The following is a 144,179-nucleotide window of genomic DNA, read 5'->3' as shown; positions in this document are numbered from 1 at the left end:
GTGTATAATAAGATATGTTATTATCCTTTACTAAACTGTCACTTGTCATTTCCATTTTAGGAATAGTGAACTTTTTATTTCTGGCTTAACATATCTTTGGCATAATGTGATTATCTTGATCTTATTTTGTCAGTTAATCTTCACCATTGATCTTACACATCCTTCAAGCTGCTTTTTGTAGACTTGTCAATCCAGCTGGTTGGATTGTTTGATGATTGTATATCTTAGATATTGAACTGGTCTGTAATTTTGTACTTTGAGAATTTAACTCGAGATCTCCAGTTAGGCATATAGAGATCTTGACATCTTGATAAGTATAATGACTTATCGAGATCTCTAATGCTCTAGTGAATTTAACTTATAGAGGTCTCTGAGTTCTTGAATGAGACCGTGGCTTGTCGAGATCTCTCAGCATCATGTCTTCACTTTGACTTGTCGACAACCTATAGTTCTCTAGTGAATTTTGATTTATCGATATCTCTGAGTTCTCTAGTGGACTTTGACTTATGATAACTCAGAGTTCTCTAATGAATGTAGACTTGTCGATAACTCGGAGTTCTCTAGTGAAGAATTGACTTGTCGATATCTCCAACCTTCATATCTTCTTGACTTGTCGATATCTCTCTGAGTTCTCTAGTAGCTTTCCTGACTTCCCGATAAGTCATTTGGAGTTCTCGAATGACTTCTCTATAACACTAAATCTGTGACTTGTAGAGATCTCGACTTAGAGTATTTTTATCAAAACAATTTCTATTCAACTTCAAGCTTCTTCAAAATTCTTATGAGGCATGATCTTCTTGATCTTCTTTCAGATAGAATCCTTAGACTTGATACTGTTTCAGGAAAAAGGCTCCAGTCTGCTCCTTTGCATTTTTACAAACTTTAAAATGTTACAAATACAAGTACAAACTAAGATAACAATACAACTTACTTAGGGTTGTCAATATGACTTAGTCTTGTTGAGGTACATGTATGTCTTGCACAACAATCTCCCCCAATTTGTGAGAAGATTGCTTAACATAAATTCATGCCTGTTAACAAGACTAACCCAAAGATAAAATGGAAAGAAAGGTACTTACATGAAAATTGGCAAAATTACATCTTTTATACAAATAGAAGATTTACAAGTTACAAGTATATACAAGGGTCAAGTAAACACAGTTTTTGCTTCAATTTCTTCTCTAACAATATCCCTTAGTTGAACAAGAATTTCTAACTCTTCTACAATAGGGGTTCCACTTAAAGCTTCTACTAGCTTAGACCTTGCATCCCTTGGATAACCCCTATTCAGTAAATCAATTCTAAACTTTGAGAATTGGCCATCTTTGATGTTGAGAAATTTTCCATCTTTGGATATTCTGCTTCTTCCTTTAGCTATCAACTCTTCAGACCTTCTTATGAACAATTCAAGTTCTTCATCATACCTTCTCTTCCTTTCCTCATACTCAGCTTTATTTCTTTTTCTTCTTTCTTCTCTCTCAATCAACCATTTAGCCAGAATTGATCTCCTTGCTCTAGTAGCAGAATCCTTATCCTTTAGCAGACTTATCACTCTTTTAATTTATGTGGGAGAAAGTGAATCCAGTAGAGAGCAGCCAAGAAAAGTGAAGGTTCCATCTTTATAATATATTCTAACTTCCCTTAGAGATACAACCCAGACTTTGACTATTTCCTCAGCAAGTTGTTAAAAATAATCTTCATCTGAGATGCCCCAGTTTAATGGTAGAAAGTCAGATTGCTTGAAACAGTTCCTGATGGCCCTTTTAGTGAATTCTTCTTTTTCTGTAGGCTTGACTTTCTTAGTCTTTCTCCCAACAGATTTGTGATTTAGTTTCAGTGAAGACTTGGTTATTTGAGGTGATTGGAATTTTTAGGAATGAGTTGGCTGTTTGTTTGTAGAGAAATTTAGGTTTTGAGTTTTGAGATGGTATAATGTTTGAGATTGTCATTTTTGAAGGTTGAGATAAGGGTTGAGCTAGGTTTGTTTGGATTTTTAGGGCTTTTTATGGTTCTGAGCCATCATAAATCTTCTTGCTCCTCCTCTCACCCCTTCTCTTCTCTTCTTTCTCTTTCTTGTCATCTTCCTTCTTCTTCTCTCCACACTTGCTGCCAGATGGCTTACTGGATTGACTTGGATTTGAGGCAGAAGGAGTTTGATCATCTTTCTTCTGCTCATCATCATCCAAATCATTCTTTTTTATTTGTGTTTTGGGCAAGTTGGCTTCTGCATTATCCAAGTATCTCCTCATTAACTTTATCATTTCCATATCATCATTGTTCTTGTATTTCTTGGCTTCTAAACCAGTTTCTAGGATCATGATAAGCTTCTTGTTGCCCATGACACATTGCTTTGGGATTTGAAAGTATTTAAAGTTCTTTGTATTTGGACAGATGTATGCTATACCCTTGCTTGGTTGTAGATATACTTCAGGAAAAGCAGCCACTTGAGCATTTCTTACTTAGTTAGAAGCAAGGTATCTTCATGAGTTATAACTTTGACCTTGTTGATGAAGATATCCAACTCAGATGCCCTCCTTGAGACAAGGTAATTGAGGGACACCTGCATACATCTGTCTATCCCTGAGTCATTTACATTTATCATAATATTCTTCTACAGGAAGTTGTCCTGGTTGACCATGATCACTCTTATGAAGTTAATTGTCTTGTCCAGGACCTTTTTGTATGTGAAGTGATTGTTGTTGAGAGAAGCATTTAGGGCTTTAAGTAGTTCATCAAATTCTCTGCTCAGACTAGGTCCTTCAGCAGCCCTAATAAGTCTTTCCATGTCAAGATCAACTTCTTTAGTTAATTTCTTTTATGAACCCTGGACTTGTTGTTGAGATGACCTTGATTGTGCCAACCTAGTCTCTATCTCCCCCTTAGTCTTGTTGGTAGGCATGATGAGGGGAGTAGGGATTTCAGGCCTTACTTGTTATGGAAGAGAAGGGAGTGGTATGTTGAGTTTGCCCATGATGGCTCCCAAAACTATAGAATTCTGCATTTGAAGATGCTTATGGGAGTCCACCAGGGTCTGGATGTCTATTTGTTGGCTCTTGACAAGAGATGTCAAGGCTTGAACCTGTGCAGTGAGAGAAGAGTTGGAGTCTTGTACTGCTGAGACTTGACCTTGCAGTGATTGAATTTGGAGGTTTGTGGAGATGGAGCCTAGCTGAAAAGAGCTTGTAGATGTACCAAAAGTTTCATCTACAGCCTGTTTGATTCCTTCCATTAGCAAAGCTGATGGCTCATATCTGCTCTGGTGAAGTTGATCCAGCTTGACCTTATTGTCATTTGAGTGAGTGATTGGTTGTTGGATCAGTTCATTGAGATTGATGAAAGATTGTTTGAGATTTTTGACTTCTTTCTCAATAAAAGCAAGATCCATCCTTGCCATTTACTCAGTAAAATTCTTGAATGTGGTAGAGATCTGCTCTTGAGATGGTATAATCTTGTCCATCTTCTCATTCACTAGTTTTCTGATTCTGTCTTCATGACCAGTAAGCTTGATTTAAAGAGCCTTACCAAACAGATGAAATGCTTTGAGCTGAGCCTTGTATACATCTGTAATGGCATCATAGACAGCTTGTGGACTCAAGTCTTTTGCATTACTGCCCAGAATAGTAATGTATTCTTCTCAGAATCTGGAGAAAACTTGATCCATTTCTAAGGCAAAATCATCAAACATCCATGCATCCACATTCCCATCTTGCTCAGCATCATTGACAATCTTCTCCTTTTGATCCTCAACCTCTTCATTGTAAGTAAGCATGATAGCTTGATAGTCTTGGTTGCTCATATTGGAAGTCAAAAGATGCTGTGAGATGTTGGCTAGTCCAGAAATCTGCTCCACTAGTAGATCATCTACAGAAGTTGGTTGAGAGCCAGATTCTTGCAGCCACTGAGATAGAATGTGTGGTTGTTGAGGTGGGGAAGTTGAAGGTTGTGAGGGTGATGGTTCAGAAATACCTGTGAATGAGGTAACAGTTTTACTCACAGATTGCTCTGTGGTTATGGCTAGTTGTTGTTCCTCACTAGGTGTGGGAACCTCCAATTGAATTGGAGGGATTTGACTGGGTTACTTCCATGTACACCGGTCTCAAACCCTTGTGTGTCTTGTAACACACTGGCACTTGACGCTATACTTGCCTCCCCTATGACAGGATCATGGGAAATTATACTCCTAGCTTCAACTACCAAGGCAATTTCTGCTAGGGTTTTGAGGGGAGTTGCTTCTACATGAGGGGCCTCCAATTGAATTGGAGAGGATTTAGATAGCTCCCCCTCAGGAGTACTACCCTCAAACCTTTCAGTCTGTGAAGACTGTTGTGCTCATGAAGGTGCATTAAAAGTATCCATGGGGTCTTCAGTAAAAACTGATGAATCCCCTATGTTTTTGATGCTGTCATCAAGGTCTACCCCAACATGTAGCCTCTCACCATCTAAATTGAGTATCTGGGTGGTGAGCAAAGCTTCTTGAGCTAAGTCACTTGATTTTTCTTGCACTTGAGAGTTAGATTCAAATGCAGATGGAAGAGAAGAAATTTTAGAGATAAGAGATTGTTGCTCAAGTGTGAGTGTTGGAAACTCCCCCTGAATAAATGAGGGAGCTTTAAATGATATGTCCTCACAGTGTGTGCCTTCCTTGTTTCTTTTACCATACACTTGAATTGCTTCAGGTGCAGGCTGTGCAGACTCACTATTAGGTGCTTTTATAACTGCATCATGTTGGGAGGATACAGAGGTGACTTGAGTGGTCAGCTCAGTTTTCTTACTCCTTTTGGATCTCTTAATCAAATGTGGCTCTTTTTCAGCTATATCCTCACCACTCTCAGTTACACCAGTTAAGGTTGCTCCATTTCTCTTCTTTTTACTCACCTCATCCTTTTGAGAAGATGAGGTGGTTGGTTACCTAGCTTCTAAAGGTTTTGAAAGAATGGTTGCAGCTTGGGAAGATCCCTGTTAGTGTTCCTGTGCTTGTACTTCCACAGGTTCAGGGATCATAGCTTTGCTAGATTGATTACCACTACTTCTCATGTCTGGCATAAAATAAGGTTAAGTCTTAAATCTTTCAATCATGAAAGGTGTTAACTTAAGACTTACTGGAACCTTATTCTTAGTAAGAAGTGATCCAAATAGAATTTTGGATACTTGCTTACAATTGCCAAATAGTGTCCTATTTATACCCTCTAGCATATGTATGTCATTTACTTTATAATTTAAAGTTGACATAATAAATCTAGGCAGAAAGATATCCTTACCTCTTGACTCCAATGGCATTGTCAACCTGGTGCTCAGCTCCTCCAATATGTAGTGTCCTACATTTCTGTTTGTTGTGAGCCATGGAGTAGACCAGCTTCTGAATAACACTGGATATGTTGTCAAATCCTGACTTTCTGAAAGTAAATGCCCTTATCACTGAATCAAACAAGAAAGACCATTCTCTCCTCAAGTTCTTCTTGTTCATGCTTGCCAGGTTAATCCTATCAGAATAATTGATGAAGTCCATGAACTCATGCAGCTCATCCTGAGTTGGAGCCTCCACTAGATTGTCAATAGGAATGCCCAAAGCCTTGTTGACATTATCCTCAAGAATCTCCACATGCTGTCCCTTGATTGTGCAGTTTATCACTATAGTTGCAGCTTGATTCTCATGCACAATTGTCCTGGTTATTGCTGTGTTCCAAAAATCACCTAACACATCTAAATACAACACATGATTAGCAGTTAGAGCACCTACAAAGTAGGTCTCAGAAAGGAACTTAACAAAGCACTGAAAAACTTCAGGTGCTTGATTTGCATCTAGAAATGCAAGAAAATTGGTTTCCTTAGAAATAAAAGGTACAAGATTGTTGGCTGCCATTCATATGAATATGAAGTTTAGTGGGTAAAAGAGATTTATGAGAAAGAATAAAAAATGAGAGAGAAATCGATTTTGGATTGAAAGCTAGGTCACTTGAGATCTCGAAAGTTGTAAGTATATATGTATCGAGAAGTATGGGTATTTATAGTAAAAGTAAATGACTTGTCGAGAACTCAAAAATAGACGTTTAAAGTTTGTCTATCGAGAAGTCATTTTAAGAAATGAAAAACATACAGACAAGTCATTTTAAATTACTTTTATAGAGAACTAAAAATTGACTTATCGAGATGTCAAATAATTACCCAGTTTGTCCAAAAATGGACTTAATTAATTCTAAATTTTATTTGAATAAATTCAAAAAAAAATTAGAATAAATTTTTCAAAAGTATTTTACCAAAATAATTTATAAAATTAAATTATTTCAGTTCTGAGTTATTGATAAGATAAAAATTGTACTTGTCAAGAACTCTGTGAATTAACACTACTAGAGAACTCTACAAGGACTTATCGATAAGTCATATTTAAGCCTATTGAGAAGTCACTCGAGAAGTTAGTAAATTGACTTGTCGAGAACTCACTCGAGAAGTTCTAAAATGACTTATCAAGAAGTCAATTAGACTTATCGAGAACTCAGTTCTCTATATACTTTTGATTACTGAAATTCTGCCTTGTGTTAATTTTATATATTAAGGATGTAAATTAACAATTTAGTAGTTTACTTAGAATTTGAAAAATTCCAAGTTGAATTTTATTTTGAAGAATAAATATGCAGAGATTTCTAAAATATATATACTTCATATTTCAGTTAATTTCCAATAAAATCAAATTGATTTAGATTTACTGGAAATTAATCTGCTACAACATACTAGCTGAGTTTTTGCCTTAGGATGGAGAATTTAGCATTCCAATTTCACCTATAAGTCTAGTGAAAGTAGCTTCATCCAAAGTTTTGGTGAAAATGTCAGCTAGTTGTTTTTCTGTTAGAACAAAAATGAGCTCAATGGTACCATTTGCAGCATGTTCTCTAATAAACTGGTACCTTACATCAATGTGCTTTGTTCTAGAATGGTTAACCGGATTAGCCACTATAGATATAGCAATAGTATTGTCACACATAATGGGAATTTTGTGTAACACTAGGCCATAGTCCATTAGCTAATTTCTAATCCAAAGCACTTGAGCACAACAACTTCCAGTAACTATGTATTCAGCTTCAGCTGTGGAAGTTGACACAGATTGTTATTTCTTGCTATGCCAGGATACAAGTCTTTGTCCAAGAAACTGACAGCTCCCACTAGTGCTCTTTCTGTCCACCCTGCATCCAGCAAAATCTGCATCTGTGTAACCAACAACTTCAAAACAAGTTCCCTTAGGATACCAAAATCCCAAGTTAGGAGTTCCCTTTAAGTATCTGAAAATCCTTTTAACAGCCATCAAATGTGATTCTTTTGGATTGGATTGAAATCTTACACACAGACATGTTGCAAACATTATGTCTGGTCTACCTGTAGTCAAGTAAAACAGTGATTTAATCATCCCTCTATATCCTAAAATATCTATACTTTTGCCTTTTCAGTCTTCATCAAACTTTTTTTGTAGTAGACATTGGTGTAGAAGCAGGTGAACAATCTGAAGGGTTTCGAGCACATAAATGCCATGGAAAGAGTAATTAAAAATGTAAAAAATCAGAAATTTTCGAAACCCACCACATGATCCATGCGAAAAACATATATTTAATTCATAGATCAGATTGTTTACCTTACTAAGCATCCTGCTCTCGCGATCTACGCTCTATCGGTATCCACACGAATGCTTGAACTCAAGGATTGGATGTGTACTAGCACAAACCTGTTTCTTCTTGCTCTCTCCTGCTGATGAACTGCTTAATAAAATCCTGACTTAATTCTCTGAAGGACCCAATAGAGTTCGGGGGCAAACGACTATACCATCTTTGAGCCGTACCCGACAGGGTTTGAGGAAAGGCCCGACACTTAATAGCGTCATTCACGGGTTGCAATAACAGAGCATTAGAGAAAGTCCTGACATGATTAGTGGGATCTCTCGTGCCATCATAAGCTTTGATAGTGGGCATCTTGAACTTTCTTGAGATATGGGCATTCATTATCTCTTCAGTTAATGGTGGAGTAGGATCATCAGGATCTCCAAGGGGAAGAAGATTGCTTGGATAAGCTTTTGGGACTACAACTCTTCTTTGTGACGGACCATCCAGGTCTATGACTGGAGGAGGATTTCTCCCCCTAGATGGTAATGGGAGTCTGGGAGCCTGGTGCGCCTCCAAGTCGCGCTTCAGCCTTTGAATCTCAGCCTCGTGGGCCTTAATTCTCTCCTGCACTTCTTGGGGATTCACCCCTCAGGTGCTCCTAGGACGTTGGTTACCATCAGCCATCAGCTCTTTGCCAGCACGTCTCATTCTTGGGGCCACTTCATCATCTGAAGATTCAGAGTCTCTCTCAGTGTAAGGACCTGAAAATTCCTGATCCTCTGGGATAGGAGCCAAACCTTGTATGTAGGGGGTGTTCGCCCTCGTCTTTCACTCCGTCCAGCATGTCCACTTCCTCCAACCTCGGGGTAAAGGGGCATCCCATAAGGGGGTTAGTGGTCACAACTGTTGAATACTCATACCCAACGGGTCAAGAATTCACAGGTATATGTAGTTATTAAAGTTGGGGATTCATACCTTGAGGAGCCGGGGGAATCGTCCCTTGAGGTTGAGGTTTAGTTGCCTCTACCAGGGCTCCACCTTGGGTGGCGACATAGGTTAAATGCGGAGGTACCTCCACGGTTGATGAAATCGTTTGGGTTGTCCCCACTGGTGTTTCTCCTTTTTGGGTGCTGCTTCCCCTCCGTGTTCTCTCCATGGTTGTTGTTGTGCGTTCCCACAAACGGCGCCAAATGTTATGGATCAAAAACTAAGGTATAATAATTGCTGTATTTATTACTAGGAAACGTGAGCTTCGAGACTCGATTTGACTGCTCTTATGTCTCGTGACTCAATCTGCCTTAACAAGATACCTACGTACCTTACTGATTTCCATGGATCAAGTCAAAAAATGTAGTTCTAATTTATGGGGTGAGGCCCCTTATATAGATGTTGGGAGTCCTTGAGTTGGACTAGATCTAGGAGACTTGGTGGGCAAGTCTCAGAATTAGAATGGACTTTGGAGTCCTAAGAGGTAGGAAGTTGATTCCTTATCCCACGAGGTTCCTTGGAGGCCAATCTACAAGGATTTATTTCCCCTCTAGGACTCATCTTATTAGCTGACTTATCCCTTATTAATTAATTACGAAATTAATTAATATTCAGGGTTTTGGGCCCTCTCAAATGGGCCTGGTTGTTGGCCTAATTCTGATATAATTAATGCCATATTAATTACATAATCGGGCCTTATTTTATTCCCTATCATTTGCTCCCCAACTTCTGGGAAACCGTGTAAAGGTTTCGTAGAAGTTAAGTTCATTTGTTCCCTAACAGGGTATCGTTTTTGCGTAAAGTGTGGAACGACCTACACATTTACAACGATTTGCCTTTATTCCTATTATTTAGGAGTTACTTTTATTTCCAGGAATTTTCCCTAAATTTCTGGGATTTTTCCTTAATTTCCGGGAATTTACCCTTATTTCTGGGTTTTTTCCTAATTTTCTAGAATTTTCCCTTAATTCTGGGATTTTTTCCTTAATTTTATGGAATTTTCCCTTAATCCTGGGATTTTTCCTGATTTTTCTGGAATTTTCCCTTAATTCTGGGATTTTTTCTTAATTTTCTGGAATTTTCCCTTAATTTCCAAAAATATTCATATTTTTCAGAAAATTTTCTAAGGAATTTCCTCAATTTTTTGGAGTTTATAAGGTATTTTTATTTTCCAGAAAATATTTACAATTTTCCAGAAAACAAAAATCTTTTTCAGAAAACATTTTTTCTTCTTTTTTTATATATTTAAAATACCTCCCTTTTTCGACCAGGAATCCTATTCGACCAGGATCCTGGTCGAATTAGGCTCCATATTGCCCAGGTCGACAGCCACTTCAAGCAGGAGTTTTCGAGCAGGAATCTTGGTCGATTTTCGGCTAGGATTTTATCCATTTTTTTCGACCAGGATCTTCCCCTTTTCGGTTAGGATGTTTGTGTTTTGACCGAATTAGCCCATTTATTTTCTCCTGGTCGAAGTTGTTTTCGAGGAGGAGTGTTCGACTAGGAATTCAGTCAGGATTTAGTGTTTGATTCTGACTTCTTGACCAAATTATGATCTTTGTTGCCCAGGTCGTGGTTAATTTCGACCAAAATCATTCGATCAGGAACACAGCATAAATTCTGATCGAATTGGGTCAGGAATTTTGTATTATTATTTATTTTTTAAAATAAACAATATCTTGGGCCCCTGATTTTTCTGGGCTTATCTTTATTGGGCTCTTTCTTGGTTTTCCTGGGCCTTATCAATTGGGCCTCTTTTTTGGGCCTTTGTTTTTCTGGGCCTCTTTTTTTCTTTTTATTATTTTAAGCCCACATACATGATTTGGGCCCTAAACCTGGGCTGGATTTTTTCTTTCAACTTGAATTTGGGGCCATGACTTGGGCTTGATTTATTGAATCCTTTACTGGACTTTTTATAAATTGGGCTTTTTATACCCCTAGGCCCAATAAGATTTGGGCTGGGCCTCCATTTAAAACCCAAATTCTAGAATTTTCTGGAATTTTTGAAGTTTCTTCTGGATTCTTCCAGATTTTGCCAAGTAGTTAATCTTATTTTTTCTAGAATTTACTTAAATTCTTCCAAAATTCTCTAGAATATTCCAGAATTCTCTATTTTTGGGCCCAAATGGGCTTTTTAGGCCCAAATTTCCTTCCTTGTGGCTATATAAGAGTGCGGGGGGGGGGGGGGGGGGGGTGTGACTTCCTCACACTTCTCAATTTACCTCTTATTTTAAAACTCTCTTCCACTCTCTCCCACTCTCAACAGTCCTCTCTTTAAAGTTTTCCGGCCACCTCCTTGGCCTTTCCCGGCCTCTTCAAGCTTCCAAGCTTTCTTTTTCCTTCATTAATGGCAGACAAGGGTGCTGAGAGAGCGGCCAATATTGCCTCAGCTTCGAAACGAGGTAACGACATTGAAATCCACTCTTCTTACATGTCTTTATTAGATATGATTAACACTAGAGGGGATGAGTACCCCTCTAATGCACATCTTGACTCGTTTGATTATTGCAACACATGGCATAATATAGATTATGATAAGTTAAATGCACGTTATAATGTTCGCCGCCTTAGACTAGTTCCAGTTGACGGTGGCGATCGCACTTGCCACTGGAAACCCGACACTCTTTTTGTTTACAAAGATGCCCTTAATGCTGGGCTTAGGTTTCCTTTTCATCCTTTTATTCTCCACCTTTTAGCAGACTTGTAGATTAACCCCTGTCAGCTTCCTCCAAACGCCTGGAGGAACATTTTATGTTTCATGGTTTGTTGTCTTAGGGGTGGTTTTCCTTTATCAGTAGCAGTTTTTAGGAAAATCTTCCAGTGTTATAACAGTTCTTCGAGTATTTGTGGTTGGGTCTACATTAAACAAAGGCCCAAGTGTAAGCACATCTTTAATAGTGCCTCCATTACCGACAATAACCAACATTGGAGGAGTAGTTTTGTCGGGTTAAGGTAGGAGAATGGGGAATGGGGCACCCTCTTCAGATCTTCCTTCAGGAAGGTTAGCGATGATAGCCTCAAATCTATTCACCTAACCCCAGAGGAAACTATCATTTACGATGAGCTCATTCGGGATGATGGTGCCACTACTAGCTGGACTCTTTTAGAGGAGTTTTCTCTTATTCACGTGGGGCTCTCCTCAGTTTCTCAACAGGGTATTTTTCTTCCCTTCTCATTTTTATTTTCTTCCATGCATTATTGACACCACTTATTTTTATTTTTCTCTTGTTTTTTCAGCTGCTAAGGAAATTAATGAGGATAATGTGCCTCTTGTCGAGGAGACCGCGAGGATGAAGAAGGCTCGCCTTGCGGGGCTGGATACTCGGGGAAAGGCTACAGAGCCTAGCTTCTTAAGGAAGCATAAGAAGCCCATGGTGGAGGTTTCTGCCGAGGGAGCTGAAGCCCACAGTGCCCCTATTTCTGCTGCTGCTCCTGTCTCTGCTGCTACTGGAGCTTTCTAGCCTCTTTGGGGATTCTGCCGAGGAGATACCGTGGTTGGATCCACAAAGCAGGCCTGGGATTGGTCTTACCATGGCGTAACCCCTAAGGACTTCACCGATGTGATGTGGTAGCTACTCCTGACTTGGAGAGGATAAAGCTCATGGGAGCTCAGTCCTTGGCCTCGGTACGACTATTTCTTATAATTTCACTCTCTTTTTACTTGTAGCATTCACTTGCCTTATATTTTTGTTTATCGTTTTGGTTCAATCTAACGCCTACTTCCAAGGTGCTATGAGGCAAGCTGAATCTTGGAAGAGGGCTTCAGACAAAGCTGATAATGCCCTCAAAAAGCACCAGAAGAAGTTCGCTGCTTTGGAAAGAAAGTTGAAGCGTAAGGAGGAGGAGCTCGGAGAGTCCAACGCTGAGCTGGTTGTGCTAAGGGCTGAGAAAGACAAGGCGATTGACAACTACTTAGACTCGGAGGAGTTTACCCAGTCTATGAGGGTGAGGGATGACTCAGTGTTCCCTGGGTTTTTTAGGACTGGATGGGACACGGCCCTTGGGACCGTGAACGAGGCTTTCCCTGATATTAACCCAGCGGACTATGTCTGTCCTGACGACGAGGCTTTACTACAGAGGTTCCGCACCCGAGTGGTTGTCTCGGATCGTATCCCTCAGGACCCGCTTCTTCCTCCTCCCGAGTCATCTTCCAGGCCTGCTGCAGATAATAACTCTTCCTCCTCTGGGACTACTGAGACTTCCAGCGAGAGCGGCGGAGATGATGATATGGATGTTGAGGGCACCTCTGCTCCTTAGAGCTTTTCTAGCCCTGCGTGGCTTATTTATTTTATCTTGTCTTTGAGACTTTGCTTATCAGACTTTGTATTATTTATTTGAACCAACTTTATTTACCGAACTTTATGCTTCCATCTCATGCATTTAGTTTATTCGGCATGTCACAGAGATTCAAACATATTTCGAAAACTTTCTAAATTTCATAAATTGTTGGGATTCATCCATTACACAAGTCTTAATAAACCTCAAAATAAAACTGAAACATATAAATCCTAAGCAAGCAAAGCTTCGAGGTGCTTTTCAACCTACTTATCATCTTGACAAGTGAGAATTATGCTCAACCACTTTACACATAGTAAATCTTCAGGTTTTGTGCATGCCAAGTTCTCGGGACTTCAAAACCATCCATAGTCTCAAGCTTGTAGGTTCCTCTACCTTGAACACTTTTGACCTTGTATGGTCCTTCCTAATTTGGGGCAAGTTTCCCTTTCTTCCCTACACCAGAAGCTTCCACCTTCCTCAGGACTAAGTCACCTTGCTTGAAGAACCTTTCCTTAACCCTTAGGTTATAGTAGAAAGAAGCCTTTTTCTGATATTCCACTATCTTTGCATGTGCCTCATCTCGTACTTCATCAATTAGATCCAGGGCTAACATTTTCCCTTCCTCATTTTCCTCAACATTGAAAGCTTGAATCCTGGGAGAGGAATGTGATATCTCTATAGGAACAACCGCTTCTGCCCCATATGCTAACATGAAGGGAGTTGCTCCAGTCATGACTCTACAGGTAGTCCTATAGGCCCATAGTATAGGGAGTATTTCATCCATCCAGTTATTCCTCGACTTCTCGATCCTCTTCTTTAGTCCATCCAGGATTATTCGATTCTCCACTTCCGCTTGCCCATTGGCTTACAGGTGAGCCACAGAGGTGAATCGTAATTCAATTTCATTCTCCTCACAATACTTCTTGAATTCCTCATTGTTGAACTGTGTTCCATTGTCAGTGACTAGGATATGGGGAATTCCATAACGGCACATGATATTTTCCCACAAGAATTGTGCAACCTGCTTAGTTATGATTTTGGACAAAGGCTTGGCTTCAATCCACTAAGTAAAATAATCAATGGCTACAATCAGGAACTTCCTTTGTGCCGTGGCCATGGGGAAAGGTCCAAGTATATCTATTCCCCACATGGAAAAGGGGATGGGAGAGTTGTTGGAGGTCAACATCTCGGGGGGTTGTCGAATGACAGGTGCATATTTCTGACAGCGATCATATTTCTTCACATACTCTTTGGCATCGTCCATCATCTCTGGCCAATAGAAGCCTAAACGAGTCATCTTATGAGCCAATGCTCTTCCTCCCAAGTGTTGCCCACAGATACCTTCATGTACTTCTTCAAGAGCCAAGCGTGCCTCATCGGGTCTGAGATATCTTAAGTAAGAAACTGCATAAGATCTATTATACAAAATCCCATCTATCAAGGAGTATCTCAGCACTCGAACAGCTAACTTCCGTGATTTAGTCACGTCATTTGGTAGCCATCCAGTTTGAATATGGGCCTTAATGGGATCTATCCATGACATCCCCAGCCCTATAGGAGCTACAAGCTTAACATCAATACTTAGTGTCTTCAAAACACGGAAGTATACGCTTCCTGAACTTTCCTCTATCTCAGACGAAGCAAACTTCGACAATGCATCTGCCTTAGCATTTTCCTCCCTTGGGATGTACTCAACATGGCATTCATCGAATTGGGTCATCACAACTCTTACTAGGCGGACATACTTAGCCATCGTATCATCCCTTGCCTCAAACTCTCCCTTCATCTGGGATATGACCAGCTTCGAGTCTCCACAGACCTTTAAGTTCTTGACTCTAAGTGTCCCTGCTAGGCCAAGGCCAACTATCAGAGCTTCATATTCTGCCTCATTGTTCGTGGTTGGGAAGTCTAACTTCATAGCATATCCAATCAAGAACCCATCAGGGCTTTGTAAAACTAACCCTGCTCCACTTGAATTTGTTTTTGATGCTTCATCAAAATAGAGAACCCAATATTCCTTCTTCTTATCATCATTTTCTTTGTCCCCTTATCAACTTCCTTGTCTTGAGGTATGGTATCTTCCTGCCCCCCGACTTCTGGGTTAGGTATGGTACATTCCACCACGAAGTCAGCCAATGCCTGGGCTTTTATTGCCGTTCGCGGCTTATACTTGATGTCAAATTCTCCCAACTCTATTGTCCACTTGATCAGCCTCCCACTAGCCTTGGGACTATGAATAATATTTCTCAAGGGCTGATTTGTTAGTACTTCAATCCTATGAGCCTGAAACTAGGGACACAATTTTCTTGAAGCCATTACCAAGGCTAAAGCAAACTTCTCAATAGTTGAATAATTCAACTCAGCTCCATGCAGAATTTTGCTAACATAGTATACGAGTTTTTGGATTTTAAGTTCCTCCTTAACCAATACAACGCTCAAGGCATTCTATGAAATGGCCAAGTATAAGTATAAAACTTCATTCAGAGCTGGCTTGGCCAACAACGGGGCCTGGGCCATATATTTCTTTAATTCCTCGAATGCCTTCTGGCTTTCCTCACTCCATACAAAATCCTTAATCTTCTTTAAGGACTTGAAGAATGACAAGCACTTATCCCCAGACTTTGAGATGAATCGTCCTAATGCAGCAACTCTTCCAGTAAGCTTTTGAACATCTTTGATAGTTTTTGGTGGCTCCATGTCCAGGATTGCCTTTATTTTATCGGGATTGGCCTCGATTCCTCTCTTGGACACCATCAATCCCAAAAACTCTCCAGATCCTACTCCAAAAGCACACTTTGTAGGATTTAACATCATTTTGTGGTATCTCAGGACCTCGAAAGCTTCCCTCAAATGGGTTATATGGTTAGTCTTTACTAGACTCTTGACTAACATGTCACCAACACCAACTTCCATGGTCTTGCCAATAAGATCCTTAAAAATTTTATTTACCAACCTTTGATAGGTGGCTCCTGCATTCTTGAGACCAAATGCCATAATAAGATAACAGTAACCACCAAAATTAGTGATGAATGATACCTTTGGGATGTCGTTCTTGTGCATCTTGATTTGATTGTATCCACTAAATCCATCCATGAAGCTCATCATCTCGTGTCTAGCAGTGGCATCTATCAAAGTATCTATCCTTGGCCACGGGAAATAATCCTTTTGGCATGCATCATTTAGGTCAGTGAAATCCACACACATCCTCCATTTTCCATTGGCCTTTTTTACCATCACAGGATTTGCTAACCATTCTGGAAATTATATCTACTTGATGAAACCAGCCTCTAAGAGCTTCTCCACTTCCTGTTTTATAGCTTCTTGTCTCTCTGGAGCAAAACTTCTTTTCTTTTACTTCACTGTCTTCCGATTAGGATCCGCATTTAGCTTGTGAGTAATCAGTTCCGGGTCTATGCCTGGCATATCAGCTGCTGACCATGCAAACACAATACTATTTTCTTGTAAAAATTTTACCAACTTCCCTCTAAGGGGCTCCTCTAGTGTGGCTCCAACAAAAGTCACCTTCTCAGGATCCTCGGGGGCTAAAGGAACCGAAACCAAGTCTTCAGCTGGCTTCCCTCTTTTCTCATCATTCTCTCAGATATCCAGATCTTCAATAGGAAGAACCTTCCCCCCAACTCCATCTTCCCTCAGTGAGGCCACATAACAACTTCTAGCCATTTTTGATCTCCTCTTTCTTCTCCAATCCCATTTCGGGTGGGAAACTTCATTACTGAATGGTAGGAAGAAGGGACTGCCTTGAAGGCATGTATCCCCGTTCTTCCCATGATAACGTTATAAGTTGAACTAGCCTTCACCACCACAAAGTCCGACATCTGTGTTGCTTGCCTTGATTCTAGACCTATGGTTATTGGTAACTTGATTATCCCTTCTACGGGGAACTCTACTCCCGCAAATTCATATATTGGCATGTCGGTTGGGGTCAATTGGGAATCATTATAACCCATCCTTAAAAAGGTGTCATGGAGCAAGATATCAACTGAAGCACCATTATCTACAAGGACCCTTTTCACAGGGCTGTTCCCTATTATTGGTGTTATGACTAGCGGGTCGTCATGAGGAATTTTCACACCCTCTAAGTCAGAATCATTAAATGCCATTATTACTCCTGTCCTGTCCCTCTTCAGGGCTTCCCCAACAATATGCATAACCTCTCTGGTATACGCTTTCCTGGAGTTCCTGGATAACCCGGCAGCAGTTGGTCCTCCAAAAATTATGTTTATCACAGGCCCTCGGGGTCGTGATCCTCCAATGATTGCATTTATAACTGGTCCCCTAGGCTGGGGACTCCATCCCTGATCGTCTTGGTCCCTCCTACGAGCTTCAAAGTTCTTTCTCCCATTGTTACTCCTGTCTCTTCCTTCCCTAGTGTACTTGTTCAATCTTTCTTTTCGAATGAGGAATTCTATTTCATCTTTCAGTTGCCTACATTCATCGGTGTCATGACCAACATCTTTATGAAATCTCCAATATTTGCTCTTATCTAGCTTGGCAGGATCAGCCTTCAAGGGTTTAGGCCAACGAATATCTTGATCTTTCTCGATTTCCATCAATATCTGGCTTCTAGGAGCATTCAGCTTAGCGTATTCAGTGAACTTTTGCCCAGGTCCTTCCTTCTTTGGGGTTGAATCAGGGTTTTTCTCAGTTCTGGGATACTTGTCCTTAGCAATATATTCCAGATCAATTTTTCGCTTCTTGCCTCCAGTGGGCTCGTTACTTACTACTGTCTTCCTCATGCTCTCCTCCACTTTGATGTACATCCCGACCCTATCTTGGAGCTGCAACATGCTTTCAGGGGGGGCGCTTGGCCAAGGACATCTTGAAGAACTCATCCCTAGTTCCCTGTTACAGTGCTATCATGGCTACCTTATCATCAAGGTCCGGGACTTTTAAAGCTTCCTTGATGAAACGATTCAGGTAGTCTCTCAAGGATTCCTTCGCTCCTTGCACAATGCTCATGAGGGATGCTGAACTTTTCTCATGCACTCTCCCACTGATGAACTGCTTAATAAAAGCCTGACTTAATTCTCTGAAGGACCCAATAGAGTTCGGGGGCAAACGACTATACTATCTTTGAGCCATACTCGACAGGGTTTGAGGAAAGGCCCGACACTTAATAGCGTCATTCACGGGCTGCAACAACAGTGCATTAGAGAATGTCCTGACATGATTAGAGAGATCTCCCGTGCCATCATAAGCTTTTATAGTGGGCATCTTGAACTTCTTTGAGATATGGGCATTCATTATCTCTTCAGTGAATGATGGAGTAGGATCATCAGGATCTCCAAGGGGAAGAAGATTGCTTGGATCAGCTCTTGGAACTACAACCCTTCTTTGTGACGGACCATCCAGGTCTATGACTGGAGGAGGATTTCTCCCCCTAGGTGGTAATGGGAGTCTGGGAGCCTGGTGCACCTCCAAGTCGCCCTTCAGCCTTTGAATCTCAGCCTCGTGGGCCTTAATTCTCTCCTTCAGTTCTTGGGGATTCACCCCTCGGGTGCTCCAAGGACGTTGGTTACCATCAGCCATCGGCTCTTTGCCAGCACATCTCCTTCTTGGGGCCACTTCATCATCTGTAAATTTGGAGTCTCTCTCAGTGTAAGGACCAGAAAATTCCTGATCCTCTGGGATAGGAGCCAAACTGTAATAACCCCAATTTTTGGGAAATTTTTGAAACCCTTATGAATAGTGTTTTTGCTGAATGAGAAAACTTTTCATGCCACACTATGTAGGGGTTCTGATATGGATATTCTGAGATTTTATTAGTACTTTATATGGGATATAAGTGTATGTAAAGATCGTCAGAATCCAAATCCGAACACTTTGATTTTTCCCGGAAATACACTAGATACGGAAAGATTTGAGAAAAAGGTAACAGGATAAAAAGGATTTAAATTAAAGGATTATAGGAGAGGATCATAAAAGGAATATAATATATTGAGAAAGGTTAAGGGAACCTAAGTAATAAGATCCCGGGTATGATCCTTCAAACGATAAACGAAAACGAAAGTTAAGCGAACCGTATAACAGATCAGCGGTCATTAGGCAAACAATTAGGAAGTTAATCAAAGGGATTAGAGAGGATGATGTCACCCAACCAATGAGAAGAGGACAAGGAGGGCAGGATGACATCATGAGGATGACACAAGCATGACATGGGAAGGAAGGAGATGTGGTGGCTTTTTAACCACACAAAATCAAGGGCAACTAGGTAATTTACTAAAACAAACACAAAAATCAAACCAACCAAGCCAAGCAAATCATTTTTCATCAAAATCAAAAAGAAACCAAGGCATTGTTCTTCATGCTCTCGGCCAAAACAGAACCAGAACACTAAAACTGCTGTATCTCCTTCATTTCTCACTCAAATATTGTGTTCTATAGCTCATTGGAAAGGTATTGAGATGGCCTACAACTCTTGTTCACAAGTCTCGTCCAAATAATCATGGTAAGACCCTCATTTTTACAGTTCTTTAAATCAGACTTTTAGAAACTTCAAAGCCAAACTTTGTGTTCTTGATTTCTTTGGAAAGATCAAGCTTGTAGGAGGCTCCCTAAGGCTTCCTAGAAACTTAACACCTCCCAAGGAAGGTATAAACTTCAAACCCTAGCCTTTACTTTATTTGTTAGTAAGTTTAATGGTTGGTGTTGTGAAATGAGAAGCATGGATTGTGATTATTAGTAGTTTGGTTTGATTTGGAAGTGTTTTTGGTAATTGAAGCTTGATTATAGTTCATAGGTCGTGATTGTGGTTGTTTGAGTTGAAAACCTTGGAGATTATGGACTGATTTGGTATGGTTTAGGTGAAGTTTTGTTGTATTGATGGTTATGAGTTGGTTGGTGGTTAATTGGAGTAGTTTAAACATTGGTAATCGCGTAAACATAGCCGTCGTAACGTCCGATTTTCTTTGGACTGTTTTTGTGCATAACATTAGGACCCGAGAACCCCCTGCTAGATTATGACCACTGCCATGTTTAGATAGCTCATGTTACGAGCTTCGTTTTGATATGTAGTTCGTTCGATTCCGATGCACGGTTTAGGAGAAACGACCATTTCAAGTAACGGCGTTTCGCGAACGAAACTTTTCCCCTCGCCTTACTTTGAAACATAGGTTAAAGACCAAAAAGGGTTAATTAATGCATGAAACATTTATGGTAAGTGTGTTAGGCAGTTGGTAAGACACTCGTGAAGGAATCGCCTTAAAACTCGTAAAGGTTAAATTATTAAAAATGGTGGAGCCGAGGGTACTCGAGTGACTTAAGAGAATCAGTAAGCGCAAAACGAGCGTTAGAGTCTGAGTTGGTTAGAGTATAGATTTACAAGTGACTTTGGTTTAATTCAAACTTACTTGTTGTTTATAGGTTACCAGACTCGTCCCGAGCCATTCGTAACCCCCAGTCACTCAGGCAAGTTTTCTACCCGATATACTGTTGTTGTGATGTAAATATATATATATGCATTATCTTGTGATAGTGCATGATTGTTATTAGCAAATTTTGCGATATATTGGAGCATGCTGATATGGTATATATGCATGTCTGTTTCGTAATCTGGTTATCTATCTGTTGATTTCAATGCTTATAGTTGCATAATACCTATGCTAGAAATAAGCAAGTAGTTGCGTATACCCTTAGTATAGGGGATAAAAGGTGAACATATTTCTAAACCGGGAGTCGATGTTCCCGAGTATATTATATATATATATATTTATATATATATGGATATAGTTTTTAAAACTATGGATCGAATAAGGTTTATTCGATACCTTTATTTTACTTAATTGAATATTAATTTGAGTATTCATTCGAGGGCTTATGACTCAGTTTATTTTATTATTTGAATATTATTTGAATATTCATTCGAGGGCTTATGACTCAGTTTATATTATTATTGAATATTACTTGGATATTCATTTGAGGATGTATGACTCCTTTATTTTATGAATATTATTTATAGTATTCATTCGAGGTATTATGACTCCGCTTATTACTTTATAATATTCTTTATTGTATTAAAGAATAAGGTGTCGATAATCAAACTTACTTTTGATTATTCAAATAAAGATATTACTTTCGTATAAGTATATCTTTGATTATTTGCTATTCATTTCAAGTATAAGTTTTAATACTTCTACTTCAATTATTTTATAAAGATTATTCTTTATGGGAATATTATTTAAATAATAATATTCAGACATTTTCTAAATATTCTGGGGACTGATTTACTTCATTAAATCAGCTTCACTCCAAACATTCTTAAAAATGTTTTGCGAGTCTTCAAAATGATTTTTTTAAAAGTTAGAGCGGAACCCAAAACTCATTTTTTTTAAGATCCTCCTTTCGAAGGGGATTTAAATACTCGCTCAAAACCTGAGGGATCCGGCTCTGTGGTGTGTTTTATATTCGCAACAAGGTTGCTGTTTTGATAAATGAATTGATTACTTACCCAACACTCGGGAAGTAAAATTCTTGGAACAAGTTAATCCATTAACAGGCATCGCCTGGGAAATATCGGTGAGTTCTCCTTTCCAAATAGATACGACTTCTTGGTGGAGCCGTATCAACAAGTTTCTACTTGGGGAAAGTGGGGACAAGCTTTACGTTTCAGAGTCATGGATTTCATCTGAACTAGGAGTGGCGTAAGTGGCCGAGTAGCGCCGGCCCAGCCTTATTATATTGGCCCAAATGGCCTGGAAGTTCCGCTAAGGCGGTCCATTCCTTAGGAGTTCAGTGTTCGGTTGACAAGTAAATCCGACAGGTTCTCCTCTACATGTAGAAAATGGTGGGGTTGTACTACTACGACTGATCATCGTAAGTGGTCTTCCTGGCGCGGCAAACACCCGTAATGAGTTCATCATCCAATTAGATAATTTCTGCAACACTACCCAGAGCACTTCGATAGAAAGGCTACGGTTGGGCGATTGTTGAGTGTTGGCAGGGTCAAGTTTTCAAAATGATGTTTACATCAAATGAAGTATCTCGTAACTTCATTTTATTTTGATAATATTTTAAAGATATAATCTATTCAAATATTGCCTTATAGTCTCATCTATGTGATGAACTTTTGAAGCTAATTATAACTTGAACGGTGGTAGTTCAAGTAGTATTTGGGAAAGATATAAGTATATTGGGGTATCTTGTAACTTCATCTTTTAAACTTATATCTAATTAATAATTGTCTTATGAATGACAAAGATTTTCAGAAAAACGTTGAGACAAGGTTAGATATATGAGATCACCTTGCAACGATATTTTTTTTATACAGTTATACACTGGGACTTTGTGTATATTGTGCATGGAAGAGGACTTCCAATATTTTGAAAAATATATATGTATATATATATATACTGAATATTTTGCGACTTCATCGCATTAAGATATCAACTTGGTTCATTTCTTTTGACCAAGACTTTCATGAGTACTATGAGAAGGCTCATATATTGTTAATCATTATACATATTATTTTGGTGGGCTTGCTGCTCACCCTTGCTTTCTTCTTTCATCACACAACATCAGATAGACAAGATGAACCGGACCAAGCTCCCGATTCGCAAGAGGTTAGGAGACGTTCCGCAGTTTTCTAGAAGCACTGATGCCGCCATAGCTGAGGTAGGAACTACCAATAGGCTAGGCTTTCAACTTTTGATGTATTAGATTATTTATATTTATGAATTGTAATAATGGCAAAGAAATGTAAATTTATTCAGAAACCTGTTTAAGGTGTATTGGCATATAATTGTGGAATAAAACGACTTGTGATTATTTTTGGATATTCATCTCTGAGACTATAACTTGTGGTGTGTGTGTTTATTGTGGGGTCACAGTACAGAGTAGTTGATTATTTATTAAGATTGGGTGTTGTTAAGGGAAATGGAACTCGTGACAACCCGGATCCCCGACCCCGGATTTGGGGGTGTTACAGAAATGGTATCAGAGCTAAGCGTTATAAATCTCAGAGATGATGGGACGTTAAGATAATAAGTTCACTAAGATAATAAGAACTCTTGCCAAGTTCATAGTCGGACTACCTAACGTAGTACTGACAGTTAAAACCCTTATGGGAACCCTTATAAATGTAGCGATAGAAGCGTAGTTCGTTATCGTATAGAGTAGCGGGACTCCGAACCCTGAGGTTGAGGAGCAACAGCGCGATGATGTTTTATTACTAATTGGAGATCGGATTGTGGATCCGATAGAGTGTCCTAATGCAGGACCAGATAATGTTGATATTGAGGATGTAGCGGTTGAGGATGTTGTCCTAGATGGGATTGTTGCTGAGGAGGATCTCGTGGAGGATCCTGACAAGAATGAATAAAGGACCACTGATGAATTGATGACCATGGTTAGGGCAACTCCCAGAGGTAGGATTGGCCGGTCACTACCGGAGGTTCGTTCAAGTTTGTAAAGATAGTAGCCCCTTTAACGCGGCTTACTCGTAAGACTGAGAAGTTCGAATGGACAGAGAAATGCGAGAACAACTTTTAAGAACCGAAGCAAAGGTTGGTGACGTTCCCTATGTTGGCGTTGCCGGATGGAAAATGAGATTTTGTGAAGTGTAGTGACGCTTCGCATAAGGAATTAGGGTGCTTCTCATACAGCACAGCAAGGTAATCGCGTACGCGTCAAGACAATTAAGGTAATATGAAATTCGATATCCCCGCCCATGAGCTTAGGCTCGTGGCAATAGTTTTACCCTAAAGATTGGAGGCACTACTTGTATGGAGAGAAGTGCGAGAATTACCTAAGCCATAAGTGCTGTAGTACATTTTCACGTAGAAAGAGCTCAATATATGCCAGAGGAGGCAGTTAGAGCTAATCAAGAATAATGATTGAGAGATTCTTTATCATTCGGGGAAAGCCAATATGGTGGCTGATGCCCTTAGTAAAAAGGAGAGACTCAAGATGATAATGTCTTTGGGAGAGTTTATAAGAGATTTTGGAAATAGTAGTGAAGGTAACCGGAGCCGGTACCGAAAAGCTGTTTGAGATTGCAATAGAGACCGAATTATTGGAAAAGAGCATACGGTGCCAGAAAAAGGTGATGAATGAAGGCAGAGAGCCAACAAATAAATATGAGATTAATACCGAGAAAGATGATAAGGGAATAATGAGGTATTCCTATAGAATTTGGGTTCCGAAAGTTCAAGAGCGTAAGGATGAGAACTTAGATGAGAGCCATAGTTTGAGGAATAAGATTTAGAGCAAACCCTGAACGTGATAGTCAGGGAGGTCGCCATCAAGATAGAAGGAACCCATGACATAATGGAGTGAAAAATGAGGATTTTAAATTAAAAGATGACCCCAATTATGGGGAGTAGGATGAAACATTTCATACTAAGGAAACAGAAAGTCGAGTAAGGAAAGGAGACCCGAGACGGTACTCCTATACGGCAATTCATGGACCTGTCTAGACAGAACTTAGACTATTATCCCCAACCACCACCTTGAGGAAACAATGCGATAGGAAATTCTTTCAGGACCTGTAAGTCTCTAAGCTCTCAGAGTTCCAAGGAACAGGTTGACCCAGTCGAGGCAAGAGCCTGGCTAAAGGAAATAGAGGAATCATTTGAGATTCTGAATGATTGACGAATCACAAAAGACTATTTTTGTCACTTACCCTCCTAAGAGAGAGGCCACCTGCTGGTGAAAGACCAAGAAAGGCACGGAGCCAGAGGTTAGAATAAACTGATTTAAGTTCAGTCAATTGTTTTCGGGAAAGTAATTCCCAAAGATAAGGAGATAGTGTAAAAGCTTTAGAGCCAGAACAAAGGCAGACGAGTATGATGAATTATGAATCTAAGTTGTAAAATTTGTCAAGATTCGTTCTGAGGACACGAATCCAGAATGACGGGAAGTTTGAAATCAATGCTTATATTGTGATTGGTTTGTGAAATAATGATAAGAGAAAGGAAAATAAAAAGGAACTGAAGTGGAAAGGGATATAAAGGCAATAGAGTTTGAGAAATGATAAGGGAGTTGGGTATGAGGAAACCCTAAAGACTCGTAGCAATAGAAATAGGAAAGTATGTAATCATTGGTATGAGGGTGATTCACCATGAGTTAAAGTTGAGGGTTGAAGGCATACGAGTTATGTACATTTTATCCCCTTTAAGTTGGGAGGATTCGAGGAAACATTGAGATAGTTCGAAGGATAAACAATGAGACGCGGATAGACTGAGGAGACAAGGAAGTAAGAAATTAGGAAAATTGGATGAAGGAAGTGACCTTCAAGAATGTGAAGTGTAAGACCGGTGGCTTGATACCCAAAAAGGGAGACGCCAGGTATGAAAGATATCCCAACATTGAGATGACTGTTGAGATAAATAAAAGAGGTAAATGAGTAGTTAGAACTAAAAGGTTCACGTTGAACACGACAAACATCTTCTAAAACATCCCTATTATCATTACTGAATCAGGCAAGAAAAGCGGATAACCGTTCTTATCTTTTGGAGGCCATATTGATTGACCTTATTTTGAATACAGATGTTATTGTGAAATTAGGCATATACTATCGAGGTGGGAATGATTGAATAAGATACCCTTATCAGGGATATATGACTTGATTTATCCATGGAAGGATGCATGTACCTTTTAAAGGTGGAATTAAGGATAGAACATCGGTAACTTAAAATGAATCCTCGGGGAATGCATAAAGGTTGGAATTTCACCCTTAATAGGGATAGTATGAGTTTTGACAGTATGAATTGGAAAGGATTAAGGTAATAATAACCTTTAAGGATCAGTGGAGAAATTCTTCAGAAGTATATAGACAATGGTTCTAGTATTAGTAAGTGGTATTTTGATATGCCCTGTATATAGGGAATACAGGAGGAACGATTAAAGGATAACCTTAGAGGTTTTACAAGGAGAAAGGAAATATTCGAAATTCTCAAGAATAAAAATGTTGATAAAGGAAATATGACATAATTATAATGTTGCCAAGTGGGGCACGTGTTAAACCACGAGAAAGTATAGATCGAACCAGTAATGGTCGAAATTGTTAAGGGCAATTAGGACTTAAGATAAAAGATGTTCTAATTATGATTGAGAGTCAGTCATGACAGTGATTAACCTCTAAAGACTGAGGCAATAACTTATGGAAAGAAAAATGGTGATTTTTTTTTACTCATCAGATTTTAAGGAAAGCATTTTCACATAAGCTGTGATTGAAATAAGGTAGAAAATTTATTTGGAGGTGGTTAAAATGACATTGACTGTAAGGAAATTTTACTATCAGGAAAGGCTAAAGAGGTGGCCGACACTTTAAAGGTAAGAGGATAATTATAGGTGCTTGTGCCAAAAGAATACAGTGATGATGGTTAAAACTGTGAAGGTTGTATTATGGTTTGGAAGATTGACATTCCTCCTGATGACTGTGCAATACCCAACCGTAATAGTAGTTGGTAAAGGTTTAATTCGTGTAATCGCCATGAACGGGCTATCTATCTTAGAAGGTCCTATCTTGAGATAAGCCAGGACCATGTTTCAAAAAGGACTAGATGAACCCTTGAGTTAAGTCTTCTATTTAGGGCGTATGATTAAGAATGGTATTAACCTGCTATCGTTGCTTTGATTAAAACTCTTCTGCACTTTTATCTGCTTCATGTCATGTATGTATGTCAGGATCAGGAGTGTTCTTCATGAATCATTAATGGTGATTATGTTACCTCCTTAGCAGGATTTGATATGACATGTATGGACTCCGTATGGTTAGATATTAAGATTTTATGGAAAGGTGAATGACGACAGTAGGTCAGTGGTGGACTATAGTAATGCAGTAATGATTCCGCGAGTAATGAGTTGATTACAACCGTGAGAGTTGTATTGGAATGGGTGTTGAGATTGAGTACCACTAATCGGGTCATGGTAGTGTATAAGTTATCGTTGATAGAACATTGATAGACTAATTAAGTAGAGTATCTACCTATTGAATATTTATTCTTTCTTATCAATAGAGAGTCATATTATTATACGAGGAAGGTTACGGTGCAAGCATAGAATTCTAGTAACGATGATGTCTAGAATGAGATCCCAGATTCGATTTTCGATATCGAGGGAGTTTCAAAGGTGATTGTGTATAAGCTCGAGGAAGAGCATGGGTCCATAGAATGATGGACGGAATAGAAATATTTAGGCATGGGAAATACGATGCTATAATACTTGATGCTGATATAAATACATATATGTTTTGTTCTCCTATGACAAACCTCTATAGTTCAGAGGTAGGTTCCAAGCCAGATATTTTGTGGCAGTATATTTTTTTTTATATATACAATTCTCTTCAGTTCGTTCTTTTCTCTTCTTTTCATTTCATGTAAGTTGAGAAGAACAACCCTTCCAGAAGGGGAGGTATTGCCGAATGACTGTCTATCTGTGTGATAGAAGCCTAGTAGGATACCAACTATTGTTTAATTGCTTGTCAAGTACTAAAGGCTGGCCACCTTCTGTACTAACTATGCGAGATAATAAGTGTTCATGATCATAGTGATCTCTCAATAAATTCTTTTACTTCTATATGAAGGATTAAGCTTTCGAAAATAGAAACAGCTGAAAAAGGAGTAGTAAAGTTATGGTGGTATTCAGAATGGGAACACATTCGTAATACTAAGGTTGACGTGGTTATTAAAAGGTTATAGAACGCTAACGAGCAAAAGTATAACCAGTATAATATTAGGAACGGAAGGTAGTAGCAATTACGAACTCGAAAAGAATGGGTATTGAGAAGCAAAAGCTCTAATGCTAAACGCTATAATGAGAGTCTGTGCAATAGACTTGAAAAAATTTGGAATGATCACTTAACGCGGATTTAGTTATATCACGACAATAGATCATATGTCATTATCGAGGTGTCACCTTATGAGATCCTTGAGGGAAGATAATGTCGATCTCCCTTATGTTAGGATGAAGTTGTAGAGCGCAAGATGCTCGGACCCGCAGTAGTCCAAAGGACCAGGGATATAATAGGTCTAATCAGAGGACGGCTGGTAGTAACCTAAGATGGACATAAGAGGTATGCTGATTTGACTCAAAAAGGACAAAGAGTATGAAATAGGGGGCCTAGTAATGTTATAGGTATCCCCTTGGAAACCCTTGAAAAAGGATTGATGAGGTTCGGAAAGAAAGGAAAGCTAAGTCTACAATTTGTTGGACCCTTGGATATATTAAGACGTTTGGGAAGTTAGCATATGAGCTAGCCCTACCCCCGAACCTGTAGCAAGTTCATAACGTATTCCACGTATCAATGTTAAGGAAGTGTAATTCGGATGCCAGACAAATAGGGGCATATGAGCGCATAGACATGCAACCAGACGTAACCTATATGGAGCAACCAGGAAGGGTATAGAGTAAAAAGGAATGAGTGCTTAGGAGAAGGGTTATCAAACTAGTAAGAGTTTGATGGTAGAACCACAATGTGGGAAAATTTACTTGAGAGTTAGAAAGTGCAATGCTAAGAGAGTATCCCTATTCATTTTCTATCTGATTCCGGGACGGAATCCTTTTAAGGAGGGGAGACTGTAATAACCCCAATTTTTGGGAAATTTTTGAAACCCTTATGAATAGTGTTTTTGCTGAATGAGAAAACTTTTCATGCCACACTATGTAGGGGTTCTGATATGGATATTCTGAGATTTTATTAGTACTTTATATGGGATATAAGTGTATGTAAAGATCGTCAGAATCCAAATCCGAACACTTTGATTTTTCCCGGAAATACACTAGATACGGAAAGATTTGAGAAAAAGGTAACAAGATAAAAAGGATTTAAATTAAAGGATTATAGGAGAGGATCATAAAAGGAATATAATATATTGAGAAAGGTTAAGGGAACCTAAGTAATAAGATCCCGGGTATGATCCTTCAAACGATAAACGAAAACGAAAGTTAAGCGAACCGTATAACAGATCAACGGTCATTAGGCAAACAATTAGGAAGTTAATCAAAGGGATTAGAGAGGATGATGTCACCCAACCAATGAGAAGAGGACAAGGAGGGGAGGATGACATCATGAGGATGACACAAGCATGACATGGGAAGAAAGGAGATGTGGTGGCTTTTTAACCACACAAAATCAAGGGCAACTAGGTAATTTACTAAAACAAACACAAAAATCAAACCAACCAAGCCAAGCAAATCATTTTTCATCAAAATCAAAAAGAAACCAAGGCATTGTTCTTCATGCTCTCGGCCAAAACAGAACCAGAACACTAAAACTGCTGTATCTCCTTCATTTCTCACTCAAATATTGTGTTCTATAGCTCATTGGAAAGGTATTGAGATGGCCTACAACTCTTGTTCACAAGTCTCGTCCAAATAATCATGGTAAGACCCTCATTTTTACAGTTCTTTAAATCGGACTTTTAGAAACTTCAAAGCCTAACTTTGTGTTCTTGATTTCTTTGGAAAGATCAAGCTTGTAGGAGGCTCCCTAAGGCTTCCTAGAAACTTAACACCTCCTAAGGAAGGTATAAACTTCAAACCCTAGCCTTTACTTTATTTGTTAGTAAGTTTAATGGTTGGTGTTGTGAAATGAGAAGCATGGATTGTGATTATTAGTAGTTTGGTTTGATTTGGAAGTGTTTTTGGTAATTGAAGCTTGATTATAGTTCATAGGTCGTGATTGTGGTTGTTTGAGTTGAAAACCTTGGAGATTATGGACTGATGTTGTATGGTTTAGGTGAAGTTTTTTTGTATTGATGGTTATGAGTTGGTTGGTGGTTAATTGGAGTAGTTTAAACATTGGTAATCGCGTAAACATAGCCGTCGTAACGTCCGATTTTCTTTGGACTGTTTTTGTGCATAATATTAGGACCCGAGAACCCCCTGCTAGATTATGACCACTGCCATGTTTAGATAGCTCATGTTACGAGCTTCGTTTTGATATGTAGTTCGTTCGATTCCGATGCACGGTTTAGGAGAAACGACCGTTTCAAGTAACGGCATTTCGCGAACGAAACTTTTCCCCTCGCCTTACTTTGAAACATAGGTTAAAGACCAAAAAGGGTTAATTAATGCATGAAACATTTATGGTAAGTGTGTTAGGCAGTTGGTAAGACACTCGTGAAGGAATCGCCTTAAAACTCATAAAGGTTAAATTATTAAAAATGGTGGAGCCGAGGGTACTCGAGTGACTTAAGAGAATCAGTAAGCACAAAACGAGCGTTAGAGTCTGAGTTGGTTAGAGTATAGATTTACAAGTGACTTTGGTTTAATTCCAACTTACTTGTTGTTTATAGGTTACCAGACTCGTCCCGAGCCATTCGTAACCCCCAGTCGCTCAGGCAAGTTTTCTACCCGATATACTATTGTTGTGATGTAAATATATATATATGCATTATCTTGTGATAGTGCATGATTGTTATTAGCAAATTTTGCGATATATTGGAGCATGCTGATATGGTATATATGCATGTCTGTTTCGTAATCTGGTTATCTATCTGTTGATTTCAATGCTTATAGTTGCATAATACCTATGCTAGAAATAAGCAAGTAGTTGCGTATACCCTTAGTATAGGGGATAAAAGGTGAACATATTTCTAAACCGGGAGTCGATGTTCCCGAGTATATTATATATATATATATATTTATATATATATGGATATAGTTTTTAAAACTATGGATCGAATAAGGTTTATTCGATACCTTTATTTTACTTAATTGAATATTAATTTGAGTATTCATTCGAGGGCTTATGACTCAGTTTATTTTATTATTTGAATATTATTTGAATATTCATTCGAGGGCTTATGACTCAGTTTATATTATTATTGAATATTACTTGGATATTCATTTGAGGATGTATGACTCCTTTATTTTATGAATATTATTTATAGTATTCATTCGAGGTATTATGACTCCGCTTATTACTTAATAATATTCTTTATTGTATTAAAGAATAAGGTGTCAATAATCAAACTTACTTTTGATTATTCAAATAAAGATATTACTTTCGTATAAGTATATCTTTGATTATTTGCTATTCATTTCAAGTATAAGTTTTAATACTTCTACTTCAATTATTTTATAAAGATTATTCTTTATGGGAATATTATTTAAATAATAATATTCAGACATTTTCTAAATATTCTGGGGACTGATTTACTTCATTAAATCAGCTTCACTGCAAACATTCTTAAAAATGTTTTGCGAGTCTTCAAAATGATTTTTTTAAAAGTTAGAGCGGATCCCAAAACTCATTTTTTTTAAGATCCTCCTTTCGAAGGGGATTTAAATACTCGCTCAAAACCTGAGGGATCCGGCTCTGTGGTGTGTTTTATATTCGCAACAAGGTTGCTGCTTTGATAAATGAATTGATTACTTACCCAACACTCGGGAAGTAAAATTCTTGGAACAAGTTAATCCATTAACAGGCATCGCCTGGGAAATACCGGTGAGTTCTCCTTTCCAAATAGATACGACTTCTTGGTGGAGCCGTATCAACAAGTTTCTACTTGGGGAAAGTGGGGACAAGCTTTACGTTTCAGAGTCATGGATTTCATCTGAACTAGGAGTGGCGTAAGTGGCCGAGTAGCGCCGGCCCAGCCTTATTATATTGGCCCAAATGGCCTGGAAGTTCCGCTAAGGCGGTCCATTCCTTAGGAGTTCAGTGTTCGGTTGACAAGTAAATCCGACAGGTTCTCCTCTACATGTAGAAAATGGTGGGGTTGTACTACTACGACTGATCATCGTAAGTGGTCTTCCTGGCGCGGCAAACTCCCGTAATGAGTTCATCATCCAATTAGATAATTTCTGCAACACTACCCAGAGCACTTCGATAGAAAGGCTACGGTTGGGCGATTGTTGAGTGTTGGCAGGGTCAAGTTTTCAAAATGATGTTTACATCAAATGAAGTATCTCGTAACTTCATTTTATTTTGATAATATTTTAAAGATATAATCTATTCAAATATTGCCTTATAGTCTCATCTATGTGATGAACTTTTGAAGCTAATTATAACTTGAACGGTGGTAGTTCAAGTAGTATTTGGGAAAGATATAAGTATATTGGGGTATCTTGTAACTTCATCTTTTAAACTTATATCTAATTAATAATTGTCTTATGAATGACAAAGATTTTCAGAAAAACGTTGAGACAAGGTTAGATATATGAGATCACCTTGCAACGATATTTTTTTTATACAGTTATACACTGGGACTTTGTGTATATTGTGCATGGAAGAGGACTTCCAATATTTTGAAAAGTATATATGTATATATATATACTGAATATTTTGCGACTTCATCGCATTAAGATATCAACTTGGTTCATTTCTTTTGACCAAGACTTTCATGAGTACTATGAGAAGGCTCATATATTGTTAATCATTATACATATTATTTTGGTGGGCTTGCTGCTCACCCTTGCTTTCTTCTTTCATCACACAACATCAGATAGACAAGATGAACCGGACCAAGCTCCCGATTCGCAAGAGGTTAGGAGACGTTCCGCAGTTTTCTAGAAGCACTGATGCCGCCATAGCTGAGGTAGGAACTACCAATAGGCTAGGCTTTCAACTTTTGATGTATCAGATTATGTATATTTATGAATTGTAATAATGGCAAAGAAATGTAAATTTATTCAGAAACCTGTTTAAGGTGTATTGGCATATAATTGTGGAATAAAATGACTTGTGATTATTTTTGGATATTCATCTCTGAGACTATAACTTGTGGTGTGTGTGTTTATTGTGGGGTCACAGTACAGAGTAGTTGATTATTTATTAAGATTGGGTGTTGTTAAGGGAAATGGAACTCGTGACAACCCGGATCCCCGACCCCGGATTTGGGGGTGTTATACAAACCTTATATATATGGGGTATTCGCCCTCATCCTTCACTCCGTCCAACATGTCTACTTCCTCCAACCTCGGGGTAAAGGGGCATCCCATAAGGGGGGTTAGTGGTCACAATAGTTGAATACTCATACCCAACGGGTTAAGAATTCACAGGTGTATGTAATTGTTGAATTTAGGGATTCGTACCTTGAGGAGCCGGGGGAATCATCCCTTGAGGTTGAGGTTCAGTTGCTTCTACCTGGGCTCCTCCTTGGGTGGCGACATAGGTTGAATGTGGAGGTACCTCCACGGTTGATGAAATCGTTTGGGTTGTCCCCGCTGGTGTTTCTCCTTCTTGGGCACTACTTCCCCTCCGTGTTCTCGCCATGGTTGTTGTTGTGCGTTCCCACAGACGGTGCCAAATGTTATGGATCAAAAATTAAGGTATAATAATTGCTGTATTTATTACTAGGGAACATGAGCTTCGAGGCTCGATTTGACTGCTCTTGTGTCTCGTGACTCAATCTTCCTTAACAAGATGCCTACGTACCTTGCTGATTGCCACGGATCAAGTCAAAAAATGTAATTCTGATTTGTGGGGTGAGGCCCCTTATATAGATGTTGAGAGTCCTTGAGTTGGACTAGATCTAGGAGACTTGGTGGGCAAGTCTCAGAATTAGAATGGACTTTGGAGTCCTAAGAGGTAGGAAGTTGATTCCTTATCCCACGAGGTTCCTTGAAGGCTAATCTACATGGATTTATTTCCCCTCTAGGACTCATCTTATCAGCTGACTTATCCCTTATTAATTAATTACGAAATTAATCAATATTCAGGGTTTTGGGCCCTCTCAAATGTGCCTGGTTGTTGGCCTAATTCTGATATAATTAATGCCATATTAATTACATACTCATGCCTTATTTTATTCCCTATCAGTATCACTATACCTATGATTAATGAGATGTGATCATCAGTCAACAAATACACTAGACTTAATGCATTATTTTTGTCCCTTAATAATAATACTCGACTAGGGACCTTTAGGAATATTGATACTATTCTCATAATCTCATTTCTAAGTCACGTACTTAGAGATATAGAATTGCATATCATATTCCAAGGACATTTATTAGTCTAACATTTATATCACAGTAAATTAAGAATTAATATATTAAAAAAGGAATAATCGATAGAACATAAATATTAGTAATCCAAATGTCTTTAACTAAGACATCATAGTGTTGTCTCTAGGGCACACACACTAACAATCTCCCACTTGCACTAGATCTAATCAGCCATGTATCTAATACTCATGGAACTAGTATAACCATCGTGCTTCTACTGCGATAAAGCCTTAGTCAGTGGGTCTACAACATTATCATTACTATGCACTTTACATTTATATCTCCTTGATCATTAATCTCATTAATAAGGTGATATCGCCTAAGGACATGCCTAAACAGTCTCTTTGGCTATTTCCAAAAGTATCAATATATTCGGCTTCCATTATAGAATTATCAATGTTCTTACTGTGAACCATTTTAGCTAACATAACTTATATTTAGACAAAACACAAACCAGACATAGACATATAATCATCCTTGTCTATCCAGAAATTAAGTTAAGAAACTAGTATTAGTGTAACCCTTTACAACCAGTTCCCTATCTTCTCCATATACCAAAAATAAATCTTTAGTCTTCATTAAGTACTTAAGAATATTCTTGAAAATAATCCAGTGACCCTCACCTGGATTAGACTGGTATCTGCTCGTCAGCTCAAAGCATACGAAACATCAGGATAAATACATATCTTTGTACACATTATAGATCCAATTGCTAAAGCATATGGAGCTTTCTCAAACGACCCTTATCATCTAATAATTTAGAGGACAGTTATCTTTTGAGATCACTATCCCATGAGACATCGAAACATATCATTTCTTTATCTCCTACATCCTAAAATGATGCAATATTTTATCAATGTATGTACTCCAACTAGGTCGATTAATCTTTTCAATCTATCTCTATAGATCTTGATCCCCAATATATAGGTAGCATCGCCTAAGTCTTTCACCGAGAAACTATTTCTCAACCAAGTCTTAACAGCCTGTAGAGAAGATATGCCATTCCTTATTTGTTATATGTCATCTACATATAATACTAGGAATGTCACATGACTCCCACTAACCTTCTTGCAAACACATGGTTCATCTTCGTTTTGAATAAAGTTCCTATTTGTATTATAATTAAGCCTAACTTAATTATTTAACAAATAAATTTCATAATTAATATTAGTAAATTCGAATATCAAAATTTATCTAATTAATTAAGTCATACTTAATTAATATTATAAATAATTCGAATTACTTTTATATAATTTAAGTCCAATTTAAATCAAATAATCCTCCAAGCATTCTTAGTGTGTGATCCTATATGTTATTATTATGTTGGCAACGAATTTTAAATCTAATTTAAAATCGTAAACAATGAGCGGTGATCGATTAAACCTTTTCTGAATAATGTATAATGTAATAATCCCGTTAACCAAATATTATAGATTAAACTAGAGGCAAGTAATGTGTCATCCTCATCATAGTTTAATCCAAGTTTCCTTGATCAGTGAGTAGACTATCATATCAAATAAACATTTTAGCGTGGCCACGCATTTCATAGTCTAGCTCACACAAGAGGCCAATACTATCACTCCTAAAATAGGAGGGTTAAATCCCATCTAGATCATTTATATTGCTTATACGATTCATAATATACCCAATATCCACCTTTATCATTACCCGGTCAAGGATAACTTTTAATGGAATCAATGTATATTAATTCTTGTATAGAAATAAAATGACTTCAGGTCCAAGGACCATTACATCATTATCACTGTGAGAATTACTTATGACACAACAGACATGTGGAATCTCACATCGGGTCTGTCCAGCACCATGTACATGTACATCTGCCCGTGCCTTTGACTTTAGTATCACTATACCTATGATCAATGAGATGTGATCATCAGTCAACAAACACACTAGTCTTAATGCATTATTGTTGTCCCTTAATAATAATACTCGACTAGGGACCTTTAGAAATATTGATACTATTCTCATAATCTCATTTCTAAGTCACGTAATTAGAGATATAGAATTGCATATCATATTCCAAGGACATTTATTAATCTAACATTTATATCGCAGTAAATTAAGAATTAATAAATTATAAAGGAAATAATCGATAGAACATAAATATTAATAATCGAAATGTCTTTAAGTAAGACATCATAGTGTTGCCTCTAGGGCACAAACAATAACACAATCAACCATACCAAACATCTTTAATAAATCCTTGACATATTGGTTTTGCTGATGAAGATTCCATCATTTCTTTGACTAACTTGAAGTCCAAGAAAATAACTTAATTCTCCCATCATGCTTATTTCATATTCACTTTGCATAAGCTTAGTGAATCTTTGGAACAACTTCTCATTTGTAGATCCAAAAATAATGTCATCTACATATATTTGGACTAGAATCATGTCATTACCATGGTTTTTGTAGAAGAGAGTTTTATCTATTGTACCTCTAGTAAAACTATGTTTAAGCGAAAATTCTGAAAATGTATCATACCAAGCTCTAGGTGCATGCTTTAATCCATATAGAGCATTGAGTAGTTTATACACAAAGTTTGGAAATTCAGGATCTTCAAAGACAGGTGGCTGTTGCACATATACTTCTTCTTCTAGCTCACCATTTATGAAGGCACTTTTTACATCCATTTGAAACATTTTGAAATTTGAGTGTGCAGCAGATGCTAGAAAAATCCTTATTGCTTCAAGTCTTGCAACTGGAGCAAAAGTTTCATCATAATCAATTCCTTCTTCCTGTGAGTAGCCTTTTGCAACCAACCTTGCTTTATTTCTGGTAACCACACCATTTTCATCCATCTTGTTCCTGTACACCCACTTTGTTCCAATTACACTTCTATTCTTTGGTGCATGAACTAACTCCCAAACTTTGTTTCTCTCAAACTGATTGAGCTCCTCTTGCATAGAAAATATCCAATCAGGATCCATTAGAGCTTCATCAATTTCCTTGGGCTCAACTTGAGATAGAAAGCATGCATGTTGGCACTCATTTGCAGTTGCACTCCTAGTCCTTACACCAGCATTATGATCACCAATTATTACATTAGAATTATGACTCCTATCCCATTTTCTGGTGTGAGTTTGTTGACTGGTGCCTTCATCATTTTCTTCATTGTTGGTATGATTAGTAGATTCCTCATTCTGTTTCTCCCCCTGAGTTTGTGCTATCAAAATCAGGTGTTTGAGATGAGTTTCTATTTCCTTGATTCTCTTGTCCTGTTGATTCTTCATTAATCATTTGTTGTGCATTGACTTCATCTTCACCATCAGAATCACTATCAATGTTGAGGTTTTCAAATGCAAGGGCTTCAGCTTCATTTTCATCAAGGCATTCCAAGCCTGGACACTTGTCATCATCAAAAGTCACATATGTGCTTTCCATAATTTTCTTTTGATCTATCACATAGACCTTGTAGGCAGTTCTCTCCAATGAATATCCCAGGAAAATTGCTTCAAAAACTTTTGAGTCAAATTTTCCCATATATTCAGAGTTGTCTTTCAAAATATAACACTTGCTTCCAAACACAGGAATATGCTTTACATTAGGCTTTCTCTGAGACATGATTGAGTAAGGTGATTTGCCATGTGCCTTGTTAATGAGGTATCTGTTCTGAGTGTAACATGCAGTGTTAACAGCCTCTTCCCAGAAACTTGTTGGCAGTTTGGCATCTTGCAACATTGTTCTAGCAGCTTTAACTAATGTTATGTTCTTTCTTTCAACTACTCCATTTTGTTGAGGTGTTCTAGCAGCTGAGAATTCTTGAATAATGCCATTGCTTTTGCAGAATTCACTCAATGTTGTATTTTTGAATTCTGTCCCATTATCACTTCTCAATCTTTTTACACAATTGTGATCTTCAGCCTGTTTTTCTATCTTCTTGATATGCTCAATTATGATGTGTGGAGTTTCATCTTTAGAGTGCATGAACTCTACCCAGGTGTATCTTGAGAAATCATCCACCATCACAAGTGCATATTTGTTCCTTGAAATTGATTAGACATTTACCGGTCCAAACAAGTCCATGTGAATAAGTTGCAATGGTGCACTTATAGAATTCACAGTTTTTGACTTGTGACTTGATCTTTTCATTTTTCCTTTCTGACAAGCTTCACAGACCTCAATTTCTTACTAACTCCAGTTTGGGCATGTCTCTTACTAACTCCTTCTTAACCAGAGTGTTAATTGCCTTGAAGTTCAAGTGAGACAATTTCTTATGTCATAGCTTACTTTGCTCTTCTGATGCCTTGGTAGAGAAGCAACCAATTCCATCCTTATTTGTTGAGTCCAAATCTGCAACAAACAAGCTTCCTTTCCTTGCTCCTCTCAGAGCAATTTCACCAGTTTTCTTGGTGATAAAAGTGCATTCTTCTCTGTTGAATAAGACTTCAAAACCTTTTTCTGCAAATTGGCTAACGCTTAGAAGATTCACTTCAAGACCAGCTACCAGTGCTATATCATCAATGACAATATTTCTAGAAACAATCTTGCCATATCCCATTGTGAATCCTTTGCTGTTGTCTCCAAAGGTCACCAAGGGCCAGCCTTCTCCTCAAATTATGATAGCAGGGCCTTATCACCTGTCATATGCCTGGAACATCCACTGTCAATGATCCATCTGACTTTCTTCACTCTGCCCTGCACACAATGAGATTTAAGTGTGTTTAGCAACCCAAGCAATGTTGGGTACTTTCTTCTTGTTAACTGATCAGCAGAAGTAGAGTGAGTTATTTCAGATAAAATAGAATTCAATGACTGTTGTGCATTTTCCCTATCTGATGCAGACCCAATTTTTGTTTCTTTAAGGTCTACTCTCAGTTTGTGGCAACTCTTCATCACTTTCAAGTTTCAAGGGATGTAGTCAAACTTGTCACAGAATGAGTAGGGATCATTTGCATCTGCTTCATTGTATTTGCATGCTCCTTCAGTTGGCTTGCTAACAACCTTTTTACAAAGGTGAGTTAGATGATTTACAGAGCCACATTTTTCACACTTCTTTCTTGGAGCATCTGCAACATTAGCAAAATTATTGCTTTTGTTTAACCCAATTTTCCCATTTCTATTTTTCTTCTTCTTTCTTGCATCTTCAATCTTTATTTCTTTGACAGGAGTCTTGGTGCTTTGATTGTCCATGAGATTTTCTTCAGTCTTAGAAGATTGAGTTGAATTTGCACTTTTCCTCTCATTATCCTCATCTGCAATTTCTTGCTTGATAATCAACTCTTCTTCACTAAAGTTTACTTCACAAGCCTTGAACATAGGTGACCCAACCTTTTTCAGCATTGCTGTAACATTTTCATTCTCTGTTGCTTTTCCTTTGTCACTCATGTTTTTCTTCTTGTTGTTCAAGGCATCATAATCAAGACCAATAACAATGTTTGCACATGGCTTGTTTTTCTCATAGTATTGACCAACCAATTCAGATGCATTCCTGAAGGACTTCAACTTCAATTTATTTTTCTCTAGTTTTTGCATTAATACAGTTTCAATCTCATTTGCACACTAGAGCTTGTTCTTCAGATAAACATTTTCTTGTATTACAGCTTCAAGCTCCACTATCAACAATTCTGTTCCTTATTTTTCATTCTCAAGCTTCTCATTCATCTTTGTTAACCTGCTTACTTCTTCATTTGCATCCACCATACTTGTATGAATGTGAAACATCTCTGTGCTCATCTTTTCAACAGTTTCCTTATATTGATTCACATTTAAATCATTGGCGGTAAGAGTTGGTACCTGTGCTTTTGATGAGGATGATTCACCTTGCTCCAAAGCTGTTAGGTCACATACACTGTAGAAGGGGGTTGAATACAGTGTTTTGCACAATCAAATCGAATATAAGAACTCAAGTAACAGAAAATAGATTTTATTCAACACAATAAACTCTATTACAATATGGAACTGTCCTCTCTCAGTGATGAACAAATTATTTTGAGAGCTGCTAGAGTTACAAAGAATAATAACTTTGATAATCGTAACACTTATAGTGTAAACCCTATATCTGTGTTTATATACTACACAATTACAAGATAAATTCTAATTGATATGGAATATGATTCTGCTTCCTAAAATATATCAACTAGTTATCTTTTCTTCCAAGTATTCTATTCTTCATAGAATTCCTTCTTTATGTATATCTCTTCTTGCGTTTGTCTTGATCTTCTTTCCTTTCAATCAGCCGCCTTCCTTATCTGGAAGTCTTTTTAAGTCCTGATATTATCTTCTGATAAATATCTCCTGATAACTTAAGTTCTGACAACTTAAGTTCTAACTTCAGTATAAGTGTTGATTTCCAGTTAAGTACTGATTTGTCCTGTTAAGTAAGATCTGAAAACTAAACACAAATCATATTAGTCATGACATTACCAAATATATCTAACAATCTCCCCCAACTTGTAAATTAGCATAATATAAAAGGTTAACAGATATTTGATGATGTCAAAAACATTAAGTACAAATGCATGAGAATTTGACTAGATAACTACAACTTACAGTACTTGTAGCTTTTACCATCCTTAAAGTCTGATATCAGCTTTAGTCTGTATACACATCAGAATTTAAGCAGTTGTAGATCTTTGACTTGGCTTCAATTACTGATCTCTTTGATATCAGGAGTTGTTCTGAGATAGTCTTTAACAAACATCTCTCAGCATATTCAAGTTCATTAATCATCCTCCTTTTTGCATTCTTCAATTCAACTATATCTTCACCAATTTGAAAGATAGCAGCCCTGAAATCATTTATTATAGCTTTCCTTATGTCCTGATCTAGTCTGATTAAATATGGATTGTCAGACTCAAGATTGAATTCCATAGCCTTATAACCCAGAAAAGTAGTTATAATCTTAGCAGAGTTAGGCTTCATCTCCACAACATCACCTTTGCGATCTCTGTACTTGGGACAATATGTGTTGTCAGACTTTACAGAATAAAGCTTCTTCTGTCTTTGAATTTGAGTCTTCAAATAATTTGCAGCACCATCTGTTAATCTGTTCTTCACTTGAAGTAAGAATAGAACATGTTCCAGTTCCTCAAAATACTTCAGTGGTATAGCATTCTGCCTAATATGGTATACCCTTCCATCTGTCATAAAAAAAACAAGACGTGTTCTTTCAAAAATGTATGGTAAACCATCTATACAGATTCAAGCTGATTCAATCTTTCAGGAGTAGCTCCAACACCTGGTTCACTTAAAGAAGTTGGATCATTGGTTGTGTTCTGTATTCTTCTTTCATCAGCACTACCCAATCCAGATTTATCTCTTGCTTCTTTTCCTGTAACCACACTTGCTTCAAAACCACTTGTTGCAGTCTTTAAAGGTTGAGTCTGTTTAGCTTTGGTGAATCCTGGTAGGAGTAACTTTGAGGGTTTAACATGAGCAATGTCAGAGGTTTCCTTTTCCTTATCTTCTGATATCAAGCCAACTTGAGCTATGTCAGAGGTTGCTTGCTTCAGTGTCATATCAGAACTTACTATATCTTGACTCTGAACAACTTGAGCCATGTCAGAGGTTGTTTGAGAAATCTTCTTTGAAATCAGAGTAAGATTAGCATCTTCACCAGATATTTCTTCATCCATAGCAGACATATAAACCTTTATAGGTTTACCAACTTTTTCTTTGCCCTTGGACCTTAGATCTATCTCCATTTATGATTTGGCCTTGGTTGCCTCAGGATTTGTCCTTTTTTTTTATCACAATGCCTTTAGCCTTATGAAGTTTCTTTTCAACAACAGAAGCTTTAGATTTGGAGTTGACTTTTTCTAACTGGCTTCTTCTTCCTTTAGACTCTCAAAGTCCATTCCTGGATTTTCTTTCAGAAATAACTGTCTTGAAATTTCCTCATCAAGTTCCATATGTTCATCAGAACTTATCCTTTTACCAGTATCAGAACTTATTCTTCTCCCAGTATCAGAACTTGTTCTTTGACTTGTAGTTCCAGCTTTACTTGATGAAAAACCTTTAATTTGACCATGACCTCCACCCATTCCAGAGTTTCCCTGGTCATCTTTTCCATCATCCTTTCCCTTCAGTGTCTGAACAGTTTTAAATTTGGACTTAATTACTTTCTCCCCCTTTTTGGCATCAGCAGGTAAAAGAAGAGAGAGAAGCAATTCCACTGAGGATTGGATTTCATTGAGTTGAGATTGCTGAGAAGCTTGATTCTTCAAAATTTCATCAATCTGAGCCTGTTGCTTCTCCTGGGTTTTCTCAATGTACTCAATTTTGTCAAAAGTAGGTTTGAAAAACCTTTTCTTATCCATCTTGACAACCATATCTTGCTGATTGATAGATTCTTGAATTTTGTCCACCTTGGCCTGAGTTACAGATTATTGACCTTGAAGGTGCCTTGTACTTAGTGCAGTAACTCTGAGCTGTGTCTTGAAATCATCATTGACTAACATCTCATCAGCTTTAGTCAAGTGATCAGCAAGTATGGTTGAAGAAGGAACAAAATCAACTTTGTTCCATTCCTTAGTCCACTCCTGTCCTCTAGGAGTTTCACTCCAAGGTACTGGTGTATCTCCTCTAACAAACTTTTTAACAAGATCAACTTTTGAAGGAACTGACGGAGGTGCATGTCCAGATGGACCAACTGCATCATCATCTACATTCGCAGCAGCTTCACCAGTAAGTTCATCATTAACAGCATCAGAACTTATAGAATCAGCATCATCAGCTGCCTCTTATAAAAGAATAGTATGAGAGGCTATTGAGGCTTCAACGTCATCCGCTAAGTGTTGATCTCCAACTAAGTTCTGATCATCATCCATATCCTGATGCTCACCTAAAATCTGATCTTCAGTATCTAGATGTAGAGAAGGTGTTGTAGGCAATTCTGGGTTAAAACCAGCATCAAGAATTGGTGTTATTGGTGGAGTGATCTGAGTTGGTGGAACTTCTAAGTATAAAACCTCAGGTACAATCAGATTATGAATATCAATCTCAGCACTTGTACCTGGGTCATCAGTATGTACTTGTTCAATTACAGGAGACACATGAGGTGTAGGCACTTGCTCTGAAATATTTCCTTGTTCTTGAATATGAGATTTTTGAGCTGATTCAGCAGTAGGAAGTAATTCAATTACTATAGGTTCTATTGGGATCAGATTCCTGACCCCCTTCCTTAGCTGCTTCTTCCAGAGTTTCTTCAGAGTGTGATGATACACTTACAACCCTCCTGGCTCTTTGCTTTTTAAGTCTCTTTGCAGAACTAGAGACTTTGGGAGTTTCATCATCAAAATTTAGCTTTCTAAGTCTTTTTAGGGGCCTAGAACTCCCAATTTCAGTATCCTTCTGAGAAGGGACCTTCTTAGCTTCTACTACAATAGGTTCAGATATGGGAACATGTTCCTCACTGTCTGACTCATCTCTCAGAACAATCCTCCTTCTCTTCCGTTATGTCTGAGGGACAGTCTTTGTCCTCTTAGGTTTTGAAGATGAAGGCCTCACAGGATGTGCTGATGGTGAAGGTTGAGACGTCTGTGATGGTTTGAAATATATTCTGATGGAGGGTTGAGTAGGTTGAGGTTGAGAAGTTTGAGGTGTAGTTGTGGTATGGTCTGATGGCTGATGTGTAGGTTTGAGGATCAGCATTTACCAGGATCTATTTTACAGACTGAGGTATCTGTAAGGGTCTAACCACTTGTTTCTTATTGTCAACATTTAACAAATTATTAAAAGCCCTTTTTGCAAGCTTAAAGGGTGGAATTAAATCAGTGGTAGGTTGGGGTTCATCAGCACAACAAAAATTATATATAAGCTAACAGAATCTAGCAAAGTATACTACATTCCTATCCTCTATCATCCTATCCCCTATGAAACCTAGCATAGCACTTGCAAAATCAAAGTGAGTTTGATGAATAAGAGCATACCCAATTTGCTGACTCATGATGGGAATAGCATCAAAGTTGGAGCACTTATTGGCGAATGCCTTAGTGATACAATCGAAGAAAAAGCTCCATTCCTTCCTGATATTTGCTCTTTTCAATTGTCCAAGCTTGCCCAAACTTTTCTCATAGCCCAAACTAGCCATGAGCTACTATAGAACAGGGTCCTCCACTATTGAGAATGTACAGCCTTCTGGTAAGTGAAGAGCTTTATGAACTGCTCCAGGAGTAACCACATGCTCAACATCATTTACTTCAAATACTATGCTTGGAGTACCAGTAGCACCACCATCATCAAAATGCCCAGTCCGCCAAAATGTCAGTACTTGTTGGCTTGAAATGGTTTGAGGTTGGGTCAAAGTATACCCAATCTCACTAATTGCTAAGAAATCTTGTACAAAGTGCAAATCTGATGGAGTTTCAGCCTTGTTCAAGATTGCAGCATAGTTATTTGGTACAAACTTGGCTCCATCAATAATTAAATCCTTGGGCGCCATCAGAAATTAGTGAGAAACTTGTTTGCCTGAAAGGTATTTGTTGAAATGTCTGTAGTGTGAACTGTCAGAAAATGTGAGAGAATAAGAAAAGAGAGAGAGTGAAATATAATAAAAATATGAATAAAAGATTTGAAAATCTTTTATCTCTTTTACTTAGACAACCCACGTTACAGCAGTTGATGAGGAGTGGAACAGACCTTTACACCTGTCAAACATGCAACAGTTAAGGCAAAAGTTAATGGGCACGGTAAATAAGCAATTATGACTTTGCATGTTCAGTTTTTTTTTTAAAAAAAACTGCTCCCACTAAATAAATGATTATTATTACTTTATCTCACATAAACCAATAATCAAAAAAATATGTGACCGTTGAGGTAATGACCAAAAATAAACCAAGTAAATAAATACTGCCACGTCAGCATCAGAACTTGATTATTATCAGAATTTAAAAGTCATCAGAATATGGCTTCTTAACTCGAAAAGTGAATGTTTATTCATGTAATTCTTCACACAAATACTGATATGGGTACATCAGAACTTAATCATCAGAACTTCCATCAGAACTTGTCCTCAGAATTTATACAACCTGACACTTAGACTGTTCATCTAAAATAACATTGATCACCACAGTAATTTTCATCATTCATATGAAGTGTAAGTGTGTGCATTAAGCTAAATAACAGACAAAGAGTAAAGTCTGATTCACTTCAGTACATCTTAGAAATAAGGTATAACTAAGAACTTTGCTCAAAATCTGTCATTATTCTGAAGTCTACTGTAGAATGAGTTCATGCATGAGTCCACCTCAACTGTTTTGTGCTCATTTTATGCATATTTTTGAAATTCCTTTTTACAGTGGCTTCTCAGTGTAAGTGAGTCACAACTGCTTATCAGAATTTATGCTATTGTCAGAGCATTTCTCCAGTAATCAGAGAATGTGAAAAGTCACCAAGAAAACTTTATTTTGCTTTTCTAATGCATATACTTAATACCAGCAATGCACTTGGGTCTTCCCTTCCACATTTTTACTCTAGATCTCAAAGGAGTACCTGATTTTTATTTCTTTTCTTTTCTTTTTCTTTTGATAAGTGAGGCTTATCAGCATTAGTACATCCATCTGATTTACCAACATCAGAACTTAACAGATAAGAAGCACTATTCTAGTTTTTGACTTAGTAATAAGATACACAAAGTAAACTTTAACTAAGCTTAATATCGGAATTTGCTTGTGTTTAAAAGATTTCCACATAAACAATTACTTCAGACATGGGATATCAGTATATTAAAGATTACTAGGTCAACATCTAGCACAATTATCCTCATTGGATTGAATAGTCACAGAAACATTCATATCACTATCAGAGTTTAGAAATTCACATCAAACAACAATCAGCACTTTGAAAAATTTCAATTAAACATAGAATACACAAAGATAGTAATATCTGTAAAGGTTTTTGCTCAAATGAGAACCCCACTAATTGTGAGAACTGAGATCTAATCTCAGCCACACAATTTTATTACTAAATTAAATCATAACCATTCATTCAAAATTTATATTTCTATTTCCTCAAACCACTTTCCACCCACCCCAGCTCTTGCCACTCCAGTGCCACTCCGCCACCACTCCGCCGCCTACCTCCGGTCAGCTCCTGTCGCTCTACCGTCACCCCGCCACCACTTTGCCGCCTACCTCCGGTAAGCTCGGGTCTCAGATCCCCCTCTCTCCCTCCCCCTCTCTCTCTTCACCACTAACAACACCAATCCCCTGTGACGAAAACTCACAGCCCCACCGGCCACCATTCCTCCACCCACACGTTGTCCTTCTTCTCCTCCTTTTCAACCATCATCTCCGACGAGGCTGACTTTCATTTTTTTAAACTATTTTGATCAGTTCATCATTAATAAATCATTGTAGGTGGTGATTCAAATCATTAGTTTCCCCCTATTTGATTTTCTCCGACGAACCTCCGATTCACTGAACTCAGATATGAAATAAGCTCCGATTTGATTTTTTTTGTTTCATTTTTGGTAATTTCATATAATCTGGTAATTTATTATGACTATGTAATGGTTATATTTTAAATTTTAGTAATTCCGGTGGTGGTGTGTGGTAGTGATGAAAGACGACGTGATAGTATAATTTGATTGTGTTATTTCATTACAAATACAGTAATTTTTGTTTTGATGTTTGTGGTCGAAGCTGATAAACAGAGTTAGTGCTCGGATCTGGTGGGAAAAAGAAGGTGGGCAGGTCTGGTAATTTTGGTTGTTGGCGGTGATTTTCATTTTCTGGTGGTGATCTTTGGTTTTCCGGTGGTGATTTTTAGTTTGACGGTGGCGATTCTCTGAAGGTCGCCGATGATTGTGGTGGTGATTTTTAATTTAACGCTGGTGATTTTCTGGTGGTCGTCGGAGGTGGTGGTGGTAGTCGCCGGTGGTGGTGGTGGTTGCTGGTTGTTGGAGGTGGTGGTGGGTGATTTTTGTTCTAATGGTGGTGATCGGAGTTGATGAATTGAGCTGGTAGTAGGATCTGGTGAATATAGGCAGTGGCCGGTTGTGGTGATTTGTTTATTTCAGAGGTGATTTTTTGTTTATCATTTGTCGGTTGCTGTGATTTTTCATTTTTTTAATGGTGATTTTCAATTTTCCAGTGGTGATTTTTGATTTGACGGTGGTGATTTTATGTTAGCGGGTAGTGATTTTCCGGTGGTCGCCGGAGTTGTGGTGGTCGGAAATGGTGATCGCCGTAAGTCAGAGGTGGCAGAGGTGAAATTAGAAAGAAGATGATGATAAAAAAATTTAAATATTTAAATTAATGTGTGGTGAAGATTAACATAACATTTAAAAATGAGTGGTTAAGATTAGTCCTCATATCTCACAATAGTGGGGTTCTCATTTGAGTAAGACCCTATCTGTAAATACTGATTATAAAGTCTGATGTATCAGAACATAAACTAAGCAGATTTAGAGAAAGAACCTGAAACCATTCCAAGTTCATTTACCAATCTTGTAAAAGTAGCTTCACACAGTGGTTTTGTGAAGATATCTGCTAGTTGTTGATCTGTTGGAACAAAATGCAATTCCAATGTACCTTCATCCACATGTTCCCTTATGAAGTGGTACCTAATGCTGATGTGCTTTGTCATTGAGTGTTGAACTGGATTACCTGTCATAGCCATAACACTTTGATTATCACAGTAAATAGGGATTTTAGAAAATTCTAACCCATAATCCAGTAACTATTTCTTCATCCAAAGAATCTGTGCACAACAGCTTCCTGCAGCAATGTATTCTGCTTCTGCAGTTGATGTGGAAATTGACTTCTATTTCTTGATAAACCAAGAAACTAATCTACCTCCAAGAAATTGGCAGCTTCCACTTGTGCTTTTCCTGTCAATTTTGCATCCTGCAAAATCTGCATCTGAGTAACCTATTAGCTTAAAGTCTGATTCTCTAGGATACCACAATTCCAGATCAGCTGTACCCTTAAGGTACTTGAAAATTCTTTTCACAGATATTAAGTGAGGTTCTCTTGGATCTGCTTAAAATCTTTCACAAAGACAGGTAGCATACATGATATCAGGTCTACTTGCAGTTAGATAGAGTAGTGACCCAATCATACCTTTGTAATCAGTAATATCTACTGATTTACCAGTATCTTTATCCAATTTTGTTGCAGTGGCCATAGGAGTGGATGCACTTGAACAATCTTGCATTCCAAATTTCTTCAACAAATTTTTGGTGTACTTAGATTGACAAATAAAAGTTCCTTCTTCATTCTGCTTGACTTGAAGGCCCAGAAAATAGTTAAGTTCTCCCATCATACTCATTTGATATCTTGACTGCATCAGTTTGGGAAACTTCTTACAAAGTCTGTCATTTGTAGAAATAAAAATGATATCATCAACATATATTTGCACCAAAAGTAAGTCATTTCCCTGGTTGAGGTAGAACAGTGTTTTGTCAATAGTTCCTCTGTTAAATCCACTTTCTAGAAGAAACTGAGCTAAAGTCTCATACCATGCTCTTGGAGCTTGCTTAAGGCCATAAAGTGCTTTATCAAGTCTGTAGACATGATTAGGAAATTTTACATCTACAAAACCTAGAGGTTGTTCAACATATACTTCCTCTTCCAATTCTCCATTGAGAAAAGTACTTTTCACATCCATTTGAAAGACTGTAAACTTTTTGTGAGCAACATAAGCCAAAAATATCCTTATGGCTTCCAATCTAGCAACTGGTACAAATGTTTCATCATAATCAATTCCCTCATGTTGAGAATATCCTTTTGCAACCAGCCTTGCTTTATTCTTTGTAATTATGCCATCACTATCAGTTTTGTTTCTGAACACCCACTTTGTACCAATAACAGATCTGTTCTTTGGTCTTGGCACTAGGGTCCAGACTTTATTTCTTTCAAATTCATTTAACTCTTCCTGCATTGCTTGCACCCAATCAGCATCTTGAAGAGCTTCTTCCACTTTCTTTGGTTCAGTCTGAGAGAGAAAAGAGTGATAAAGACATTCATTTGATGTAGCTGTTCTAGTTTTGACACCTGCATCAGGATTTCCAATAATTAAGTCAGGTGTATGTGCTTTAGTCCACTTCCTTGCAGATGGAAGATTTTCTCTAGAACTGGATGCTCCCCCATGATCCATGATGTCTTCATCAACATTTTATGATGCTCCCCCTGAAATTATGCTCTCTGAGTTGGATCCTTGCGAATTTGAGTTTCCAGAATTATCAGCACTTGAGTTTCCAGAATTATTAGAACTTGGCCCATCAGAACTTGATGAATCAGAACTTGAAGAGTCTGTTGTAGGTTCTGATGCTTCTTGAGATGTGGTTGTATCTTCAGTATGCCCCCCTGTACAGGTGCATCTTCCTTTGGCGTAGTCACCACAGTTTCAATAACATCAGAGTTTAATCCATCAGAGTTTGCAGTATCAGGATTTAGACTGTCAGGATTTACAGTATTAGAATTTAAAACTTCATTCTCAAATCTCAGCTGATCATGATCATTGAAATCTTCAAGTCCTGTAATCTTCTTATCATCAAAAGAGACATTGATAGATTCCATGACAACCCTTGTTCTTAAATTGTAGACTCTGAAGGCTTTTGTGGAAAGTGGACATCTAACAAAAATTCCTTCATCAGCTTTTAGATCAAATTTGGATAGTTGTTCAGGATGAGTCTTAAGAACAAAACACTTGCATCCAAATACATGAAAATACTTCAGATTTGGCTTCTTTTTCTTCACCATCCCATATGGTGTTTTTCCATGCTTGTTAATGAGTATTGCATTCTGAGTAAAACAAGCAGTCTGCACAGCTTCAACCCAAAAGTAGGTTGGCAACTTTGCTTCATCAAGCATAGTTCGTGCAGGTTCAATAAGAGTTCTATTCTTTCTTTCAACAACTCCATTTTTTTGTGGAGTTCCAGGAGCAGAAAATTCATGCTTTATTCCATAGTCTTTGCAACACTCTTCCATGATCAAATTCTTGAACTCAGTGCCATTATCACTTTTTATGATCTTCACAGAATCTTTGACCAATTTATCTAGTTGCTTGACATGATCAATCAAAATAGATACAGTTTCACTTTTTGTGTGCAAGAAATACACCCATGTGTATCTGGTGAACTCATCCACTATGACCATAGCATATTTCTTCACTGCAATAGACATGACATTTACTGGACCAAATAGATCAACATGTAGTAGGTGATAAGGCTCAAGAATTGAAGATTCAGTCTTGCTCTTGAATGAAGATTTTCTTTGTTTTGCCTTTTGACAGGAATCACAAAGACCATCAGGAGCAAATATTGATTTTGGCAAACCTCTCACAAGATCTTTCTTGACTAGTTCATTTATATTGTTGAAATTTAAATGAGAGAGTTTCTTGTGCCAATTCCAACTTTCTTCAATTGATGCTCTACTTAACAGACAGATTGCAGAACCATCAGTATTTGTTGAAAGCTTGGCTTCATAAATGTTACCATGCCTGTATCCTTTCAGAACTACTTTGCCTGTAGATTTGCTTACAACTTCACAGTGTTCTTCAAAGAAATCCACATGATAACCTCTGTCACAGATTTGACTAACACTGAGCAGATTGTGTTTAAATCCTGAGACCAGAGCTACTTTTTCAATGATGACATTCCCAAGATTGATATTGCCATATCCCAGAGTTTTTCCAATGTTGCCATCTCCATAAGAAACACCTGGGCCAGCTTTCTCCACAAAGTCTGATAGCAGGGCTTTATTTCCAGTCATATGTCCTGAACATCCACTGTCTAGAACTAGGATATTATTCCTATTGACCTGCAATCACAAAGACCACTAATGATTAGTTTTAAGGACCCAGACTTGCTTTGATCCTTTGGCCTTTTTAAGTTTGTTAATATTTACAGCGGATTTAGCATCAGAGTTTATGTTAACAGTTTTCTTATCAGAATTTGCAATATCAAACTTTGCATCAGAACTTATACTAGAAGGAATAATGCTAACTTTCTTTACAGAAGGTTTTATCTGATAATAATCATAGTACAAACTATGATATTCCTTACAAGTATAAATGGAATGCCATAAACTACCACAATGAAAACAAGGATTTTGTGGCTTATATCTAACAGACTGACTCTTAACTCCTGATTTTGAAGGTAAGGAGTTGTAACACCCCCAGATCCGGGGTCAGGGATCCGGGTCGTCACGGTCTTTCTTTCCACAATATCACTTCACTTAATTAACAATAAATAACCTCATGCTGTGACCCCACACTAACACACACCACAACCCGTTATAGTCTCAGAGATGAAATTGAAATAAGTACAAGTCTTTGAATCCACAATTTAAAAGTTATTACAACCCAAAGTTATTACTTGATAAGTTTACAATTAATTTCCATTATCTACCACAAGTTATAATTATACATAATTGATTCCCAAAAGTAGAAGGTCTGATCTACAGATAGATCTACCTCTGCAGCTATAGCAGCTATGATCTCAACGGGAAGGCGCGGGGCGCTTCCCACGCTCTTGCGTTGGGTCTGCTGGAGTCTGGCCATCTTTCCTAACTGTTGTTGTGTGATGAAGAAATAAAGCAAGAGTGAGCATTACAGTTCGCAAGATAATATATAGTCTAAACAATAACGCAAGTATCTAAATGGATAACTTGCTGGAAACCTTTATCAGGTGTAAGATAATTACTTACTGGATATAAGCAAAAATAAGGGATGAAGTTACCAAATACTTCACTATACTTATATCATTTATAAAGCTATTTGAACTACCACTGTTCAAAGTATTATAGGGTTCAAAAGGTCATCCCATAGATGAGACCACAAGTTAAGACTTGAATAGATTCAATCTTTGAAATATTATTAAATGAAATAAAGTTACGAGATACTTTATTTAGTCCCGATATATATATCCACATATATATCTCTTAAACATTTCCTGGAACCTCTGTTATGTAAAGTATGAACAGAGTTTGTAACATCCAATAAATTTTGGAAAGGAAAAGAATTTTGGCATAAACCCGATATCTTACTGATCAGGCAAAGATACCAATAAGTAACCTTTTCTACTAGTAGATGGATAAATCCCCCACTTGTCATCACCCTGGCCACATAAGGACCTTGTGCTGGACCGCCACCCGGCCTCTTACGCGTTGATGGACTGCCACCCAGCCACTTACACTTTGATAGACCGTACCCCGGCCTGCGCTTAAGCCGACTCAATTAGATGGACTTACTTCCCGAACGTTGGGCAAGTAATCAAATTGTTTTCTCAAAACAGCAACCACGTTGCGAATGTAAAATACACCACCGAGCCGGATCCCCCAGGTTTTGAGCGAGTATTTAAATCCCCTTCGAAAGAAGGATCTTAAATATAAAAGAATGAGTTTTGGGATCCGCCCTAACTTTTAGAAATCATTTTGAAGACTCGAAAACATTTTTTTAAGAATGTTTGGAGTACTGCTGATTTATTAAAATAAATCAGTCCCGATATATTAGAAATATCTGAATATTATTATTTAAATAATATTCTCATAAAGATAATCCTTATAAAAATAATCGAAGTAGAAGTTTTAAAACTCATACTTGAAATGGATATTAAATAACCAAAGATATACTTATATGAAAGTACTATCTTTATTCAAATAATCGAAAATAAGTTTGATTATCGAAACATTATTCTTTAATAAAATGAAGGATATTATTAAATAATAAGCGGAGTCTTAATACCTCGAATGAATATTATAAATAATATTCATTAAATAAAATAAACGGAGTCATACATCCTCAAATGAATATTCAAATAATAATCATTAAATAGAATAAACAGAGTCATAAGTCCTCGAATGAATATTCAAATAATATTCATTAAATAAAATAAAGTTATCGAATAAACCTTATTCGATCAATAGTTTTGAAAACTATATCCATATATATATAAATATATATATATAATATACTCGGGAACATCGACTCCCGGTTTAGAAATATGTTCACCTTGGGGTCCCCTTTACTAAGGGTATATGCAAATTACCGCTTATCTCTAGCATGGGTATTATCAACTGAATCAACAGATATATGTATCAAGATTACGAACCAAGCATGCATATATACCATATCACATGCTACAATATATCGCAAGATTTTGCTAATAACAAATATGCATTTATCACAAGACAGTGCATATACATATATACATCACAACAACAGTATAGCGGGTAGAAAACTTGCCTGAGCGACTGGGGGTTACAAATGGCTTGGGACGAGTCTGGTAACCTATAAACAACATATAAGTTGGAATTAAACCAAAGTCACTTATAAATCTATACTTTAACCAATTTAGACTCTAACGCTCGCTTTGCGCTTAACGATTCACTTAAGTCGCTCGAGTACCCTCGGCTCCACCATTTTTAATAAATTAACCATTAAGGGTTTTAAGGCGATTCTTTTGCGAGTGTCTTACCAACTGCCTATTACACTTTACATAAATGTTTCATACTCCAATTACTCCTTTAAGGTCTTTAACCTATGTTTCAAAGTAAGGCGAGGGGTAATGGTTCGGTCGCGAAACGTCGTTACTTAAAACAGCCGTTTCTCCTAAACCGTACATCGGAATCAAACGAACCACATATCAAAACGAAGCTCGTAACATGAAATATCTAATCATGGCAATGGTCAAAAACTAGAAGGAAGTTATCGGTTCCTAATATTAAGAACAAAACAGCCTAAAGTAAATCGGACATTACAACGGCTATGTTTACGTGATTTCCCAAATTTAAAACACTCCAATTCAACCCACAATCAATCCACAATCACAACCCAATAAAAACTCCATGTATACTACATCATAAAAGCCCCAACAACTCAACATTAACAATTTATACTTATTCTTAAACTTGAATTTAACTACACTTAAGTTCATTAATCAACAATCCAAGAACTACCACTCCAAAAACTTCACAAAATCAACTAATCTCTACATTTACAACTAGAAAACCTCTCATGAATTATAACAACAAAACTAAACCTAATTACTCAAATAAAGTTAGGGTTTGGAGGGGTTATACCTTCCTTAGAGAGTGGAAAAATCAAGAGAATGGCTTGGAATCACCCTTAAAGTCCTTATCCAAGCTTAATCTAAACAAAACTTCAAGAACAAAAAAATTTAGTTCTTGAAAAACACTATTCACCATCTTCTTCCATGATTTTTAGGAAGAGATTGTGAATGATTTAGGAGCTCAAACTTATAGGATATCCATAACTATGCATAAGGAGTCTTGGATAATTACCTTGTGATTTAACAAAGCTTGAAACTAGGATTTTGATTTTTCTTTCTTTGGAAAAGAAGAAAAGCCGAGAGCAAGATGAAGAAAATGAAATGATCTTTGTGTTTTGGGTGAAATGATTGTTGGTTGGTTGTTTTTAGCTTGATTTTGGTTAATTACCTTTTTAACCATGAACTTTGTGTGGTTTTAAATCAACCACACCTCCTTCCCCCTTATGTCATGCTTATGTCACCTTGCTATGTCATCATCCCTTACTTGCCCTCTTCTTATTGGTTTGATGACCTCATCATCCCTGACCTCCTTGATTAACTCCTAATTATTTGCCTAATGACCACTGATCTGTTATACGGTTCGCTTATCTTTCGTTCTCGTTTCTCGTTTGAGGGATCATACCCGGGATCTTATTACTTAGGTTCCCTTAACCTTTCTCAATACATTACATTCCTTTTTTATGATCCTCTATTAAAATCCTTGAATTTAACTCCTTTTTATCCTGTTACCTTATACTCAATTCTTTCGATATCTGGTGGATTTTCGGGAAAAAAATCAAAAGGTTCAAATTTGGATTCTGACGATCTTTACATACACTTATATATCATATAGAGTACAAATAAAATCTCAGAATATCCATAAAAGAACCCCTACATAGTGTGGCATGAACAGTTTTCTTATTCAACAATATCTGCAAAACACTATTCATAATGGTTACAAAAAGTTCAAAATTTTGGGGTTATTACAGTCTCCCCTTCTTAAAAGGATTCCGTCCCGGAATCAAATAGAAAACAAATGGGGGTACTTTTCTAGCATTGCGCTCTCTAGTTCCCAAGTTAATTCTTCCACATTATGATTCTGCCATAGCACTCTGACTAGCTTGATCACTTTGTTCCGAAGCACCTGCTCCTTCTTATCCATAATCTTTACTGGTTTCTCCACGTAAGTCAGATCTGGTTGCATATTCACATGCTCGTACTCCACTATGTGTCTGGCATCCCGATGATACTTCCTTAGCATTGACATATGGAACACATTATGAACTTGTTGTAGGTTCGGGGGTAAGGCTAGTTCGTAAGCCAACTTCCCAATCCGTCTTAGTATCTCAAAAGGTCCAATGTATCTTGGGCTTAGTTTTCCTTTCTTTCCGAATCTCATTAACCCCTTCCAAGGGGATACTTTTAGTAGTACTAAGTCCCCTACTCCATACTCCTTGTCCTTTCGGGCTAGGTCTGCATATTTCTTCTATCTATCTTGGGCTGCTACCAGCCATCCTCTGATGAGATCCACTATGACTTTGGTCCTTTGGACCACTTCGGGTCCGAGCATCTTCCGCTCTCCTACTTCATCCCAGTATAAGGGAGATCGACACCTTCTTCCGTACAGGGCCTCATAAGGCGGCATTCCGATGCTAGCATGAAAGCTATTGTTATAAGAAAACTCGATCAACGGCAAGTGATCATCCCAACTTCCTTTAAGTCTATTGCACAGACTCTCAACATATCCTCTAATGTCTGGATGGTCCTTTCACTCTGCCCATCCGTCTGGGGATGGTACGCGGTACTCATATTTAACTTGGTCCCCGCACATTCTTGAAAGCTCCTCCAAAATCTGGAGTTGAACTCGGGGTCTCGGTCTGAGACAATGGACGTTGGGACTCCATGTCGCGTCACTATTTCCTTAAGGTAAATGTCCACCAGTCTATCGACTGTGTATCTCTCATTGATAGGAATGAAATGAGCTGACTTTGTCAGTCGGTCTATAATCACCCATATGGCATCATGGTTGGCTTTCGTCCTTGGTAAACCGACAACAAAATCCATGGCTATCTGTTCCCATTTCCATTCGGGAATCTCCAGGGGTCGTAAAAGTCCACTGGGTCTCTGGTGCTCTGCCTTTACTCTTTGGCAAGTCAAACATTTGCTTACCCATTCTGCTACGTCCCTCTTCATGTTGGGCCACCAGTAATATTCCTTCAAATCTTTACACATCTTGGTGCTTCCCGGGTGAATGGAATATCTTGAACTATGGCTTTCATCCAAAATCTCATCTTTAAGCTCTTGAACGTTCGGAACCCAAATCCTGTAGAAATACCTCATTATCCCCTTATTGTCTCTCTCAGTATGGATCTCTTCTCCAGTCATTGACTCTCTGCCCTCACTCATTATTCTTTCTTGGCACAATCTAATCTTTTCTAATAACTCTGGCTGCATCGATATCTCAAACAGCTTTTCAGTTCCGGTTCCGGTTACCCTTACTTCTATTTCCATTCTCTCAAAATCCTTTATCAATTCTTCCGAAGTCGTTATCATTCTGAGTCTTTCTTTTCTACTAAGGGCATCAGCCACCACATTGGCTTTCCCCGGGTGATAGAGAATCTTACAATCATAGTCCTTGATTAGCTCTAACCATCTCCTCTGGCGCATGTTGAGCTCTTTCTGCGTAAATATGTACTTGAGGCTCTTATGGTCTGTGAAAATCTCGCACTTCTCTCCATACAAGTAGTGCCTCCAAATTTTTAGGGCAAAAACTATTTCTGCGAGCTAAAGGTCATGAGTAGGATATCTAATCTCATTTTCCTTCAGTTGTCTCGATGCATACGCAATCACTTTACCGTGCTGCATAAGCACACACCCTAATCCTTTGTGCGACGCGTCACTATATATCACAAAATCTCATTTTCCGTCTGGCAATGCCAACACCGGGGCCGTTACCAACCTTTTCTTTAATTCCTGAAAACTGTTCTCGCATTTCTCCGTCCATTCAAACTTCTCTGTCTTACGAGTAAGTCGTGTCAAAGGGGCTGCGATCTTCGCAAAGTCCTGTACAAATCTACGATTGTAGCCGGCCAATCCTATGAAACTCCTTACCTCTATGGGTGTGGTTGGCCTTTCCCAATTTGAGACCGCCTCTATCTTGGAGGGGTCGACCAATACTCCTTCTTTATTGATCACATGTCCTAAAAACTGTACTTCATTCCGCCAGAATTCACACTTCGAGAATTTGGCATATAACTGTTCCTCTCTGAGTATTCCTAGAGCTATCCTCAAATGCTCTGCATGTTCTGCCTCAGTCCTTGAGTAGATTAAAATATCATCGATAAAAACTATCACACACTTGTCCAAGTACTTCTTAAATACTTTGTTCATTAAATCCATGAAAGCCGCTGGGGCGTTGGTTAATCTAAAGGACATTACCAAGAACTCATAATGCCCATACCTGGTACGGAACGCTGTCTTGGGAATATCTTCGGGTTTAATCTTTAGTTGGTGATATCCAGTTCTCAGGTCAATCTTGGAAAAATAAACAACATCCTTTAGCTGGTCGAACAGATCGTTTATTCTAGGTAACGGGTACCTGTTCTTTATGGTTAGCTTATTCAACTCTCGATAGTCGATGCACAGCCTCATGCTCCCATCTTTCTTCTTAACAAATAACACTGGTGCTCCCCACAGAGACACACTGGGTCTTATCATACCCTTATCCAAGAGTTCCTGCAATTGGGTAGCTAATTCCTTCATTTCTAACGGGGCTAACCGGTAAGGTGCTTTTGAAACTGGTGCCGTCCCTGGGGCCAACTCAATAGCAAATTCAATCACTCTATCGGGTGGTAATCCCAGAAGGTCTTGTGGGAATACGTCTTCAAATTCGTTGACTACCGGAATATCTTGTAAGTTGGGCACCTCCTTTTGCGTGTCTACCACATAGGCTAGGTAAGCCTCGTTTCCTTTTCGTAGCATCCTTTTGGCCTGTGCCATGGTCAAAAATTTCTGCGTCTGCCTCTTTCCCCTAAATATGACTTCTTTCTTTCCTGGAATATTCAACTTAATTTTCTTCCCTTTACAGTCCATCTGAGCATCATTGCTAGATACCCAGTCCATTCCCAAAATTATATCAAATTCCCCTAACCTAAAAGGAATCAGATCAACACTGAAAGATTGTTCCCCTATGCCTAACTCACAAGTGGGGTGAATCAGATTAACAAGAATAACTTCATGGTTGGCTATTTTTACTTGTAAGGGCTCTATCAAGGGTTCAACTTTAAGTCTTAATTTACACGCAAAGTCCCTTGATATAAAAGATTTAGTTGCTTCTGAATCAAATAAAACGTTTGCACTGACTGAATTTAGAGAAAGGGTACCTGCTATCACATCTGAATCTTTCATAGCATCCTGGACTGTCATGTTGAAAGTCCTTGCAGTAGGTGGCTTATTAGAAGCAGCCCTGCTTGCTCCCGAAGCTGCTGGTTTGTTCATTGGGCATTCCCTCTTCCAATGACCCGGGCGTCCACACTGATGATAAGTGGTGGTTGGGCGGGTACTGGGGGTTGGCGAAGTGCACTTGTCCGAATAGTGACCTTCTCGACCACACTTGAAGCAGATTACCGGCTTTCCTTTACACTCCCCAGAATGCATCCTTCCACAAGTGTTACAGGCTGGCAATGGGGGTCGAGACTGGTTGGAATAGGACATTCTTGACTTCTGGCCGCTCTGGCTCACATTTACACTCATTGGCCGCTTAAACCCAATGTTCTTTCCCGGTAGGGACACTGCTCCCATATTAACTCTAGTTGGGAAGTTCCTTCCTGCGGAACCTCCACCCATGCTCATACTTTTCCTCTTTATTCCCTTCTTCTCTCTTTCCTTCTGCATCTGTTCACTTCCGGCTTCTACAATTGTTGTCTTTTGCACCAGAGTGGTATAATCAGTAAGCTCAAGGATTGCCACCCTATTCTGAATCCACGGTTTCAGTCCCTGCTGAAACCTCCTAGCTTTCTTTTCCTCGGTGCTCACAAACTCCGGCACAAATCTTGATAACTCAGTAAATTTCGCTTCGTACTCTGCTACAGATAAGTTATTCTACTTTAGCTCCAAGAACTTGAGCTCCATCTGGTTTTCAATAAACCTCGGGAAATATTTTCCCAGAAACAACTGACTGAATCTTTCCCAGGTTATAATAGCATCCGTCTCCATGTTTTTCTTGGCCTCCCACCAGTAGTTAGCCTCTCCTTTCAGAAGGTAGGTAGCAAATACAGTCTTCTGTGCCTCATCGATACTCAGAATCTCAAAGGATTTCTCCATTTCCTTTAACCATGCCCTTGCCTCAACTGGGTCGGCTGATCCGTGGAACTCAGGGGGCTTAAGGGACTTAAAAGCCCTGAAAGAGTTTTCCACAACATTGTTATTTCCTTGACGGGGTGGGTTGGGTTGACGTTCCAAGTTCTGCCTTAGTAGTTGCATGAACTGGCCCATGGGATCCATGCCTGGGTTTGGTATTGGTTGCTCAACCTCAGTTTCTCCTTCCTCAGCCTCTATCTCAAATCCCTCAACATCATATGTCTCCTCCTCCTCTTCATACAGGGAGTCATCCTGTTCAACATAATCCTCGTCTTCCTCTTCACTGTGTTCCTGGTTCCTATCGTCCTGGTTATGGCTTCCCTGGTCCTCAGATCCAGGGTTCGCTCTAGTTCCAATCTTTCTTGGCGGCATGATACTGATAATTATTTGGGGAAATTTAACGTTAGGTCACAATCATACACAACATTGTGCCTTACACAACTCTATAATGGGGAGAATGTATCTCACAATTCTATTATTTTATGACAGTTCTAATAAGAAGTGCAGTAATAATAATGATAAAAACAGTGATCTCGTCACTAAGGAACTGAACTGAAAGGAAACAAATATATACATAATGCGAGAAATACATAGTTTGATCTGGTCAAAAGTACAACAGTGCTACAACCATCTGTCCCAAAAGTGATACACAATAGTCTATCTGTCTAGTTAGAAAAAGGGATGCTATATACAAGTCAACTATCCCGGAAAATTGGCTCTTACTAAGGCCTCGACTAACTAGACAACTAGACTATCCCATCGCCGGTCCTGAATCACACACCGGAGCGGGTCAGCTCCCATACCCTTTCCATCGCATGACGGAAGATATAGTCGGCCTGCCGCCTGGAGATCCTACCATGCCTGTCCCCCTGGAGCGATCGGAGTCTCGCTCGGGATGTGAGCTCTATCCCCGTCAGCTCCCTCCTCAAGGATCGGGGTATAGTAGCCCTAGTCTCATAAGCTCGGGCACGCCTACCCGCCCTCTCCACATCCAACTCCCTCCTGACCTCATCCAGCCGGGCGTCAGTAACAGCCACTCGAGTCCTCAGTACATCCTGAACATAGTCGTGGGCTAACAAAGACTGCCTATGGGCAGGGTCGAGAGGTGGTGAATCCGGAGCCGCTGGGGGTGCCTCATCGGTCTGCCTAGGCTCGGAAGTATGGGTTTCTGAGCTGTCCTCATAGGGGATCCAAGATAGTGGTGGAGGGGTAAGAGCTCTGACCATCGGGAGTGTGGGTAAAGGGGTACCAGTGTACACTACCATAGCTCCGACACACTCCTCAGCTACTGGGACCTCATCCGGGTCCTCCTCATCTGAAATAGCAATGACCTCTGTCTCTGACTCCTCTGAGGGGTCCTCCTCATCCTCCTCCATCTCAGGCTCCTCCTGATCCTCGACATCTAGCAGTGCCTCATCATGCTCACGCTCAAACATCTCAGGGTCCTCTATCTCATGCGCCTATACATTAAACGAGCTAAGTTACTATCATGATACTTATAAGGGTTCCCGTAAGGGTTTTAACTATCAGCGCTACTTTAAGTAGTCCGACCATGAACTTGGCAAGAGTTCTTATTATCTTTGTGAGTTTATTATTATATCGTCGCATCATCTCTGAGGTTTATAACGCTTGGCTCTGATACCATTTCTGTAACACCCCCAGATCCGGGGTCAGGGATCCGGGTCGTCACGGTCTTTCTTTCCACAATATCACTTCACTTAATTAACAATAAATAACCTCATGTTGTGACCCCATACTAACACACACCACAACCCGTTATAGTCTCAGAGATGAAATTGAAATAAGTACAAGTCTTTGAATCCACAATTTAAAAGTTATTACAACCCAAAATGATTACTTGATAAGTTTACAATTAATTGCCATTATCGACCACAAGTTATAATTATACATAATTGATTCCCAAAAGTAGAAGGTCTAATCTACAGATAGATCTACCTCTGCAGCTATAGCATCTATGATCTCAACGGGAAGGCGCGGGGCGCTTCCCACGCTCTTGCGCTGGGTCTGCTAGAGTCTGGCCATCTTTCCTAACTGTTGTTGTGTGATGAAGAAATAAAGCAAGAGTGAGCATTACAGCTCGCAAGATAATATATAGTGTAAACAATAACGCAAGTATCTAAATGGATAACTTGTTGGAAACCTTTATCAGGTGTAAGATAATTACTTACTGGATATAAGCAAAAATAAGGGATGAAGTTACCAAATACTTCACTATACTTATATCATTTATAAAGCTATTTGAACTACCACTGTTCAAAGTATTATAGGGTTCAAAAGGTCATCCCATAGATGAGACCACAAGTTAAGACTTGAATAGATTCAATCTTTGAAATAGTATTGAATAAAATAAAGTTACGAGATACTTTATTTAGTCCCGATATATATATCCACATATATATATCTCTTAAACATTTCCTGAAACCTCTGTTATGTAAAGTATGAACAGAGTTTGTAACATCCAATGAATTTTGGAAAGGAAAAGAATTTTCGCATAAACCCGATATCTTGCTGATCAGGCAAAGATACCAATAAGTAACCTTTTCTACTAGTAGATGGATAAATCCCCCACTTGTCATCACCCTGGCCACATAAGGACCTTGTGCTGGACCGCCACCCGGCCTCTTACGCATTGATGGACTGCCACCCAGCCACTTACACTTTGATAGACCGTACCCCGGCCTGTCGCTTATGCTGACTTAATTAGATGGACTTACTTCCCGAACGTTGGGCAAGTAATCAAATTATTTTCTCAAAACAGCAACCACGTTGCGAATGTAAAATACACCACAGAGCCGGATCCCCCAGGTTTTGTGCGAGTATTTAAATCCCCTTCGAAAGGAGGATCTTAAATATAAAAGAATGAGTTTTGGGATCCGCCCTAACTTTTAGAAATCATTTTGAAGACTCGAAAACATTTTTTTAAGAATGTTTGGAGTACTGCTGATTTATTAAAATAAATCAGTCCCGATATATTAGAAATATCTGAATATTATTATTTAAATAATATTCTCATAAAGATAATCCTTATAAAAATAATCGAAGTAGAAGTTTTAAAACTCATACTTGAAATGGATATTAATTAACCAAAGATATACTTATATGAAAGTACTATCTTTATTCGAATAATCGAAAATAAGTTTGATTATCGAAACATTATTCTTTAATAAAATAAAGGATATTATTAAATAATAAGCGGAGTCTTAATACCTCGAATGAATATTATAAATAATATTCATTAAATAAAATAAACGGAGTCATACATCCTCAAATGAATATTCAAATAATAATCATTAAATAGAATAAACAGAGTCATAAGTCCTCGAATGAATATTCAAATAATATTCATTAAATAAAATAAAGTTATCGAATAAACCTTATTCGATCAATAGTTTTGAAAACTATATCCATATATATATATAATATACTCGGGAACATCGACTCCCGGTTTAGAAATATGTTCACCTTGGGGTCCCCTTTACTAAGGGTATATGCAAATTACCGCTTATCTCTAGCATGGGTATTATCAACTGAATCAATAGATATATGTATCAAGATTACGAACCAAGCATGCATATATACCATATCACATGCTACAATATATCGCAAGACTTTGCTAATAACAAATATGCATTTATCACAAGACAATGCATATACATATATACATCACAACAACAGTATAGCGGGTAGAAAACTTGCCTGAGCGACTGGGGGTTACAAATGGCTTGGGACGAGTCTGGTAACCTATAAACAACATATAAGTTGGAATTAAACCAAAGTCACTTATAAATTTATACTTTAACCAATTTAGACTCTAACGCTCGCTTTGCGCTTAACGATTCACTTAAGTCGCTCGAGTACCCTCGGCTCCACCATTTTTAATAAATTAACCATTAAGGGTTTTAAGGCGATTCTTTCGCGAGTGTCTTACCAACTGCCTATTACACTTTAAATAAATGTTTCATACTACAATTAGTTCTTTAAGGTCTTTAACCTATGTTTCAAAGTAAGGCGAGGGGTAATGGTTCGTTCGCGAAACGTCGTTACTTAAAACGGCCATTTCTCCTAAACCGTACATCGGAATCAAACGAACCACATATCAAAGCGAAGCTCGTAACATGAAATATCTAATCATGGCAATGGTCAAAACCTAGCAGGGAGTTCTCGGATCCTAATATTAAGAACAAAACAGCCTAAAGTAAATCGGACATTACGACGGCTATGTTTACGCGATTTCTCAAATTTAAAACACTCCAATTCAACCTACAATCAATCCACAATCACAACCCAATCAAAACTCCATCTATACTACATCATAACAGCCCCAACAACTCAACATTAACAATTTATACTTATTCTTAAACTTGAATTTAACTACACTTAAGTTCATTAATTAACAATCCAAGAACTAGCACTCCAAAAACTTCACAAAATCAACTAATCTCTACATTTACAACTAGCAAATCTCTCATGAATTATAACAACAAAACTAAACCTAATTACTCAAATAAATTTAGGGTTTGGAGGGGTTATACCTTCCTTGGAGAGTGGAAAAATCAAGAGAATGGCTTGGAATCACCCTTAAAGTCCTTATCCAAGCTTAATCTAAACAAAACTTCAAGAACAAAAAAATTTAGTTCTTGAAAAACACTATTCACCATCTTCTTCCATGATTTTTAGGAAGAGATTGTGAATGATTTAGGAGCTCAGACTTATAGGATATCCATAACTATGCATAAGGAGTCTTGGATAATTACCTTGTGATTTAACAAAGCTTGAAACTAGGATTTTGATTTTTCTTTCTTTGGAAAAGAAGAAAAGCCGAGAGCAAGATGAAGAAAATGAAATGATCTTTGTGTTTTGGGTGAAATGATTGTTGGTTGGTTGTTTTTAGCTTGATTTTGGTTAATTACCTTTTTAACCATGAACTTTGTGTGGTTTTAAATCAACCACACCTCCTTCCCCCTTATGTCATGCTTATGTCACCTTGCTATGTCATCATCCCTTACTTGCCCTCTTCTTATTGGTTTGATGACCTCATCATCCCTAACCTCCTTGATTAACTCCTAATTATTTGCCTAATGACCGCTGATCTGTTATACGGTTCGCTTATCTTTCGTTCTCGTTTCTCGTTTGAGGGATCATACCCGGGATCTTATTACTTAGGTTCCCTTAACCTTTCTCAATACATTACATTCCTTTTTTATGATCCTCTATTAAAATCCTTGAATTTAAATCCTTTTTATCCTGTTACCTTATACTCAATTCTTTCGATATCTGGTGGATTTTCGGGAAAAAAATCAAAAGGTTCAAATTTGGATTCTGACGATCTTTACATACACTTATATATCATATAGAGTACAAATAAAATCTCAGAATATCCATAAAAGAACCCCTACATAGTGTGGCATGAACAGTTTTCTTATTCAGCAATATCTGCAAAAACACTATTCATAAGGGTTACAAAAAGTTCAAAATTTTGGGGTTATTACAGGAGTTTATATTCTTATTCTTCCTGCAAAAAGAAGCCAGATGGTTAGAATTCCCACAGTTATGACATGTTTTTCTAGGAGCATTAGGAACAGGCTTATAATTGTTACTTTTGTTCACACCTTCCATTCCATTCCTATTTTTCCTAGGTGGCTTTACCTTGTTTACATTCTTAACATCTTTCAGCTTATGCTTAAGATGCTTCTTAGTAATTAAGCCTATGTTAACTTCAATTGGCTTATCCTATTTAGGTTTGTCAGAAGTTACTTTCTCCTTAACTTTTGATTTCTCAATATCAGACTTTGCAGTTACAAACTTAACAGGATTTACCTTTGGTTTTTGTTTAACAACTATAGGCTTAGTTTCTACAGTTCCCTTACTGTTCTTATCGTCTCCATAACCTAAGCCCTCTTTCCAGTTTCCACTACTAAGAATATCCTGAGTTGCTTTACTAGAGTTAGTCCAAGTCCTGATAATCTCTCTTTCCTTTTCTAACTCAGTTTTTAGAGATTCATTTATTTTTAACACTTCATCCCTAACATAAAAGGCATCATCTCCATCTTTCTGAGTTTGATGGAACATGACTCACTCTTTTTCTAAATAATCATTCCTCTTTTTATAAGCAAGATTTTAAGAAGTTAATCTTTCACATGTTAAAGTTTGATCTTTATAACTAATGAACATGGTTTTAAGATATCTTCTCAACTCAGTATTATCATCAGTATGTAAGGCATAAGTAGTTTGAGGTACCTTTAAGTCAGCAGTATCAGAACTGCTATCAGCATTTGCCATCAAGGCATAGTTTTCCTCATCCTTAAAATCTGAAGCATCTGACCAGCTTTTTTTTTGTGACAAGAGCCTTGCCTTTGTCACTTTTCCCTGTTCTGCAATCTGGAGATATGTGGCCTTTCTCACCACAGTTGTAGCATTTAACATTTGAGTAATCTCCTCTGTCAGACTTTCCTCCTTTGCCTTCAGATTTTCTGAAACCTTTCTTATCAGAACTTGCACCTTTCCTGGAAAACTTCTTTCCTCTCCTGAATTTCCTGTATGCAATCTTTGTGATTCCTTTCACCATAAGAGCACACAGCTTCATCATCTCCTCATCAGGGTCTATCTCAGATATACTTTCAGTTTCTGAGTCATCATCACTATCAGAACTTGATGACTCAGTATCAGACTTTGTGATGAGAGCCTTTCCTTTGCCTTTCTTCGAGGCAGCAACTTCGGGACTTTCCTCCTCAGCCACAAAAGCAACTGTCCTTGACTTTCTTCCATTCCTCTTACTTCTTTGTTCCATCTCAAGTTCATGAGTCTTGAGCATCCCATAAATTTCATCAAGAGTTGTTTCATCAAGAGCATAGTTGTCTCTTATTATTGTGGCCTTTAAATCCCATCTTTCAGGAAGAGCTCACAGGAATTTAAGATTTGAATCTTCAATATCATACTCTTTGTCAACCAGTGACAAATCATTCAAGAGTTTGACAAATCTGTCATATAAATCAGTTAATGACTCATCAGGCTTTGAGTTAAAGTGCTCATACTCTTGAGTAAGTATAGTCTTCCTGTTCTTCTTGATTAAATCAGTTCCCTGACACCTTGTTTCCAAAGCATCCCATATCTCTTTTGCAGTCTTGCATTGAATTACCCTGTTTGACATGACATTATCAATGGCACTATGCAGCAAGTGTCTTACCTTTGCATCCTTCGCAATCGATGAGATATCTTCAGCAGTGTAATCACTTTTCTCCTTTGGTACAGACTTTGCTGGCTGACCTGCAACTTCCACAGAGAGTTTGGTTGGCATATGTGGTCCTTCATAAATCCTGTCGAGATATTCTGGATCTGTAGCTTCCAGAAACATAGCCATCTTCACTTTCCATATGGAATACTCAGAAGGTTTCAACATGGGAACTCTTATAGTCTCATATCGACTATGGGTTATGGTTTTTGGAGGTTCTTCAGTTTTGGTGGGCTTGGTTGGAGTTTCTTCTTCAGACATGATTGATTTTGGATCTTAAACTGTTTATGTTAACATATTGCTCTGATACCACTTGTTAGGTCACACACACACACACACACTGTAGAAGGGGGTTGAATACAGTGTTTAACACAATCAAATCGAATATAAGAACTCAAGTAACAGAAAACAGATTTTATTCAACACAATAAACTCTGTTACAATATGGAACTGTCCTCTCTCAGTGATGAACAAATTATCACGGGAGCTGCTAGAGTTACAAAGAATAATAACTTCGATAATCGTAACATTTATAGTGTAAACCCTATATCTGTGTTTATATACTACATAGTTACAAGATAAATTCTAATTGATATGGAATATGATTCTGCTTCCTAAAATATATCAACTAGTTATCTTTTCTTCCAAGTATTCTATTATTCATAGAATTCCTTCTTCATGCATATCTCTTCTTGCGTTTATCTTGATCTTCTTTCCTTTCAGTCAGCCGCCTTCCTTATCTGAAAGTCTCCTTAAGTCCTGATATTATCTCCTGATAAATATCTCCTGATAACTTAAGTTCTGACAACTTAAGTTCTGACTTTAGTATAAGTGCTGATTTCCAGTTAAGTACTGATTTGTCCTGTTAAGTAAGATCTGAAAACTAAACACAAATCATATTAGTCATGACATTACCAAATATATCTAACAAAAGCCATTAGAGCATAGTGTCAAACTTCCTCATCTTCATCAATCATCCCAACTTTTTCCCTCTGTAATGTAAGCTTTGCTTTGCTGCTTTTTCAGAAGAGCTTCATACTTTGCTTCCAGTTCAAGATAAGCTTTGTCTTTCTTTGCCTTCTTGGGTTTCCTGTATTCTGTAGCAAAATGGCCTAGTTTATCACAATTGAAGCACCTTATCTTAGATCTGTCAACATATCCAGTTTTATAGCCATTCTTGCTATCAAAAGTGTACTTCCCTTTTCCTTTCCAGCTGTTGTCTTTGTTGAAAGAATGTCCTTTACTCTTGAAGTATCTTGGCTTCTTTACTCTAATATTAGAGAATTTTCTAGCCAAATAGTCCATTGACTGATTTACCTCATCCAGTTCATCAAGAGTATAGAAATCATCTTCTTCCAATTCCAGAATGACTTGTTCCTGTGAATCATTTTTTCTTTGCTCACTTTTTGAGGAAACTAGAGTTTGAGATCTTGGTTCATCATTCGATGTTTGGCTTTCATTTATAATTAAAGTACTTGAGCCATCTACAACATGTCCTTGACCAGATCTTAATGATTTCCTTTGAATCATTTCTAGTTCATATGTTTTGAGAATTCCATATAGAACTTCCAGTGTTATTCTGCTCAAGTCTCTCCCTTCCCTGATTGCTGAGATTTTTTGTTCTAAATGATCAGGGAGAGAAAGAAAGAACTTTAAGTTCACTTCTTTAGCTTCATAGTATTTGTCATGAAGATGCAAGTCATTTATCAGCTTATTGAATCTTTCAAACACATCAGTAATGCTTTCCTTTGGCTTTGCCATAAAACTTTCATATTGTGAAATCAATATTCTTCTTTAATTTGACTTAACTTTCTCAGTTCCCTCACATAATATCTCTATCTTTTCCCAGATCTATTTTGCAGTTTCACAGTTGACAAAATTGTTATACATTATATTGTCAAGTGACTCAATTAAGATTAACCACAAGCCACTATCCAGGGAGACTTTCTCTTTCTCAGGCTCAGTGTATTCTGCAGGGTCCTTGGGAGCATAATGAGCTGGAATAACCATGTCTCCATCCGTATATTCATCAACTGTAACCATAGGAATGAATGGCCCATTTTTCAGAATCTGAACATATAGTGGATTGGCCATTCTTATGAACAACATCATTTTGTTCTTCCATATAGTGTAGTTAGCTTTGTCAAAAGTAGGGATTTTGATGCTACTGATTTTCTGTGTATTCATTCTTCCAAGATCTTGAATCTATTTACTTCTAGATTTTGCTCTGATACCATTTGTTAGGAAATGAATAACACACAGGGGGGTGGGGTGAATGTGTTTTTGATATTTTTTGGCTTTTCTTGAATGTTTATGGTTGAACAAAGTAAATTTAATCTTGTAGAGAAGATATATTAATGCAGTAAATAAGCATGCAATAAATAAGAACACAATCTTTTCATAACTCACTTAATTTTTATATTAAAAATCAAGAATGTTTTGCTACAAAATTTCTAGGCTCTTTGTTTAAAGAGCTTAGCTTCTTCTTGAAAGAATTACAAGATTTTCTATCTAGATTGTTACAACTAACAAAAGACCAGTGTTAACTTTATAAATCAGATAACTACTAGTTTTCACAGTGTACAATAAGATATGGTATTATCCTTTACTAAACTGTCACTTTTAATTTCCATTTTAGGAAAAGTGAACTTTCTGATTTCTGGATTAACATATCTTTGGCATCCTGTGATTATCTTGATCTTCTTTTGTCACTTAATCTTCACCATTGATCTAGCACATCCTTCAAGCTGCTTTTTGTATACTTGTCAATCCAGCTGGTTGGATTATTTGTTGATTGTATATCTTGGATATTGAACTGGTCTGTAATTTTGTACTTTGAGAATTTAACTCGAGATCTCCAGTTAGGCATATAGAGATCTTGACATCTTGATAAGTATAATGACTTATCGAGATCTTTAATGCTCTAGTGAATTTGACTTATAGAGGTCTCTGAGTTCTCGAATGAGACTGTGGCTTGTCGAGATCTCTCAGCATCATGTCTTCACTTTAACTTGTTGACAACTTAGAGTTCTCTAGTGAATTTTCATTTATCGATATCTCTGAGTTCTTTAGTGGACTTTGACTTATCGATAACTCAGAGTTCTCTAATGAATGTAGATTTGTCGATAACTCTGAGTTCTCTAGTGAAGAATTGACTTGTCGATATCTCCAACCTTCATGTCTTCTTGACTTGTCGATATCTCTCTGAGTTCTCTAGTAGCTTCCCTGACTTCTCGATAAGTCATTTGAAGTTCTCGAATGACTTCTCTATAACACTAAATCTGTGACTTGTAGAGATCTTGACTTAGAGTATTTTTATCAAAACATATTTATTCAACTCCAAGCTTCTTCAAAATTCTTCTGAGGCATGATCTTCTTGATCTTCTTCCAGATAGAATCTTTAGGCTTGATACTGTTTCAGGAAAAAGACTCCAGTATGCTCCTTTGCATTTTTACAGACTTTAAAATGTTACAAGTATAAATACAAACTAAGATAACAATACAACTTACTTAGGGTTGTCAATATGACTTAGTCTTGTTGAGATAAAGGCATGTCTTGCACAACAATGTGTCCTATGAAACTGAACATGACTAAATTAGTGGAGAAATGTATTGTATAAAATCAAATTTTGATTCTAGACGATATTTTGCTTATATGTGTTATTCTCTCTCCACTACTTTATCCTTCTCAAAATCGTAAACTCTGAAACCCTAGCTATTGCTCGAAAATCTTTCTTGAAAAATTAATCATGACTTCACCTGCTACTTCTAAACCATTTGATTATGGTAGTGCCAAGTTTGTGACTAACAACTATTCAGCTATTTTGTGTAACAATAGCGTGAAAGCTGATTTTCACATTTTTCAGGAGTTTCTTAGATCCAGTGAGATTGGGTTTTCTCTCACAGCTCCACCCACAATCTCTGGTGACCAGGTGCTTGCTATCTGGAGAAATGGCGTATTTGATGATGGAGGAGCTAACGGATCTCCAAGACTTGTTTTTGAATTTGACAATACAACAAGGATAATCACTCCTAAGACTATACGAGATGCATTACAGTTGCCTACTCATACCTCCTACTCGAGTTTGGTTGGAGATACTGAGATGAGGAGATTATTTACTTAGATTGGTTATGACAAGGATTAAAGAACCTTGGTCATTTGAAAAGGAATGTGCTAAGGAAGGAATGGAATTTCTTCTTTGATTTCATCACAAAGGCGTTGAATAACAAATCCTCAAATTTTGATGTCTTGCCCATTATGACACAAAAGATATGGTACTCTCTAATTCATGGTTCACATTATGATTATGGTAGAGTGGTTCTGTCTTGATAAATGCTGATAGAAATATAGTATATTATGCTAGATTCTGCCAGTTGATTTCCATTGCTTGTTTCCTAATATCCCATCTCCTCCAATCAAATTGTGTTTGTGTTTAAGTTGACAAAAAGGGCTTTTTCTGACTTAATTTCATAAGATGAAAAATGGTTACATTTAGCTCCCTTGAGGTTACCTTTAGTTACAAGAAATATGCTCTTAGCAAGACTTCCTGAGACTTATGGTTTGCTTAATAGTCAAAGTGCTAAGCTACAGGAAATAACTATTAGAAACCCACCTACAGTTCACCTCAGCATAATAACTCAAACACTAAAACTATCTCAAACAGAAGCAACCTCAAGTGTCTCTCAAAAGACACTTGTTGCAAAAGGACATAAAAAATTGGTGCAAGAAGCTACAAATCCTGCTGTAACTAAGTCAAAACTCGAAGCATCTCAAGTTCCTCATTTTTCAAAACCTTCGGAAATTGTGAAGAGGAAACTTGTACTTGCCGGATTAGAATCAGATTCAGATGAGGACAATGCTACCTTATCTTCCAAATTTTCAAACCTTTCATCTGATTCTTCTCCAAAACTAGTTGTTTCATCAACTGGAAAAGACACAACTGCTGATTCTCATACAAATTCCATACCAAAGAGAATAATATTGGTCAAAGCTTACTACAATCAGCACTTGATCAAGCTTAAACAGGAAATTGCCGAGGAGACACATAATGCATCAAATCTAAATTCTGATATACAGACTACTGCTGAGGTGCTTGTAGAACTATCTGAAACTCCAGTCATGCAATATCAACCGAGAGCAAGGGAAGCCTCTCATGAGCAAGCACAAGCTAGTGTCAAGAGCCTGCAAGGGAAAGGGCTTTTTCCTGGATCAAGCACACTAGAACCTGTATCTCAAAGGGATACAACAACTACATCTTCTAATCCAATCACACAAGAACCTGCACCTCAAAGTGGTGTAACAGATATTGAAGCACAAGATCCTTTGATTGAAACTACTAAGGTCTATTACTGCAATTATGGAGATGAGTACACAAGAACTTGGTTGTCATAGTCATTTAGCAACTCTTAATTCTCCATGCTACACAAGAACCATTGCATCCAAGTTACAATGAAAGCCTTACTCCTGTTGTAGTGACTCTTATTATTGATGTTGAAGGCAGAGTACATCTGTCTCAAGTATCTAATGATATTTTATCAGTACCACAACTAATTGTTCGCACGGATTCTGCATCTTCAGATTCACAAGGTATAAATACTGGTGTTACTTTATCAGCATTTATTTTAAATACTGATTTAGTTCTTTCAGCATTTATAGAATACTTTTTATAATATAAATCATGTTGACATGATTACATCTAGACCTTATTTAAGGACCACCTCTAGTTGTATGATCACAGATCACCCTTCTTTAGCCACCTCTTATTTATGTAGGACAATCTTCCTGAGCTTTTTAATGTGAGATGTGTGAAAAGATTGAGAGAAAAATAGAATTTAAGAGAGGCAGGATCCTTCCTGGAAAAAGAAGAGGTATATGAGAGATATAATTTAGTAATCCTTGTGAGGATGCTCTGACTATTAAAAGTCATGAGATGTGTGGTGTGGGGAGTAGTGAGACTACCGTAAAAGAATAGAAAGATTGAGTTTTATTTGCTATATGTTTGCAGATGCTCAGGGTACTAGAGGAACATCTGTTGAACAATAGTCTGTTGAATCTCAGGAGTACTCTGATGTATCAAAGGCTTTTAATATCCCTGCAAGTCTAAGTACTGATACTTTCTTTCTAGCCATACATTCTACTATTCCACCATATGAGATAATCCCTGTTTTTGTTGAAAACAGTCCATTCATTCTATTTTTCCATCACCTGAAGAAATCCCTGTTGTTGCTGAAGATGTAGTAGCACAATAGTCCATTCCTTCAGATTCATCCATTTCAGAATCACCACAACATGTGACAGGCATTGAAGTTCTGGAAGTTATTGAAGCTCTAATTCATTTATCTACAATACTTGAAGATGTGGAGATAACTGCTGAAGGTATTGAAGCTTCTTAAGCCACTGGATCAATTTCTCATTCTAATCTGCATACTGAAGCTGAAGTTAAAATTCATAAGTTAGTGCAAGATCCTGCTTCTATTGAAGAATATAATGATGGCAAAGAAACTCATGTATCTAATGCTTTGTTAGATCCTGAGAATGATCTTTTCTTTCCTGAAGATATGCCTATGCATGTAAGATAGTATAAAATGAATGAGTTAGATGTTAAGAAGTAGCAGGATTATTCTGATAATCTCTGGAATGCTCATTGGAAAGATACTACGTATCCTATTTCCAGAATTCAAGCTGTTGAACATCTGGAAATAGCAAAATAGAAGATTACAAATCCTGATGTGCTGAATCATCTGAAAGCATCAACTTTGGTTGTCAGATCAACTTTGGTTGTCAGATCCTTACACACAGCTCATGAAGCAACTACAACTCAAATCAATCAGATTAAAGAATCATTGATTGTTTCAAAGCTGACTACTCATCAGGAAATTCAGAAACAAATTTCACCAATTGTTGCCAGACAATCTGCAATTGAAGTCAGTCAGGCTAGATTGGAAGCTCATCAAGCTCAAATGTCTGATCAACTTACTGAAGTACATAATTCGAGGTGATGATTCTTTTGTTAGTGTATACTGAAAATATTTATTTGAAGTATGTACATTTATTTCTGGCCAGTTTATTTGAGAATCATTTGAATGTTTACATGTTGTCTAATATTATATATTGTGACCAATCTAGTGTCAAATGGGATACAACATATTAGATTGTTAAATAAGGTTATATAATATAATAAGGTTCACAGCACAGGTGGTGTTGGACAATCCACTGGTATGGCTGTAGTATTATTTAGATTAGTTTATATTGACTAATAAATAATTCTAGTATATTTTGTGTATATTGAATAGGATCAAATTTAGAATTGTTCCCTTAATACTGATTAAGAAGGAGAACTAAGATTCTATATTATTATTAATGCTTAGGTTCTTAATCCGGAAATAGTAATTGACACGTGTATATTATTTACATGCTTTGATTTATATATGAAATAATTCTTTTGAATTATATCATTATATTTTGGGTGATGGAATTATATACATGGTGGATATTATTTATTGAAGGAATCCATGTCCTGATAATATTCGGGTTAATGATGTCCCCTTGAAAGCTCAAAAAGATTTATTATGTGAAACCCTGCAGGTGGAATTTATTCTGGCATAATTAAATAAAGGTTGAGTGGATGATCAAGGATAAAAGATATTAATTAAATAAATTATCAGTAATTTATTTAATTAATGGACATATGATATTTTAAACATGGGGAATTTAATAAGCAAATAATATTGGAACCGAATTAATTAAATTACGGTATTAGGAAAGGTAGTGCAAATATTAATTCTTTAGTAGATTGAATTAATATTTAATTACATTGGGCTAGGCTCAAGATGTAATTAGAAGGCCCAACCTAATTATCCATGGTTCCTATTGTAGCCTATATATATTCTTATTCTCTTCTTGCTTGGGATTGTGTGAAAACATATTGTAGCCACCAAGGAGCAAGAAGAGAGGATAACTTGAGAAGACGGAGGCCACACTTCGCTCAAGGGAATTTGGGAATACAATAGAAGAGCGTGGAATCAACCATTAACAAGGTAATCCTCTTTTCGTAATCTTTATCGTAAAACGTAGTAACACCCTAAGTCCGTGGTTCCCAACAATTGGTATCACAGCTATGGTTAAAACGGTCCATAACAATCTCAGATGGGCTTCAGAAGTGATCTAGGAAGAGGCAGATGGGCTTGCCCCAGAATGAGCTCAAGGAAAAGGCAGACGGGCCTTCCAGTATGGGCCAGGGGGAGCAGATAGCCAGATGGACTTTTAGTATGGGTCGAGGGGGAGCCTGGTCACACTGAAGGAGGCAGAATCGACAGGTGTCGGGCCCGATATGTGAAGGGGGAGATTGTTTGGAGTTGTCCCACATCGTTTGTGGGAGGGGCAGTTTGCTAGAATATAAGCAGCCGGATAACTCCAATTAGTATGAGGCCTTTTGGAAGGTGCCCAAAAACAAACCTGTGCGGGCTCGGCCCAAATGTGGAGTTAGGCCTGCTCAGCAAGCCTAACAATTGGTATCAAGAGCCTGGTAATTGGTTCTACGTTTTATGATATAATGTCCATGTCGTAATTATATATGCGTGTATATAGTGTTTTGCTTGTATTGGTTTTGATGCAGGTTGTTAATCCACTATTATGTCCATGTATATTTTAATTATGTGTTTGGATCCCACGTGGTTTAATCGTGGTTAATTTTTGTTTTGGTTTCCACGTGGTTTAATCGTGGTTGTAATTTACACGAGGGTTGATCGTGTTAGAATAGATTTTATAAAATTAGTTTTGTATTAGATCTATTTTTTTTGTAATTGTTCCGGGTATTTTGTAATAGTTATGTGTGATCAGAAATCAATTCCGGTAGTTTTTTGTTCCGCTGTGCGATTACAAGGGACTGCTGTTGATGTTTGGATCAAACAAAATCAAAATAAAACTCACAAAAAAGCAACAGGCGCGCGCGCGCTGCGGCCGCTGCGGCAGCTGGGACTGCTGGGACTGCTGGGGCTGCTGGGGCTGCTGGGGCTGCTGGGGCTGCTGCGGCAGCTGGGACTGCTGTGGCTGCTGGGGCTGCTGGGGGCGTCGGGGCGCGGTTGGGGCAGATTTTTTTTTTGAGAGCTGGATTTTTTTTTCAAGGGCCATAATAGTGGAAAATTTATTTTAATTTTTTCCATTAAATTTTAATTATTGCTTTAATTTATTGATTATGTGTGTCGTTAATTATGTGTGTAATTCTTTTAAAATTGCATGTTTAACTTAATTAGGACGACATGGACATAAAATTTATTTATTGCTTTAATTAAATGATACATGTTGCTAAAATTATGTGTGTATTTTGAATGCATGATTAGACATAATTATAACAACATAGGGCCCCATTTAATTTTAAAATTCATCAATTTTAATAAAAAAAATTCTAAGTGGGAGAGGGAATTAATATGAAATTAAATCTCATGGTCTCCATTATTGGTTGTAGGTAATTTAACATAAAGACAAATATAAATTATATATACGTCACCCATCGTGGCATGTAATTTGTGGTGTCTAGAATGTTATAGAAATTACTAGAACAAACTTCTTAAATTAATAAATTTTGAAAGGAATAAATACGGATTTTCTTTATTTCTGATTTGGGGCGATTTTGTCAAAAACGGGTTCATCGAACTTGTAAGGCTGTGGGTTTTAATCGAGACCGATGTGACTCCTCCACTACCTGGAAATCAAACCATTGATGAATATTGAATTGAAGTATTCTATTCAAGGCAAAATTACGAATATTGGAAGGTATACACGCCACCCATCGTGGCGTACCAAGTTTCATAGATTTCGAATAATTTAAGATTTGATGATGGTATACACTTAGCTATGAAAAATAATATAGTCCACCCCAACGTGGCATATTGTTTAGTAATAGGACCGAAGTAACATTTAAACAAAATTAGGTGGTATACATGTCACACATCGTGGCGTACCAGAAACTTATGGTGTTTAGATGTTAGTGCATTAAATTTTAATAATTTAGATCTTAATAATTAATGCACCCTTATTTATGTGATGTTTTTATGCATGATTCTCAGGATAAAATAGGCTTTAATCCATATTCACCATACTTAAGGATAACAAACTTACCGGACCTAACTATATTGAATGGAAATGAAATTTGGACATTGTGTTGACTGCTGAGGAGTACAAGTTTTGCACTTATGAACCCAAGCCTGAACAGCCTGCTGCTGATGCTCCTGAAGATGAGAAAGAGTATTATAAACGGTGGATTAAGGCTGATGAGATGTCGCGATGTTACATTCTGGCAGCAATGTCGGGTGTTTTGTAGCATCAGCATCAGTGTATGGCCACTTCTTCGGATATGCTCTTTAATCTCAAGGAACTTTTTGGAGATCAGAATAGGGCTGCTAGGTAAGTAGCCATGAAGGCTTTAATAAACACTCAGATGGCTGAAGGCACACCTGTAAGGGATCATGTTCTCAAGATGATGTCGCATCTGAATGAGATAGAGATCCTTGGTGCTGAACTTGACGGGGAAACCCAGATTGACATTATACTTATGAGCTTGTCCAAGAGTTTTGAGCAGTTCCGCTTGAATTACAACATGAACAAGAGGCAGTATAGTCTCACGGAACTGCTGACAGAACTTCAAGCAGCTCAAGGATTATTTCGGCAGAGTGTTCAAGTGAATGTGGATGAGAAAGGTTCTTCCTCTAAGCCGGAAGGTATTAAGAAGAAGAAAAAGGCTCAGACACAGAAAGCTGTGAAGGCAGTGGGAGTTCAGGGTGGTGTGAAAAAGCCTAAGGGAAAGTGCTTCAGATGCAAACAGTCAGGTCACTGGAAACAGGATTGTCCTCTTCTTAAGAAGACAAACAATACTGGTATGTCTCTTTCTCTAGTTACAGAAACATTTATAGCGGCTATATCTACGAGCACTTGGTGTGTAGATACAGGAGCCACTGATCATGTTTGTAATTCTATGCAGGGGTTCCAACTATCCAGAATGCTTAGAGATGGTGAGATATACGTGTTCATGGGAGATGCTACGAAAGTAGCAGTAGTTGCAGTAGGAGTTATTCATTTATCTTTTGGTTCTGATAGGATTTTGGTTTTGAACAATTGTCTTTATGTACCTTCTTTTAGAAGGAATTTAATTTCGATTTCTAAACTTGCTTTGGATGGTTATAATGTTTGTTTGGATCGTAATGTTTCTATTATGATGAATAAATGAATTATATGTTCTGGTACATTGCAAGACAATTTATATATAATTAATCCTAGTCAACCTGCACTGCAACTGCAATTTAGGGAATTGAACAACACATCTTCTAACTCTACTAAAAGAAAGGAACCTTCTAGTTTGAACCAAACATATCTTTGGCACTTGAGATTAGGTCATATTAACTTGAGGAGGATTCAAAGACTAGTAGTAGACGGGCCTTTAAGCTCATTGGCAGTGGAGCCATTTCCAGTTTGTGAATCCTGCTCGGAAGGTAAAATGACTAATAGGCCTTTTAAGGCAAAAGGGAATAGAGCCAAACAACTGTTAGAATTGGTTCACTCTGATTTATGTGGACCCATGAATATCCAAGCAAGAGGTGGTTATGAATATTTCGTCACTTTCATTGATGATTATTCTAGATATGGGTACGTTTATTTGTTGCAGCGTAAGTCTGAGTGCTTTGATAAGTTCAAAGAGTACAAAGCTAAAACGGAGAAGCGACTTAATAAAAGTATCAAGTCACTATGATCAGATCGTGGTGGCGAATACTTGCTTGGAGAATTTAGGGAATATTTATCAGAAAATGGGATAGAATCCCAGTTAACTGCACCAGGCACACCCCAGTAGAACGGTGTAGCAGAGAGAAGGAACCAGACTCTTTTAGAGAGTGTTAGATCGATGATGAGTTATTCGGATTTACCCAAGTCATTTTGGGGACATGCCTTAAAGACAACAGCTTATCTTCTGAACTTAGTACCTTCTAAGTCGGTTCCTAAAACCCCCTTAGAATTATGGACCGGGGATAAACCGAGTCTAAGACATATTCGAATATGGGGTTGTCCAGCACATATGCTGAACAAGAACGCGACTAAGTTAGAATCTCGTACAGAAGTAAGGTTGTTTGTAGGCTACCCCATGGGAATGAAAGGATATTTATTTTATAGTCCAAAGAATCGGGATGTCATTGTTAGCACCAATGCAAGATTCTTGGAGGAGGACTATATAATGAATCACAAACCCATGAGTAGTGTCATTTTAGAGGAACTAGTGGGAGGGACAAATAATACCCATGAAGCTGTAGTACAAGTAGAACAACCACAACATAATGTACAACCTGTCACTAATACCGCACCAGTGCCTCGTCGTAGTGGGAGGGTTGTTCAACAGTCTGATAGATTCATGTTTTTGGGAGAGTCTTCAGACTTGGTCCCTGGTGAACATGATGATGATCCCCGTATATATGAAGAGGCAGTACAAGACAAAGATGCAGATCTTTGGCAAAAGGCGATGGAATCTGAGATAGAATCAATGTATTCTAATCAGGTCTGGGAGCTCGTGGAACCACCCAAAGGTAGAAAACCTATTGGATGTAAGTGGATCTACAAGAAAAAGAGGGGATTAGATAAAAAGGTGAAAGCCTGGAAAACAAGACTTGTTGCGAAAGGGTATACTCAGAAAGAAGGTATCGATTATTAGGAAACCTTTTCACCGGTAGTCATGCTTAAGTCAATCCGTATTCTTTTATCTATAGCAGCTCATCACGATTATGAGATTTGGCAAATGATGTCAAGACAGCTTTTCTTAATGGAAGTCTTGAAGAAACCATCTATATGCAGCAACCAAAAGGATTCATTAAGGAAGGCCAAGAGCATCTGGTATGTAAGCTTAAGAGGTCTATTTATGGACTTAAACAAGCTTCTAGAGACTGGAATATTCATTTTGATCAGGCAGTCCAGTCATATGGATTTGATAAAAGTCCAAGCGAATCGTGCGTGTATAAGAGAAGTGAAGGTAATGCAGTCGTTTTTCTAGTACTATATGTAGATGATATTTTACTCATTGGAAATAATGTTGAGATGTTGTCATCAGTAAAGGCATGGTTGTTCAAACAATTTGACATGAAGGACTTAGGTGAAGCAGCATACATCCTTGGGATCAAAGTTATAAGGGATCGCAAGAAAAGGATGTTGGCTTTATCTCAAGAGCCCTACATTGATGAAGTATTAGCTCGTTTTAACATGCAGAACTCCAAGAAAGGTTTTTTACCTTTTAAGCATGGAGTTGCTCTATCTAAGAAGCAGTGTCCTTCGACACCTAAGGATATAGAGAGCATGAAAGCAGTTCCTTATGCTTCAGCATGTGGAAGCTTAATGTATGCTATGTTATGTACGAGGCCTGACATCTGCTTTGCTGTAGGCATGGTTAGTAGATATCAGTCGAACCCAGGTCAGGAACATTGGAGTGCAGTAAAAACTATACTCAAGTACCTGAGAAGGACTAAGGAGTATATGTTAATTTACAAGGCCTCAGATGTATTTCCTTTTGGATATACTGATTCAGATTTCCAATCAGATAGGGATAAGAGGAAATCAACCTCGGGATATGTTTTTACTTTGGGAGGTGGAGCCGTTATATGGAGGAGTGTAAAGCAGAAATGCATTGCAGACTCCACCATGGAGGCCGAGTACGTGGCGGCCTCTGAGGCTGCCAAGGAGGCTGTATGGTTCAGGAACTTCCTTTTGGACTTAGATATGGTACCTAATTTGCCTAGGAGCTTGACGGTGTATTGTGATAACACTGGTGCTGTGGCAAATTCAAAGGAACCGCGAGACCACAAAGCAGCTAAACATATTAAACGTAAGTATCATCTCATACGAGGAATCGTAAAGCGAGGGGATTAGTTGTGGCTCACATATCATTAGAAGACAACCGAGCAGATCCTTTTACAAAGAGCTTGCCAACCAAGGTTTTTGACAAGCATGTGGAAGCGATAGGAGTCAGATGGATGGACACATAGATATTTATGTAATAGTGGATTAAATAAATACTGATGTACACATAAAATATTTTGAGTATAAGTGGGAGATTGTTAGTGTATACTGAAAATATTTATTTGAAGTATGTACATTTATTTCTGGCCAGTTTATTTGAGAATCATTTGAATGTTTACATGTTGTCTAATATTATATATATTGTGAACAATCTAGTGTCAAATGGGATACAGAATATTAGATTGTTAAATACGGTAATATAATATAATAAGGTTCACATCACAGGTGGTGTTGGACAATCCACTGGTATGGCTGTAGTATTATTTAGATTAGTTTATATTGACTAATAAATAATGCTAGTATACTTTGTGTATATTGAACATGATCAAATTTAGAATTATTCCCTTAATACTGATTAAGAAGGAGAACTAAGATTCTATGTTATTATTAATGCTTAGGTTCTTAATCCGGAAATAGTAATTGACACGTGTATATTATTTACATGCTTTGATTTATATATGAAATAATTCTTTTGAATTATATCATTATATTTTGGGTGATGGAATTATATACATGGTGGATATTATTTATTGAAGGAATCCATGTCCTGATAATATTCGGGTTAATGATGTCCCCTTGAAAGCTCAAAAAGATTTAATTATGTGAAACCCTGCAGGTAGAATTTATTCTGGCATAATTAAATAAAGGTTGAGTGGATGATCAAGGATAAAAGATATTAATTAAATAAATTATCAGTAATTTATTTAATTAATGGACATATGATATTTTAAACATGGGGAATTTAATAAGCAAATAATATTGGAACCGAATTAATTAAATTACAGTATTAGGAAAGGTAGTGCAAATATTAATTCTTTAGTGGATTGAATTAATATTTAATTACATTGGGCTAGGCTCAAGATGTAATTAGAAGGCCCAACCTAATTATCCATGGTCCCTATTGTAGCCTATATATATTCTTATTCTCTTCTTGCTTGGGATTGTGTGAAAACATATTGTAGCCACAAAGGAGCAAGAAAAGAGGATAACTTGAGAAGACGGAGGCCACACTTCGCTCAAGGGAATTTGGGAATACAATAGAAGAGCGTGGAATCAACCATTAACAAGGTAATCCTCTTTTCGTAATCTTTATCGTAAAACGTAGTAACACCCTAAGTCCGTGGTTCCCAACATCTTTCTCTACTTCTTGGTGATGATGCTAAAAAGGGGGAGAAAATTGTTAAATCTAAATGGAAACAACTGCCATTGATTGGTACTAATGATGAAAATTCTGATGGAGGTAATAAGGGGGAACAGAAGGAGAGTAAAAAGAGAAGAGGTGAAGAGCTAGTTGGAGTTAGTGGTTCATCAAAAGCAATCACTAGATTTCAGTCTAGACAAGAAAGAGAAAGCAAGAGGAATTAAAGAAGAGTTGAAGAATTGACTGTGACTACTAAAGTGGAAAAATCTTCACAAATCACAACTATTGTTGATGAAGACCAAGGTATTCTGGAGAAAGAAGCCGGTACTGAAACAAGCCAATATCTTCAAACTCTGAAAGTTAAAGGAAGAAAGACAACTCTATTCTACAAGGATCCAAAGATTCAATTATTTGATTATGAGGTGAGTATAAGAATATTTGAAAAAGAAAATCATGGAGTTGATCTTGAACATGTAAGGCAAACAGAGGAAGACTTTAAAAATTCTATGAAGATAACAAATGCTGATATTGCTGTTGGTTCTCAAGTACTTTATGAAGATGATCATTCTAACAGACCAACCAAAGGTATAGTTATAAGGGAAATCAGTCAGGCAGAAGATGAAAGATCTCACAGATCATAAGCTATTGAAACTGCTGGCAAGGAGCTTAAAGGAAAGGAGAAGATAGAATAAAAGTCAAAGAATTTCAAAGACTAAAAGCCAAAGCTGAAGAAAATTTACTCGAAGCAGAAATCATCCAAGATGGTAAGCGAAGGAAGATTTCTGGAAGCATTCTGAGCTAAGAAAGTGGGATTAACCTCTGACATTATTCAAGTTAAAGAAGCAGTTCAGGATGTAGAGTTAAAGTCTGATATTCACTAAAAAAAGATTGAATATGCATACTTGATTCCTGTATTTAGATAGTTTTGACATCATCAATTGGAACTTATCCATAATTCCATAATGAACAAGCAAGAGGAGATTGTTAGGTGCAATTGATGATAATAAACAGAAACTATCAGAAGCATTGACGAATGATGATTACAAGTATCAATGGATAATGATGAAGTGAATCAACAGATGATCAAGACATCAACGGATGTTGATATTCGATGAATGATGATGTTAACGGATAATGAAATTAGTATTTGTCACACCAGTTGATCTTCGAAGAGGAAAATGAAACAGGAACTTCAAGGCGGTGAAGTACTTTATCTCAGAAGCAATAGTATAGGTTTTCTTGTTGTTAATAGAATAGGATTCCTTATACATTGGTAGATATGCTCTATAGAAAGTATAGTTTAGGTTCATGCTATATGCATTGTGATATTGTTATATCTTTCACATAACCTAGCAGCTCTCAAAGATAATTGTTCATTCTTTCATGATAGTATATATGTAACAAGTTTTTATCAGATTATATAAAAACTGTTGATTCTGTTGAAGCTTTGCCGAGTTGATTATACTAACTGTATTCACCCCCCTCTACAGTTGGTTAAGGGCCTAACATATCTAAATACAGAAATCAAAAAACATATTCAATTTACATACAGTAAATATCTAACTTTATTCTTCATTCTGAACTCTAACACAGTCTAGAAAATCTTCAAGAAACTTCCTCAACAGATTTTCTTCCATTACATCCAAATACCATTGCATCCCCTATTTCCGTTCTCTCAACCCATCTGTTGACTCATTATATTGATAGATGGAAACCCTGAGATCATGTAGCTTTGAGTTCCTAAGAGATAGATCATCCAGTTCCAGAAATCCAATCTTCTTTCCATCAGGATTAAAAGTTATAACTTCACTTCCTAGACTCATTTCTATCTTGGCTCCTCCAATAGGCATATGAACAATATACTCAGTTTGGTCAATGTTCTTTGGAATGTAGTTTGATTTGTAAGGCATCCCTCTCTGCTTTAAATGTATCAGGTTCTTTATGAATGCATGCCATCTGGCAGTTACAGGATTGGTTACCTTAAGAATTGTAGCAGTAAGTTCTAATTCCTGCCGTGGTTTGTCTCTCAACTGTTCTTGAGTCAACGTTAATCTTCTCTCAGACTCCAGAAAATAAATCATTTTCTCTCCAATAAGATCAATAACAATTTATACTGATATGATCTTCTACAAGTCTTCAAGCATCATATTGTCTCCAATTTTTGTCAGATTAGCATGATTTCTTAAAATCAAAGCATCTCCTACATATGGATCAGCATTTAACCTACCCAGACCACTTGTGATTCCAGGTTTTCTAGCATGAGAACTTCCACTGTAAATCTTTATTAATGTTTCAGAAGAATCTCTTGTAGGTGCAGGTTTCTTGCTTCCTATAGTAACTTTCTCTTTTCTTCAAAAGTAAGTCCTGGCTTATCAAAGTTTATGTTTTCAAAATCAGAATTTTATAACTCAGATTGAATTGGGTTTGAAATATCAACAACATGAGTAGAATCATAGGTCGTGATTTGTTGAACAACAACTTTTGCTTCTTCATTAACTTGAGCAATATTAGAGTTTAACTTCAGTTTTTCAGCCCAGTCAGCTCCATGAATCTTCCTTCTTTGACGAGCATGACTGAGTTTTTCTTCTTCATCAATTTCATCAGTATCAAAACATTGATCAACTGTATAGATTTGATCTATCAATATTTATGGTTTAGTTTCCTTAGATACTGATTTCTTTTTAGTAACAACTTTGACTTTAGGTTTGAAGGCTTGGACTTTCTCCCATCTTCTCCTTCCCCTTATGACTTCTGTCAGCATTTAAGATTTCTTGAGACAATAGATATCTTTCAGCATCTGCTTGACTCACCTCCCTTATAACTACCCCTCTGGTTGGTCGGTTAGAGGGATTATCTCCATAAGGATCTTGAGAGATAACAACATCATCAATATTTGGTGTTTTTACGGAATTCTTGAATTCTTCCTCCATTTCCCTTAGCTGTTCTAGATCAACTCCGGGATTTTCTTTCTCAAATATTCTTCTACTCACCTCAGAGTCAAATGCTTGAATCTTTGGATCCTTGTAGAACAGAGTTGTCTTTCTTCCTTTTACTTTCAGAGTTTGGAGATACTGACTTGCTTCTACACCAGCTTCTATCTCCATAATACCTTGGTCATCATCAGAGTTGTGACTTTTAGAGTTTGTTGAGTTGTTGTAGTCACAGTCAGTTCCTTTGATTGTAATCTTCTTTCACTTTCCATACTTTCTCCACCATGTCTAGATTGAGACCTGGTGATAGCCTTTGATGAGCCACTAATTCTAACTAGCTCTCCATCTCTTCTCCTTACACTATCCTTATGTCCCCCTTGTAACAGCCTCAACCCCGAGGTCAGGAGTTGACGTCATCAACAACCATAATAACAAACATAATATAATCAATTTCATGATAGAATATAAATACGACCCCTTTTCTATAATCTTTTCCAGGTTTAAGTATGACTTAGGTTACAACTATTATAAGATTAGCTTATAACAAACCATCCTGACAAAAACTAACTTAATATAACAACTCAACAGACCATCTTTGGTCCAACTCAACTACCTCAAAGGAGCCCGACGCGGAAGGAACTGGAACTCTGCCCCGACTACCACAGAAGAATCTCCTAGGCATCTGCAATACATATATAAAACATTATGCAAGGGTGAGCAATCAATTGCTCACCAATACCACTATATGAATAACAAGTTAAATGATTTAAAGTAAAGCAGTTACAGGAACATAATTTATAACTCGTTAAAAAAACAAGTACCATTCATAAACTGGATATTCAAAACTAGCATGCTCTATAAAACAATAACATCAGTAGTGTGCTGTGTATAAATACCAGAGTTTAATTCTAGCATGCCATTTTAATTTCCAAATCCACTGCATAAACCACTTGTTCCGTTACGGGAACCACAAAGCTAAATCAGATATGTAGTGGATATGTGAAGATAGCTGATCAGGCTATCAACACCAGACGGCTCCAACTGCCATGCCATTTACCTGTTCCGGAACTCAGAGACTAGCTAGGTCTCTGACCTGCTGGACTAATCAGTTATATAATGCGCGCAACCGAAATAGCCTCTTACACCACCTCAATAGGCCCCTTAGCCCCAATGTATCCCATATCTGATCGTTTTATCCAGTTTTCAAAACACTTGTAGCTATCTCATTTCAAAACCATTCATTTTAACAGCACACATAAAAACCACTTCACAATCATTTTCATTTGAGATAAGTACCTTTCGAAGTTACTCTTCCCCAAAACAGATTTAAAACAATGATTTATAACTACAGGGGATACGTAACTTAAAACATATCTGTTCCATTATGAGATTAGAACATTAGCTACTCACATATACTGAACCATAAAAGAATGGTCAGGGTACTTACTTTGCAGAGCTTTACAGCTAATACCGGTTGACCTTGGAATAACTGGACGCTCGGCTTTATCGCCTTACTAGCTGACTATCTTGGATCCGACTTTGACACTCAGGTCATTCGCTTGGGAATCTGCTGAGCTCGTCGACTGATCACTAGGTTATCTTTAGTCCAACACCAATTCTCGAGTCATTCGACTAACACCTACAGGGTCAAACTATTCTATGTTAGACGTCTAGGCATGCTTGACATATCCTCAGTATCAAACCTACCCATTTGATATCAAATCCCGACTCGTACTTCTGAGTACTATTATAATACATACAACAATCAGTGTTCACATACTCAAAACTCGACTCGATATTCATTTTCGGAAAACACATATACCCATCGTTTTAGAAGACAGATTGTCAACTATGTTTTATATAAATATTTTATTTATAATTACATATAACTATACATATTTGACTGCTATATCCGATATTTTACAGGATACGTTTCTGAAAATCGGACAGTGTTCCCTTTGATTATCGGACTACCCGTCGAAACAATTCGACGTCAATCACAATAATCATCCACCACAATCCAATCCCACAAATCCCAATCACAATCATAACTTAATTCAAGCACAATCAAACAGTTATAATTCCCAATCCAATAACCTTGAATAATAATATTCAACTAGTATTTCGCATCGAACTTACAAATAAAATTTATATGTTTATTATTTATTTATTATATATTAGGACTCAGAATCACATCATCACAGTCCACCATCGGCTCGCCGAGGCTCATTGCCGACGATGACAAAAATTCGCGGGTACCATACAAATCGGATTTCCAACTTGAACATTCACCGATTATGATAAAAGATATATATATATATATATTCCACATACAACATCATTTATTTCATAAATATAAATCAAACAATTCCCTGAAATTCAAGGAAACATTTAAATTAATATAACACAGAAGTCAGCACAGCCACAACCGGCCGGAAAAAGGGACATCGGCCGAGAAACAAAAAGAAAATCAACAGGAAATATAGCGTAGGCACACCATACGATTAATTGTTATACATACATAACACATATGCATATACCCAGTCAAACAACAGTGAAGTCGATGCCATCACCTGATAACAGAGATGTTAGCCAGAAAAATCAAGGCGGCGAACAGGGTTACAGAGCGGCGGCGAAGCACCGTGAAACTCGCAGAGGGAAAGAAATCGACAAGAGAAACAGGGGCAACCAGAAACAACACAAACGAAGACAGGAGGAGAGATTGTGAGAGAGAGATTGAATAACTGTGTTGTGGGTGTGGTTTATATATTTTTTATTATCCAGTATGCACTTAACACATAACTGGAGGTTTAGCAGAATTTTTACACGTATCCAAAATGGTTGACACGTGTCCCTACTACCGACTGCAAGGCCAAACCCTTTCCGAAATTCGCAATTTAACGAATCAAATTGTGAATAAAACAAATTAGGAAAATCACGAAAATAATTTTAAAATATTATAAATATCCCGAAGTAAATAAAAATGTAAATTTCATAATTTTAAAACAATTTCTGAAATGCAATTTATACCCACTTTTATCAATTAAACGAATCAACGCGCATGTGAAATTAATCCCAAAAATTCCCAAAATAATTTTAAAATTCTCAGAATATTCCAAACTTCAATAAATATGAATTTCATAATTTTTGAAGCATTTCTGATTTTAATATTGATTTTACAAATAACTGCAGTCAGAAAATTATTTAAGGGTAAATAATTAATGAAATATTGCTTTCTAAATTTTATAAAATCCCAAAAATAATAAATGAAATTATAAAGCAATAAAAATAATTTTAGAGATAACCCAAGTATTTATGGAAATAAATCTTGAATAAAATCTCCTTTAAATATAAAAACAAAACAACACAGCTTCACAACGGATTACACAAATGATCCTCGAACACCAACGATCGCACATAATTAATAACAAAATAATATCCAGGTGACAAAACCCATACACATATTTTGTTTGTTTAATTATTCGATAATTACATGTTTATATAATAAAAATATACGAGTCGTTATATCCTTCCCCCTTAAAAAGATTATATCCTCAGAATCTGATCTAACTAGACAAGTGAGGATATTCGTCAAGCATATCTGACTCTAACTTCCACGCAGACTCTTCTACTCTAGAACTTATTCAAGCATACTTTAGATATAAACTCATTCCCGAGGTCTCGATCTCGATTCTAAATTAGTTCATACACACGGTCTTGATTCAATTCTAGGATATGTTCTTTTGGTATGAAAACGTTAAAACGTGCTACGAGTGTACTGCAGCTATGGCAACAGCGCTAAATCATAGGCGACTTTACCTGAGTTTCTCAGTATCTTAAATGGTCCACTATATCTAGGACTCAGCTGCCCTTTGGTTCAAACCTAATAAACCATTTTCAAGGTAACACCTTTAATAATACCATTGATCCTATTTCCATCCTTCAGACTCTTTACCGTGTCTTCGGTTTGCTGCACTAACTTAAGACTTAACGATTTCTTTTCTCTTACCTCATTCCAGTAAAACGGGGTTCTATACTTACATCCAAACAAGACTTCGTAGGGTATCATTCCCACACTAGCATGATAACTTCCCTTATCTGAGTCGTCCTCTCACCTTTACCATCTGTTTGGGGATGGTAGGCGATACTCATATTTCACTAAATCCCCAAGCATTCCTGGAACTTCGTCCAAAACTTCAAGTTAAACCTCGAATCTCAATCAGTCACAATTAAAACAGGGACTCCATGATTTGTCACAATTTCATTCAAATACAACTTCGCTAGCTTATCCAATGGTATCTTTTATTAATTGGAAGGAAACATGCGGACTTCATTAATTTATCAACAGTTACCCAAAAGTTCTCTGTCATGTCTTGATACGCCTGAGTGCTTCCAGGTGAATAGGATCCTAAAATTATGGGCTTCTCTTTATATTTTACTCTTTAGCTTAGTCACATTGAAATTCGTGCTCTAGCGGAAAGATCCAAACATACCTCTACTGTCTTTATGGGTGCAACTTTCCTTTCCATTTAAACTATCCAATTCTTGATTCATAGTTTCTTCGTAACACTTCTTAATTCCTTCCACTTATTCTGACTGAAAAGTGATCTCATGCAATTACTCCTTATTACCTCCAGGTACTTGAACTTCAATTTCTAACTTCTCCCATTCTTCCACTAACTCTTTAATAAGTTTAATAATATTCAATCTTTCTTTTTCTACTCTAGGCATCTGTCATTATATTGGCTTTTCCTGGATGTAACCAATAGAACAATCGTAATCCTTCATCAATTTCAATCTAGAATTCATACTTTGAAACTTAACATACCATTGCTGCTTTTCCAACCTTTTTATAGGGAACTGATCTTCCCTAGTCCTGAAAGGATGAGGATGTCATCAATAAATACAATTTGCTTATCCAAGTACTCCTTATACACCATTTCCTTAAATCCTTAAAAACAACTGATGCACTTGTTACTTCACAGAATATCACCAAAATTTACAATGCTCATAACTCGCTCTAATCACAACCTTTGATATGTTTTCAAGCTGGACCTTAAGTCAACTTCGAGTATATAAGTAATCAATTTTATATAGGGTTACTTATTCCTATTTGTCAACTTGTTAAACTTTTCCAACTTTTGATAATCAGCACGTAACTTCATACATCCATTCTTCTTTTCTATAAACCACATCAGTGCACAACACGGAATACACCTTGTATCATTATTCTTTCAACCCACAATCCTAAAGTTTCCTTAACTGATTACTTGGTTCCTACTGGGTCATACAATACGGGGCTTTTGACATTGGTTCAGCTCCGGGTACTAAACCAAGATCTCATGATCTAGGGTAATCCTAGTAAGTCATCCGGTAAAACCTTTGGGACTTTACTTGCTATCTAGATCTCTTCTAACTTAGGTGCTTCCTTCTTGATATCCACGGGATGCACTAATTATGCCTTACATTCTCGCTTATGCCCTCAAATACTCATCCTAATATCAGCTTCCGTAAATATTATAATTTGCTTATTCTGACAATTAGTCACTGCCCTATGACATACACCCAATCTATTCTTAAGATTATATCAATCTCTTTTAACTGGAAAGGTAATAGGTCAGTCGCAAAAATTTTCTAAGATTTATATAGGGTATTTAGGGCATAACTGATTTACTGGGGTTTCACTTTGATCAGCCACTTTTATAACTAAGGGTTTATTTAAACATTCCAACATTAGCTCCATTATGGTTCCTTATCAGGGTCCTGAGCAGCTGATCTTTTAATCATATTATAAGTCTTAGTCTTGTGTGTACCGGATATCAGACCTTATGAGCACTACCTCCCATACCATCTTGAAAAACACTTCTACAGTTCTTGACAATATGCCCCACCTTGCCACAATTGTAACATGTGACTCCTGGACTTTCCACCTTACACTCCGACACATAGTGTCCTTTCTTTCCACACTAGAAACATTCCATTTTTGCTTTACATCCTCCACCATGCCTTTTACCGCGTTGTTCACATTTCGATACATACAACCTATCCGACTTGACTTGAGTAGAGCTGACTGAGTTGTTACTAATTCTGTTTAAAGAAAACTTGGCCCACTAAATTCTTTGTTCTTATTCCTTCCAAACTTTTTTTGAGACTTCTGGCTAGATCCTTCTTGACCTGATGCTCCTTTCACATCATTTATCTTTCGCTTCTTATCTTCTTTTTCTCTAGCAGCTAACTTCTGCTCAATTTCAATTACTAAGGCGGCCTGGACTACGGAATGATACATCTTAAGTTGCAATGCCACAACTCCCCTGTGAATTTCAGGCTTAATACTTGTTAAAACCTCATTGCCTTCAGAGCTTCAGAGCATACATAATCTGGTACAAACCTAGCCAACTCTGTAAACTTATCCTCATACTCAGCTACACTTTCATCTCCTTGATTTAACTCTAGGAACTCAATCTCCATTTGATTTCATACACAGTCAGGGAAATACCTTTCCAAAAACAACTCGATAAACCTAGCCCATGGAACAGGGCCTTCTCCTTCTAGTGCTCTAGTTGACTTCCACCAGTAATTCACTTTATTTTTCAAGAAATAACTTGCATAATCAGTCTTTAAATCATCACTTACTTGGACAGGGTTGAAAGATTTCTCCATCTCTTTTAACCATGCTCCATTAGTCACTGGATTAGGTTCACCTTTAAACTCAGGGGGTTTAATATTCTGGAAAGATTTAAAATTAACACTTTGGTTCCTCCATACAACCACAACTGACTAACTCCCCATCACTATTCAACTATAACAGCCAAACTAATCTGCTAGACAACAAGACTTGGCTGACTATATCAGCCACCATCACACATAGCAACTGGTAACTCAAGTCAACGTAAGGAATGCTAAACTCTGTTAGGCACCCTAGTCCAAATTCCAACCAACCACCGAACTACTTTTCCGTGGCTGCAACTTTTATCATTGGATCCTGCATCCTCTCTGCTATCTCCATTCCTAAAGTAGCACCCGATTATAAACTTCCATTTCTCCTAACAGTCAATTTTCATTTACTTACAATACTAGGACTGTCCAACTATAGAGGTTACTGGCAAATTCGTTGCCATGGAACGTCAATAGAATTTCAAAATCAAAGAATCAAAGATACAAGGAGGAAAGGTGAAGAAGATATATATATATATGACTGAGAGCGACCATACAAGTACATAAGATGGCCAGTCTTAGTACCGCATAGCTTACAACATATAATTCGGTGGCATCCCACTAGACCCTTTTGTCACACAGACAAATGGTCAACTCATATGCATTGTTTGCCCCAATCAACCGGAAGAGTCACGGAGGAAAGAAACAATGCTTAGATAGAAAATTCATAAATAGGGAGGGAGAAAAATCTGATTAATAATGGAATCAACAGAATCCTATGTTGCTTACTCCGAGTTCTCAACTTTCTCACAGGAAAAGTAACCAACTTACGAGATATGAAACAATTACACTGGAAAAAAATATGTCTCAAAAAATAAGGATAAAGGTTCAGAGATACAACCCACGGTACTATTCCACATCCATTATGAAACTTGCCTGTCATAGAAGCCACTGACTATTATCATTCCATCTGAACTCACCGAGGTCGCACCCTGGGTCTAGCAACATTACTTAACATAGAAATTGCAATATTTAGGAATAACGTTGGTGTCTCTTCAGCTTACACACCAAGGGTCCGCTCAGAAGCTGAATTCTCTCAATCAGACTCGCATTCTAGAGAGGAAACTAGAAATCTCTATCAGACATTACTGATAATATATATATGAAGGAAACGTACTCTAGGTTAGGGAAGTTCCAACCAATCCTCGATAAATGTCAAGGTTACGCTGAAACCTTTGACTGAACTCATAGACCCGCTCCTCTGATTGAGTTGCTGACTCACATCTACATATATATCTTTCTACACTCTTTTGAATCTAATCCTAACCTAAATTAGGGACTCAAAGCTTAGCTCTGATATCAACTGTAACGGCCTCAACCCCGGGGTCAGGAGTTGACGTCATCAACAACCACAATAACAAATATAATATAATAAATTTCATGATAGAATATAAATACGACCCCTTTTCCAAGATCATTTCCAGGTTTAAGTATTACTTAGGTTACAACTATTACAAGACTAGCTTATAACAAACCATCATGACAAAAACTAACTTAATACAGCAACTCAACAGACCATCTTTGGTCCAACTCAACTACCTCAGAGGAGACCGACGCGGAAGAAACTGGAACTCTGCCCCGACTACCACGGAAGAATCTCCTAGGCATCTGCAATACATATATAAAACATTCTGCAAGGGTGAGCAATCAATTGCTCAGCAGTACCACTATATGAATAATAAGTTAAATGATTTAAAGTAAAGCAGTTACAAGAACATAATTCATAACTCGTTACAAAAACAAGTAACATTCATAAGCTGGATATTCAAAACTAGCATGCTCTGTAAAACAATAACGTCAGTAGTGTGCTGTGTATAAATACCAGAGTTTAATTCTAGCATGCCATTTTCATTTCCAAATCCACTGCATAAACCACTTGTTCTGTTACGGGAACCACAAAGCTAAATCAGATACGTAGTGGATATGTGAAGATAGCTGATCAGGCTATAAACACTAGACGGCTCCAACTGCCATCCCATTTACCTGTTCTGGAACCAGTTCACAATCATTTTCATTCGAGATAGGTACCTTTCGAAGTTACTTTTCCCCAAAATAGATTTAAAACAATGATTTATAACTACAGGGGATACGTAACCTAAAACGTTTCTATTCCATTACGAGATTAAAACATTAGCTATTCATATATACTGAACCATAAAAGAATGGTCAGGGGTACTTGCCTTGCAGAGCTTTACAACTAATACCGGTTGACCTTGGACTAACTTGGATGCTCGGCTTTATGGCCTTACTAGCAGACAATCTTGGATCCGACTTTGACACTTAGGTCCTTCGCTTGGGAATCTGCTGAGCTCGTCGACTGATCACTAGGTTATCTTTAGTCCAACACCACTTCTCGAGTCATTCGACTAATACCTACATGGTCAAACTATTCTATGTTAGACGTCTAGGTATGCTTGACATATCCTCAGTATCAAACCTACCCATTTGATATCAAATCCCGACTCGTACTTCTGAGTAGTATTATAATACATACATCAATCAGGGTTCATATACTCAAAACTCGACTCGATATTCATTTTCGAAAAACACATATACTCATCGTTTTAGAAGACAGATTGTCAGCTATGTTTTATATAAATATTTTATTTATAATTACATATAACTATACACATTTGACTGCTATATCCGATATTTTACAGGATACGTTTCCGAAAATCGGACATAGTTCGCTTTGATTATCAGACTACCCATCGAAATAATTCGACGTCTATCACAATAATCAACCCCCACAATCCAATCCCACAAATCCCAATCGCAATCATAACTTAATTCAAGCACAATCAAATAATTATAATTCCTAATCCAATAACCTCGAATATAAATATTCAACTACTATTTTGCATCGAACTTACAAATAAAATTTATATGTTTATTATTTATTTATTATATATTAGGACTCAGAATCGCATCATCACAGTCCACCGTCGGCTCGCCGAGGCTCATTGCCGACGACGACAAAAATTCGCGGGTACCCATACAAATCGGGTTTCCAACGTGAACATTCACTGATTACGATAAAAGATATATATATATATATATATTCCAGATATAAATTTCATAAATAGAAATCAAACAATTCCCTGAAATTCAAGGAAACATTCGAATTAATGTAACACAGAAGCCAACATAGTCACAACCGGCCGGAAAAAGGGACAGTGGTCGAGAAACAAAAAGAAAATCAACAGGAAACATAGTGTAGGCATACCATATGATTAACTATTATACATACATAACACGTATGGATATACCTAGTCACACAGCAGTGAAGCCGAAGCGATCACCTGATAACAGAGATGTTAGCCGGAAAAATCAAGGCGGAGAATAGGGTTGCGGAGCAGCGACAAAGCACCTTGAAGCTCGCGGAGGGAAAGAAATCGACAGGAGAAACATGGGCAACCAGAAGTAACACAAACGAAGACAGGAGGAGAGATTGTGAGAGAGAGATTGAATAACTGTGTTGTGGGTGTGGTTTATATTTTTTTTTATCATCCAATCTGCACTTAACACATAACTGGAGGTTTAGCATAATTTTTACACGTATCCAAAATGGTTGACACGTGTCCATACTACCGATTGCAAGCCCAAACCAGTTCCGAAATTTGCAATTTAATGAATCGAATTGTGAATAAAACAAATTAGGAAAATCTCGAAAATAGTTTTAAAATATTATAAATATCCCGAAGTAAATATAAACATAATTTTCATAATTTAAAAACAATTTCTGAAATGTAATTTATACCCGCTTTTATCAATTAAATGAATCAACGCGCAGGTGAAATTAATCCCAAAAATTCCCAAAATAATTTTAAAATTCTCAGAATATTCCAAACTTAAATAAATATGAATTTCATAATTTTTAAAGCATTTTTGATTTTAATATTGATTTTACAAATAACTGCAGTCAGAAAATCATTTAAGGGTAAATAATTAATGAAATATTGCTTTCTAAATTTTATAAAATCCTAAAAATAATAAATGAAATTATAAAGCAATAAAAATAATTTTAGAGATAACCCAAGTATTTATGGAAATAAATGTTGAATAAAATCTCCTTTAAATATAAAAACAAAGTAACTCAACTTCACAACGAATTACACAAATGATTCTCGAACACCAACGATCACACATAATTAATAACAAAATAATATCCAGGCGACAAAACCCATACATATATTTTGTTTGTTTAATTATTCAATAATGACACATTTATATAATAAAAATATACGAGTCGTTATACCCCTTACTACCTCCATCATGATTTTCATCATCGGCATGTGTCAATGTCAGCTGTTTGCATTTAGATTTAACAATCTTCTCCCCCTTTTTGGAATCATCACCAAGTGGTAGAGAAAGAATCAACTCCATTGAGTTCTGAATCTCTGTAAGTTGTCCAGACATTTGATCTTGCTTAGCTTCCAATCTAGCCTGATTGGCTTCAATTTTAGTCTTTCTGTCAACATTTGGTGCAATCTGCTTCTGAATTTCCTGATGAGTAGTCAGTTTTGAAGCAATCAAGGATTCTTTGATCTGATTGATTTGAGAAGTAATTGCTTCTTGAGTTATGTGCAAGGATCTTGCTATCAGAGTAGATTCTTTGAGGTGATTCCGCATGACAGGATTTTGAGTTCTTTGTTCAGTTGTTTCCAGATGTTCAACAGCATTGGTTCTGGATATAGGATATGCATCATCTTCCATTTAGCATTCCAGATATCATCAAAATAATCCTGCTTATTTTTAGAATCTAACTCCTTAAGCTTCTATTGCCTCACATGTTTAGGCATATCTTCGAGGAATAATAGATCATCTTCAGGATCTATAATAGCATTCGAAGTATCAGCTTCTTCACCATCATTAGATTTATTCATTTACAACTGGATCTTGAATTATCTGTTGAACTTCATCTCTAACTTCAACATTGAAGATAGAATCTGAAATTGGAGCTTTATGTGATCCAGCTACCTCAGAAACTTCCATACCATCAGTATTTAGCACCACATCTTCAAGAATTGTAGATAGATGAACTGAAGCTTCAGGATTGACATCCAGAATCTTAGTACCTGTGAAGTGCTGTGGTGACCCTGTAGTGGATAGATCTTTATGAATGGACTGTTGTGCTACTACATCTTCAGCCACAACATGGAGAATTTCAGGTGATGGAATAGTAGAGTGAATAGACTGCAGGAAAGTATCAGTACTTAGACCTGCAGGGAGACTATCAGTACTTGGTACATCAGAGTTTATCCGAGGGTCAACAGACTATTATTCAGCAGCTGTTTCTTTTGTACTCTGTGCACCTGCAAAATATAACATGTAATACTTAATCTCTATATTCTTTTAAAGTAGTCTCACTACTTCTCACACCACACAACTCATAACTTTCAATAGTTAGAGTTTCTTTACAAGAATTACTAAATCCTAAGTCTCATCTACCTCTCCTTTTTCCAGGAAGGATCATGCCTCTTTTTAATTCTATTTTTCTCTAAATCTTTTCACACAACTCACAGAAAAGGCTCAGATGATTTGTCCTACATAAATAAGAGGTGGCTAAAGAAAGGTGGTCCGTGGTCATAAAACTAGAGGTAGTCCTTAAATAAAGTCTAGAAATAATTATTCCAACGGGATTTATAACATGCATAATAAATGCTGATAATATAAAATCAGTAGTTAAAATGGATTCTGATAAAGTGAAATCAATATTTATATCTTATGAATTTGAAGATTCAGCTTCTTTGCAGACATTCAGTGAAGGAACTGATAAGATATCAATAGATGGTGGTGATGGATGAACTCTACCTTCAGTATCTATTACCATAGTAACTGCAGCAGGAGTGAAGCCTTCATTGCAACTTTGATGCAACGGTTCTTGTGTGGCTGGAGAATCATGAGTTGTTGGATGACTTTGACACCCATGTTGTTGTGTACTCTTCCCCATATTTGCAGTGTTTGACTCCTAAGCAGGCTCTTCTTGAAAAGCAGTTGTCTGACTGAATCTTTTAGGATCAAATTGCCTCTAGAAGTCCTTGACCTGAGAAACTTCTACATGAATTCTGGCAGTTTATTCATCATGTCATTATTGAACGGACTTTTCATTCAAAGGCTCTTGTTATTCAATTATGATGCGCCACTTTGAGGTGCATGTTCTTGTGTGATTGGATCAGAAGTTGTAGTTGTTATATCCCTTTGAGATACATATTCTTGTGTGTTTGATCTAGGGAAAAGACCTTTCCCTTGTAGCCTCTTGGCACTCTCTTCAACTTGCTCATGAGAGATCTCTTTTGCTCTCTTGCTTTGCTGCTTGACAGGAGAGTCAGATAAATTTACAGGTGCATCAGGATTTGATAAAAATGCCCTATGTGTCTCCTCAACAATTTTTTATTTTATCTTGAGCAAGTTCTGATTGTAGTAAGCTTTGACCAATCTTCTTTTCTTATGCGTTGGGCTTGTACCAACATTAGTACTTCCGGTACTTTGAACAACATACATAGTTGTGCCCTGCTCAGTTGGTAATACAACTGGTCTTGGAGAAGAATCAGATGAAAGGTTTGGAAATCTAGAAGATAAGGTAACATTATCCTCATCTGAATCTGATTCTAATCCAGCAAGTACAAGTTTCCTCTTGACAAATTCTGAAGGTTTAGAAGAATGAGGAACTTGTTTTGTTTTAACTTTTGACTTAGCTACACCGGAGTTGTAGCCTTCTTGGCCAATTCTTTCTTTCTTTTTACAACAGGTGTCTTTTGGGAGGCACCTGAGGTGGCTTCTGTTTGTGATTGTGGTGGTGGTTGTGTTTGTGTTTGGGTTTGTGTTTGGGTTTTTGTGTTTGGGTTTGCTACAGGGGGTTTTTAATAGTTATGGCCTGTAACTGAGCACTCTGTCTATTAGGTAAGCCATAAGTCACAGGGAGCCTTATAATGAGCAAGTTCCTAGAAACCTCAAAGGAGCTAAATTCTTCTTCTTTTCATCTTGAGAAATTAAGTCAGAAAAAGCCCTTTTTGTCAATTTAAATACTGACACTATTTGACTAGAAGGGATAGTGATTGCAGGGAAACACACATTAAAGATTAACTGATATAATCTAGCTAATATACAGTATATCTATCAGAAGTTAATCTATCACCTATAAAAGACAAGACTACTCTACCAAAATCATACTTTGAACCATGAATCAGAGAGTACCCTATCTGTTGTGTCATGATGGGCAGAGCATCAAAATTAGAAGATTTGTTATTGAAGGCCTTTGTAATGCAATCAAAGAAGAAATTATATTACTTCTTGAGCCCATTCCTTTTCAATTGGCCAAGATTCTTCAAGTCCCTGTCATAACCAGTCTCCCTAAAGAATCTCCTCATTTCAGTATCTCCCACAAATACAGAGTATGAGTCATGTGCAGGCAACTATAATGCATCTCTTACAGTCTAAGGAGTAACTATCCTTCTCTTTTCATCAAACTCAAACACCAAGCTTGGAGTTCCATTGGCACCTCCATCATCATACACTCTAGTTTTCCAGATAGAGAGCACCTGGTCACCAGAGATAGTTGTGGGTTCTGTAACGGCAAAACCAATCTCACTGGAGCTGAGAAAGTCTTGAAATAAGTGAAAATCAATATTCACACCGTTGTTATCCATAATAGCAGAATAGTTGTTAGTAAAAAATTTTGCACCACCATAATTAAATGGTTTAGAAGCAACTGGTGAAGTCATTCTTAATTTTGCAAGAGAAATTTGAAATAGAAGTTAGGGTTTCAGAAGCATCGTGTAATGTCGTATGTATTGTATGATAGAGGTGGTGCTTTATGGGTGAGAAAGAGAGACTAAAGTAGCAAAGTAGAAAGTAATAGAGATAAGTTGAGTGTTAATTGAAATCAAGAATTGATTTTGTATAACACATCACTCCACTAATCAGAAACGTTTCAACTTAGTGGGTCACATGGCAGTATACTATTGACTGTAAAAATAATCATGTAAATGTATGTTACTGCGTGCACAGTTCCCGAGAATAAAGTCTTGTATTAATATGAACGTTTTCCATAATCTCACTCCAACTGTAATCAAGCAAAAATTACCCACTTGTAAATAACTTCACACCTGTAATTACAATACTGATTAAACCAATATTCAAACAAGTTCAAAAATTATCATCAGCATAAAATAGTCAATCAGAGCTTGACCATTATCAGTATTTAATTAACTATTATCAGGATTTATTAGTCAACACAAGTTTGACCAACTTCAGACTTTAATAACTATTATCAGAGTTTAACATGCAACTACTGGTTGAGATTAATAGAAGCTAATTACATGCTTTCATGGCATCAGAGTTTAATACTATAATCAGTTTCTAGCAAATACTGATATATAATAATAAGATACCACATTCTAACTATCAATAGTTATTATCAATTATCAGAGTTTGATAAATGTCCTGATATCATTCCTAATTCATTCACCAATCTTGTAAAAGTAGCTTGACAGAGAGGTTTGGTGAATATATCTGCTAACTGCTGATCTGTTGGAATAAAGACCAATTCTACTGTTCCTTCTTCCACATGTTACCTTATGAAATGGTACCTAATGCTGATGTGTTTAGTCATAGAATGTTGTACTGGATTTTCTGTCATTGCAATAGCACTTTGATTATCACAATATATAGGAATAGTAGAATACTCTAACCCACAATCCAGTAACTGATTCTTCATCCATAGAATTTGAGCACAACAACTTCCTGCAACAATATATTCAGCTACTGTAGTTGATATGTAAATTGACTTTTGTTTCTTGCTAAACCAAGAAACCAATCTGCCACCAAGAAATTGACAGCTTTCAGAAGTGCTTTTTCTGTCTATTTTACATCCTGCAAAATCAACATCTGAATATCCAATTAGCTTAAAGACTGAATCTCTAGGATACCATAATCCAAGATTCATGGTTCCTTTGAGATATTTAATTTTTTTTTTCACAGCTAATAGATGGGATTCCCTTGGATCAACTTGGAACCTTGCACAGAGACAGGTAACATACATGATATCAGGTCTACTAGCAGTCAAATATAGGAGTGAGCCAATCATACCTCTGTAGTTAGTTATATCTACCGATGAACCAGTATTTAAATCTAACTTGGTTACAGTGGCCATGGGAGTTGTTGCAGTTGAACTGTCTTGCATTCTAAATCTTTTGAGCATATTCCTGGTGTATTTGAATTGATTTACGAAGATCCTCATTATCCGTTTTACTTGTAAACCCATAAAATAACTCAATTCTCCCATCATACTCATTTGATATCGAGACTGCATTAGCTTTGCAAATCTCTCATAAAGTTTATCATTAGTAAAACGAAAAATGATATCATCAACATATATCTGCACTAATAATAATTCCTTACCATGGTATTTGTGAAAGAGAGTTTTGTCAATTGTAACTCTTGTGAAACCATTTTCTAATAAAAATAGAGCAAGTGTTTCATACCAGGCTCTTGGATCATATTTTAGTCCATAGAGTGCTTTATCCAATTTATAGACATGATCAAAATATTTTGGATCCGTGAACCCTGAAGGCTGTTTAACATAAACTTCCCCTTCAAGTTCACCATTCAGAAATGCACTCTTTACATCCATTTAGAACACTTTAAACTTCTTGTGAGCAGCATAGGCTAGAAAAATTTTGATTGCCTCAAGCCTTACAACTGGAGCAAAAGTCCTATCATAATCAGTGCCTTCTTGATGAGAATAGCCCTTTACAACCAGTCTTGCTTTATTTCTTGTAATGATTCCCTCACTGTCAGTTTTGTTTCTGAACACCCACTTTGTACCAATAATTGACCTATTCTTTGGTTTTGGAACAAGAGTCCAGACTTTGTTCCTTTCAAATTCATTAAGCTCCTCTTGCATTGCTATAATCCAGTCAGCATCTTGAAGAGCTTCTTCCACTTTCTTTGGTTCAATTTGAGATAGAAAAGAATGGTAGATACATTCATTTTGAGTGGCCTTTCTGGTTCTTACACCACTATCAGGATTTCCAATGATTAAGTCAGGTGTGTGTGACTTAGAACATTTTTTTGCAGATGGAAGTTGACTCCTTGAAGAAGAATCTCCCCATTGATCCATGAACTCTCTATTATTTCTTTGACTTGTACCACTATCATTTCCTGATGCTCCCCCTGAATCAGTATTCCTAGTGCTATCAGTATTTGATTCTTCAGTGTTTGAGGAATTAGTGTCTGATGAATTATTTACTGATGTTCTTTGAGTTGAATCACTTGAAAAAGACTCTGGATTTGAATCATGTTGCTCCCCCTCAACATGTGCTTCAGTATTTGCAGAATTTCCACTGTCATGTGGATCAACAAAGCTTTGAGTGATATCAGGATCTACTGTATCAGAACCATGTGGATCATCAGAATTTTGAGTAATATTAGGATTTACTATATCAGGACTTGTCAGAATCTGAGGATTTAGCTGTTCAACATATGGTACTTCATTTTCAAATCTCAACTCATCATGGTCATCTGCCTCTTCTAGACCTGTAATCTTCTTGTCATCAAACGATACATATATGGATTCCATGACTGTCCTTGTTCTCAGATTGTAGACTCTTAGGATTTTGTAGACAATGGATATCCCACAAAAATACCTTCAATAACTTTTAGATCAAATTTGGTAAGCTGTTCTATATGAGTTTTGAGAATAAAACCCTTGCAACCAAAAATGTGAAAGTACTTCAAATTTAGCTTCTTTCCCATCACCATCTCAAATGGTGTTTTACCATGCTTGTTGATCCAATTTGCATTCTGTGTGAAGCAGGAAGTCTGTAAAGCCTCAGCTTAAAAATAAGTAGGCAATCTTGCTTCCTCTAGCATGCTTCTTGCAGCTTCTATGAGAGTTCTATTATTTCTTTCAACAACTCCATTTTGTTGTGGAGTTCCAGGAGCAGAAAACTCTTGTTTTATCCCCCTGAATTTGCAGAAATCTTCCATAGATTTGTTCTTGAATTTAGTTCCATTATCGCTTCTGATTATCTTCACTTTGTATGTTGATACTTTTTCCATTTATCTTACATGATCAAGAAGAATGGATGGAGATTCATCCTTAGTGTGCAGAAAGTACACCCATGTGTATCTTGTATATTCATCAATAATTACAAGTGCATACCTCTTCTTGGCAATTGACATAACATTTACTGGACCAAAGAGATCAATATGAAGTAGATGATAAGGTTCAAGAATAGAGGATTCAGTTTTACTCTTGAAAGATGTTTTCCTTTGTTTGGCTTTCTGGCATGAATCACATAAGCCATCAGGAGTAAATACTGCATTGGGAAATCCTCTCACTAGATCTTTTCTCACAAGTTCATTGATGTTATTGAAGTTGTGGTAAGAAAGTGTTATGTTCCATCTCCAGCTGTCTTCCATAGATGCTTTACTAAGAAAACAAATTTCTGATTCATCATTATTTATGGAGACCCAGGCTTCATATAAGTTACCATGTCTTACACCAGTCATTGCAACCTTACCATCAGATTTACTGATAATTTCACAATGTTCTTATAAAAGTTCGCATGGTAATCTCTGTCACAGATTTGACTCACACTGATCAAGTTATGTTTGAGTCTTGCAACCAGAGGTACACTCTCAATGATGACATTCCTAGATTTGGTTTTTCCATATCCCAAGTTTTTTCCTAAGTTCTCATCTCCATGGAAACACTTGGGCCAACGTCCTCCTTAAACTATGATAGCAAGGATTTATAACCAATCATATGTCCTAAGTATCCACTGTCCAAGACTAGAGAATTTCTCCTGTTACCCTGCAATCAGTATTTAAAATCATTTAGTGTTTTTAAGGACCCAAACTTGCTTGGATCCTTTGGCCTTTTTAAGTGTATTAACATATGCAGCAAAAGACTTCATATCAGAGTTTATGTTAACATCCTTATTATCAGTATTCACATTCACACATGTAGAAATAGATTTTTCTTTATTCAATGAAGGTTTCAGTTCATAATAATTATAATATAAACTGTGATACTCTTTACATGTATAAATAGAGTGCCACACACTTCCACAATGAAAATAAGGACTCTGTGGTTTTTATCTAACCGTTCTATTCCTAAATTGATTTGGAAGGAACAATATTTATCTCTTTTTTCTTCGTGCAAGAATTAGCAATTAGTACTACCAAAGTTCAAACATGTCTTTCTAGGTGCATTGGGAGCAGTTACATAATTTCCATTTCTATTTACTCCTACTTTACCATTTCTATTTTTCCTAAGATTTTTCTCCTTGTCTTTCATGTGTACATCCTTCAGCTATTGCTTATGCTGTTTCTGATTCATTAAACCAATATTTACTGATCTTGAGTGAACCTATTCACTCTTATCAGTATTTAAGCTTGACTTAGGTGCTGAGGTTGAACCTTCCTTATAAATTGACTTAATAGTATCAACACTTGAATTAAACTTAATGAGTTTTAACTGAACCTTGTTCAGTTTTCTCTTGATATCAGTATTTACTGGTTTAGTTCTCTCAGTTTCTTTTTCATTTTTCTTATTAGAAATAGATCTTTAAGCATATCCTAATCGTGATCCCCAACAACCATTTTCTAAAATCTCCTGAGTTGTTTTTCCTGAGTTAGTCCAAAACTTAATAACCTCTCTTTCTTTAGCTAACTCCTTTTCTAGATAACCATGATTTTCTAATACTTTTTCTTTAACATAAACAACATTATCTCTTTCTTTTTGAATTTATAGCATGGAAAGCAACTCAAGTTCTAGATGATCATTTCTTTTCTTTAACTCAGAGTTTTCACTCTTGATTCTATTATTCTCTAAGGTTTGATCCCTATACCTAACATGCAAAGATTTAAGAAACAATCTTAATTCATGAATATCATCAGTATCAAAAGCAAGGGTGGTTTGAGGTACCTTTAATTCAGTTGTGTCTGTCTCATTATCAGCATTTGCCATGAGAGCATAGTTAACACCATCATTTGAATATGATGAATCATCCCAATCTTTCTTCTTTGTGATCAAGGCTTGTTTCTTCTCAGATTTTGGTTTTCTGCAGTTAGCTGCAAAGTGTCCAATTCCATCACAGTTGTAGCATCTTTCCTTTGACTTGTCAAGTTTTTCAGACTTTGATTCCTTCCAGTCAGTATTTCTTTTTTTATTCCTCCCATTAGAGTTTGAGGAAGTGGAACTCTTTCTGGAAAACCTTTTTCCTTTCTTGAAGTTCTTGTAGACCATCTTCTTGAAGCTTTTAACCAGTAGAGCAGCCAATTGTTCCATGTCTTCGTTGTTGTCATGATCACTATCAGTATCTGATTCACTATCAGTATTTGAGTCATCATCAGAGTTTGGTGACTCAGTATCAGAATTTGCAATGATGGCTTTTTCTTTGGAGTAACCTTTTCTTCCAGCTTTCTCCTTTGGCTTCTCTTCAACTTTAAGTGCAATTGGTCTAGTCTTGGATCCTTTTCTCTTGTTTTTTTGCTCTATCTCTAGTTCATAAGTTTTCAATATGCCATAGTGTAAGTCATATGTCATAGCCTATTTATATATTCGAGGATTCAACTCAACTCAAATAAGAATGTAATAAGTAAATAGTGGATCTACCGTCAAAAGAGATCTCACAGAGTAATATCTGTCAAAGGATTCAGAAACAAGGTTCATCTACAGACTTGAGGAATTAATTCACTGGAAGAAGTTCAAGAAATTGATCATGCCTCAGTGATATAAATCAAGAGTGTGGATTTAATCAAGTGACAGAGATCTCGTCAGAGTATCATTAATTACAAGGATTTAATCTGAAGAAAATCAAAGTATCAAAGTCAAGACATGAAGAAACGTCACGGAAGTTAGTCACTCATGAACCAGACAGTACATCGAGTCTCAACGTTGAAGTGGTGGAATTGATTCATAATTCTCAGTGATTTTCAGAAGATATTCAGAAGATTGGTTGTTGCTCAGGGTTAGTATTAATTCTCTATTAATTAATTAAGTCATATAATTTAATTATGAAAATAAATTATATCTGCAAAGATTAATTTATTTGATTAATTAAATTAATTGATTAATTAATTCAGAATTAATATTAAGGATTTTCAGAATTTAAATTGGATTAAAAACCGTATTAAATCAGCAAGACAATTGAAAATGAACTAGCATGACAATCAGGATTGTCATACCGATTGTCATGCCAAGTCATTTCAATTGTCCTACCGAAAGTTCTACTGGGAAGGAGATAGTCTTGCTAGTTCAACTGATTGTCATACCGAAAGTCATTGTAGTTCAATCAGATTGTCTTGCTAGTTCAATCCATTGTCCTACCGAAAGTCTTGCCAGCTATAGGATTGTCATTCCAGTTCAATTCAATTCTATTGAATGAATTAAAAAGACACAGAAGCAGCAGAAAGAAAAATAATCATCCAATCAAGAACACAGAACTGGAGAACAAAGAAAAAGAAGCAGACACAAATATTTCATCTCATCTGCAACTTCAAGATCAATTTCTAGATTGTAAAGTTAAATCCAATCAACTAGAAATCTTTATCTTGTTCTTGTGTAACAATCTAGCGGATCAAAATCCCTAGAACTTAATCTCAAATTGCGTTTAGCATTTGAATCTTTTTATTACAAAAATAGAAAAAGTTCATGTCGAATTTATTCTAGATTTGTGATAATTAATTTGAGATTAATTCCTTGTAATTGATACAGTTGTTGTAACACCTTTCAAGTTTAATAATATTTTTATTTAACTTGAATTTTGTTTCACATTTTTTATTCCGCATTTAATTCGATTATTCGGTACTGTTTGTATTCAACCCCCCTTCTACAAACACATTGGGACCTAACAATTGGTATCAAAGCTTTCTGATTAACGAACAAATCAAGATCCTAGACTTTTGTGATTTTTCAACTCTTTGAATTTTTATTCATTCAAAAATTCATAATGACTTCACAAAAAGTTGGAACCGTTAAAATTCCACAATTTGATAAAGAGAATTATATTATGTGGAAGAAGAAGATGCTCTTGTTTTTACAAGTGGCAAATCCCAAATTTACAAACTTGTTAAAGAAGGGGATAAAAACTCCGATGGTTATTGAACCGGAGGTGATAGTAGATGATGTTGTGATCACCAAAGCCAGAACCTATCCTAAAGATCCTGAAGATTTTACTCCTGATGAGAAGAAAGAAGCCTCCTTGGATGCCAGCCTTCAATTAATTTTAATTGATTCCCTTGATCCCTTGATGAACAGACATGTGATGTACTGTAAAAATTCCAAACACATGTGGGAAACTATTGAGGTGATCAATGAAGGCACAGAGGAAGTTAGGGAGAACAAGTTGGAGATCCTAACCTCTGAGTATGAACATTTCAAATCAAATCCAGGAGAAGGAATTACTGAAGTGTTTGAGAGGTACAATGCGTTGATCAACAATCTGAACATCAATGGAAAATTTTATTCAATCAGGGAGGTCAACAAAAAGTTCCTTTTAACACTGCCAACTCATCTTGAACATAGAATCACTGCCATTAGAGAAGCTAGAGATCTGAGTGAGATTTCTTTGGACAGACTCTATGGAGTGTTAAAAACCTATGAGTTGGAGCAGATTCAACAGAAGGAAGTCTATGGGAAGGATAGAATGGTCAGTACATCTACTGCACTTGTAGCTGAAGGTCAACAATAACAACAATCTCAACAATTGGAGAGAATGGTACAGTGTTCCAAGGCTGAGGAAAATATGTTAGTAGCAGAATATGATCCTCCTACTACAAATCAATCAAGTGATGATTTTTATTCCTTGGAAGAGCTGGAGCAATTGGAAGACGAGTCAATGGCCCAAATTGTCAAGAGATTCTCCCATGTCAGATTCAAGAAGAATCCCAAGCTTAAGTACAAGTCCAACTACAACAAATTCCAGAAAGGTGGATCTTCATCCTCTAACACCAGCAGTGGTGGATACAAAACAGGGATGGTTGATCGGAGCACCATTAGATGCTATAACTGCAATGAGTTGGGACACTTTGCCACAGAATGTAGGAAGCCAAAGCAAGTAAGAAAGAACTCTGAAAGGGCTTATCTGGCAAAGGGAAGAAGCTGGGATGATACTGATAGTGAAGATGAAGAAGAAGGAAATCTTGCTCTTATGGCTATTGATGGAAAAGCTTCATCGTCAAGAATAGAGGTAAAACTTTCTGATGCTGAAATGGTTTATCATCTAAGAGGCAACTTAGATAATGCACGTCGTGATAATGAACTGTTAAGTTTACAGATCAAAGACCTTGAGAAAGAGGTTAATGAATTAAGACTTGTGCATATTAATCAAGACAAATTAAAAGAACAAGTATCTTTTCTAGAGAATAGAGTTGACTGTTACAGAAAACTCGAAACTATTCTCAAAGACAAGATCACCGGTCTTGATACTAAGGTTAGAGCCTACTTCAATTCTTGTTCGAAGGCTAAAGAGTTCTACAATAAGCAAGTTGTTAATCAAACATCTGGAATAGGTTATGATTACAATGCTGCTATTGGAGAATTAGGCATAATCTCCCCTCCTCGTGTCTGTGCTAAAGGGAGGGAAGTACCACATGTGCTTAAGGGTGTTGATGAACCCCTCTATAAACCATCAATTGCTGAACTATTTGATGCGACCTCTTCTGTTATTCAAGAAGAAATACGTGCTGAAGATCTTGCTAATGAGAAGGTTGTTTCCAAGACGAGTGTGTCGAAAGTTCCAGTCAAAGTTGTAAAAGCAACTGAGACTAACTCAGACACACATGAGTTGGATAACAAAAATGCCATGTCTACCATGCATAAATTGTCTGCTGTTAATATCTCTCATAAAGTATGTGGTGTTTCTAATTGTATGTCTTGTGCTTTTAATATGATGTATGCTTATTTTAATGGTAAGCATGTTTCTAATGATAAGACTAATCCTCGTCAGCATGTGAATAACAAGAAGCATGATAGGTCTAAGACTGCTAGTCCTTCTAAGGCTAGAAATGAGACATTTGTGCCTAGGCTTAAACAGAAATTTGTTAAGGTTGTTTACAAGGTCAAATGTTCAGTCATTGAGAAAGTTGAGACAATTAAGATTAAAAATGTTGTTTTGCCTGACAAAGGACAGTTCTACAAGCATGTCGGGCCCAACCATGTTTGGGTTCCGAAGAAGGGTTAATCCATTTGTGTTGCAGGGCATTAAAACAGGTGAAACCGGAAGTGTGGATTCTTCACAGTGGATCATCAAGACATATGACCGGAGATAGAGCCCTGCTATCAAATGTGGATTGAGAAAGCTGGCCCCCTGGTTACCTTTGGAGATAACAACAAAGGTTTATCCGAGGGATATGGCTGTTTGCAAGCTGGTAATGTTATCATTGAACTTGTAAATAGTTTCTATATTTTTGCTATATTTATATAAGTTTTTATTTGTATTTTCTGTAATTGTAAATATTGTATGATATATGAAATTGAATGTTGATATCTTGTTGATAGATATTAGGTATTTAATTCATTGATATTTGTTATTATTATTATTATTTTTATTGTATTATTTTTTTATTTTTATTTTATTTTAAATTTTATGCAACATAACAATTAGTATCTAAAGTACTTGACAAGTATCGGTCAATGATATGTTGTTAACATTATGTTGCAGATATTTGTAAGCTTTTGACATGAATGATAATTACTTAGACTTTACCCTAAGTGATCAATGTTTTATCAAAAACTCATTCATATTAAAAAACAAAATCAAACTTCTTTATACATTAGTGATTTCTTATTTTATGTAAAATCTTTTGAAATCACTATTGTACATCATTTTATCTCTCTATTTCCATATGTTCTGTGATACAGGTTCAGTCTCCAATGACTTTCTTTCATTGACAGTCATGAGGTTGAAAACCCACAACGTCTATCCCAGACTGTAAAGACAAACACAAAAACAGAACCAACCAACACTCTCTTACCACTAAATGTAGTATGGATGAGCGTGAGGGAGATAGTGCCTTAGTGCACCATATAAGGAAGGTTCTGAAGTCAACCCAGTAGCTCTGTCTCCTACATAGATGAGTAGTATTTAAACCAAGACAACTGCTAGCCCCCATACATCTTCTCAAAAAGACGTAATGGCGGAAAAGGCACAAAAACAGTTACTAGATTCATTCTCTCAACAGGGTGCGTCTATTGAATTTTGCCTGTCGGCCAAGGCATCCGATGTAGTGTCACCACTTCAAATATAAACAATTATTGATGCACAAGGAGATGTTACATACACAAAGGATGAGTTGACGGAAACAAGAGTTTCGACCATTTTAAGGTCAGATTCGATTGTTCAAGGTTCGTTAATGGACCAATTGCCTTTACAGGTGTTAGGAGAGGATACTGATCCAAAAGCCATATGTCAGGGTCAGTGTCTACCTCCCCAGGCTTAAATCCCCTGGATGCATCTGCGGATAGTGGATCTGACATAGGCGCAGATCAGCAACTTGTTGACAATGATTCAGATATTACCTGATGAGTCACAAGAAAATGTCTTCACAGGCATTAGAAGGGAACTTTGATCTTTATGATAAATTCGTTGGATCATTGTTTACCTTCCCAGAATTCAAATCTGGAACCCTAAAAGGGAAACTAGCAACTTGTAAATTATGACTCAGATTCATCTGACGAGTTTAACAAGGATGGGGATTTGCGAACTCCCATTGCACCACCTGTGACCTCCTTAAGGATGGCTAAGGTGATTTTCCTTGCAGGTACAGCTGGATTATGGAGCTATGAGAGAAGAGTGATACACTTGTGAGAATGAGTGTAAACACGAGTGGAGAGAAGAGTAAAACACATGTGAGGTACACTAAACAGAATCACACACTCATAGTGAGGAAGAAAGAGAAACTTCTTGTTATTTCTTTTCGAACCAAGTGAAATATGAGAACTCCTTCAGACGATGGCATACATTCCTTCTTTAAGGGGGAGATAAAAGCTTAAGTAATAGTTTGGAGGATTCCTCAACTAAGGGGGAGAAGTAGCAGGGAGGAAGAAAAAGATCCTACATATGTACACTACACCACACCATGTTGTTTGTAACTACGGATCCTATTGTACGGGAGATGTGGTAAACACAAGGTGATTTTTTAGTAAGGGAAGAAGCTGTTTTCTAAAAGGGGAGTACCATTGGTTTTTATCTGCGGATCCTATTGTATGGGAGAGGTGGTAAACGAAGGTGATCTTCTTTAATCAGTTGATTCTCATAGGGGGAGAAGCAAGACAGATATGCGCTTCTCAACAGGAAATGTGGTTGTACAAATGAAAATGAAACTACTTGAAGATATGTTCAGTCTAGAGGAACATCTACTTGGAATCTGGAAAATGTTAAATCTAGTCCAGAACTTTTCTACTATTTACTTTGCATTTCTTTTTATATCTTTTTCTTATTTGTTAGTTGAGTTATCCTCTAGGTATTTGTGTATTATTGTCTAACAAACAAATAGGGGGAGATTGTAAGTCATATGTCATAGCCTATTTGTATATTCGAGGATTCAACTCAACTCAAATAAGAATGTAATAAGTAAATAGTGGATCTACCGTCAAAAGAGATCTCACAGAGTAATATATGTCAAAGGATTCAGAAACAAGGTTCATCTACAGACTTGAGGAATTAATTCACTGGAAGAAGTTCAAGAAATTGATCATGCCTCAGTGACATAAATCAAGAGTGTGGATTTAATCAAGTGACAGAGATCTCGTCAGAGTATCATTAATTACAAGGATTTAATCTGAAGAAAATCAAAGTATCAAAGTCAAGACATGAAGAAACGTCACGGAAGTTAGTCACTCATGAACCAGACAGTACATCGAGTGTCAACGTTGAAGTGGTGGAATTGATTCATAATTCTCAGTGATTTTCAGAAGATATTCAGAAGATTGGTTGCTGCTCAAGGTTAGTATTAATTCTCTATTAATTAATTAAGTCATATAATTTAATTATGAAAATAAATTATATCTGCAAAGATTAATTTATTTGATTAATTAAATTAATTGATTAATTAATTCAGAATTAATATTAAGGATTTTCAGAATTTAAATTGGATTAAAAACAGTATTAAATGTGCAAGACAATTGAAAATGAACTAGCATGACAATCAGGATTGTCATACCGATTGTCATTCCAAGTCATTTCAATTGTCCTACCGAAAGTTCTACTGGGAAGGAGATAGTCTTGCTAGTTCAACTGATTGTCATACCGAAAGTCATTGTAGTTCAATCAGATCGTCTTGCTAGTTCAATCCATTGTCCTACCGAAAGTCTTGCCAGCTATAGGATTGTCATTCCAGTTCAATTCAATTCTGTTGAATGAATTAAAAAGACACAGAAGCAGCAGAAAGAAAAATAATCATCCAATCAAGAACACAGAACTTGAGAACAAAGAAAAAGAAGCAGACACAAATATTTCATCTCATCTGCAACTTCAAGATCAATTTCTAGATTGTAAAGTTAAATCCAATCAACTAGAAATCTTTATCTTGTTCTTGTGTAACAATCTAGAGGATCAAAATCCCTAGAACTTAATCTCAAATTGCGTTTAGCATTTGAATGTTTTTATTACAAAAATAGAAAAAGTTCATGTCGAATTTATTCTAGATTTGTGATAATTAATTTGAGATTAATTCCCTGTAATCGATACAGTTGTTGTAACACCTTTCAAGTTTAATAATATTTTTATTTAACTTGAATTTTGTTTCACATTTTTTATTCTGTATTTAATTCGATTATTCGGTACTGTTTGTATTCAAACCCCCCTTCTACAAACACATTGGGACCTAACACATAGATCTCATCTAGAGGTGTTTCATCAAGTTCATAATTATCCCTTATTGATGTGACCTTAAAGTCCTACTTTTCTGGGAGTGCAAGAAAAAACTTCAAGTTTGAGTCCTTTAAATCATATTCCTTGTTGATAATAGATAGTCATTCAACAGCTTTTAAAATCTGTCATTGTTAGGTCCCAATGTATTTCTAGAAGGGGGGTTTTATATAAACAATACCGAATAATCGAATTTAATGCGGAATAAAAATGTGAAACAAAATTCAAGTTAAATAAGAATATTATTAAACTTGAAAGGTGTTACAACAACGGTATCGATTACAAGGGATTAATCTCAAATAGATTATCACAAATCTAGAATAAATTCGACATGAACTTTTTCTATTTTTGCAATAAAAAGATTCAAATGCTAAATGCAATTTGAGATTAAGTTCTAGGGATTTTGATCTGCTAGATAGTTACACAAGAACAAGAGAATGATTCCCAATTGTTTGAATTTAACTTTAAAACTAGAAATGATGATCTTGAAGTTTGCAGATGAAAATGAAATATTTGCTGCTTTTTTTCTTTTTGTTCTTGAATGGTTGACTTGTGTTCTGTTGGATAATTGTGTCTTCTGCTGCTTCTGTCTTTTTTAATTCAATCAACATAATCACTTGAACTGGAATGACAATCGGTTGAACTAGCAAGACAATCTGCTGAACCAGTAGAACTTTCGGTATGACAATCAGTTTAAGCTAGTATGACTTTCGGTAAGACTATCTGTCGAACTAGTATGACAATCTGTTGAACTAGCAAGACAATCTGCTGAACCAGTAGAACTTTCGGTGAGACAATTGAAATGACCTGGCATGACAATCGGTATGACAATCCAGACTGTCATGCTAGTTCAATTTCAATTGTCTTGCTGAATTAAAACTGATTTTAATCCAATTAAAATTCTGAAAATTCTTAATATTAATTCAGAATTAATTAATCAATTAATTCAATTAATCAATAATCTTTGTAGATATAATTTATTTTCTTAATTAAACTATATGACTTAATTAATTAATAGAGAATTAATACTAATCTTGAACATCAACCATTCTTCTGATAATCTTCTGAAAATCACTGAGAATTATGAATCAATTCCACCACTTCAATGTTGACACTCGATGTATTGTCTGGTTCATGAGTGACTAACTTCCGTGACGTTTCTTCATGTCTTGACTTTGATACTTGATTTTCTTCAGATTAAATCCCTGTAATTATCTGATACCCTGACAAGATTTCTGTCACTTGATTAAATCCACAATCTGGATTTGTATCACTGAGGCTTGATCAATTTCTTGAACTTCTTCCAGTGAAGTAATTCCTCAAGTCTGTAGATGAACCTTGTTTCTGAATCCTTTGACAGATGTTACTTTGAGAGATCTCTTTGACGGTAGATCCACTATTTACTGGTTATATTCTTATTTGAGTTGAGTTAAATCCTCGAATATACAAATAGGCTATGACATATGCCTAACAATCATAGATCTCAGTTAATGACTCATTATCTCTTGAGTCAAAGTGCTCATATTCTTGAGTAAGTAATTTCGTCCCGTTCTTCTTGATAGCAGTGGTACCTTGACACTTTACTTCCAAAGCATCCCATATTTCCTTTGCTGTTTTACATCTAATGACCCTATTGGACATAACACTATCAAGACTGCTATGCAAGATGTGTCTTACATTTGCATTCTTCATAATAGATGAAGGATCTTCAGGAGAATAGTCCTTCTTGTCTTTATCAACCATTTTTTTTGCTTCTTCTGCAACAGCAATAGAATCCTGCTCAGGTATTCATGATCTGTTGCTTCCAAGCACATGGCCATACTAACCTTTCAGATTGGATATCCATGTATCTTCAGGATTGGAACCATGATGGTTTCATACCTACTCATGTTACCTCTAATCTGTGATGTGGCTGGGGTAGTGGTGGATTCTGTGGAGCTTCTTTGTCTGCCATTAAAGATTGATTTTTAGATCAACTGTAGAGGGGGGATGAATACAATTTATGCAAACAATTCGATAAAGATTTAACAGAATCAACAGTCTTTATATTAATCTGATAAAAACTGTTACACAAGTACTTTCTTAAAGGATGAACAATTATCCTTGAGAGCTGCTAGGTTATCTTGAAAGATATAACAATTTGTTACTTATATAGAGTAAACCTAATCTGTGCTGATATAGTGCACAGTTACACAATATATATAAGGAATCCTATTCTATTACAATAAGGAAACCTATTACATATTCATGTATGATTGCTTCTGATATAAAGTCCTTCACCGCCTTGAAATCTACAATCCTTTTCCTTCTCGAATATCTACTGAAGTGACAAATCCTGATGACATCAACTGCTAATCATCAAGTACTGATATAAGTACTGATGACGTCACTCTTCAGTAAATACTGATATTAAGTCCTGATAAGAACTCCTGATAGTTTCTGTCCTGATATCATCAATTATATCTACCACTAACTATTTATAAATAAAATTAATTAATTAAATAAATTAATCAATTAATTAAATCATAAATAATTAAATATAAATAATTAAATCAAAATATAATTTTTGAAAATAATAAAAGAAAATAATTTTCTGGAATTAAAATAATTCAGTTAATTATTTAAAAATAATAAATCATAGAAACAGTTTTAAGGAAATGAAATTGGGGGTTGGTGGATCGAAACCGGGCCGAGAAGAGTAAAAAATGGGTCCACAAGAACAACCCAGACCCGTCGGAATTTTCTGCACAATCCGGCGAGGTCGGGAGTTCCGGCAGCTTCTGTTCTCCCTAAAACACCTTAATTTATACAATTTGTCAGCTGATTTTACTACCAATTCAACAATACAATGCAACATGACCAAGAACAACAACAAACAAGTTGGAACACTCGTATTCCGATCAAATCCCGACCAAAAACCGGCCAAGAAAAGAAGAATAGATGGCGTTCATTTGCGGTTCTCCGGCGAATCCTAAACTCGACTAATTATTAATCAAATTCAACACTTCATAGCTTAAAACGAAGGTTTGATCATGTTAAATCTGTTCATAGTATCTGTTATTCCCAAGGAACTAACAATGAGATTTACAGAAGGGGGGTTGAATGTAAATCTCAAAACTTTTTCAAGTTTTGAGCAGTTTCAAAAGCTAAGTGTATGATGAACATATGTGTGTGAATTGCTTTAAGTAAGTGCAGCCAGATGTATATTCAAAACACAAATGTAAAGAACACAAAGGCTTTAAAAACTTTTATGGTGGATTTGTTGTTCCACCAGAGATGTGTATTTCAGAAAATCTGTGATACAAAGAATTGTTCACAGCTGCTTCCTAGTACAAACTAGATGATTTTCTCTCTGAATTTTTCTAAACAGCTCTTTGAAAATTCACACCTAATTACTAGCTGCAACTTGGTTTATATATCACCAAGTTTTTCAAGTGAAGACAAAGATAAAATACAATTATAAAATAGTTCTTCACATGTTTCTTCTTCATTTCTCTGTCCAATGCAATCAAAGATAATCTGTGAATCTTTGAATACTTCTTTGTTTGCACCAGAATTGAAATGCTGCTTTTTCTTGATTCCTCCAAGAGGCTACCACATTCCAATTATCTCTGTCAACCCATGTGCCTCTGTCAGCTTATGAATTGTCACTATCAATTGCTATGGAACTAAGCATCCATTGAAGCTTTCATCTATTGATGGCTTTATCTGTTGATGCTCTTATCCGTTGATGCTTTAGCAGTTGAAGCTTTATCCGTTGATGCACTCATCCGTTGATGGATGTTATCCGTTGAAGCTTTAAAGACATCCGTTGAGGCTTTGTTTCTCATCCGTTGAAGGTCTTTAATTTATCAGTTGATACAACTTCATTTATACAAAATTACAAGGCATCAAATATTTACAATTAGCCCTCCTATTTGCATATCCACTAGTAGTCAACATGACTTATAATTTCCTACAACTTCTAAGAATTATAACTCATTTACAAAGACTGAAATATGCTACAATACTAAACTTATTTCTAAGTAAAGCTACTCCATCAATGGATAGCCAAAGTAGTCTTATCCGTTGAGGCTACAAATACTAGATTTCTACTTAAGTGTTTTGTTTAACTTATCATTAAACTAATACACATATATTCCTAACAATCCTCCCCTATTTATGTCTACTAGAATTGTAGGCATAAATTCAGGGTTAACTTGATGATAACAAAAACTTAACAAATATATGAATTGAAACTAAGTAGAAATTCAAAAGTGCTACAAAAGTGTATGTACTGAGATAGAGTTGAAGATTTACAGTGTTTTCAAGGGTGCTCCTTTAGCCTGAGCAAATAATTTTCTTTTCCTTTGTTCCCTTTTTTTCTTCCCTAGCCTCCTGTCATTTTCCTCTACTTGGAGTTGGAGTTGTCTGTAGAATTCAGCTTCATCTTCATCACTGATATCCAACTTAGATTGCATGTCCTTGAGAGTTTCATTACTGGCAATCTTAAGCTGATCTTCAAGTCTGAAAAATCTTTTGACTCCTTTATTGTCTCTAAACTCCATCAACCAATGAGGTGATTTATGAATTGTAGTTCCATGCTTTGGGATGAGTAATGTTCTAGGCAAGGAATTTAACTCCCACCAAGTCTTCTTTATGCTGGCAATCTTGTTGAGAATCTCAGTTTTGGCAGTCGTGGTAAAACCAGTGTCCCTTTTTATAGCTGAGTAGACTCTAATCAAGGTAGAATAGCCCTCATTTAGAAATCTTTGAAGAGGCCAAGTCCTTTCCACACTTTCTTTATACTTGAACACTAGCCTTTCTGGTAGCTGTCCATAGGCATTTATTCCCTTTACTTCCTCCAGCTCATCCAGGTAAAGTTCAATATCTGTATATTCTTTTATGTCACAAATGTGAACATAATCATCCTTTGAGGCTTGTGCCTTAGGCTTAGGTTTATGTTTCTGAGTGAATTTACTTGAGGTTGGGGGAGGTATGGATTTGGATTTTCTTTTCAGTTCCTTTAGTGGTGGGGAAGTAGTTAAGACGGTGGGCAATTTGATGGTGTCCCAATCAATAGGTTCCTCTTTAGGGATGATTGGTTCACCATGGATATTTATACTGGGATCAACAACAAAAGGTTCAGGAATAGAAGGTTGTGGTTTCGATTTTGATTGAATTACTTCAGTGTCATCTTCACTCTTCCTTTTTACCCTAACCTTCTTTCTGTTACCCTTCTGCCATTTCTTTCTTTCCTCACTTTCATCTTCCACACTTTCACCAACCATATTCCCCATATCCACATTTATGCTTTCAGTCTTGTTTCCTTCACTCTTGTCTTCAATCTTCTTCTTTTCTTCAATTAGACTTGACTTTAGCTATTTTTCAAGCTTTGCTTGTGCTCTTTTGTCAGCCTTCATCTTTTTAGCTTCTTCCTTTAGCCTCATGGTCTCTTCCCTCTTGGCTATTGAGAATTTTGGATGTCCTTGAATCACACAGATACTCTTTCCCTCTTTATAGATGATGGCCATATTAATTCTTTCCACTACATCCTTGGTCTCTTTGTGCTTTATGATATTACCACCCAAAACTTTGTCTTCATCAAGCTTTGGAAGAGGAAAATCCACTTCTTGTAGCTGAGCAGGTGTAGAGGGTTCTTTGTAGAGGCCTTGTTGAATCTAGTGGTTGGCCTGAGTACCATGGGCTTCAGGTTCCTTGAAGAGGTTTCTCCAACCTTATTCCTCCTTACTGGCTTGTGCTCCATAATGATTGGCTCAACTTTTGTGTTATGTTTCACATATAGAGATTTTGCAGTTGTAGAGCCAAACACTTGTTGCATCCTTTTATCAATTTTCCTCCTTTGCTCTTTCACCTTTATCTCAGCTGCTGCTAGCTGGATTAGATCAATTCCATCAAGCTTTTCTTTGATTTGAAGTGTTGGAGAAGTAGTGATGGCAGGAACTAGCACTTTTGATATTTAAATGTGTGTAGATGGCTCCCCTTCCCCTTTATTCTCCCCCATTTTGTTATCATCAAGAAGAGGGGTCAAGCCCTGTGCTTTAGCCTGTTGCACTAGAAGACTAGTCTGATACTGTTGATTTTGAAGAATGGTCACCATAGAGTTTTCAATAATTTGAACTCTTTCCTCCAATTTGGCCATCGTCTTTTCAGCATCTGATTCTCTTCTCAGTCTCAGTAACAGTTCCTACATGGTACCAAAGGGCATGATTGCATCTAGCTTCTCAGTATTGTAAGACTTTAAGTCAGCTATATCCTTTTTGAGTTCATCCACACTTAGATTATGTCTTAATTTTTGTAGCTTCATGAGATGTAGAGAATCTAAGTGGGCTTGGAGAATGGCCTTGGTACCAGCATTTGAAGTTTCCTGAATTGCATTTTGGATAGACATGACTTGTTTGACTAAGGATACATTGAAATGCCCTGGTGTAGACTCCTTTGTTAATGCCCATTCAGGTAACTCTGGAATAGAACTTGGGCCTTCATCCCCCCCTAAGTTCATGCTTCCATTAAAAGAACCAGAGTCATCATCATTAGAATTTACTCCAAATTCTTCAGATGGCTCTCCAGCTGTAGAAGGCATCATATTGACAACAACTTTATCCCTTTGTAGAGATTCTGAAGTATGTACTAGGTTTAAAGTCTTTTCTGCCTCCTCATTGCCCTGAGTAGCCAACAGTTGATAGGCTGACACAGGATGAGTAAAAGTGTCAGCATCCAAGGAAATATTATCAATTACAGCTTTGTAATGTTGCTGAAATTGTATTTCCTTGTCAGCATCATCTACAATCATTGACTCACTAGCAATGGCTGGATCCACCCTTATATCTCCTGTACCTGCTTTTCTCTCAATTTCTCTCTTTTCTTGCATCAGGGACTCCCCCTAGCTCACACTCCTCACACCCTCACCTTCACCTACTAAGGTGATACTCCTCTCACTTTCTTTTGCCATGCTGGAAGAAATAACATGCATATTTATACTCTTAAGCTCTCCTTTTGCCTGGGAGCAACCCAGCCTCTCACTCAAGTTTTCACTTCCTTCCCTTAGCCCTAGAAGTGATTGTACAGTAACCATGTCTTCTACACTTGGAGTCAATTCAGTTGTTTGTGTAGAGACCATCAACGAATAAAGAATATCCGTTGAAGTTGAAACTGATGGTATCAACAGATAACTGCTGTTACGCTTATCTGTTGAAGAACAACCACTTGTCAACGGATGAGGGATATCCGTTGAAGAAGGAAAAGAAGTAGAAATTAAAAGTGACATAATTGTTGAATCTGTGTGGATTGATTTTAAATTAAGTGACACAGATTCTTCAACTAGGTCTGAAAGAATTGGCTGATGATCCAACAAATTATCTAAAAGATGATGATCACCAATACTTGAGTGGGGCTCCTCCCTGAGTTGTAAAGAGGGAGAATCAGGAATTGATGTGAAAATCATGTCCACATCCAGAGATGGTGATGGATAATTTGGTGCTTGGTGTGTGTTAATTTTGTGAGAATGGGGTTGTGACTCCATATTTGTTGGAGTCACATCAAGCTGAATTTGTGAAGGCATAGATACAAGTGATTGTATCTCTGCAGTATGTGCACCCATTGTGGAAACTAGGCTTTTGACCTTCTTTTTTCTTGTGAAGGCTTTTACAGGTGAGTGTGTGGCTTCAGTGTCCCTCCCTCTTTTGTTCTGTGTCCCTGGTTGGGGACTATTTTCAATAGCTACACCCTTTTGGGAGGGTGCAACTAGGGATGAGTTTGAATCATCTTCAACCACCACAGTCTTTTGAGAAACTGTGGCTTGGCTAGCTTGGGTACCACTCACCTCTCCTACCTTATTCTGGGGGTTTTCTTTATGTTCACCCCTCCCCTCACCACTAACACCCTGTTCACTCCCCTCAGGGTTTATGGTAGTTGTTACAACTGTTGTCTTTTGAGAGACAACAGAGGTGGCTTTCTTTGACTTGGGTTTTGAAATTTTAGGTTTGGTGGCCTTGGTAGGAATTTGTTGGGGAATTGACACAGATCCCATGGCCACACTTGAAGGCAAAGAAATGTTGGGGTTGGAAGTAGTAGGAGTTGAAGAAGTATTTACCTCACTTACCTGAGGTGCATCCATGATTGGTAAGTATACTAATGGTACCTTACTGTTGAGGTTAATCCTTAAAAGGTCTGCAAGGACCCTCTTCTCTTGTACCCAGCATTTGAGTTTATTACTCTTATTATTTATAACCAAACCTTCAGCAACATGGTTAGCCAATAACATAAAGAATCTAGCATAATAGATGTTATGAGTTCTATTAGCCTTGTACCTAACCTAGTACCCAATTCTAGCATAATATAGTAGCTAAAATTATAGTACCTATCAGAAACCAGCATATAGAGCATATTAACAAGAGATGAAGTTATTGCATCAAAATTACTAATTTTCCCAGAGAAAACCTTGATAAAGGCATCACTGAGAAAACTCCACTCTTTCCTAAGGTCTTTTCTCTTAATACTACCTAAACTGGTAGAATCAAGGAAATAGCCTATGGAATCTAACATGCTAGATACATCATTATCAGTGTGTGGTGTCATGGCATTATTTTCAGGTAATTTAAAATAGGACTGTATATCATCAGAGTTAATACATTAATCTTTACCTTTGAGAGAGAAGGAGATGGTCATATCAGTGGGGTTGAACTCAACAGTTGTCCAAATCTCCTCAACTACCTCACCGTAAATCATTAGGGCTTCCAGCATTGCATAGCTCAGTTTGCAGTTCTTGATGAAATCCATCATCTTGTGATATTCTGAGTGGACTTCATTCTTTTCCACCAAAGCTACAAAATTGTTTTTCTTATAGACAAACCCAGATTGGGACATTATCTTTACTACTGGTGCCATTGTTGTGGGTAGAAGTTGCAGAGAAAAGTTGAGAGTTTTGGGAGAGAAAGAGAGTAAAAACTTTTGAAAATTCAAGAAAGCGTAAAGCGAAATTAAGAATTCAAAGGGGCTTTTATACTTTCTCAAATTAAAACATAAAGAGAATGATTAAACAATATTTTGAAGTGAATTACAGCCGTTTGAGAATAAAAGAAAAACTGTATGTATTCTAAAAACTGCCTTTGATACAAATACATACAGTTATCAACGGCTGTGATCCACTCAAGTCGACTGATGTGACAGTTCAACAGATGAGGTAAACGGTTATCCGTTGAAGATTAACACAGTTTTATCCGTTGAAGGATAAAATTTCCAGAAATGTATTTGTCTTTCAACGGTTAATGAACATCCGTTGATGGAACAACTTTGGCTTTCAACGGATAGAAAATATCCATTGATAGAATAAACTTTACTTAAAGCCAACTTTGTTCCTGCAACAAATTCATTTCAGGCTGCATAACAAATTACAATTAGGACATGAATTTAAGAAAAATTAAGCATACCTAGCTCACTTACCAAATTTGTGAATGTTGATTCATCAAGTGGCTTGGTAAAGATGTCTGCAATTTGTTTTTCACTTGGAACAAAATAAAGTTCCACTGTACCATTCATCACATGTTCCCTTATGAAGTGGTAATTGATGTCAATGTGCTTGGTTCTTGAATGCTGCACTGGATTTTCAGTAATGGCAATGGCACTTGTGTTGTCACAGAACGTTTGGAATTTTGTCAATATTTAGCCCATAGTCAAATAGTTGATTCCTCATCCATAATATCTGTGCACAAAAACTACCAACATCAATGTACTCATCCTCAGCTGTTGATGTAGAAACAAAATTTTGCTTCTTACTGAACCATGACATAAGCTTATTCCCTAGAAATTGATAGGTGCCAGTTGTACTTTTCCTGTCTATTTTGCAACCTGTATAATCTGCATCTGAGTAGCCAATTAGATCAAACCCAGACTATCTAGGGTACCAAATTCCTAGATTTGGAGCCCCTTTAAGATATTTGAAAATTCTTTTAATAGCAACTAAGTGAGATTCTCTAGGATCAGCTTGAAATCTAGCACAAAGACATGTAGAAAACATTATATCAGGTCTACTAGCAGTTAAATATAGAAGTGAGCCAACCATGCCTCTATAGATCACAATGAGGAATTATGTTATTGCGAGTGTGCCTAACTGCTAAAAACCAAAGGCAAGTTTCTCTATGTTATTCTAATTTCAAAATAGTTAACTATTTTACATATCAAACTGTTTAGTTATGATAATGAAAATATTCTCTCTTTGATTATCCTAAACACTTTGGTTCTATTATTTCGATTATTCATATCATGACAAATAGTTATTGTTTAGAACTATTTATGATTTCTAATTTAATTCAGTACGTCAGAGTTTCTCGTTATTTGTACTCTGAATACTGGAAGTTGATTATAATAAACATGTCATATCTGATATAATCGTAGTATATAATGGGGATATTACTTGTATTTAAAAGTAATCATACCTTTATTTTATTCGGATTGCCTATTTTGGTACCTATGTTGTGAAATCCTTGTTATATCTATGGGTATAGAAATGTACCGATTAGATATAAGCAGGTCCTATTGCTTTTGAACCTGATCAGGGGGCAATAGTGTTTATTTGAGTGTATCCAATCCATATTTCCTGTGTGACTATTATATATTGATTTCAAGCTGTTAGTTCATTTTTATGGCATACTGCATTGTTCAGTTAAGATACAAAATGATTTTATCACATGCGGTTTTGACTCAACTTATGATTGATGTTGATATTTAATTTGCTATTAATATCAAAAGTTGTATCGATATATATGATTGATGTTGATGTCAATACTCCAGTACTGGTATGTTGTGAGCATCTACGTTAGTATTGATATCTAATTTGATGTGACATTAAAATGAGTATTAATATCAAGAGTGTGGTTTTGAATAAAGTTAATGATTCAGTTTTAATTGTTGTTTCATATTGATTTGGTTCTAATATGTCTGTTAGTATACAGTACATAGTAATTTGAAAAGATAATGCCTTTTGGTCAAATGATTTGATTGAAATTATTGATAAAGCCTCTATTGCTCAATTACCAAAAGAGTTTCACTAAAAAGTGTTGCAAAATATCAAAATCACTTTATTATGATTAAAGTAAAGTTGTTGGTTTTATTTAAGAAACCTGCAAATATTTTGAGGCTTTATAGTTATGCTTTCAATACTTGCTGAGCATTTCTTTCGCCCATACTTGCCTATTTTTAAATTTAACCTATCAGTGATGATTAGCTTGCATTGTTTAGCCGTGTAATTCGAGAAAGCAAGGGAGAAGCTTGTGGAAGGTGATTGGTCCGGGGTTTGCGGAATTAGAGTAAAATTTATTATGTAAAGCTATATATATATATTACTTGTGGCATCATGTAGTTGGACTAGTATACTTCTTTTCGAAGTTATACTAGTGGGTTTAGTTTTGAGTTTTGAGATTATTGAAAAAGAGTTTTAAAAGAACGTGAAAAATTTACTTGTGAAATTTGGATATCTTGTTTTTAGAACTATAACCTGAAAAGATCTTGGTGTACTTTCGGGGTCACAGATATTATATTCCATTTGTTGGCATTTATTTACTGTTAAACATGTTATGTTGGATAAAGGTTTCATCGTGACGACCAAATCTTCTGACCCCGGATTTGGGTGCCACAGGTTGGTATCAGAGCTGAGGTTATAGTAAACTGGAAACGAGAGTGTGTAGATGTGTGTATAGTTATGTAAGGACACCTGAGCTCTTATCGAGTTCGTATTGTACTACTATTGGATATAGTACCAATGATTAAGTTAAGATATTAGTGCTTGTTTGTGATAGTTGTGGCGAGCTGGATAGAACTCCTGGCAGCTGCAAACTTCTATTGTAGAATCTTTCGAGGCTACTACAATTCCACGACGAAAAATATTATCGATATCCTTAGAACATGAAAAAGTTTATAGAATCAGATGACGGGTCAACAGAAGAGTTCAAATGGAAGATAAGTATTAAGACCTTGGTAATACCTTCTCTTTGTATAACTTCTTTTGTCATCTCTCAAAAAGAGGTATCTATTAGAGGATATATTCTCTAACACCCATTTTCAATCACGTAATGTGCCAGAGGCTATCATGAAGCCTATATTCAGGTTTTAATAGCTCTATCAAGTTCCGATATTGAAATTTCCAACTTTCTTATATGGTGGATAGTTTACTAATGATATGACACCACTTGGCCATTTTATGCCATAATCTTGTTTTCTGGATTTCAATTTCTCCAAAAATATCAACTTTGAAACCTTTTCAGTTTTGATCCAAGGATTACATTAACAAGTCATTTATTAGAAACCCTTGATTATTCATTTTATTTTGAATTCCTTTCATTTTCTTTTATTATAACTGAGATGAATAACCCTATTCATAAGGGACTCCAGGACTCTGTCTGTGTGATAGAAGTTAGATGGGACGCCATCACTGGTGTATTGTGCACTACAAAGAGGCTAATTACCTTCACTTGTAAGTGTCTTAACTAAGGCACGCAATATAACTTCTTTTGATCATATTGATCTCTTAGTTATTCTTTTATTTCAACAATACTTTCTCAAAAATTCATATTTTTGGTAACTAAAATCGTGGGATACTCATTATGATATAAAATCATGTTTTTTCTTGAATTCCGTGATTTTCTTATCTCAAATATTAAAAGGTATGCCAATCAAGTTAAGATGAATTAACACTGTCAAGGTAAAGTAAGATTCTGTGACGGATTACTACGAACGACAGTAAATTATAATGTAATTATAATATCATTGGTGAATAACGAAGTCAGTCGGTTTTCTATTTCTCTCTCTATCTATTTCTCTTCCTCTTTCTCTTTCTCTCTCTATATTTTTCTCTCTTTATTAATGAAGATTATCTTATTGAAAAGTTGGTCAATTTCTAAGAGCAAAAGGTCATGGTATGGAGTGAAGCTTCCATGATAATTATGTAATGTAAGGAATCCAAGTTTCATTTAAGATTTTCAGGAAGGTTGCTTATGCAAGGTTGGAAAGTTGGTAAGTATATCCCTAGTCTTCTCTTCTGCTGATTCTGAGGACGGAATCTTTATAAGGGGGTAGATTGTAATATCCCTTATTTTTCAGAATGGTTAGTATTATTCTTTGAATATATTTATGTGATTTTCTAATTTAGAAGGAATAAAATGATGGATATTTTATTCATGTTTCGTGAGTTCTTTTCTTTAATTGGATTAATGTGCTAATTGGCAGCTGGTGTCGTTCCTTCTTGTATTGTGAAAGTATTTCAAAAGTTTATTTGAAAATCGATCATTTTATTGATATCGGCCCGTTGAGTTTATTTTAAAATTTTAGGGATCGAGTGGGTATTTTACCCACCTAGAATATACGTTTAGTATTTTGTCTGTGTTCACCCTGAAATGATCGGCGGGTGAGTTGAAAAATATTTGAAAATAGTATTTCACGACTATTTTGGTACGTGATAAATGAATTTTTATGTGTTTATGATTATTTAAAATACTGTTGTCCATGATGTAACGCGGGGTATATTTATGTGTGGTTTCGTAAGGACCAGAGCATTTTTTGAATACTCGTTACGTATTTAAAATGCATTTATATGAACTTATACGCGATCTGGACACGTGTCAATGTGCGTTTTTATCGAGGTACTTGTTTTATCTCTTTTTGCGTGTATTTGCATACCTTATATATGTGTTTTTAGGGTTTATTAGTAATTTAGAAAATATTTCGGTTTCTCAATAATTAACAGACCGGGACTCGAGCGGGACATCATAGCCCACAAAATTCGTGTTTTGTGTTTTATAAAATCAAAGAAACGTCAAATATCCCATGTCTTTGTATTTTGGAATATTTGTAAAATTTTTAGAATTTTGGTATTATTTTTGTATTTGATTAAAATAATATTTTTTTTAAAAAACTATTCCCCGTAAATTATTGCTTCTGGGCTATCTATTTTAAATTACGAGATCAAAAACCGATTTGTTATTTATCGGGGATTAATTTCCTATAAGTATAAATAGCCCAACCTTTTTTTGATTTTATAATAATCATAAAATTTCAGACAACTATCATAAATTAGTTGATAAGGCTGTGTGGGTGATAATCCATTCTTGAACTTCAATGAACGATTATAGGAGCTACAGATCATAGTTTTTGACGTTCTTATACTCGAATTGATGCTCTCAACGAGCCCGTTCTGATGATATCAATATAATCAATCAAGGTTGATTAGTTTGTAATTTCAAATATTTTTGATATGAACACGAATTGGGTCATTGATTTCAAAGGGTTTTTGATTGTTTTTGAGTGCATGGATAGCTTTATAATGATTCATGGAGTCGATATATACTAATATATGTGTAGTTTGATTATAATATTAAGTCGAAGTTCGAGGTTTTTGCCGATTTTATGTTTCAAATTTCTGGGTTGCAATTTGATTGTTAGATGATTTTGATACTGTTAGGAATATATGTGTATTAGTTTGATAATAAGTTAAACAAAATACGTAAGTAGAAATCTAGTGTTTGTAGTCTCAACGAATAAGACCACTTTGGCTATCCGTTGATGGAGTAGCTTTACTTAGAAATAAGTTTAGTATTGTAGCATATTTCAGTCTTTGTAAATGAGTTATAATTCTTAGAAGTTGTAGGAAATTATAAGTCATGTTGACTACTAGTGGATATGCAAATAGGAGGGCTAATTGTAAATATTTGATGCCTTGTAATTTTGTATAAATGAAGTAGTATCAACTGATAAATTAAAGACCTTCAACGGATGAGAAATAAAGCTCCAATGGATGTCTTTAAAGCTTCAACGGATAACATCCATCAACGAATGAGTGCATCAACAGAAAAAAGCTTCAACTGCTAAAGCATCAATGGATAAGAGCATCAACGGATAAAGCCATCAATGGATGAAAGCTTCAATGGATGCTCAGTTCCATAGCAATTGATAGTGACAATTCATAAGCTGACAGAGGTACATGGGTTGACAGAGACAATTGGAATGTGGTAGCCTCTTGGAGGAATCAAGAAAAAGCAGCATTTCCATTCTGGTGCAACCAAAGAAGTATTCAAAGATTCACAGATTATCTTAGTTTGCATTGGACAGAGAAATAAAGAAGAAACATGTGAAGAACTATTTTATAATTATATTTTATCTTTGTCTTCACTTGAAAAACTTGGTGATATATAAACCAAGTTGCAGCTAGTAATTAGGTGTGAATTTTCAAAGAGCTGTTTAGAAAAATTCAGAGAGAAAATCATCTAGTTTGTACTAGGAAGCAGCTGTGAACAATTATTTGTATCACAGATTTTCTGAAATACACATCTCTAGTGGAACAACAAATCTACCAGAAAAGTTTTTAAAGCCTTTGTGTTCTTTACATTTGTGTTTTGAATATACATCTGTCTGCACTTGCTTAAAGCAATTCACACACATATGTTCATCACACACTTAGCTTTTGAAACTGCTCAAAACTTGAAAAAGTTTTGAGATTTACATTCAACCCCCCTTCTGTAAATCTCATTATTAGTTCCTTGGGAATAACAATTGGTATCAGAGCTAGCTCTTAACATACAAAGAGTTTAAAGATCTATTCTACTAACATGATGAGTAAGAAGGATATTGGAGTGAAGATTCAAATCTTGGAAAGAGATAATTATCATCACTGGAAAGTGAAGATGCATCTACATCTTCTCTCTCAAGATGAAAGCTACATAAACTGCATTGAGAATGGTCTCACTTCCCTCATAAAGTGGCCACAGCTGCTACTGCCACAGTTGCTGTTGGAATGTCAATTCCCAAGCCAAGAGTAGAATGGACTCCTGAAGATATTGAAGAGGTTCACAAGGACAAGAAGGCCATGAACATTCTGTTTAATGGCCTAGACAAAGATATGTTTGATAATGTCATTAACAGCCTCTCTGCTAAGGAAATTTGGGATACTGTACAACTTATATGTGAAGGTACTGAGCAAGTTAGAGAAAACAAAATGCAGCTTCTCATTCAATAATATGAATATTTTCATTCGGAAGAAGGAGAATCATTAAATGATACCTTCAATAGATTTCAGAAACTGTTGAATGGATTGAAGCTGTATGGCAGAGTGTACCAAGTCAAGGATTCCAACTTAAAATTTCTAAGGTCTCTACCAAAGGAATGGAAGCCTATGACTGTTTCACTAAGGAATTCTCAAGATTATAAGGACTTCACACTTGAAAGATTATATGGAATTTTGAAGACCTATGAACTTGAGATGGAGCAAGATGAGCTGTTGGAGAAGGGAAAGAGAAAAGGTGGATCAGTTGCACTTGTAGCTGAAAATGAGAGAATTGAAGCCAGGAATGAAGAAAAGACAATGTCAAGTCTCAAAATTGGCACAAGCAAATTAGAATCAAGCAAGGGAAAGGAGCAAGCAGCTGAGGTTGAAGACAATTCCAGTCAAGATGACTCTGATGATGTTGATGAACATCTGGCCTTTCTGTCCAGAAGATTTGCAAAGATGAAATTCAAGAAAAACACTAGAGCCACTAAGCCAAATAAGAACATAGTGGACAAGTCTAAGTTCAAGTGTTATAACTGTGGCATAAGTGGACACTTTGCAAGTGAGTGTAGAATGCCAACTTCTGAAAAGAAGAAATTTGAGCAAGTGGATTACAAAAAGAAATATTTTGAATTGCTCAAACAAAAGGAAAGGGCTTTTCTGACTCAGGAAAATGACTGGGCAGCTGATGGAACCAATGAAGATGATGATATGGAGTATGTCAACTTAGCCCTGATGGCTAATTCTTATGGGAATGAAACGAGTTCATCAAGCAACCAGGTAATCACTACTGACCTCTCTCAGCTTTCTAAAGATGAATGCAATGAAGCTATAAATGATATGTCTACTGAATTGTATCATTTACATGTTTCCCTTAAATCACTGACTAAAGAGAACATGAGAATTAAAGAGAATAATTTGTTTTTAAGTGATAGGAATGCTATGTTAGAGGGTAAGGTAATTGAGCTTGAAAAGATTAAAATCAAATGCTTATCTGTTGAGAGTGAACTAGAAGAGTCTGTTAAAAAAGTAGAAATTCTTTCTAAATAACTAGAACGTGAGCAAGAGGTAATCAAGGCCTGGAAAACATCTAGGGATGTTAGTGCTCAAATTTCCAAAGTTCAAGGAATTGAATCCTTCTGTGAGAATTCCTGGAAGAAAAACAAAAGGGAAATGGAATTGATTGACGGACTGTCAACGGATGTGGAATCAACGGATGATGAAAGTCATCCGTTGAAGGAAGAAAAGGAGCATCTATTGAAGGCTGATCAGTTAAAACAGGCAAATGATTCTAAAAAGGATAATTTGAAAAATCTCAGTAAGAAGTTTGGTTCAACTTCCAAGAACTTTATCAAAGAAGAAGCTAGCACATCCAAAGATTCTAGTAAGGTGAATATAAGACACATGACTTTAGATCAGTTGAAGAATAGGCTTAAGTTGGTTGAGGATAAAAAGGAAACTAAAAGAACATCCAATAGAAATGGAAGGCAGGGATTAACAAACACAACAACTACACACCTGATAAGTATGCTCCTAGAAAAAATTGTGTGCATTATAGTAGTGTTAATCATCTATCTGTTAACTGCAAATCTGTAAAGAATGATCCCATGCTTTTATCTTCTTCCATGCCTAACATGTCTATGTCACCACTGAATGCTATGCCTATTGTGTCTCAACAGAATTCTCATGCATATTTTGCAAACATGCCATATGTTAATAATCCTTATTTTGCTGCATTTAGTATGCCTCAAATTCCATACAACATGCCTATGTGGAATAACATATTTGCACAATCTATGCCTTATCAAATTCAACCAAATGTGCTAAATGATTATGTGACTAACCCTATACTTCAACCAACTACATCTGAGACCAAGGTTGACTTAAAGTTACCTAAGTCAAAAGGTGCAGGAAATATGAAGTCTAGGAAAAAGACTAACAAGGCTGGACCCAAGGAAACTTGGGTACCGAAATCAACTTGATTTGATTTTGTTGTGTACAGGGAAAAAGAAGAAATCTATGGTACTTGGACAGTGGTTGTTCAAGACACATGACGAGAGATTTCACCCTGCTCACAGAGTTCAAGGAGAGAGTTGGCCCTAGCATAACCTTTGGAGATGACAGCAAAGGGTTCACTATGGGATATGGCTTGATTTCAAAGGAAAATGTCATAATTGATGAAGTTGCACTAGTTGATGGTCTCAAACACAATCTATTGAGCATCAGTCAACTATGTGACAGAGGGAATACTGTTTCCTTCAATACTGAAGCCTGTGTTGTTACTAGTAAGAAGGACAACAAAGTGGTTCTAACTGGAGTTAGAAAAGGGAATGTGTACTTGGCTGACTTCAACTCTACAGATGTAGAATCAATCACTTATCTTTTCAGCAAAGCAAGTCAAGATGAAAGTTGGCTATGGCACAAGAAGCTGTCCCATTTGAATTTCAAGACAATGAATGATCTAGTCAAAAAGGACTTAGTTAGAGGAATGCCTCTAGTGGAATTCTCAAGGCATGATGTGAGATAGAGTGTTGATTAGTTGAGACTCCCCCTGAGTTGTTGGTCCTTTACAAGGAACTGAGAGTTCTATCAATTGATGATGTAATTTGATTATCCGTTGATGAACTATGATCAACGGATGCTCCATTATGTACTTCAACAGATGATGCACTTTGTCTTTCAACAGATGATGCACTTTGTCTTTCAACAGATGTTGCATTACTTCTGTCAACGAATGCTGAGTTATGACTTTCAACTGCTGCAGCATTTTGTGCATTATCCAAAGGCAAATTTTGAATCCTTTTTGAAGTGTCTTCTCCATCATTCTCATCTTCACTATCATCACAATATATCTCAATGTTGTCAAATTTGAGTCCTTCATGGTGTCCCTCATCTGTTAGTCCATCAATCTTTTTATCATCAAACACAACATGCACAGATTCCATAACAATGTTGGTTCTTAGATTGTAGACCCTATATGATTTTCCTGTAGAATAACCAACAAATATCCCTTCATCAGCCTTTGCATCAAACTTGTCTTTGTGATCAGGTTGGTTCCTTAGAATGTAGCATTTGCAACCAAAGACATGAAGGAAGTTTAAGGCTGGTTTTCTTCTCTTGAACAATTGATAGGGAGTCATGCCTTTTGCCTGATTAATTAGAGAAATATTCTGAGTGTAACATGCACAGTTAACAGCCTCAGCCCAAAAATATGTTGGGAGTTTTGACTCTTCAAGCATTATTCTTGTAGCTTCAATTAGTGATCTGTTCTTCCTTTCCACCACACCATTTTGTTGTGGAGTCCTTGGAGCTGAGAACTCATGCATGATCCCATTTTCTTCACAGAACAACCTCATGGTAGAATTCCTGAATTCCTGAACTCATGGGATGCATGATTCTATGTGTAGCAGTTGTAATGGTTCATCAATTGCTGATTCAAGCTTCTTACTAAATGATGTTCTCTTTTTATTTCTTTTCTGACAAGCATCACAATTCACTGATATGCTGCTCCAGCTATTGCTAGAAGCCTGATATCCATTACTGTTCAGCTTTACTCTGGATTCCACTACCTGGTCTTGATCCCCTTTGACGATTCGCATCTATATTTAAAAGATACATTCCAATCACTTAAATGATAATTACTCGACGAACTACATGTCAAAACTCTATCTTCTACCCATACGATAGCCCGCACATAAAGAAAACAGTCAAACACAAGAACCTTGACCCACGTACGCACATATTTTCTTATAGCACGTAAACACATAATTCATGTATCACATAATTCATGTATCACATAATTCATATAACACATGACTCGGTTCGTCAAAACATTCGACATGGTATATTTAAAATTGAAATCAAGTCAAAATGCGACTTTTCAGTCAATATGCGACTCAGAAACATTTACAAAATGAGAGACATTTTGATACAAAAGATTTTATGTCTCGAAAGTATTTTTAATAGAAGCATAATATTTTTCTGAGTCTAGACGCGTTCGTTTTGTATTAAACGGACAAACAATCAATTTATTATAAATAAAATAAGAATAAATCAATTAAGAATAATATTAATTGATTATTAAATAGTCAAATATAATTTTAAATCTCAAATTACTTTTAGGAATTATTTGGCTTAATTATAAATAATTATATTTTTATAACTATTTATAAATAAAAAACTATTGTGAAGCATCACCTTACTCAATTCTATCAAAAAAGCCTATTGTGAAGCATCTACATATGTTTGAAAGAAAATACTTTGTGCTCAAGGTCAACTCTGAATATGTGGGAAAATTTGACTCTAAGGTTTTTGAAGCAATTTTTCTGGGATATTCATTGGACAGAACTGCCTACAGAGTTTATGTGCTTGAACGAATAAAATTATGGAAAGCACAAATGTGACTTTTGATGATGACAAGTGTCCAGTGTAACGAATGACCATGGTGCACCTGCACCATATATACTCCCCCTTCCCTTTTCCCTGTCTCCACTCTTTCTCTCTCCCGAACTCTCTCTCTCTCTCCATCTCTCACATTTCTTGACCGAAACTCGATCCTAAGCTCATATAATACCTCATTCTTACCTTATATATGTATGTGTGTGGTTGCATGTGTGTATATCGATCATTTGGGGAAGAAACCCATTTCGGTTTCTTTGGTTGCTTCAAGTTTTGAACTCGGTTCTAGTTAATCAGTTCGGTGAATGCTTGCATGTTAGTTGATGTGATTTGTTTTAAGAAAAATTGGTGAGGTTTCGGTTGGAGGCTGGTTGGGCATCCCCGAACCCTTACCACCACCGACGGTAAACTCCTGTGAGCCGGTGGTGGGCGGTGATGTATAATTTGAGCCCTAAAATCAATATATATTAGTAAAAGTACTCGCAAGTTGAATTTATTGGTAATTAGAGTTTGATTTGATCAATGCGGTTTTTATTCTAATAAGTGCATGATTATTAAGTGAATAATTGTTTCATTATAGAATCAAATTGTTATATTCTAACCTCAATTTTGATCTGGGTTTATGTTGAACAATTCGGTTTAAATTAGGTGCATTGTGTGACGTACGAGTTGAATTATATGTTTAGATGATTTGCATGTGAGTTTTGATTATAGAAATGGATTTATAATTCGATTTAAAAAGGAAAAAGGAAATGGTGTTTATGAAAATGATCCTCGTGTTATAATTATTATTTGATTTAGTAAGTCGTTATATTGGTCATTGTATAAATTGGGTTGCATGTTATGTTATACTAAGGGTTTGAGTCTTGTATTGAAGTTTGATTCGTTATGTTAAGTCAAAAGTTATTAATCGTATAGAGTTGAGAAGCTTGATTGGTGTTAAGAGTTAAATGTTAAAGGTGATTATGAATACTCGACTATGATTGATTATTGTGGATTGGTTGATATGATAAGGGTAGGCGCAGTTACGAATACGTCATGCCCAATTTTCAAAAAGAAAGTATAAAGATATGTATAAGAAGCATAGTCGATCTGATTTGATAAGATTTGGTATCAGATTATGTGATTACTTGCTATGTGTAAAGTATCGAGTTTTTCGGTGATATAAAGCATAACCTATTATGTGTTACATGTTATATATATATATAATAAAAGGATATCGTGATTGAAGTGGAAAGTTAGACGTTCTGAGAAATGTCGGGAATCGATCAAGTTTCTAATTATGGTGTTATTTTAAATCATAGATTTGGAAAGGAAAGGCATTCAGGCTAGGAAGGGAAAATGGATCTTAGGTGGTAGTAGCTCGAACTTCGTAAAATAGGAAAGCTTTTTGAGGCAAGAAACTCTGCCTTCTATTATGAATTGATTATAGAGAGATTATTGATGTTATGCACTGAAAGAATAAAGAATTTTCGTAATATTTCTATTGAACCTTGTAATAAACCCTGAAAACAATCCCTTGTTTCAATAGATTATACTATGTTGTCATATTTTGCTATCTATCTTTGTGATCATTGACCCTAGCGACGAAATGAACCTTTCATATTTTATACCTTGTTAACCTAGATTCCTTTGATACTAAACTTGTGCCTTGTTTATGTGTCATTCTTTGGAACTACCCTGATAACAACCTTGTTATACCCTATTTAATGTTTGATCATTTCCTTAACTTACAATCCCTGTTTATTTCCAATTTGTTCATTTTCCTTGAATTCTTGAATTTAACCTAAGAATGACTTTTGACTTGAATGAGTCCAAACGATTTCACATGTCGGTAATGTTAAAATGAATTTAGCCAAACTTCCTTGTATTCCAATATAAAGCTTTTCCAAAATGAATTCCTAAAGGATTGGAAATAGACTTAAGAGGCTAGTGGGACTAGTCCAGTCACGTAAGAGACTAGCGGGGCTAGTCCAATATAAGACTGAAATAATGCCATAGGTACCTTAATGACCGGATGGAGGTCAGTATGGACTGATCACCCGTATTATATTTAAAAGATGGATATTCCAATCAAGGGCTCTTTGTTGTTAAATAACTAAAGTAAAAGTTTTATAAATATCGCAACAAGCGTTATGCCTTTCTTTTGATTTGAAGTTGAATAGTTTGAATTGAATCTTCTTTACAGTCTTGAGACTCTTATTCAAGAACCCTGTTACTTTATTTTTATATTGATGCTCATAGCTTGGAGTGATTTATCTCTCAAAGTGTGAAACTCTCTAAAAACCCTATCGATTGACCTTGAGAAATATTGATTATACGAATTTAAATCTTAAGAGCTTTGAAACCTTCTTTTGAAACCCTTTTTTTCCAGAAAGTTGATAGAATGCTGCCACCGAGTTACTGGTTATAAAATACCTTAGTTATTGTGTTATGCTGATATTTGGAACTGATTTTATAGTTACTTGCTGACCTCCTTTGCTCATTTATTTGTGTTGATCTAACCATGGAAGTTAAGCTAGAAGATATCCAGACTTAGCGCACCGCTCGCAAAAGCGTTCCTGGCCGTCTCTATTGTGTCGTTGGATTCTAGTTGCCAGATCAGGTAGATGCTGTATGAGAATGCGACAATAAGATGGTGGGAAGTGTAATAGCTGAAACAGATACTTTTGGGTTATCTGTAAATTTCAAGTTAGAATCGAATATTTTGGTTATATTTATATTAAGGCTTGTAATAATAATAATATTATTCTGGTTGGTAGTTGTAATCTTGTCTCATACTTTATCCTGTTAGCTTCGAGGTTTATTATATTTCTGCTTTTATTATATTAGTTTATTAGTGTTGTGGGTCCTCAATCAAAATCCTGAGTTTGAGGGCATCATCCAGGCTTGAAATGCCTTGATGAAAATGAAGCTGAGACTCTGAAGTTTAAGAATCTCAATATCGACAGTAATTCTGAGGATGATGCTGAGGTCAACACAGAAAATGGAATCTAGAAAGAAACAACTAAACAAGTGATCCATGAAAATGAAAATTCTAATCAAGAAAGAATTTCATCTGAGTTTGATGGAACAAAGTCAGGGGGAGAATAAGATGGTGGTTCTGCAAGTCATGCCAATGATGAGAACAATTCTAGTCAACAAGATCACACAAGGAAATGAGATTGAAGTCCACTAGAGATGCAATAATTGGTGATCCAAATGCTAGAGTAAGAACTATAAGTGCTACTATAAATGAATGCCTACATGTTTTCTGTCTCAAATTAAAGCAAAGAAAACTGAAAAGGCCTTTCTGGATCCTTACTGGATAACTGCCATGTAGGAAGAATTAAATTAGTTTGAGAGAAACAAAGTTTGGGAATTAGTTCATGCACCAAGAAACAGGAGCATTATTGGAACAAAATGGGTGTATATGAACAAATTAGACGTAAATGGAATTGTGACAAGAAAATAAGCAAGGCTGGTTCCTAAAGGCTACTCACAAGAGGAAGGGATTGAATTTGATGAAACTTTTGTTCCAATTGCAAGACTTGAAGCAATAAGAATATTCCTTACATTTGTTGCACACTCAAATTTTAAGGTGTATCAAATGGATGTGAAGAGTGCATTCCTCAATGGTGAAGTGAAAGAGGAAGTCTATGTTCAATAGCCACCTGGCTTTGAAGATCCAGAATTTCCAGACTTTTTATATAAATTGTTAAAAGCTCTCTATGGTTTAAAGCAAGCACTTAGAGCATGGTAAGACACACTATCATAATTCTTGATCAAATATGGATTTACTAGATGAACTATTGATAAGAATTTATTCTACAAGAAGCATGGTGATGATATTATCCTAGTTTAAATCTATGTGGATGATATCATTTTTAGCTCTACTAATAAGAAGTTATGTCAAAGATTTTCAAGACCCATGCAGAGTGAATATGGGAAGAGCATGATGGGAGAGCTCAGTTACTTCCTTGGCCTTCAAGTTAGTCAAAGAAGTGATGGCATCTTCATCAGTCAAACCAAATATGTTAAAGATTTATTGTAGAAGTTTGGAATGGTTGACTGCTCACCTGCATCTACACCAATATCTGTAGCTACCAAGTTGGATGAAGATAAGAAAGGAAAAAGTGTAGACATATCTGGCTACAAAGGAATGATTGGATCTTTGCTGTACTTAACTGCTAATTAACCAGACATTATGTTTACAACATGTCTGTGTGCTAGATTTCAAGAAAATCCCAAAGAATCACATTTGATGGCAATATAGAGAATTTTCAGATATTTGAAGGGAACAACAAACTTGGATTGTGGTATCCAAAGGGAACTGGTTTTGAAGCTGTTGGATACACAGATACAGATTTTTCTAGATGTAGGATTGACAGGAAGAGTACCAGTGACAGTTGTCAATTTCTCTGTCAAAGACTTGTATCTTGGTATAGTGAGAAACAATAATCTGTGTCAACTTGTACAGTTGAGGCTGAATATATAGCTGAATGAAGCTGTTGTGCTCAAATGCTTTGGATTAGAAATCAACTAATGGACTATGGCCTAGTGTTACACAAAATTCCTATCATGTGTGACGATACTAGTGCCATACCTATTGTTGCTAATCCAGTTAATCATTCTAGAACTAAGCACATTGATGTAAGGTACCATTTTATTAGGGAACATGCTGCAAATGGTACTATTGAGCTCATTTTTGTTCCAATAGAAAAACAATTAGCTGGCAGTTTTACTAAACCTTTGGATGAAACAACTTTCACTAAACTTGTTAGTGTAATTGGAATGTTAAATTCTTCATCCTAAAGGCAAGAACTCAGCTAATATGTTGTAGCAGATTAATTTCTGATAAATCAGAACTAATTTGATTTAATTGGAAATGAACTAAAATATGATTTATAAATATTTCAGAATTCTCTATATATTTATTTTTCTAAATTTAAAATTCAATTTGGAATTTTTCAAATTCTAAGAAAAACTGTCTAACTGTTAATTTATATTTTCAATATGTGAAATTAAAATAAGGTAGAACTGAAAAGAACAAAAGTATGTTGGGAACTGAGTTCTCGATCAGTCTAAATGACTTCTCGACAAGTCATTTTGAGGCTTCTCAATAGAGTTCTGGATAAGTCTGTTTCCTGACTTCTCGAAGGACTTCTCAAAAAGCCTCATTATGACTTCTCGATAAGTCTTGTAGAGATCTCGACATATGTTTATTAATAGAGTTCTCTATAAGTATAAATTTTTGACTTCTCGATAACTTAGAACTGAAATAATTAAATTTAATAAATTATTTTAGTAAAATACTTTTGATATAAAATCATTCAAATTTTATTTTGATTTATTCAAATAAAAATTGGAATAATTCAGTCCAATTAGGACAAACCGGGTATTTATTCATCATCTTGATAAGTCACTATCTACTTCACGATAAGAGTCAAGAAAGTGACATCTCGACATGAGTTCTGTAATTCACGTGACTTCTCGATAAGCAAATCCCAACCGTTTATTCCTACTTCTTGACAAGTCACTTATCTTTTTCTGTAAATACCCAGACATCTCGACATAACCCCTCTTTACGCTTTCGAGATCTTAATTGACCTAGTTTTGCAAACCATAACTGTTCTATCTCATTTCGAGTTCTTTCTCTCTCAAATATCCACTCAAATTCATACACTTACAATGGCTTCAAACACTACTAGAGTTGTTATCCTAAAGGATGGTACCAACTACTTAGCTTTTACTGGCGCTAACCAAGCTCCTGATAGTTTTAAGAGCTTTGTTAAGTTTTTATATGACTTACTTTGCATGTTCCTTGACTGCTAATCCTATCATGTACTTTGATGTTCTTAATGAATTATGGAATTCAGCTGTAGTTAGGACTGTTGTGCATGATAATCAAGATGTGTCTTTGGGAATCCCTACTGACAGCATGGTGGAGGTAACAACTCAACAGGAGTTTGTTGAATTTATGGATTTCATAAATTGCAGTGAGAAGATCAACCTTGCTAGCTTGAAGAAGAAGCATCTGAGTAGGGAATGGTCATTCATGTTTGATTCAATAGTGAGAGCCTTCACCTGCAGGAAGACTGGGTATGACAATATATCCAGTATGGTCAAAAAGCTAGTGTTCTCCATGGCTCACAACAAGCACATTAATGTGGGGCTATTGATCCTAGAAGAACTCAGCACCAGGCTCATAATGCCATTGGCCAACAGAGGGAAGGAAATTTTCTTCTCTAGGTTTATTATGTCTACTTTAAATATAAAGTTGCAGACATACATTTACTTAACGGTATTGATAGGACCAAAATAGGCAATTGTAAACAAGTGTCCAAGTTATTATTTGGTTCAATAATTACAAAGAATAAGGTACCAGTAGGTCTAAAAATCACTAACTTTATGTTAGATAGATTTAGAACCTACCCATACCCTATGCCTGACATGAGGTCTAGTGCCATATCTAGTACAATTATGACTCCTATGCATGTGGAAGTACAAACACAGGAAAACCAATAGGGGCCTTCCACAATCGTGACCACTTCTTCTCTACCATTAGAAACTAGAAAACCAGCTGCTTCATCCTCTCAGAAGGGTGGAGTTAGTATAAAAAAGAGAAAGCATGCACCTTTAGATGTCATAAGTGAGTGTGGTGAGGATCAAATCCAAATAGAGTCAAACCTGGTCAAGAAGCCAAAGAAGACAAAGAAAATTAAGCTGACCACTCATGGAGCTACCTATGTATCCTCCCAAAAGGATGCAATTGTAAAATAGGGCAATAAACAGACTCTAGGGGCACCTTCTCAACAAGGTATCTCTATTAAACAAAGCACTCTTCCTAGTGCAATCTGTACAGAGTCTGCACCCCAACTTGAGCATCTCAAGTTGGTGAAAGAAGAAATATGGTTGGCACACACAAAGAGGGCACATCATTTGAAACCCCCTCTTTTATTTAGGGGGAGTGTCCGACACTCAATCCTAATATCACAACTCTTATATCTCAAATTTCTTCTTCTTATAATGAAACACTTGAATCCTCTTCTCAAGTGTTGCCAAAATTAAGTGACACAGTTCAAGAAACTGTGCTCACCACTCAGGAACCACATTTAGTTGGTAAGAGGCTACAAGCTGGGGTAGACCTTGATGACTCCAACACAAACACATGGGTTTCATCAATTTTAACTGAAAACCCCGTGACTGTTACTTTAGAACTTTCATGTGCAAATCAAAATATTATTCCCAAACAATTTAACAATGAATTACAGAAGGGGGGTTGAATGTAATTCAGGTTTCCTTTTCAATTTTAAGAACTGTTCTAACTTAAATATATAGCTGTGTTTGATTTGGCTAAAGTGCGGAATGAAAGTATTGTAGAAATCAAACACAAAGTAATCAAATACAAGTATTTAAAAACTTTCTGGTGGATTGAACTTTTCCACCAGAGATGTATATATAATCGAGAACTCTGTGATGCATGATTTGCACACAGCTGCTTACAAGTAGAACTTACAAAGAACAGAGAAATTCTTTACAGATACAACCTTATCTATTTCTTTGGTAAATTACTTATTTACTTGATTGATTCTTTTTTACTTGCTACCCTTGGTTTATATATCACCAAGTTACATGATAAAAAGATAAACAAATAAGACAAAATATTTCTTAGTCTAATTACATGCTTCTTCATTTCTCTATCCAGCATCTTTGAATATCTTCAAGTTAGCATGGAAATGGAAATGCTTCTTTGTTCTCTAAAACCTGTAAATAGCCTGCCACATTCCATTTGCATCTAATCAATCCATGTGACTGTCAAGTCACTATCAACTGCTATTTGAATTTAAACATCCATTGAAACTTCACTGGATTATCCTTTGAATCTGTATTGAATCATCCGTCGAAGCTTCAATAGATTATCCATTGAATGTGACTTGGGTCATCTGCCGAAGCCTTGTAGAATCATCCGTTGAAAGTCTTCCATAGCAGTTAACTCTATTTCACTTATGCAAAATTACAAGGCATCTAATATTTACAATTAGCCAACCTATTTTGCATATCAAACTAGTAGTCAACATGACTTAGAATATCCTACAACTTTTAGACTCTTTAAGGTATGTAGAATGCAGAATTGTGTTGCAAGACTTATTAAAACATAAGCTATTCTCTCAATGGATATTAAAATGATCATCCGTTGAAAGCTACAATTTCACTGAATTAAATCTACTAAGGTGTTTTTTTAACTTATCATCAAGTACACAACATATTCCTAACAATATCCCCCAATTTATGTCTACTGGAGTTGCGTGCATAAATTAAGAGAAACTTGATAATAATAAAACACCTTATAAATACAAATTGATTAATAGTAGATAAAATTAACAAGTGTTACAGTTTATTGAAAATCATACAGAGGAAGGTTTATAGAAAATCTCACAACCCATTCTCAAGGTGCTCCTCTAGACTGAACAAATATGACTTATTTCCTTGACTGCCTGAACTTCTTTCCCAATTTCTCATTGTTCTCTTCAATCGGGTTTTAAAGTTGCCTGTAGAATTCATATTCATCTCCCATTAGTCTGATCCAACATCTCCTGCATCTCCATGAGAGTTTCACTTTGAAATCTTCAGCTGATCTTCTAATCTGAAGAATCTTCTGATTTCTTTCTCATCCTTGAACTCCATCATCCAGTATGGCCTCAAATGCGCTCTATCTCCATTGTAGGGAATATTTAAAACTCTTGGGAGTGCATTTGGGTTTCTCCTGCTATTCATTATCTCCTCAATTTTATTCAGTACCATCTTTTTGGCAACAGTGTTGAACCCAAAGTTCTTCTTTATTAAGGAAAAAATATTTACTAGAATAGAATAGCCTTGAGAATTTTGTGAAGAGGCCAAGTTAGCTCTTTTCCACCCTTATACCTGAAGACCAATATCTCTGGAAGATGCGTATAGGCATCAATAGCTCTCACTTCTTCCAGTTCATCCAGATAGAGATTTATGTCTGAAAATTCCTTGATGGCACAGATGAAGTTTGATATCCCTTGTTGACAGTTGGTTTGGGTTTGGCTAAGACTTTGGGCTGAAGTTTGTCAGGCTTGGTCTTTTTGATTGCTCCTTTCTTCGTTTTCCTTGATTTGGTTTAGATTGGAATTTTTAGATCTGGGAGTGGCAAGCTATCCCAACCTATAGGTTCATTCTTGGGAATAATGGGTTCACCATGAAAGTTTATGTCAAAATAAACCTTGAATTCAGCCTGCTCCATTGTGGGCATGGCTGGTTGACTTGAAGTAGTAGATTGGGTATGCATGAATTCTTCCTTATCTTCATTAAAATCCAGCTTCCTCTTTGCTCTGCATTTGTATCTTGGTTTCTTTGTCTGCTTTGGTTCTTCCTCCTTATCACAGATTCTGTGGTTGCAGGCTTCTTAGCTTGGTTCTTGGCATCTAAGGCAGCTTGCCTTTGTTGTTATTTGAGCCTCTCATTTTCTTCTTTCTTAGCTTCTTCAAACCGTGGATGTCCAACCACCACACATATCATTTTGTCAATCCTGTAGATTTTAGAAATTCTTTTCTTTAAGGTCGAGTCTCTGGGATCTTTGAAATAAGCAATAAATCTACCAAGCAGCATCTTCTTATCAGGCTTGGGAGTTTTATAGATTAGGTCCAATGGATTTTTGTCTGATTTCTTTGGATAGTTTTTCTTTGGCTAAAAAATCACATTGGCCTTTGGAGATTTTATTGCTGAGGGTTAACCCCTTTCCATGTTTCCTAAGCTTATTTCATTGACTGAAATTGGTCTCAATTGAGAGAAACGAGAGAAGGCTTTGTCTTGCTTCTCAATTGGACCAAAATTCTTCTTGATGTTCTCATCAAGCTTCTTCCATTTTTCTTTTATCTCTAGCTCAACTGCTGCTATCTTGATCAAGTCAATGCTGCCAAGAACTGGTGGCTTCGAGAAAGTAATTGCTAGAATAATCACTTTACTGACTTGTATTTTGTGCACTTGCCCCCACTAGCTGGCTCTCCCTTGCTAACTGGAATGATTGCAGATGTCTTCCCTTCACTGACGGAGACAACATCTTTCCCCCCCTTTTTGTTAGCATCAAGTTGAGCAGAGTTGGAAAGTTGTGCAGCTACCAATTTCTAAAGAAGGAGTGTCTATTGAGCTTGATGAAGTTGAATTTGAGTGATAGAAGTTGCTAGGGTCTTTAGCCTAGTGTCCAAAGAATCCACCTTGTCACGGAGATCAGAGTTTTTCCTAAGTTGCATGTTGATATCTAACATTGTTGTGTTAGGTAGAGTAGACTCCAATCTTTCAGTGATGTCCTTTTTGACTTGGCCAATTTCTATCTTGATATCAGACACATCCTAATTTTGCTTGAGATATTGGATTTTGTCCAGGTGAAGAGACTCAAGGTGAGCTTGGAGAAGACTCTTGGTGTTGGCATCTGTAGTAGCTTGGTGAGCTGTCTGAGTTTGATGGATGATGTGAAATAGAGTGGATTTGAAGTGATGCTCACTGCAATCTTTGCTAAACATCCATGGTGGAGTGTTTGTTCTTGAACTAGGACATGCCTCTCCCCCTATGTCCATGAAATCTCCTTCATCATCCTCACCATCATCTCCAAAAGTGTCTTCAGAACCACCAGTTGGATATTCAAAGTCATCATTAACTGTGGATGGCATGGCAGTGATTGCATCCTTGGCCTTTTGCATTGAAGCTGTTGTGTGCACCAAGTTGAGAATTCTCTCAGTAGCCTCATTGTCCTGCTCCGCCAAGGCTTGATAAGATGGAACAATATGAGTAAATGCCCCAGCTTCATAAGAAACATAATCTATGATAGCTTGATACTCTTGCCGAAATAACTGCTTCTTTTCAGCCTCATTGACATTCCTTAACTCACTAACAATGAGCTCTTCCCATTCTTCAAACCCTTTTTTCTCTCATGATCTCTCTGTTCTTGCATCAAGGGCTCCCCTTGGCTTCCCACCCTCACACCCTCACCTTCACCTTCTAAGGTGGGACTCCTCTCACTCACTTTTGCTAAGCTAGAAGAAATAGCTTGTATGTGTTCACTCTTTTCCTCTCCTTTTGCCTGAGAGCAACTCAGCCTCTCACTCTATTCACTCCCTTCCCTCAATCCTAATAGTGATTGAACAACTACTAAGTCATCTGCACTGGTAACGATTGTTGAAATTTCAACTGGTGCAGTGACATTCAACGTATGAGTGACATCCGTCGAAGTAGAAGTTTAAGAGTTCAACGGATAATTAATGTTAGGTATATCCGTCAAGACACAATCAGCAGTCGACGGATGAATAATATCCATCGAAACAGTGGGAATGAATGAGTTTGGAGTGGATAGTACTATAGAATCTGTGGTGATTGATTTGAGATTTTACATAGATTTATCAGTAGAATCAGAAAGAAATGGCAAGTGAGCCAATAAATCATCTAAAAGATGATGCTCACTTGCTTGAGATTTTGGCTTCTCCAAGAGAGTTAAAGATGAAGAATCAGGAATTGATGTGTGAATCATTTCCACATCCAAAGAAATAGTGGGTGAGTTTTGTGTGTGAGGTGCTTCTGTAGATTTTGGTTGTGACTCCATATTTATTGGAGCCACATCAACCTGACTTTGAGAAGGTGCATTAACTGAGTCTTTGACTGCAGTTGGCACAGTGTGCACCCTGTGTATCCCCAAGTGTTTTAGATTTCTTATTTCTTGTG

The sequence above is a fragment of the Apium graveolens genome, chromosome 8 (assembly GCF_009905375.1).
Source record: "Apium graveolens cultivar Ventura chromosome 8, ASM990537v1, whole genome shotgun sequence".
In the NCBI taxonomy this organism is placed as follows: domain Eukaryota; kingdom Viridiplantae; phylum Streptophyta; class Magnoliopsida; order Apiales; family Apiaceae; genus Apium; species Apium graveolens.
The sequence above is the reverse complement of the archived record's forward strand: the minus strand, read 5'-3'. Positions refer to the sequence as shown.